The sequence below is a fragment of the Odocoileus virginianus genome, chromosome 20, assembly GCF_023699985.2.
Source record: "Odocoileus virginianus isolate 20LAN1187 ecotype Illinois chromosome 20, Ovbor_1.2, whole genome shotgun sequence".
NCBI classification, from domain to species: Eukaryota; Metazoa; Chordata; class Mammalia; order Artiodactyla; family Cervidae; genus Odocoileus; species Odocoileus virginianus.
Window position 1 is genome coordinate 48,844,467 of NC_069693.1, and position 121,896 is coordinate 48,966,362.

Genomic DNA, 121,896 nt, shown 5'->3' on the forward strand with positions numbered 1-121,896 from the left:
TTCTCCAGGCAAGAGTACTGGAGTCGGTTGCCATTGCCTTCTCCGGAAAAATGGGCAGAAGACCTAAATCAGTATTTCTGCAAAGAAGAAATACAAATGGCCACAAAACATGAAAAGGTACTCAACACCGCTAGTTATCAGAGAAATGCAAATCAAAACTACACTAAAGTACCACACTTCACACCACTCAGGACAGCCATGATTAAAAAGACGACAAAGAACAAAAGCTAGGGAGGGTGTGGAGACAAGGGAACCCTCCTACACTGTTCGTGGACATGTAAGCTGGTACAGCCACTATGGAAAACGTATGGAGGTTCCTCAAAAAACTAAAAGTAGGATTACCTAATGATCCAATTCTGGGCATATATCCAGACAAAACTATAATTCAAAAAGATACAGGCACCCCAACGTTCACAGCAGCACTATTCACAACAGACAACACATGGAAACAATGTAAATGCCCATTGAGAGAGGAATGGATAAAGATGTCACAGTACATAAACTACAATGGAAGACTACTCAGTAATAAAAAAGAACAAAATAATGTCATCTGCAGCAACATGGATGCAACCAAACATTATCAATCATACCAAGTGAAGTAAGCCAGACAAAGATAAATAGCCATATGATATATGTGGAATCTAAAGCAGGATATAAATTAACCTATGAAACAGAAACAGACTCACAAACATAGAGAACAGACTTGTGGTTGCTAAGCCGTTGGGGCAGGGGGGCGATGCAGCAGGAATTTGGGATTAGTGGAAACACTCTATTACATACGGAATGGATCAATAAAAATATCCTATTGTATAGCACAGGGAACTATATTCAATGTCCTGTGATAAACCATCATGGAAAAGAATATAAAACAAGAATGTGTATGTTCATACAACTGAATCACTGTGATGTACAGCAGAAAGTAATACAACATTGTCAATCACCTATACTTCAGTAAAAGAAAAGAAAAACAGCCGACCACGTTCAAATGAGCAACCCAGTGGCGCTGGGCACATTCAGTGTTGTGTGACCACTGCCTTTTCCTAGCTCCAAAGCGTTTCCATCATCCCCCCAGACACTCAGCATCACTCACCCCCCACCTTCCCCAGCCCCTGGTGAGCACTCCTCTCCTCTGTCTACAGATCTGCCTATTCTGGATGCTTCCTGCGGATGGAACCACACACTGTGCCCGGCTTCTTTCACCCGCGCATCTTTGAGGTTCTCACATGGGTCAGGGCTGAGGACTGCCCCAGCACACGCTTGTATGCATATTGCGAGCATCCTCTTCCATGTCACATGGCAACCCCGAGGCGCGGCAGGGCAGGCGTGCACTCCCGCCCTGCTTGTCTGCTCTGGGCCTGTCCCCTCTCCCTCCGGCCCTGCTGGCTCCTATGGCCCCACGGACCACTCAGATTAGCAGCTGTGTCCTCCCAGGGGCGGTCCCTGGCCTGGGTGTCCCCGACATGCACTCACACACTGACACATACACACGTATGTAGCAGAACAGCCCCGTCCTGTGGCTTGGCACTTTGCTATTTTTCACTTAGTATATCCTGGAGGTTGTTCCACATCAGAGGCAGCACCATCTCGTCTTGTTCTTGGCTGCATACTACTCCACTGCATGGTTCTGATTCCTAACAGAGTGAGGGCCCAAGCTTCTGATCCCCACATAGGGACAGCCCTGCCAACACTCAGACACCCAGCCTGGAAAGGGAAGTCTGAGATGTCCCCTCTGCTTTCTTGGCTTCAAATCTCCTTGGGCCAACACTTCATGTGCCTTTCTCTTTCCAACACTTGACGTGCATTTGTACTCTGTAGACATGTCACAGATGCTTGTTAATCACACAAATGAAAAAAGAAACAACTACTTTTCATGCATTGTTTAAGGTCTGGCTCAGATACCACTTCTTCCAGGAAGCCTTCCCTAGTCACCCCTCTCTGAGCCCACAGGCCCTGTGCTCTCATCACAGTACTTAACGCCTACCATCTGCGATTATCAGTATCTACCCCATCAGCTATGATTTCTCTGGGTATTGCCAAGAGTTGGAAGGACACCCAGCACAGAGCAGTGAATGGACACCAGTGTAGTCAGCATCGGGTGTAAAGCATGCCTAGTGGCTTCAGGTTCCTCCAGGCCCAGAGAGGTGGGAGGCAGGTGCAATCACAGCCACTTTCCAGATGAGGAAGGTGAGGCTTGGAGAGGCTCAGCATCTTACCTGAGGCACCCAGCTTCTCACTGGGGGAGGGGCTGGTGAGCCCACCTCTCCAGCTCTCCCCCACCCCGAACTTTGCTCCCACCCTCCTCAGGGCTGAAGGGCACCCACAGAGCAGAGCACATTCTGGATCTTGGGGAGCAGCAGAAGGTTCGGGGGAAGGCTGGGTGGGGTGGGAGTTGGGCAGTGTCTCTAGCACCCTGGTGCCCTCAGGACCCCAGCAGGGAGGGGGAGGTGATCCTCGGGGAAATTCCACGTGAGCACACATGTGTCAGCCCCAGAGCCCTTTGACAACGCTGGGAAGAGACAGTCACGGAAGCACCCTTCCCCGCCACACCCCAGAGCAAAGGGCTGGCCCCGCCTCAGGTGGCTGGGTTCATGGTATACTCTGCCCTCTCTCACCTCTGTTGTGGGAGAGTAGGAGGGAGAAAAGAACACGTTCGCTGAGGGGAAAGCGCAGAAGATACTAAGAAGCTTCAGCACAGGGAGACGTGACAGGGTCGGGGAGCCCATGGCAGGGAGGGGCACACACGGCCACGTCTCTGGCGGGGCCCCACCAGGTAACCAGGGCCTTGTCGTTTGCCCGGCCAGCTCCCCCCACCTTGCCTCCTGCTGAGAGCTGTGCCTTTCTCAGGGGGGTTCCATGCTGCGAGCAGAGCTGGGAAGTGGGGACAAGGAAACAGGCCCCACGGAGGCTGGAGAGCCAAGGGGAGGGTCTCCTTTTGCTGTGGAGACTCAAGATCTGGACGAGACCATGAGAAAACAAGCAAAACTGGGGACTTCCCTGGTGGTCCAGTGGTTGAGAATCCACCATCCAATGCAGGGGGACAAGGGTTCCCTGGCCAGGGAACTAAGATCCCACAGGCCATGGGGCACCAAGCCCACGTGTCACAACCAAAGGAGCCGATGCACTGCAACAAGAGCTCCTGCCTGCCTCAACTAAGACTGGACACAGCTAAAAATAAGTAAATATGTGCATCTATAAAAGAAAACAAGTGAAACTGCAAATGAAGCTCATTTCCATGATAAAAGCAAAGTGGAGGGAGGGAATGAGAGGCAACTCTGAGATCTAAGGTTGGCAGCGGGGCTGCAGTGGATAGCCTGGGAGGGGTTCTGGATGGAGTCACTGCAGGATGCAAAAGACACGGGGAGGAGAGAGAATTCTGAGAAACCATGGGCTCCCCTGGTGGCTCAGCAGTAAAGAGTCTGCCTGCCAATGCAGTAGACACAGGCTTGAGTCCTGGATCCAGAAGATCCCCTGGAAAAGGAAATGGCAACCCATGCCTTACCTGGAAGGCAAGGAAAACCTTACCTGGAAACCCCCATGACAGAGGAAGCTGGCAGGCTACAGTCCAGAGTCGCAAAGAACTGGACACGACTGAGCAGCTAAACACACACGAAAACACAACTGTGGGCTGAGGAGTGGGTTCCTCCTGACGCTTGAGAGAAATGAAAAGTGAAAACGTGGCTTCCTTCCAACCTTCCAAATCCTTTTGGTGGATGGGCCACACCCCTCTATGATGCTCTCTGGACTGGGCCACCTGGAACCTCGGTTCTTATTAGGGTTCCATCCGCAAAGCCCCTTTCACAACAAGGAAATGATCTAATCCCCATCAAGAGAGAGAGGCAGGGGCTGTAGTCACCCCGCATCAGAGATGAGGAAACTGAGGTGCAAAGAGGTCATGTGAGTTGCCCAAGGTCACGGCACTAAAAGGGGCCGAGTCAGGACAAATCCTTGCGTTTTCCTGACTCCGAATCCCCAATCTCTTTTCTCTCTCCAGCTCTGCCCCAGGAGAAGGATCCTATGACACTGAATCGTCTCTTTTTCAGGGTTTAATGTTTCGGGCCAGATCTGAGTGAGGTTTGCCGTTTCCTCCAAAATTTGGCCTGACCTCAGGGCACCACTGCCCGGTCACTGGCCAGAATGCCCTGTTGGCAGCTGTGGGCTGGTGGACAGGCTGCTCTTGGCACGACGCAGTGGAAACTCAGACAACTCAAGAAAAACTCTATTTGTCTTTGTGGTCAAAACACACAGGACAATTTTACAGATGTCAAATAGGATGATGGCCAGTGCTGGCACAGATGGAGAATGGGCACGGCTGCTCTGCGTTAGTGGAGCTTTAAACCTGTATGACCTTCGGGAGAGCAGTCTGGCACCATGAATCCCATGTCTTAAAAACGCAAAGCCTTTGACCCAGCAAGTCCACTTCTAGGAACACAGCCCAAGGAAACAGTCTACTGGATACTACACTGTTCTCATTGCCACAGTGACCGACCTCAGACTGAGCTCCTACGGGGTCAAGGGAGCTCACGTCTGACAGCCTGACTGGAGCTGGTTCACTGGAGCAGCTGTTCTTCTCCAGCCTTGTTCTGCTTCCCCCGTAAATGCAAGAGCATTTTGACTATATTGAAAATTAGCATCTAATCATGCATACATATTTCTATGTATTTCATGGCTTGGCTTTCAATTCCAAAAGCAATAAAACTTTCAGTCTAGAGGGCACATCAGGGCTCTTCTAGTCCAACATTCCCCAAAGTGGGAGGTGAAAGGGTAGGTGGAGTGGATGCCTGTATGCTTGGATAAGCTCGGGGAAATGGGCACATACTTCCTTGCAGGCTTTCTCAGAGCCTTTTTGCTTGATGGTGGGTACTGCAGTCTACACGAGACAGAAAGGAGTGGCAGTGTCAGACTCCTGTAACAAACGACCACAAACTGGGTGATGGCAAACAGCAGCAGGATCCCGTCTCACACTTCTGGAAGCCAGACGTCTAAAGTCAAGGTGCCAGCGGGGCCAGGCTCTCTCTGAAGGCTCTCAGGGGGAACCCTTCCTGCCTCTTCCACCTTTGGATGGACACAGGTGTCCTTGGCTTGTGGCTGTATCTTTCCCACCTCTGCCTTCATCTTCACGTGTCTTCCCTCAGTGTGTATCAGTTCAGTTCAGTCGCTCAGTCGTGTCTGACTCTTTGTGACCCCACGGATTGCAGCATGCCAGACTTCCCTGTCCATCACCAACTCCCGGAATTTACTCAAACTCAAACTCATGACTCACTCAAGTCAGTGATGCCATCCAACCATCTCATCCTCTGTTGTCCCCTTCTCCTCCTACTTTCAATCTTTCCCAGCATCAGGATCTTTTCCAATGAGTCAGCTCTTTGCATCAGGTGGCCAAAGTACTGGAGTTTCAACTTCAGCATCAGTCCTTCCAATGAATATTCAGTTCTGACTTCCTTTAGGATGGACTGGTTGGATCTCCTTGCAGTCCAAGGGACTCTCAACAGTCTTTTCCAACACCACAGTTCAAAAGCATCAATTCTTCGGTGCTCAGCTTTCTTTATAGTCCAGCTCTCACATCTATACATCTATACATGACCACTGGAAAAACCATAGCTTTGACTAGACCATGTGTGTCACTGTGCCTAAATTCCCCTTTTCTTCGAAGGACCCCAGCCACCTGACTCGAGTCTGACTTCATTCTAACTTCATCACGTCTGCAAAGACCCTAATACGGTCACACTCACAGGTCCACATGGAGGTGAATCGGGGGGGTGCTTTTCGCTGCAGCATAGATGGAAGCTTCAGAAGGGGGTGGTGGTGAGGAGCCGACTGATGTCAAGTTCTCCCAGCATCCCTCAACCTGCTGTGCTGGGAGAGTGGGGGTGAGGGTGGGCTCAGGGGGACAGCAAGTACAGTGGGGAGACCACTGTGCCATCCAGACAAGAGGAGATGGCAGCTCAGACCAGGCGGAGCCAGTGCAGGAGGTGAAGCGGGTGGCCTGGGGCGTCCCTTTGAAGGTGGAGTAAAAGGTAACTGCATTTGGACGTGAAATGGGAGAAAATGAGGCATCAAGGGGGAGCTCCAGGTTTTAGCCGAAGATACCAGGACAGCGGAGTTGCCATTAGAGCAAAGCAAAGAGCCAACTCGTTTCCGGGCACACTCAGGCAGACTGACGTGGACTAGGATGGAGGGACTGGTCCTTCAGGCGGGCATGGACCTGGGTGCAGAGTCACCCCTGCCCCACCCTGTGAAATCAGTCCTCTTTGTGTTTCCAGGAGCAAATCCACGACCGCCGTGTATACACTGGCCTCAATGCCTCCCGCCAGAGTCACCTCCTGACGCTCCTGCCCCACTCACACTCCCGCTTTCTGGGCACCCACCACCTCCCTGTCAACATGGGAGGCTGCAGATCTTGGGGCCTCGGTGTCCTCTGCCAGGGCTCACAGGTGGTCTTGTGGTTCTGGGGGGAGGGGCAGGACCCTGCCCACACCTACCAGCCCCAGGGGGCCTTCCCAGCAGCTGGGGTGTGCCCGGGGTGTCCTAGGGAGGGGGCACCGCCGTGGGCACTGCCAGCAGACAACAGAGGCTGCCCAGGGCAGGAGAGGTCCCTTAGGTGGGGACTCTTGTGGCTTTCGGTGACTGTGCGTCTCAGGCTGGGCTGACCAGCTGGGCTCGGCAAATCCTGCGGGCACAACCTCAGAATTGGAGTCCGCTTCTGTTTCATCAGGGCCGAGGGCGGTTCACACTCATGAAAAAGGGTCTTGCTGCCCAGGCTGAAGGCACTCGCCAGCCGGCTGCACCACAGAGTCACTTCTCAGGTTCGCCACAAAGCAGGTTAGGGAGCCACAGTCCACTGTCCTAATTTGAGCTCTGAAATGTCTGTGGACCTCTCCCTTTTGCCGGGAATTCAAAGGACCTGGTCCAACATCTGGGCAAAAAGGAGGCTGGCCCAAATTCCAGGCAACCGCTTGGCCTGGGCAGCAGAAGACGTGGCGATGAACTGTGACGAATTCCTCAGGCAAGGGGTAGGGCCCTCGGAGCCTCTGTTTTCCCGTCTGTAAAGTGGGATCTCGCTCCCGCATGTTCCGAGGGTGGGATGGCCCCGCGGGCTCCAGGCCCTGCTCTGTGGAGAAGCCTGGGCGAGGGTGGAGGCCGGATTCTGAGCCCTCCTGCCTCCACCGCAGCCCTTCCTGCCTCAGCCAGAACAACTCTGGTCAGTCTTCCAAGTAAAAGCTCCCCACCAGGAGGTGCAAAACCTACTGGCCAGTGGTTCGGGATCTCATGGCTCTGATTCCTGTCCAGGGCCCTTTGGGTTGTGGTCAGAGTCATCTAGGACCTGACTGTCCACCTTCCTTTCTAGCTGTGCTTCTCTCTTATCAGTCATGTGCTCCTGGGTGAGCTGCCAATCACAGGGCCCCACCACTGAGCCTACATGTGATTCAGGCCTGGCCAGTCAAAGACCTCCTGCCCTCTAGCCACAGGGATAGGACCAAGGCTTAGTCATGTGACTAAGATGGCCAATCAAGAGTCTTCCCTGGACCACCGATATTCTGAAACAGGAAAAGAGACACAATCCCTTCTCTTTTTTCATCAAGCTGGAGGACCTAAGCCTGAGTTCACATCAGCACCATGTTTCTCACTGCTGGGAGAAAACCTGTTTACTCTCAGAGAAAATGAGGTCCTCATTTTCAATGGGGAAAGTCAAGAAAGCTCACTTGGCAGCAAAGTCCCCGGAGTGGATCTTTAAGCTTCTTAGGGGTTAATGTAAGTAAGAACTTTGCTTTTGTTTATTTATTTAGTGGTGTCCTTCTCTGAGAAACCAAATACAGTTTGCAGCATCCAGACAGCACTTGAGACAGTTCAAGGGATACAGAGAGGGCAGGCAGGAAGGGCAAGCATAGGGCGGAGCCAGTTTTAAAGGGACTTGACAACTGGCCAAGAAATAGCCATGCTCTAACCCTCTTGATGGCAGGAAGACTCTGAGGGTTTAGGTACCCCTCCAAAATCACACACAGGGTGTCTGAAGCACTCTTTTAACTCCAGAGCCCATGTCCCCAGACTTTTGAATTTCGTAGAAATTTAGAAAAATCTTTTGAGAACTAAAAAGAATCAATAAAGTTCCCCAGCCATCCCTGACCAGCATCCCTTCATAAAATGATAACTTAACCCTCAGCAATAGAGGAAGGACATGAGCTGTGAGCAAAGGTCAGTCCTCTTGTTTGCATTTTGTTCAGTTTGGAGGGACACATGGTGATTTTCTCACGTTTCCTCAAAGCACTGACTACTGGAAATGGGCATGAGCAGGCAGCGGGTGTGCAAGTATCCTGGGGCTGCTGTAACCAAGCATCACAAACTAGAGGACTTTGAGACAGCAGAAATGGGGCTTCCTTGGTGGCTCAGTGATAAGGAATCTGATTGCCAAAGCAGGAGACACAGGTTCAATCCCTGATCCAGGAAGAGCCCACGTGCCTCGGAGCAACTAAGACTGTGCACCACAACTACAGAGCCTGTGCTCTAGCGCCTGGAGCTGCAACTATGGAGACTGCACCCTGCAACTACTGCAGCCCAAGTGCCCCAGAGCTGGCGCTCCACGAGAGAAGCCCCTGCAGTGAGAAACCTGGGCACAGCAACTAGAGAGCAGCCCCTTCTCCCTGCAGCCAGAGAAAAGCCTGCCCAGCAATGATGACCCAGCACAGCCAAAAGTAAGTAAAATTAGTAAAAAACAAGCAAACAAACAAACAAACAAAACCCAGCAGAAATGTATAGTCCAGAGCCCTAAAGTCTAAAGTCCAGGTGTCAGAGACTTCCCTGGTCGTCCAGTGTCAAAGATTCTGTGCTCCCACCCAATGAAGGTGCCCTAGGTTTGATTCCTGATCAGGGAACTAGATCCCACATGCCGCAACTAAGACCCAGCACAGTCAAACAACAAAAATATAAAATCAAATTAAGGTGTCTGCAAGGCCAAGGGCTCTCTGAAGGCTCCAGGGAGGATTCTGTGGCTTGTACAAGAGCCACTCCCATCTCTGCCTCCATCTTACATGGCCTCTCCAAGGTGGTCTGTGTCTAAATTCCCTTCTTCCACCTGACTGGATAATGGGGTGAAGCACTGGCTTAAGGTGAGAATAAACTGATATTCTGAGTCATTAACAACAGTAGGGAAGAAAGTGTTTGAGCCAGCTTCAAGTGGGGTTGGAAAGATGAGTTTTGCTTTGGATATGTTTGTTATGTTTGCAATGACTGTAATACAAGTATTTGTGATTATATCCTGTGAACAATTATGAATGTTAAGCCTGGACAAATTTGGTCTTAAGGTCTGTAGAGATACTTGAGGAAAATAATAAAAATGAACTGCTTTTAAAAATAAATAAGTCATAATTAGCCTCCAACTAATAAAAATAAATGGAAAAAAAAAGAAAAAAAAATAAAATATATGAGAAACACACACCAAAAAAAAAATAAATAAATAAGTCAGTAAATTCCCCTCTTTTTATAAGGACACCAGGCATTAGATCAGGGCCACCCTAACCCAGTAAGAACCTATCTTAACTTGATGACATCTGCAAAGACCCTATTTCTAAACATAAGGTCACATTCACAGGTTCTGAGGGGCAAGACTGGCGTAGATCTTTCTAAGGGACACCATTCAAGCTGGCTGAGCAGGCCAGCATTACTGGGCACCTCCACCCCCGAGGCCCTTCCCATGCTGACAGCAAAGCGTGAGAAAGATGGATCTGAGGGATGGTGCCCTCCCAGCTTGGGGAGAAGGGTTGGACTGCCAGGGACAGCTGGGGACCCCTGGGCAGAGCCAGCTTTCCTCACACATTTCTGTTCCAAGGAGTAACTGTCTGGAGGGCAGCCAGTTGCCAGCTGGCAAAGCCAGGCTAAGACATGAAGCTTCAGTGCTGGGCCAGGGCTGGACTATGACCTGGGCACCTTCCTGGGGAAGAAGCTCAAAGCCTCGCCCCAGGCCAGGAAACCGGCCCCGCCAAGGGGCAGATTCACAGCAGAGGGACTCACACCTTGGCCTTTCGGATGGCAGGAGGACTTGACTCTGCCATGAGGGCCCCTCTGTGCCCTCCCAGCACGAGTGTAGAGACACGGCAGCAGCCACCACCTGGCCTGGCCTCAACCCTCTGGATGCAGACCAGAGTTTGCTCACAGGCTCCCTGGAGGCCGACGCTGCAGGGGGGACTTGAGTCAACCGAAACTACACGCTTCTCAGAGAGGGGTGGTAACCAGCCTGAGGTCATAAAGCCATCATTCAGTGCCAGCGTGAGAGACCTGCCTCCCAGTTCTGCCAACGCGAGCCTTTTACCCACTGAGATGGTTCTGTGAGGGGAGGTTTTTGCCCCTGGGAACCAGGGTTGATTTTATAATGGTTTTACAGTGTCATCAGGAAGAAAGTGTCATCCACTTCACAGTCAGGCCTGCTGGACACCTGATCTTTGAGAAAAGGAGAGAGAGAGAAGCAGCTCTGACTAAACACCTACTGTGCACCATGTGCTTCCAGTTCCCATTCCCACCATCTTACCTGTGAGTGGCAGAAGGCCCAGGGCAGCTGGAGCCATCCCGGGGTTCCCATCCCCTCTCACGCCATCCCAGTGTGTCAGCTTACCTCGCTGAGTCTCAGTTGACTCACCTGTAAAAAGACCATGGGCGCAGTGTCACAGGTGGTCACTAGGATTAGGGGTCCCATCCCAGGAACAGGCACATAGTAGGTGCTCAAGAAAGGTGATGTCCGCTAATTATTAGAGAATGCAGATCCCAACGACAGTGATTTCTCACACCGGTCAGAACAGCCATCATTAAAAAGTCTACAAAGAGGACTTCCCCTGGTGGCGCAGTGGATAAGGATCTGTCTGCCAACGCAGGGAACATGGGTTTGATCCGTGGCCTAGGAAGATTTCACATGCCGAGGAGCAACTAAACCCATGCTCTAGAGCCTGTGCTCCACAACAAGAGAAGCCACCACAATGAGACGCCCGAGCACCGCAGCAAAGAGCAGCCCCTGTTCGCTGCAATGAGAGAAAAGCCCGCACACAGCAACAAAGACCCAGTGCAACTAAAAAAAGAAAAAGTCTACAAATAAATGCTGGAGAGGGTGTGGAGAAAAGGGAACCCTTCTACATTGCTGGTGAGAATGTAAACTGGTGCAGGTGCTATGGAAAACAGCATGAAGTTTTCTAAAAAAAAAAAAAAACTAAAAGTAGAGCCGCCATATTATCCAGTAATCCCACTCCTGGGTACACGTCTGGGGAAAACTGTAACTGGAAAAGATACAGGTACCCCTATGTTCACTATTTATATTAGCCAAGACATGAAAGCAATCTAAACATCCATCAACAGATGAATGGATAAAGAAGACGTGGTACATGTATACAATGGAAATATTACTCAGCCATAAGTAATAGTCACGATGAAATAATGCCACTGCATTAACATGTATGGACATAGAGATTATCATAGTGAGTGAAGTAAGCCAGACAGAGACAAATATCATATGATATCACTTATATGTGGAATTGAAAATATGACACAAATGATCTTATCTACAAAACAGAAACAGACACACAGACAGAGAACAGACTAGTGTTTGCCAAGGGGGAAGGGAGGCGGGAGAGGGATGGAGTGGGAGTTTGGGGTTAACAGATGCAAACAATTACATAGAGAATGGATAAACAGGTCCTACTGTATAGCATAGGGAACTATATTCAATATCCTGTGATAAAGCATAATGGAAAAGAATATGAACAAGAATGTATGTAGATGTATAACGGAAACACTTTGCTATACAGTAGAAATTAACACGACACTAAGTCAAATATACTTCAATGACTTTCTTTTTTTTAATGAAGAAAGATGGTGTTTTAACTTTCCACTGCTAGTGGAATACTTTTCTGCAAACTTTACCGCTTCAACAGCGCATGCTCAGTATCTGCTGTCTGGGGGTCAGAAACTTAACACGGGTCTCACTGAGTCAAACTGAGCTGTCAGTGGGGCCCCTGAGGTTCTAGGGACAAACTGTTCTCGCCCATTCCAGCATCCAGCAGTGGCCCCTCTTTCTTGGCTCATGGTCCTGTCTCCATCACCAAAGCCAGTGACCCTGCATCTTGGACCCATCTCCATTGCCTCCTCTTTCTCTGACCACAGCTGGGAAAGGGACTCTGATTTCAAGGACTTGTGATTCCACAGTGCCCACCGGGATCACCCAGGATCATCCCGCATGACAAGGCCCTTCACTCAATCACGCCGGCCAAGTCCCTTCTGCCACATCAGATCACACACACGCAGGTTCCAGGAACCAGGGCGAGGGCGTCTTGGCTGGGGTGGGGACACGCAGGGGCGGGCGGTACTGTGCTGACCACAGGTGAGCCGAGTTGAACTCCATCGAGCAAGGGAAACCTGGGCCGGTCCTGGCAGTTCTTCCTGAAAGAAGAGGATTCCACTAAACCCTGCTCACTCAAGGGCCATTTCCCACCCCTGCTGTTTTTGACTCTCTTCAAAGAAGCTCTGTCTAGCCAAGGAGACGGGGTCAGGGCTGCCAAACCTTTGCTTCAAAATAAACCTACTTGGAAATTTCCACCGGACCAGGCCCTTTCCCCTCTCCCAGACCTGCCCAAAATCCCAGACCAAGCAGGGCATCTTATGGAAGGACCATTAGACTCCAAGTTCTCCCGAGAAGGTTTTTGTTGTTGTTTGGGTGTTTTCTTTTCTTTGGTTTGTTTTCCCCATCAAACTAAACAGCACCAGGCATGCTGTTACGCAGGAAAAATGAACTGGTTAGGACATCACCCTCAACTTAGGAGAGGGTTTTACAGTTCTAATCGTCACAAGGACCTCATCTGTTCCCCCACCCAGCTTGTATCCTCTAGGGTCCCTCCTTGCAGTGTTCAAAGAGCACACAGCTATTTCACAAGCTCCACACGTTCACAGGGAGTGTATTTTATGCCAACAGAGGCAGGCACATATATCCCACTTGCCTAACACCCAGCATCTTTTGATTTGAATGGATTCATGCAGGAAGTCACTATTTACGATGGGCTCAGCATTAGATGTTTTGCATGGAAGATGTACATTTGTTTTGGATTTCCAACAGGTTCACATGTCATCTTATGAATTCCCTACCCCAACAATTCAGGGGTCCCCAATTTCCTGATGAGGAAACAGGAGTGGGAGAGGGAGGAGACTTGGGCCCTGTCAGTTAGCTGATAAGTGGCAGGCTGGGTTTGAGGCTGGGTCCTCTGACTTCAGATCATCCCAGTTGACTGTGGCCACACTCACTTCAATTGTGCCTGAGTTTATGCTAATGAGGTGACTCCTGGTGCCCCCAGAGAGCTTCAGCATGGGGGCTGATTGTGGGGGGATCCAACCATCTGATTAGAGGGCTGAAACTTGCAGCGCCATCCCCGACCTCCAGGGAGGTGACTGGGGAAACACCAGTGGCAAATGATTTACTCAGCCATGTCTATATAATGGAACCTCCAGGAAAACCCTTCTGGGTTGGTGAACACATTCATGTGTCAAGAGGTTGTGCAACAAAGATCAACAAAGATCAGACCCCAAACCCCATGGGGACAAAAGGTCTGAGCCCATTCCAGACCTTCCACTATATACATTTTTTTCATCAGTATCCTTTACAATAAATGTAAAGAATTCATATTTACGATAATAATAAATGTAAAGAGGGAATTCCCTAGTAGTCCAGTCATTAAGACTCCATGCTTTCACTGCTGAGGGCTCAGGTTCAATCCCAGGTCAGGGAACTAAGATCCCAGAAACCACGTGGTTTGGCTAAAAAAAGTAAACATGAGGAAAGCATTTCCCTGAGTTCTAAGAGCCATCATAGCAAGCTATTGAATGGAGAAGGGGACTTCTTGATTTGTAGCCAAACCAGAAAGAAGTGGGTGTCACCTGGGGACTCACCACTTGTGACTGGCATCGAAGTGGAGGCAGTCTTCTGGGACTGAGCCCTTCACCTGTGAGGTGAAGCCCGTCACCTGTGGGGTCTGCTCTGACTCCTGGTATTTAAGTGTTAGAATTGAATTAAGTTGTAGGACATCCACTTGGTGTCCATAAAGAATGACAGAATTGTTTGTTGTGAAAAATCCACATAATTGGTGTCATAAATGTTATGCATGAAAAATAGACCTTAGTAGTAGCTATATTCATTCACACGTTAACTCATTCAACGTTTAACAAGTTGCTTAAGTCAACTCTGCACTGTGATAAGTGATGAGCAAGAAAGGCACACCCTGAACTCACAGAGACAGGACGCACAACCTCCAGATCATGGTCTCTCCACATGCTGAGCCCAGGACTGCATGATTTACCGACAGAAACAGCAGAGAGTCTGAGTCAATTGTGTAGGGTAGGGTCACTGCACTGGTAACTTAGAATTCTCCTTTCAAATTTAGTTATATAACAGGCTGAATAATGGCCCCCCGCATCGTATCAGGTCCCGATCCATGGAACCTATAAATGTTACCTTCTACAGCAAAGAATTGCAGATGTAACTAAGAATCCCAAGATGAGAAAAGTATCCTGAGTTATCTGGTGGGTTTAAATGCTATCGCATGGGGGTTTCCCTGGTGGTCCAGTGGCTAAGACTCCACTCTCCCAATTCGGGGGCTGGGGATAGGGGTGAGGGGCCGGGTGCGACTCTTGGTCAGGGAACTAGATCCCACAGGCCACAACTAAGAGGTCGAGTTCACACACCAAAATTAAAGATCCCGCATGCGGCAACAAAGATCAGAGATCCCGAGTGCCGCAACTAAGACTTGGCACAGCCAAATAAATAAATAAGTATTTGGAAAAAAGAACAATGAAAACAAAAAGCAAACGCTATCACGTGTATCCTCATAAGCGAGGCCAAGGAGGATCTGACACCCACAAGGAGACGGCAGAGCGACAGGAGGGGCAGAGACACTGATGTGGCCACAAGGCTGCCAGAAGCTAGGGGAGACAGGGAGTCCCTCCCCTGAAGCCTCCAGAGGGCGTGCAGTCCTCTGGAGAGAATACATTCCTGCTTTGTTTTTTGTTTTTGTTTTTTTTAATCACCAAGTTGATGGTAATTTATTACAGGTGTCACAGGAAATGAGCACAAGGCATAAGCCGGTTATGTGCACAAATCTGAAGTGCACGGCACGGCGAACTGCCACATCCACACACAGCACGTGTCATCCTGCAGACCAAGAGAGAACGCCTCCAGCACCCCAGGGGTCGGGCACTGCCCTCTGCCCACCTCTGCCACGAAAGACTGGTTTTCCCTGCTCTGAACTTCACATACAAGGGACTGTACTGCACGCACTCTTTTTTTTTTGTTTCTGTTTTTGGTTTTTTTTTTCCATTTATTTTTATTAGTTGGAGGCTAATTACTTTACATCATTACAGTAGTTTTTGTTATACATTGAAATGAATTAGCCATGGATTTACATGTATTCCCCATCCCGATCCCCCATCCCACCTCCCTCTCTACCCGATCCCTCTGGGTCTTCCCAGTGCACCAGGCCCGAGCACTTGTCTCATGCACCCAACCTGGGCTGGTGATCTGTTTCACCCTAGATAATATACATGTTTCAATGCTGTTCTCTTGAAACATCCCACCCTCGCCTTCTCCCAGAGTCCACAAGTCTGTTCTATACATCTGAGTCTCTTTTTCTGTTTTGCATATAGGGTTATCGTTACCATCTTTCTAAAGTCCATATATATGTGTTAGTATACTGTAATGGTCTTTATCTTTCTGGCTTACTTCGCTCTGTATAATGGGCTCCAGTTTCATCCATCTCATTAGAACTGATTCAAATGAATTCTTTTTAATGGCTGAGTAATATTCCATGGTGTATATGTACCACAGCTTCCTCATCCATTCGTCTGCTGATGGGCATCTGGGTTGCTTCCATGTCCTGGCTATTATAAACAGTGCTGCGATGAACATTGGGGTGCACATGTCTCTTTCATATCTGGTTTCCTTGGTGTGTATGCCCAGAAGTGGGATTGCTGGGTCATATGGCAGTTCTATTTCCAGCTTTTTAAGAAATCTCCACACTGTTTTCCACAGTGGCTGTACTAATTTGCATTCCCACCAACAGTGTAAGAGGGTTCCCTTTTCTCCACACCCTCTCCAGCATTTATTGCTTGTAGACTTTTGGATAGCTGCCATCCTGACTGGCGTATAATGGTACCTCATTATGGTTTTGATTTGCATTTCTCTGATAATGAGTGATGTTGAGCATCTTTTCATGTGTTTGTTAGCCATCTGTATGTCTTCCTTGGAGAAATGTCTGTTGAGTTCTTTGGCCCATTTTTTGATTGGGTCATTTATTTTTCTGGAGTTGAGCTGGAGGAGTTGCTTGTATATTTTTGAGATTAATCCTTTGTCTGTTGCTTCGTTTGCTATTATTTTCTCCCAATCTGAGGGCTGTCTTTTCACCTTACTGCACGCACTCTTGTGTGAGTGTCCTTTGCTCAACGTAGTATCACTGCAATGCACACATACTGGTGGGTTTTTCTTTCTTCCTTTTCGGACTATAGGACTTTAACCTGTTTGTCTAGTATCCTATGGATGGACAGCTCGGCTGTTCCCAGCCATCAGCTGTTAATAAGCTGACAGGAACATAGTTCCACAGTCTTTTGTAGATGTGTCCCCTCTGTCTCATTCCCATACCTAGGAGTGGCCCTGCAGGGTTTGGTTTCATCATTTTCTGTAGTTTCCAGGTGACTCAAATGTTTAAATCAGGTGTGAGAACCACTCTCCAGGCCAGTGGTTCTTGACCAGGAACAGTTTTGCCCCCAGGGGTCATTTGGCAAATTGGAACATCTCGGCTGGTCACAACTCAGAGCTATGCTAATGGTATCTCGGGGATCGAGGCTGGGCTGCTGGTCAACGTCCTACAGTACATAGGGCACGCCCTACCCACCCACACAACAAGGGATTATCCAGAGCCCGTGGTCAGGAGACCTGAGGGTGAGAAATTCAACTGCGCCATTCACTCAGGACCACACGTGTGAATGGCCCACCTGCAGGTCAGCATCGGCTCCCAGAGTCCGGCCCTGCTCAGAGGGTGGGAAGGGCTGGTGGTGGTGGGACCCAGAGGTCTGAGCCCTCAACAGAGGCAGGCTGCCCTGCTGAGAATGCAGAGCTAACCTTGGCTGTGAGCCTTGAGCAGGAGTGCCCAGGGGCCCTCCTGCCCCACAGACAGGAGTGTGGACTTCCGCTCAGTCCTCCCTTCCTGGGTCTGTCAACTCCACGGACACAAAAAGACTCCGGAGGGTGGGGACCATGTCTTGGCTGGTCCTCCATTCCAGGCAGCCCTGTGGGGGTCACTGAAGTGAGGCTGTCCCATGGGACACAGGACATGGGTACCAAGTTCCTACAGGAAGGCTCCTCTGCTCCATCTGTGCTCCTTCCAGAGGTGCCCCACATCCCTTCATGGGCTCCTCAACCTGCCCCCTCAGCCCTAGTCCACACTCCCCACTGGGGCACATGGCATTTCTCAAGCCCTCACACGCCGCACACAAGTCGCGAGAAGGAGGGCCCCAGTCCCCACCATTTTCATTCTATCACTTGGGGCCGTTCTGAAGGTGGCACTGGGCTGCGGGGTCCTTGAAACCCCCTCCAGCTCTCCCCTTGCTCTGTCTGGCTTCTCAGCTCTTCCATCACCTGTATCATCAATTCCCTGCATTCAGTACCCTCTGCTGAAAGGCCCAGAAGGGTGTCAGTTTCCTGGGCTGGACCTCGATTGCCCGTGGGCCCACAGTGGGCCTCTCTGCTGTGGGTCACACTGTCCCCGGGTCCCCTCCCCCCTCGGCTGCATCTCACATCCCCTGCTGTGATTCTGATTCACGCCCGAGGTGAGTGCTGGTTGTGAGACTCATCATGGGAGACGGCCCAGCAACGGGAATTCCAGGAATGGTTACTCATGCTCAAAAACCCCGCTTTCGAGACCACTATTTCACCAAGGATTAAAAAGGCAACTGGAATCATTCTGCTCAGAGCTGTGTTTAGTCCTCTGCAGTCGTTCTCCTCTGCCCTGACAAGCCACACCTGTGACCTGGCTGGGATAACAGAAGGGGTGCCGTTGGGGGCACCTCAAGAAAAGGCACTGGGCTATTTCAGAATCTTCTGCCCCTAGAGAAGTAAAGCCAGTATAGCCAGCAAGGAACAGGCTGTTTTCTTGGGAGCAAAACCTTTGTAGAAACTAGTGGACCCCTGGTTGCTGCTCTGTATCTGGTGTTTCTGGAAGGGCAGATACTGGTGATGAGAAGGGAATAGGGATTCCAGGGTGAGAGGGAGACTTGAGTGCCCTTTAGCACAGTCACACTTCCCAAGAATGAAGGAGGAAAAACACCTCCCCTCCCTTTCTACAAAGTTCAGTTGGCTCAATCCATCCTGTCTGAAAATAAAGAAGAAAAGCAGCTGATAAACGTCTCCTGCTTGAGGCCGTCCTTTGAGGAAGAACCCGAGCCATGACTCATCACTTGCCTGCGATAAGCATTTGCAGTTTCAGGCAGAAACAGGCCACAAGCATGCCAGGGAGGGTGGGGGCAGCCGCCGCCGGGTCCCGGACTTCTGGCTGGCTGGGGCTTATCTGCCTTTGGTAATGCAGGGGGATCTGAGCTGCCATTCCATCGCCCCTCACTGGAGGGTGTCTGTCCAAACGCTCACAGGCACACACCCATGTGAGGTCTGAGATTCCCCAGGGTGGGGGTGGGGAGGTAACCAGGCTCTCTTTCGTCCTGTCTGAAGTCAGACCCAGACCAGGCACCCCGCTGGAGAAAACCCAGGCCGGCCAGACCTTTTGCTGTCTGGGTCTGCTCCATGAAGTGCTGGCATGTCCGGCTGGTGTCTCCTGGACAGCATGCCTTGGTGGCATGCCATTTGGGAGGCCGGCCCCTGTAAGCATGTCCACCGGCATTAACGGGGCAGGCAGCCTCAGAAGGACTGTATCTCCAGGTCCGCAGCAGAGGCTTAGAACCAAGCCCAGGACAGGTCCTGGCCGAGAGCATCGAAGCTGCGGCTCCTCACACAGCCACCAGAGGGTGCTGTCCAGCACCGCCCCTCCACTCCCCTTCTGAAAACCTTCCGAGGCTCCCCGCGGTTCTCAGGACACAGGCCAGCTTCGTAAACCCACTGACACGCTGTGCATGATCTGGCTGCTGACCTTTCCAGCTTCACCTTGCTCTCCCTGCCCTGTGCTCCAGCACAGATGGCTTTCTCCCCATTCCTCGAGAGGACACCCTGCATCCATGGGCTTTTGCGATCACTGCCCACTTCTCAGAGGCTCTCCCATTCATCTGCACCGAGAGAAGCCCGGTGGTCCCTCAGGTTTAATAAGCATCAGCTCAGGTGCTGAGAGAAGCCGTCAACACCCCGAAGAGGTTACATGGCCCTCTGGTGCCCTGGTGTCCTGCACTTCTCAATAGCACTTACCACGGATGCAATTAGACCACTAATTCTGCCGTGGCTCGTCCACTGTGTCCCCAGCTAGACCAGCAGCATCTGAGTTGCCATGTGCACTGCTGACCCCTGGGCCCACACAACACCCCACTGCAGTCCAGTCTCGGGACCTCACTCTTCCTGGCACCTGGGAGGGTCGCACTTTCTGCTCCCGGTGAGAGCCTTTAATTGTCAATGTGACCCGAGCCTCACAGCCCAGATGGCAGCTGCTCCCTTAGCTGGGGTCCCCTGTGAGGGACACAGGGAAGGAGCAGTCCCGCCACCTACCACCTGTGTGACTGTCACCTGCTCCTCAAATGCCCCCACACACCTCGACACACTCAGAAACACACAGTGACATGCAAACACATATGCACAGACATTTCTACCACCTTCTAGTGCCTGGCATGTAATCGGTACTCAGTAAATATCTATTTAGTAAAATAATCGATCATTAAATGAAAAAATGACTAAATCAATGATGTGCTCACTATGCTGGGTGCTGGAGGAAACCCCCAAACACACAAGTGTGTTGGCTTAGAGTCATCACTTCATACCCCCGAGGGGAGGCTTTGCGGGCAGGTGATACAGGGCTCCTGGGGTCGTGGGCCTGGAGTGGGGGAGCAGGATGGGACGGGATGAAGCCTGAGAGCGTACGATTTCATGCCCAGTCCTGGCTGCAGCCTGATCCAGCTTCATGTGTCACATGCATGACTCACGTGATACACATGGAAGTGCTCAGGAGGGAAAAACACCTTAACAAGTCTGCCCTGAATATGGAAAGCGAAGGGAGAGGAAATTACATGGCCAGCTCTGTTAGCATCTGCTAGAGTCTGCCGGCCTCAGTTTCCCCTTTACAGATGCACAATGACCCAGGGCCTCGCCCGAGAGGCCTGCTGTGAGCCTCAAGCAGGGGACTCATGCCGTCAGTCATAACCATCAACCACCACGCTGCGGGCACTCGAGGCTGCCCTGTTACAGCTTCTTTCTGGTTGCTGTGGGGGCCCGTTCATGGCATGAAATTAACCACATACCTTTCTGATTGAGGCAAGTGGCATTAAAGTACAACCAAGATGAAGTGCCAGCCTCTGGCCAAGAACATCCGCCACGCGTACTCTGCCAGTCCCACCCAGGATCTGCCCCGCAGCTAGGCCCCACTGCTCCGCTTCTGGTAAATGAGCGCCGAGTGCCCATTGCAGGCAGGAAATGGCTTGCAGATGGTAGGTGGGCCACAGACAGCTAAAAATGGGCCAGACTGGGGTCATTTAAAGGCTCAGTACGTTGAAAGCCTTGAGCTGGCCAAGCCCAGGCCACAGCTGAGCAAGCAACAGGCCGGAAGCATGCACTGGGCTTTTGGGGGCTGGACAGTGTCTTTTTAAGTGGAAATGTCAATTGGCTTCGAAAAGAAGACTCAGTTCTTGGAGGGAAGCCAGGACTGACCAACAGCCTCAATGCATGAGCTAACCCAATGGGGAGACCTGCTCCTACGTGGCGTTAGGGATTTGGGGGCCTAAATGGGGTGGAAGAAGCTCTGGCCCAGGAGACAGCAAAAGGCGCAATTCCTTCCTTGCCTCGCTCCATCTACTCACCCTCTCTCACCTTGTTTTTTCCTTCTTTCTTGATGCCTCATTTTTCTTCCCTTCCCCCTCCGCCTCCCTCTCCTCCTGAGTTTTCTCTTCCGCCAAATATTTATTAAAGGCCTACTATGTCCGAGACTCTTCTGAGCACTGGGATTCAGCAGTGAATGAAAAGAACAGAACAATCCTGCCTTTGTGGAGTTTACAGTATAGTGAGAGAGATGAACAAGAAAGTAAGTAAAAACACGTTTTTAAAAAGCAATCTGGAAAACCAAATAAGGAAGAAAGGGGGATGTAGTCTAGAGGTGGGGGTTGGGGTAGGTGCAGAAGGTGGCGAGGAAGATCACTGGAGAAGGGCATTCCAGGCAGAGGGCGTAGCAGGTGCAAGGCCCGGGGGCAGCAGCGTGCCTGGTGTGTCTAAAGAACAGCAAGGCAGGGTCTTCCCTAGTGGTTCAGCAGCTAAGAATCTGTGCTTCCTCTGTAGGGGGTGGGGGTTTGATCCCTGGTAAGGGCACTAGATCCCACCTGCCACAACTAAAGACTCCACATGTCACAATGACAACCCAGCGCAGCCAAAATAAATAAAAAGAACAGCAAGGTGGCTCGAGCTTACCCAGTGCCATCCTCCGGACGGTCACAGAACACTCCTCTTTGTCCTACTTGCTTCCTGGTTCTCTCTTGGGGACTCAAGGATAAATTCTGAGCATCTACTTCATGTACAATTCTCTGCTCCATGCTGGGCATTCAAGTGGGAAACTCAGGCAGGATCTGCCCTCAAAGAAGGACATAGACAGATGTGGGTGCCTCAAGAAGTTAACACAGAACCACCTTACGACCAGTTACATGCCCCCACATACACGTTCGGAAGGACTGAAAGCTGAGACGCAAACAAACCCTCATACACACGTGTTCATGGCATCACAATTCCCAACAGCAAAAAGTGGAAACAGCTCAAGAGCCAGTGAACAGATAAACCGAGGGCGGTCTGTCCTGACAGTGGGGTATGATTTGGTCACAGAAGAGAACGAAGCACTGACAACAGCAACACCACGGAGGAAGCTCGGAAGTCTTGTGCCAAGTGAGAGAAGCCAGACACGGAGAGTCACGTATCGTGACCTTTATGGGAAATGTGCAGAGGAGAGAGACCCACAGAGGCAGGAAGTAGGTGGGTGGTTGCCAGGAGCGGTGGGGAATGGCAAGAGGGAGAAACAGCTTCCTGGGTGCAGGGTTTCCTCTGGGGTGAGGGGAATATTTTGGAACTGTGTGGAGGTGGTGGTTTATAACATTGTGGACATGCTAAAGGCCACTAAAGTAGTCACTTTAAAAGTGTTAATTTTATGTGATTTCACCTCAATAAATTAAACAAAACCTACCAAAGTGGGCAAGACTAAACTCCGGAGAGACCAGCTAGAGGTGCTGCTCAGAGGCAGTGGCGGAGGGGTGCAGGAAGGGGCAGGGGTGGGAGGAACTTGGGATGTGCTGAGACTTCAAAAGGATGGCCCCCCAACAAACGGAGGAGGAGGAGAAGCCCCAGGTTTTGCAGGACTGGGTGGATAGTGGGGTTCGTCAGCATCTGGAGCACAAAGCCCCCGGAAGTTTCTGGAGGAAGAGTGATGAGCTATCTGTGTGTTGGGTTTCTGGTGCCTGGGCGTCTGCCAGGGTGGGGGTACAGGGTACCACTCACGTGAGCATCTCCCACCCAGTGAGTTGGTGGAAGGACTGCTAACGTCTTTCCGGAAAGACAGGCCGTGGGTCCTGTTTTCTGGAGCTGGCCTTCCCCACCCCACCTTCTGGGCTGAGCCCTGAGATCAAATTGGCTGCTGTCGGCTCAGTGGGCATCAGATAGGGAGTGTGTCTGGGATGGGTGTGGCCCTGGAGGTTGGGCTTCCTGGGGTAACAGGGGGCTGTGCTCGCGTCAGGGGCATGCCCGGGGTCCTCCCAGCTCCACCAATCTAACAAGCCCCTTCTCTGGGGCTTGTGGACTTTGACTCCATCCATTTCTCTTTGGGAGCAGAATCCAGATGCTTGGGCCTTCCTTAGCTGGATTGGGGCAGAAATGCTGGGAGGGCCCACATGAGGACCCCAGGGGACCGCCTTGATCCACCGACCAGGCAGGGACACCTGCCTCACAAGGGTCAGCAGGGAACTGGGCCTGCCGTTTGTAAACCTCAGAAGCCTGAGTGGCCCCTCTAGAAGCCAGGCCGGGTCCACAGACATCTGGAAGCTGTCAGCCTACTTCCAGTCTACACTGATGCCCTTGGCATTGGGAACGCTGGCCTCGGGATGCAGACACAGGTCTGGGGGTGCAGAGGAGAGGATGTCCCTACAGGAGCAGGGACAGGGGCCAGGGCATGGCAGAAATGTCAGGCTCGGCAGCCAAGGGTCAGCTGAGAAGGCAGCTTTTGCTTGGGCACTGTGAAGACAGACGAGCAGCTATTTCAGAACTTTCCACGTGGTGCACCAGGCCTCATCTCAGGCCTCTCCCCTGACCTCAGGCTTCATTTCCTCACACAAGAGGCGCGGGGGGCGGGGGGCGCTTCCCTGTGCTTGGCCTTCGTCTGGATGCTCCCTGCATCCCTCAGAGCTCACAGAAACACTGCCTGCCTCCCATTATAAGCTCTCGGACACCCCATTAAACAATAAATCTCAGGGTCCGTCTCCTGGTTGCCAGCCCAGGTGGGTAGGGTGTGTCTGGCTGCTCATGACTGTCCGTGCCTTGTACACAGTGGAAACTGAGGAAAGGACTCGTTGTATAACTGGATGGATCACTAGAAACCCCTGAGAAATGGTTTTCCCTTGTTTCTCCCGTTATAAATGCATCCAGTGAAACGTGGATGACAGAGCTCCCAACTCTGCTCATATTTCTGATGTTTTGAGGGAAAAGGAAGTAGACACAAGCAGAAGCTACTTGTCAACACTGAAGCAACCGAGAGTTGCAGGGGAACACTCGTCACAGCTCTTCAGCTCTTAAACCTTCTGAGGCTTGTACCCTGGGTGGACAGAGCTGACCATTAGACTGGGTTTGGCGTGGGGACTGTGGGATCCTGAACCTTCCAGAGAACTCTCCTGAGGTCTCAGGTTCCCAGCTGTGCTCCCAGAACTGTGGTACAGGAGTCTAAGTTTTTCTCAAGAGAGTAGGGGTCGAAATCAGAGGTGTGCATCAAAATGCAGATTCCTGGGCTTTGCCACTTCTAGCGTGAGGTCTGGTCTGGGACCCTGGCGTGGAGGGGCTTGAAGAGCTCTGGCTGACAGGATGGCCTGAAGCCTCTCGAGGGACGACCCCTAAACCTGGAGTCTAGGGCTGCGCAACCTCCACGAGCCCCAGCTCGTGTGGACACCACCCACTCCCCACCATGGTGACTTAGTGGGAATGAAGATAACTGGGGACCAGGGTGGCCCTGATTAGCATTGAGACAAACAGAATGGTCTGACTCATCAACAGCCTCTCTGAAAGCCAGATCTGGAAAATTTATGCAAGGGGGAAAAAAAATGAAACAAACAAACATGAAAAGAGAGGGGGAAAGTGCTTTTTAAAAGGACTGGAACTAATTTGGGGGTTAAACCCAGCTGCCCACACAGATTCATTTCAGCGTTTTCAGTGTTATTCTATATGATTTATTTCCTGCTAAAGCATCTGACAACTATTGTGTAAACAGTTTCCATTTATCCTGGAAAGGCATCTTCTCCAGCTCTGGGGAGGTCCGACCAGGCCCCAACTTAATCAGAACAACAACAACCGGTTTTGATTTGGAAAGACAAACCCCACAGAAAAACAGAAGAGTAAAACAAACGCTGAGTCCAGAAGGGAACTCGAGACAACCTGGAATGAGTCACTCAGGGCGCCACTGGCTCTTGGAAAGATCCAGTTTTGAGTCCTACTGTGTGCCCTTGGGCAAGTTACTTAGCCTTTCTGAGCCCCGCTTTCCTCATCTACAAAATGGGGAGAGTACTCGGACCACCTCACAGGGAGACTATGAGCGCAGCACGTTGTAAACACTTGAAAATAGTATTACTTATTATTCTTATAAAGTGAAAACATGGTCAACAGTAAAGGACTTTTCTCCCTACACTTAATACATGGGCTCATTCTGCAAAGTTTCCAAAAAGAAGGACAGCTCCAGGGTTCCAGTTGGACACAAGGTCACTTACTATGAAAGAAACAGGTGAAGACCAAGAAAGGCCAAGGGATTTGTTTGTTCAAGGCTCACAGTCAGCTAAACGACGACTGCCTTTTGAATCTAGACGAGTCCTTAGGAGGCCTCTCTGGCAGTCCAGTGGTTAAGACTTGGTGCTTCCGGGGCAACGGGCACGCGTTCAATCCCTGGCCAGGGAACTATGATCCCACATGTTGCACGGCACAGCCAGAAAAAACAGTCCTTTAATCTGAAAGAAAAGGGGCCCTCCCTTTGAAATAAGTGGTATGCCAACCTCACCACTGAGTCATTCTTTCAGCGCCATGACTGAAAGAGAATCTTAAAGCCAGCGCTGTGAAGCTAGCTGGAGGAAAAAACTTCCCATGAGCTGATATGGGGGCAGGACAGAAAGCAGGCATGGGGAAAGGGGCTTCTGGAAGTGAGTGAGGGGGGCTTTGTGTGCGTGCTGCGGTCCGGGGCAGCATGGCAGGGGGCTGCAGAAGGGCAGCGTGGCCCCCGCCTGGCACAGCTCCAGAGCAGCCACCATTCTGTGGGATGTGAAGCAAGAGGAAGCCCCTGGCCTCGGCCCAGGGCAGCCGGGGCTACCAGGCTGGCCTAGAAGTCCACTCAGGCCATGTCTGCCGGCTCAGCCCAGGCCCTCACAGGTCAGGGCACAGGAAAGGGCCACTGCCACCTGGGAAGTTCATCAGCAGAGCTGGTTACCCCGTGGCAAGAGGAAGCGAGAGGCCAAGGTCTGGAGGCCAGGAGAGCAATTCAAGGTCAGCACTGGCAGTGCCCAGCGAGGGCGAGAGGGGGCAAGGGCAGGGCAGGGCAGGCCGGCAGCCCCAAGCGGCCCCCGGGCTCCAGCCACGCAGGCAGCAGCCAGGGTCAGCACAATGGGGCCGGTCGGGCAAGGAGTGCCCGGGGTTCCCGGCAGCAGCCCCAGCTGCGGCCTGAGGACACAAGTCGCTCACTCTCGGCTGGGACCTCAGCTGCCTCCTGTTGGGGAGGGGTGGGTGAAGGGTCAGCGGAGGTGGCAGTGAGGACAGGGCAGCTGGGATGACCCCAGTGTCTGGGGAGACACCTGTGTTCCCACCTTTTAGCTGTGATGTCCACTCTGACTCAAAGCCAGGCTTAGCACCAGCATGAAGAGGACTTGGGATGGGGATGCCCCTCAATTTCCAAAAGCATTCCATGCAAGGTGGACTCAATGAGGTAGCTTGGCTCCTCCCCCCATGTTCATCAGCTCCTCTGCCCTGGGCTTTAGGTTGGGGCCTCCAGGCAGAGAGCCTGAGACAAGGATTTGGGACAAATAGAATACAGCAGAGATGCTCCCAGAAAGCACAGGTGAGGGGGTGCAGAAGGGAGACAGGCAGGGGAAAGATAAAAAAGAGAGTGGTCCTGAGCGGGTGGCCTGCTGGGCACCCGATGACTTGGGGCGAGCCTCTGAGCTGTCCCATGTGAGGGGCAGGACCCAGGCTTTCCACACCATGCTCGTCCTTCCTTGCCTGAGGGCGGCTCCCCAAACATCAACTCCACAAGGTCACACCCATCCTCGTCTGCCTGGGACTGAGGACTTTCTGGGCTCTGGGACTTTCAGCCAGATGCAACTGGGTCAGCCTACTCTCTGGCTCTCCTGGGGAACCCTACTGCATCCCGGACTTGCTCCTGTGGCCACAGAAAACCTCAGATGGGACACAGCAGATAAGAAGCCATTGGCATGCATCGCATGGGGGAGCTGAGAGGCAACACAGGCAAGGGCATCTAGTAGCATCTGCCCCACGAGCCCTGTCACCCCACAAACTTCTAACCACCCTACCTCCTTCCTGCTGCCTTCCCTTATCCACCAGCCACAGCACACCAGCCAGCCATGACAATGCCCTAACATTCCCAACACCAATGACCTCAGGGCCTTTGCACTGGCTGCTCCCTTTGCCTAGAAATCTTTTACCCAGACACAACCACAGTAAAATGTAACCTACATAAGGAAAGCTTGTGTATAATTGGTGCAGTATTCCCAATGCACAGAACAGTGCCTGGAACTTCGTAAACATTTATCCACTCATAAATGAATGAAAATGATCTAAAACAACATGAAGGAGAATGACTGATCTCAGGTGCACCTGGAGACGAGTTTCCAGGCCCTTCCACCCAAGGAGACTGCCTCCCCCAAAGGAAACTGGGGGAGAGTCCTCTAGACGACTGAGAGAAGGTGTGGGTTCCTGACACCCTGGTCTGCCTCTGCTGCCTCAGGCCCTGTGCGGCCCCCGTAAGGTGGTCATCAGCGGAGGCGTGACCCAGGACCAGGACTTTCATACTTCACTTCAGAAAATCGGTCTATGCAGAACCCCATCAAACAAACCCCCAAATGTGGTTTTGCCTTACTTAAGCAGGGGTGAGGCATCTAGGCCCGTGGACAACCCTAGGGACTAGGGTACAGTGTGAAGTCCACTGACTTGGAGAGCAAGGGGTTTCAGCACAGAGACAGGGAACGCTAAGACCAGAGCTTCTCAAGTGACTGCACACCCCCAGTTGTGGGTCGTATTCAATGCAGAATCTGAGGCACAAGGTTTGAATGAGAGCCAGCGCCTCTGCATTTCCAACCAAACTCCCAGGTGATGCTGAGGCTACTGGCTTCGAGCCTGCACATTTGGGAAAGTCTCCCCTCTCTGCCCGAGTCAGGGAGGATTTGATCATCTTGCCTGCAGTTGCGACCAGCTCAGCAGCGGGGAGGTCTAGGAGAGAGGCGGCAGAAACCTTGGAGTCATCGGCAGTGGGAAGAACAAGGCAGCCTCTCAGACACACAGGCCCATGTGTCTGAGTCAGGGTACAAGGTCCGCTGCTGTGACAGAGAGGCCCCTTAATACGTTTGCTTAAACAATATAAGATATTATTTCTCTCACAATCCAGAGGGAGGTGACTACTAGCAGGGTGGTTTTGTGAGCTTTAACACATGGTTTTTATCTCTGGATCCAAAGTAGCTGCTGCAGCCCCTGCTGTGGTGTCCACAAGCCCAACACTGGGAAGAGGGGAGAGACAAAGGGAGCCCAGGCCCGTGCTTTTTAAGGGCGCACGTAAGGACACACAATGCATCTGCTCACACACTGGTGGCCAGACACAGCCATGCCATCATCACTGGCTGCAAAGGAGGCTGGTGAGTTAGCAGTCTTAAGCCCAGTGAAAACTGGGGCATTCTATCATTAAAGGAAGAAAGGGGGTGAGTACTGGTGACATCTGCAGGAAGAGAAGCTGTTATTTTAAAACTTAAAGTTACATGAATGATATCCCAACAGCCTTATTAGGCAGAGGCTGCCCACCCCAACTATGTGGACACAGTGTGTGGTCAGTGGAATAGTGACCCGCCCCCCACCCGCCGAAGTCATGCATGTTTCGACCTCCAGAACTTGTGAGTGTGTGAGCTTACACGACAAAAGGGACTAAGGACCTGGAGGTGGGCTTGTCTCATGGGCTCAGTGTCATCATGAGGGTCCTGGCAAGAGGGAAGCAGGAGGGTCAGAGAAAGGAGACGTGAGGATCAAACAGAGGGCGGAGGGACGAGCACTGAAAACCAGACTGTGAGCCAAGGGACGTGGGCGCCTCTAGAAGCTGGAAAAGGCCCGGAAACAAGTTCTCCCCTGGGGCCTCCAGAAAGAGCGGCCCTGCCCACACCTTGATTTTTGCCTGAAAGACTCACTTCAGACTTCCAGCTTCCAGGGCAGTAAGAGAACATGCTCGTGTGGTGTTTAAGGTGTTGGGTCTGTGCAGTTTGCTAACAGGAGCCATGGGAGACTGTGCCGGGGAGAAACATCCCTACTGCTCAGCTGGGGCCTCTGGTTTGCGTCCACAGGGCCCGGGGCTCTTTGCTGCTCCCACACACTCTGCTCTGACTTAGACTAGACCTTCAGCGGCCTCAAAAGACCCCTTTTTGGAGCCATCCTCACCAAGCACAGCTTAGCTTTCGCTAACTGATGACGATCATAGGTAACCAGGATAAACCCAGGCCCCATGGGGCTCAGCAAGTCCTCAAAGTTCCTGTCAGTCTCTGCCTTGCAGCCACCAGGAAACTTCTGAGAGAATACCTGAGTACACCCAATCCAGAGGTCCCTGCAGGGGCACCAGACACTACCCTCTCCTCCCTGTTCCCTGACAGAAGGGCTGGTCTCACTGACTGTGCCCCCAGGCCAGGCTCCATCTCCCAAGCCCCAGTGTCTGCTGTCACCTCAGCACCCACGGCACCTAGTGGACCACAGCTCCTGCCGCCCCCTGACCCCCAGAGGGGCCCACAATCCTCTCTTGACTCTGAAAGCACAGTTTTCTCTCACTTGGCCTCTATCTAGAGGCTTCCTAATGAATTCTGTAAATAAGTAATCTTTTCACAAATATGTGATCTTCACCAAGGGTTTCTTATGCACAAGGCGCTTTGCCCAACACAAGCTGACCTCCACGACCTCTAAGCCTCACGGCCATCCTTCAGAATAAGGGTGTCATTACGCACCCCTCGCCCCTGTGGCAGGAAGGAAATGGGTGGGGAGGCCCGGTGCTCTGCCAAGGTCACCTTGCTGGGAGGCAGAGGAGGAGGCTGGACCCCGGGGCTGGCCGGGCACAGTCTCCTGTGGCTCCACCACTCTGGTCTGTGGCCAGAGCTGCCTGCAGAGAACACGTCCTCCCGCTGACCTGAACAGCCTGTCCACATCTGCTTCCAGAAGGGTGGCCCTCAGGGTCCCCTAAGGCCACTGCCCTCTTTCCTGATGGGAAGATGAACGGAGCTGGCGCTGTGTGCTGGTGGTTGGGCGGGAGGCAGAGAACTCGGGGGCCAGGAGTGATGAATCAGCAAGCATGCGCACAGCCCAGCTTGAGGGTCAGGTTCTCCTCTGCCAAAGGACACGTGACCTCCCTCCCTGGCTGGGCTGGGAGCCTTTGCTTAAACAGCATCCTTTCAAGAAGCCCACGGAGGGGCCATGACAGCACCACTTTCAACTGCGGTGATGTGGCTCTCTCCTGCTGTCTTGGAAACCTGGGAAACACTGAGGAGGAGGAACAGGCTGGCCGGGAGCCCAGAGCTCAGAGACTTAGTTTCTCATCTGTAAAATGGAGCAACAGCCTGTTTCCTGTGTCCAGGTGCTAGAGAGGACCAATGAGATCGTGAAAGAGGAAGTATTTTGGAAACTCACTTGTGCTTCTTTAAACACTTTGGTAGAGAGCCTGTGACAGGCCAGGCTGGGGAGGGGACTTGCTAGGGGGACCACCCTGCCCTCTAGGAGTTTTCAGCGTGGACAAGAAGGCCCCCAGACCATCACAGATAGGCCCAGGAAGCCAAAAGTGCCAGGATATCCTGGAAGACCCCAGGGATAGGAGGGAAGCTGAGGCTGGAAGGATGAGTGGGCAGCGAGCAGTTTCACTCTGCAGAAAGAGCAGTCCTGGAGGCAGTCGGAACACAGATTCACCCCCAGACTCCCAGCCTTCAGATCTCCACTGGTCACTGAGGAAGCTCCTCAAATAACCAACAGGAATCTGAGGCCCAGGAGGGAGTGACCTGTCCAAGGGCACATGGCTGGGACTGGTGGAATCTTCCCATGACAGCCTGTGCAAAGGCCCGGGGGTGTGAGGGAGTGAAGCAACAAGTGTGTCTCGGGGGCTTGGTCAGGTTGTGAGACTTTAGGGCTGCCCCCCACCCTCGAAGCTGAACTCATGCAATGGTGACAGGAAGATGTAAGCAGGTCCCAGCCAGAGGTGAGCCTGGGGACGGAATTGCTTGGTACCCGTGGGAAGCACACGTGCCGGGAATCCCATCCATCCCCTAGTGGCTCTCTCCTCCACAGGTCAGGGGGAGGGAGGGAAGACTTTCTCTCTGGCTGGGGATGTGGGGCTGCCTCGCCCCTTGGGACTCTGCTTGGCCCCGTCCCTCTGGACAAGCATTTGGAACAGGGTGGGGTGACTTCCTCCTGGAGATAAGGCTCGGGCAGGCATCCCTGGCAGCTGCTGCAAGGACAGCTGTGGACACAGAGCCTGGTTCCCTGAGCCTGGAGATGCTGCAATTTTCTGATGATAATTGAGCCCGAAGCCCCCAAAGATCCTAGGGGCTTAACCCACCTCAAAGACTGTGTGATGTTTTCAGACGAACTGCAGCTGGAAAGTCTGCAGCCTTTATAAACACAGCCCACAGTTCGGCAGGCTGCCCTGCTTTGCTGTGTTATGTAGGCCTGACCTTGAGAAGGGCCGGGGCAGAGCCTTCGCTTGCAGATGGAATGCAGCTCATGTTTCTAACCTGTTTTGCTTTCTTGTGAAAAAATTAAAATGTTCACAGGTCACTCTTTTCCTCCCTGCCCTCATTAACAATAAAAAATAGCCTTAGGGCATCTGATGGGGAAAACATAGCTTTTTTAAGGAGCTCTTTTGGGATATAACTCACAGGCCACACAATTCACTCTTCTAAAGCACACAGTTGCACGGGTTTCAGCATATTCAGTCACGCAACCATCAATACAACAATTTTTAGAGCATTCCACCACTCCTAAAAGAAACCTTATATTCTTAGCCATCACCTCCAACCCCTCCACCCCTGGCAACTACTGATCTGTTCTCAGTCTCTATGCATTTTCTTTTGGACATTTCATATACATAGCATCACGCAAGCTGTGGTCTTTTGTGTCTGGATTGGGCTTCCCTGGTGGCGCAGACGGTAAATTATCTGCCTTGCATGCAGGAGACCCGGGTTCAATCCCTGGGTTGGGAAGGAGGGAGTGGCTACCCACTCCAGTATTCTTGCCTGGAGAATTCCAAGGACAGAGGAGCCTGGCGGGCTACAGTTCATGGGTTGCAAACAGTGGAACACGACTGAGAGATTAATTTCCTTTCCTTTTTTTGACCTGAACATAATGCTTTCAAGGCTCATCCATGCTGCAGCCCCTGTCAGTGCTTCGTCCCTTTTTACAGGCAATCGATACTATTTCATTCTGTGGACAGACTATGTTTTGCTATCCATACATCTGCTGATGGAAATTTCAGTTTTTTCTACTTTTTAGAGGCTGTGAATAGTGCTGCTACGAACATGTGTGTACAAGTTTTTGTGTGAACCTAACTCTTCACTTCTCTTGGGTACATAAACAGAATTGCTGGATCATATAGTAACTCTACATCTAACTTTCTGAGTAACAGCCAGACTGGGAAACCATAAAGTATTATAACTTAAATGAAGCATTTATTAAAAACTCACTAATGCTTGCTGAACATTTACTCTGGTCAGGCTGTCACACATGCTATGGCTACTTCAGCCCCATAACAAGCTTGCTTGGTGCGTACTGCTTGTCCCCACTATAGGGCAGGAAGCTGGGAATCAGAGACGCTGAGTCACTGAGTAGGTGGCCCAGCCTCTAACTGAGGAGCGTGGATGTGAACCCAGGTAGTGGGCTCCCCTCCCTCCTGAAGACTTGGGACAGGTAGCCTGTATTCCAGTGTAAGGAGGGCTGGGCTTCTTCTTTAGCCAGAGATGTTCTCATTTTGAAGAACTAACAACCCAAAGACCACTTTCTAATTCCTCCTCCTGGGAATCAATCAGAGGCTGGGTCATGATGCTGTGTGGCCATAACTGACTCATTCATCCTTCACATTAACAGTCAATCTGGCCCAGCTCGGGGAAAGGCCTGCTGGGCCGAATCCCTGCTCCAAACCAACATCCCTGTGGTAAACAGGACCCAACCAGGCCTTTCTTCCTTACAGCAGCTCCAATACATGACATTACATGAACCAACGTTCCCATCTTGCCTGCTTACCTGAAAGCAGTCATTCTCGACCCTTAGCTGAGCAGAATCCTGAGGGCCATAAAAACCCAAAATGACCCAACAACCTAAGTGTCCATCAACACATGAACGGATAAAGAAGATATGGTACATATATATACAATGGAATACTACTCAGCCATAAAAAAGAATGAAATAATGCCATTTGCAGCAACATGGATGGACCTAGAGATTATCATACTAAGTGAAGTAAGTCAGACAAACACCATATGATATCACTTATATGTGGACTCTAAAATATGATACAAATGAACTTATCTATGAAACAGAAACATACTCAGAGACACAGAGAACAGACAAGGGGGACGAGGGAGGGATGAATTGGGAGTCTGGGGTTAGCAGATACAAACTATTGTATATAGTCTGGATAAACAACAAGGTCCTATGGTATAGCACAAGAAACTATATTCAACATCCTGTGATAAACCATAATGGAAAAGAAAATGAAAAAGAGAATATGTTTGTATAACTGAGTCACTTTACTGTGTAGCAGAAATTAACACAACACTGTAAATCAAGTATACTTCAATAAATTAACTGGAAAAAATTGCTGGGCCTAACGCTCTGAGAGCCTGAGCCTATGGGTCTGCAGTGGGCCTGAGAGTCAGCAAGCTCCCAGGCGAAGTTGATGCTCCAAGTCACTAAGTCATCAGGTGTATCGGGGCTGGTCCACACGGCCTGAACAAGGTGTAAAGTGCTTCTGTCTCTACTTGGGCAAACCTGCCTGTGAAGAATGAGGCTCCTGCTGCACTTGGGACCTTTATATCCTTGCCTGATGGGGATGCACAGAGGGTGTGAGAATTCACTTGGAAGAAACAAGAAGGGCTGTCTAGATGGGGTGGGCAGGAGTTTCACAACTTATCAAGGTACCAATTCAGACCCCTGCCTTTGTATTTGTAAACTGATCCCTGGTGCTCTGCTGCCCCCCAGTGGTGGGCAATTCTGCACCACCTCTTTTGGGAGGTACCCCTTGATTGCTGACTATAACTGGGGGTGCCTGCTCCCTGACCCCAGAACCAGGGTCCTCGAACTTGGTTTTTCTTGGAAACTCATCTGTCGCCAGTCATTCACACTTTAGTAAGAGTAAGTGTAAGTTCGAGTCCTTGTACTTCGTTCCAGGGGAGAGTGCCACTTAAACTCCAAAGCTCATACTGGAGGATAGGAATGCTTCGCTGCTGGCTTTAAGTTTTATGTACCAGAGAAGGACAGGCAGGGTCCTTCCAAGAACAGAGAGCAGCTGTCTCCTCTGACCCTGGAAGGTAGGAGAACCTGGCCGAAGTCCTGCTCCCACCTCTGGGAGCTCCAACCTGGAGGGGCGGGTGTACACTTCGCATTGGCCTTGTAAGAAGCTCACCTCTGGCTCTGGGATCCTGCCCCATGCTCAGGGTCATCGCTGTATCTTACAGCAGCCCTCCAAGGCCACAGACACCAGTGGGGGCTCAGACAGGCTACTAGGTTTCCCACCTTCATAACCGGCCAGTGAGCAATCTGGAGGACATTTTGAGTGGTTGGCCCTGGAACTCTACGGACCCGGAACTCAGGGAGGCAAGAGCTAAAGAGGGTGTGCGGTGACCCACACGTCGATGGCACTTAAAGCTCTTAGAAGGTGGGTCTAAGAGGAGGGAAGAGGCCCAGGGTTGGGCATAAAGGGAGAAGGACAGGAGCTGGCAGGAGAGGCCAGGGAGGGTGGGGAATCATGAGGGGTGAGGACTTGTAGGTGTTGACAGACAGATGCCAGATGAAAGTGTGCGGTCTCAGAAAAACGCACCGTTTGATCAGCCACTTCACTGGCTGTGGGCCAAAGCCTGACTGCTTGGAGGCAGGGCCAGGGACCCAGCCTGCGGCTCCATCCTGGGGGTAGACTTGAACTCGGGCATCTTCCCTGTCCTTCTGCTTGAAGGCCAACTTGGAAGGATGTGGCCACAAGTCAAAGAATGTCTGGGGCAACCAGGAGCTGGAAGGACCTTCCCCTAGATCTTCCCAAGCAAGCTGACCCTGCCCACACCTTTTTGGACTTTTGGCCTCCAGACTGTGGGAGAATATATGTCTGCTGATTTAAGTCACCCAGTTTGGGTAATTTGCTATGGCAGCACTAGGAAACTAATATGACATGGTATCTATGTATCTATACACGTGTGTGGGTGCTAAATTGCTCCAGGCTTGTCCAACTCTTTGTGGCCCTGTGGATTGTAGCCTGCCAGGCTCCTCTGTCCACAGGAGTCTCCAGGTAAGAATACTGGAATGGGTTGCCATGCCCTCCTCCAGGGGACCCTCTCGACCCACAACTCTGCTGTCTCCTGTATTCTTTACCAACAGAGCCACCCGGGAAGCCCTTTTCTCTCTATACATACATAGATACAAAATAGCCTCTCATGTGTATATATATCATGTATCATATAAAATGAGAGTTTACTACCTCCACCAGTGTTTTTCAAAGTGTGGTCCAAGGATCCCCTGTATTGTCTGGATACGTCATCAAACATGAAAATCCCTCCCAGACCGCCAGGATTAGGCTCTCTGGGTGTGGCCCCCCAGCTGGCTATTTTATGTCAGCTTTCCAGGTAATTCTGAAGGACCTGGAGGCCTGGGACCCCAGTGGACCCTGAATGTGGTCATGAGGGTGACCTGAGGGCAGGTGGGAAGAGACTCCTCACCGAGGGCCCAGGAACGCATCCAAGGAGAGCAGGAGGAACAAGGACAGGCTGTTCTGTGGACGGGAGGTGGCCGGCGTCCCTTCCTGGAGGCTGGTGTGTGTTGTGGGCCCAGAGGCTTGGGGTCACGAGGACCCAGCCCTGCCCCCACTGCAGCTGCCTGCAGGAGGAGCCAGGAGCACAAAGGGTGTTTGACGTGGCCTCTTAACGTTTCGGCAGCTGCTCCATGCCAGGTTGCTCCAGGAATTCCAGGGCCCAGGAAAGAGGTCGGGGCTGACATCCCAGGAGCAGCTGGCGGGATGGCCACACGCCCATCTGGAAGGTTCGAGGACTCAGGGAACACTTATGTAACTGGCCGAGAGGGGAAGTTGGATGTAAGTTAGCTCAGGGGCTGAGGACAGCCCACAGAGTGGGCTGAGGGTCTGGGCAGCCCCTTCAGTCCAGTCCCTGCCAGAAGGACCCTCTCTAATCCCGCAGGCTGCCCACAGCCCCCACGGGCTCCATGCTGTCAGGGAAGGAAGGACAGAGGGGCGTGTGTGACCTCCCCTTTTGCCCTGTCACTCACAGCTTGGCAGAGGGCTGCACAGAGTAGGCGCTCACAAGAGTTTGCTGAGTGAACGCATGCACACATGGACAGTTTCTGCTGGGGGGGGCGGCTCGGGGTTTCTCGGAGGGGGTGTCTCTGACCAACAGCTCAGCATCCTGAGATATTAGTAGAGATGCAGGTTCCTGGGCACCACCCGGATCAATTAAGTCAGAAACTCGGTGGATGGGTGACAAGCTGTGTAATCTTCAGGGGTCCTGCTGCTCCCAGGTGTGAGAACTACCGTGCAGTGTGGTGATGGTCATCCTGGCTGAGTGCTAGATCACCCTCGGAGCTCACAACACAAAACCAAGGCTAAGTTCTCTGCAGACTGGCTGAGCAGAGTCCCTGGAGGGGCCAGGCATGAGCTGTGTCCAGTGATCCTCTGGGGCAGCCAGGCTGTGACCCACACGAAGCCTGCGAAGTGACACGGATTCAAATTTGGATTCAAATCCTGGCCCTGCCTCTTGACAGCTGAGAGACTTTGGGCAACCAAGTAAAAGGCCCCTGCCTCAATTTCTTCATGAGAAAACAGGGGACAGTAAGTAACAGGACCCTTCTGATAGGTGTCATGGAGGTGAATGTGTCTGTCTGTCTTGTGTTTCTAACAGCATTTGGTACACAGTAAGTGGAAGTGACAGTGCTAGCATTCCTACTATTATTATTGCTGCTATTATTACTGCCATGATTATGATCACTACTGTTACTACTGCTACTATTACTTCCTACCATCACTATTATTATCATAACTACCATTATCACTGCTATTGATCCCTGGGTCAGGAAGATCACCTGGAGGACTAAATGGTAACCCACGCCAGTATTCTTGCCTGGAGAATCCCTTGGACAGAGGAGCCTGGTGGGCTACAGTGCATGGGGTGGCAAAGAGTCAGAGACACGGAAGCAACTCGGCATGTGTTGTTACTGTTACTATTAATACTATTGTCGTTGTTGTGATAACCACTGTGTTACCATCATTACTAGTATTTTTAGCATTGCTAGTATTAATGGTAGTACCATAACTATTATTGCTACATTGCTATTATAATTTCTACTCTGACTACGGTTAGTATTATTACTATTAGTATTTCTGCTACTATGACTATTATTGCTCTGCTACTATTCTGTCAAGGCAGAAGCAGTCTGTCTTCCAAACTTCTTCCAGGAGAGACAATCGCCTCTCTCGCAGGCTGAGGTTTGGACTTTGGGACAGGAGCCTGACTAAACCCGACACTCTGCAGAACCAAGGGATCAGGGCCCCCCTGGTCTCCAGCGCTACAGCGTGCAGCTGTGCCCAGCGGGGAGGGGAGCCCTGTGGAAATCAATGGCTGGAGGATGCAGAGGCCTGGGGCGAAGCCTCCTCCCTCCACATCTGCATTTGGGGGTTAATCTCCCTGGAATGGGGCCACAATCTTCCCCAGACAGTTAGGGGCCCCCCTGCGCCGGACTCAATCCTTCAGGCTCACATTTTAAAACATTTCTTATGTACACCCATGGCAGATTCAAGTCAATGTATGGCAAAACCAATACAATGTTGTAAAGTAAAATAAATAAATTAATTAAAAAAAAATAAAAATGAGATGACCTGACAAAAAAAATAAAAATCAAACGTTTCAACCTTTTGTCCTTCCCGAGCAAACAGACTGGATTTACAGGGAAGGCTGCTTCCAAGGGGCTCTTTCCGACCCAAATCCTATCTTCCTGGGGCCAGATGTGAAACAAAACAGAGCACCTCTCCGGCCCTTTGAAGCCAGGGAAGGGAACGCCTCATTTTTTTTGAAAGGCCCAAGTACTGCGGGAAGATGTCGGCACGTGCAGCTGTGATTTGCTTTGCAAGTTTTCTTCGGGAGAAAAGGAAAAAACATGACATTGAACTTACAAAAGAAAATGACAGTGAATTTCTAAAATTCGTAATATCACACACATGGATTTAACAAATGGAGCAAAAACTTCTTTCAGAGGTGATGAGGGCTGAGCCTGGCTGGCAGATTCTGATGGAAACGGGAGAGGTTAAGCTATGGAGTGCCAGCTATGGGAACTTTCCTGCTCTGACCAGCCAGACTTATTCTCTGGGATAAAATGAAACACTACCTCCATCAGAGGCTGGACTGTCCTGGAACTGATGAAATACACATCACTTTTCATGTGTGGTTTTCCCTATTTATTGTATTAGTACATGGTCATTAACAATTATTTGGGAAATAGAGAAAAGCAGAAGGACGAGAATCCTGTGTGCAGAGAGAAACTCTGTTAAATCTTTGGTGAATTTCCTTTCAGTCTTTTTTCCGTACATTTTAAAACAAGGACAATGTTGTACTGTAAGCTATGTTTTGTACTTTTTAAGTTATGATGACAAAGATTTTTATTTCCCCCTCTCACATGAGTTACCTGGATGAGCAGCCACCATCTGGCCCAACTTCTCTGAACCAGACACCTGGAGGCAACTGTGACTCTGACTTCTCCCTCTGCCCAAAACCTGTGAAGCCCTGAGTCCTGTCAGGGTAGTCCGTTCAGTGTGTCTCAACCCATCCGCCTCTCTCCAGCCCCTCGGCCCAGAGAGTGGCGCGCACTTTAGAAATGTTTGGCTGAGGCCTCTCAACAGAGGGGGGTGACAGCCTCCTCCCTGGCTCCCGCCCTGAACTCCAACAAACCATTCTCCACACTGTCGGCAGAATAAACTCAACATGCAAATCTGATCACCATCACCTCCTGATTAAAACCGCAACTGCTGTAGCCAGTTGCTCTTAGCTTAAACACCTGACTCCTTCTCCAGGAAGCCTCCCTGACGGCACACATGAGCACACTCCCGCTTCATAGCACCACATACCTCCCCCGCTGACTGCCATTCTCACGGGTGTCAGTGGACCCACCATCCAGCCTCCCTGAATCACCGCGCCCGGGGAAGCTCTCCATCACCAGTGCTCAGCCAAGAGCAAGCACTCTGAGAACACATTTGCGTTCAATGAATGAAAGCAATCCATAAACAAAGTACTGGAGCAGCCTTATCATTCACATTGTGTTTTAGGGTATGTGATCACCCAGTGCAGCACGTCTCTATTCGGCCACAAAATTTTGGCATGGCCATCTTAAATGCTGACGATGGCATGACCACTCCAATGTCATTATTCAGGGGAGAGATCTGGTTCTCAGTCTACAGAATTTCTAGGGAAATAGCCCAGCAAAAATAACTCAAGTCTGTCTCAGGGACTGGGGACCAGTCCCTGAAAATCCTGTTAGTTATCTGCATCCTTGCCTCCTGGGCACGGAAGGAGGGATGTCCCCTCTCCTGGAGTCAGGAGATGCAGTGGTGCCGTGACCATGCTAATCACTGAGGACCATTATCAGTGACGGAGCCGCCTGAGGCCATTTTGAAAGGCAGCTGCCCAGGTGAGCTGAGGCCACAGGTCCAGCCTAAACACAGAAGCTGCTAGAATCTTTCCAGGAGCCAGCCTCTTAAATCCCTCTCCCCAGCTGTACTTTGGGGTTAGGTCCCTGAAGCCCCTGCAGCAGAGACACACACAGAGGCCACTGTGGGGTCAACGTGGAGTCTGAGACCCATCCCTGCTGACACCTTAGGAGTTTCCTACCATTTCCTAAGGTTTGCCATTCTTATCTTCTTGGTTAAAATAATGATTTTCTTCCGAAGGGCAGGTAGTGCCGTTTGTGACTCTCACTTTTGGCAAAGCAACGAGGGGAAAAATAACCACACAGTCTGGAAGGAGAGGAGTCGGCCAGAGAGCGAGACTGGACCTCATTCCTCGGCATCTGGGCCACAGAGGGAGAAAATGAGGTGTTTCAGTCTCAAAACGGCCGTCATTCTGATCAACACCACAGCCGTCCTTATAAAGCTGTCCAGCCCTGAGCCAAGGCTGCAGCACCACTAGTGTCTGTGTTTTAGGGACAAGAAGACGGAAGGAGGCCCAGACTCGAGACGTCAGGCTTCTAAGCAGCAGGGCTGGGCACACAAGTTCCTTACCTGGGCATCTGGTTTGCAGTGCTCCCCCACTCCCTGGACATCCCGGCAGCTCTGGCAGGTAGAAGGCTGAGAAGTTGAGAGGGAAGGTTGAGTGGCCCCATTTTCCCCTTGGAGTGATCTCTCCAATTTCATTATCAGGGGAGAAACCTGGCTCTTAAGACTATGGAATTCTGGGGAAATAGCTCAGCAAAAAGTGGAGACTAGAGACAGCGGTGCCTGAAAATTCTGCTGGTTATCTGCATCCTGGCCTCCTGGGGATGGAAGAGGCAGCCCCCACCCCAGACATCCCCCCTCCTAGAGCTATCTCTCCAATTCCCATAGATGTCACCCTTCTCACTTACAGGAAGGTGGGGCAGTGAGGATCCCAGGGACATCATGTCCTAGCCATGGCACCTTTTTGGGAAAGTTAATTACACACCTGGAGCCTCAGTTTTCCCACCTGTAAAATGGGCTCAGGGCATCTAACTCACAGACTTTCTGGGAAGCATTTTTGCGCCTTCTCCTCTCCTAGCTTTTTTCCTCTTCTTTTGGTTCTTGGCATAAACAATCTCCACCTAGAAGCCTTCCAGCTCCCACCCTGCTCCAGACTGCTGGGTCCTTGAGCCCCTTCTCTCCTTGTAATTCCTGTCCTATGTCTGTTGCTTCCCTGAGGGTGGGGGCAGGGTCTGTCTCATTGATCCTGGGACCACCAGGGTCAGAGCCAGTGCCCAGCATGTAGTGGATGCTTCTGGCATCTCTCCAGCTAGGAGGAGGAGGAGATAAGGACATCCAAATCATCCGAGCAATGGGCCACCCACCTGAGCACGACAGTCTCCAGCGCCCTAGGGGGCACCAAGCGGGCATGGGTGTGTTTCAGGGTTGGAGGAAGTCGATAACCTGAAAGAGTGGTGCAGGGTTACAGCATGACATCACAGGTTTGGGGCTACTTACTCATTTTTTAGTTATTATTTTCTATAATTTTTTATTTTGGTATAAATTCAACAGACAGGTTGCAAGAATATAAGGGATTCCTGTGTACCCTTCACCCAAATTCACCATCACTGACACTTTGCCCTGTTCTTTCTCTCTATATATGTTTTCATGTAAATACCATATATATGTAAGTTGCAGACATTAGCCCCCTTTCTCCCTAAACACTCTGGCGTGTATTTCCCAAGAACATGACTTTCTATCACCTAAATACAATAAAATGATCCGAATCAGGAAATTTAACATCTTACCAGAATATAATACAGGCGAACCTCCAAGATGTTGCTGGCTGGACTCCAGACCACTGCAATAAAGCAAATATTGCAACAAATCATACAAATGTTTTAGTTTCCTGCTGCCTATGAAAGTTATGTTTCCACTATGCTGTAGTCTGTTAAGCAGGCAATAACATTATGTCTTAAAACACAATGTACATGCCTCAATGTAAACATATTTCATTGTTTTAACATTCTAATCACCACCTGGGCTTTCAGAGCATCATCCTCACTTTGCTGGTGGATGATCTTGCCTCAGAATTGATCTGCTGACTGATGAGGGTGGTGGCTGGGGCAATTTCTTAACATGAGACACCAGTGAGGTTGGCTGTAATGATTGACTTTGGTTAACAGTTTCTCTGGAGCATGCAGTGCTGCCCACAACAGAACTTCTTTCAAAATTGGAGTCAGTCGTCTCAAACCTGTTTTATCAACTAAGTTGCGGTTGTAGTCTAAACCTTTTGTTGTCACTTCAGCAGTCTTATCTTCACAGGAGTGGGTTCCGTCTCACAAGACCACTTCCATGTCCGTCCATAAGGATCAGCTCCTCTTCCACTCAGGTTTGATCATGAAGTTGCAGCAATTCAGCCACGTCTTTTTTTTTTTTTTTTAATTTTTATTAGTTGGAGGCTAATTACTTTACATCATTACAGTAGTTTTTGTTATACACTGAAATGAATTAGCCATGGATTTACATGTATTCCCCATCCCAGTCCCCCCTCCCACCTCCCTCTCCACCCGATCCCTCTGGGTCTTCCCAGTGCACCAGGCCCGAGCACTTGTCTCATGTACCCAACCTGAGCTGGTTATCTGTTTCACCCTAGATAATATACATGTTTCAATGCTGTTCTTTTGAAACATCCCACTCTCGCCTTCTCCCAGAGTCCACAAGTCTGTTCTATACATCTGAGTCTCTTTTTCTGTTTTGCATATAGGGTTATCGTTATCATCTTTCTAAAGTCCATATATATGTGTTAGTATACTGTAATGGTCTTTATCTTTCTGGCTTACTTCGCTCTGTATAATGGTCAGCCACGTCTTTAGACCCCACTGCTCGTTCTCTTGCTGTTCCCCCACATCTGCAGCTAATTCCTCCACTGTATTTTGAACCCCTCAAAGTTGTCCACGAGGGCTGTGTATTTTGATACTTGAGCCTCTTCCCAAGAATCACGAATGTTCTTAACGGCTGTTTCATTGTCTGCACTGAACATCTGCTATTCACTGCAGGACCGTCAAGCACGAACTGAGCTAGAGCTTTTGCCTAGTGCACTGCCTCACTGGGCACGCTTATGTCATAGAGACGGCTTCCTTCCTTCAACCTCATGAACCACTCCTGCAGCTTCCTCACCTCTCAGCCTTCGCACAACTGGAGAGAGTAGGGGTCTTGCTCTGCATTAGGCTTTGGCTTCAGGGAATGTGGCTGGTCTGATCTTCCATCCAGACTGCTCAAACTTTCTCCGTATCAGCAGTAAGGCTGTTTCACTTTCTTATCATCCATGTGTTCACTAGAGCAGCCGTTTAATTTCCTTTAGGAACATTCCCTTTGCATTCACAACTTGGCTAACGGTCTGGTGTGAGAAGACTAGCTTTTGGCCTGCCTTGGCTTTCCACGTGACTTTCTCACTAAGCTTGTTTCTAGCTTTTGATTTAAAGTGAGAGACGTTTGACTCTTCCTTCCACTTGAACACTGAGAGATCACTTCAGGGTTATTAACTGGCCTAATTTCAATATTGTGTCTCAGGAACAGGAGGCCCGAGGAGAGGGAGAGACAGGAAAACACCTGGTCATGGAGCAGTCAGAATACACACGATGTTTATGAATTAAATCTGCCTTCTAGTATGGGTGTGGTTTGTGGTGCCCAAAACAATTACAATAGTCACATCTAAGACCACTGATCACCATAACAAATATAATAATAATGAAAATGTCAGAAATACTCAGAGAATTACAAAATATGACACAGAAACAGGAAGCAAGAAAATGCTGTTGGGAAAAATGGTACGTGATAGACGCAGGGTGGGCTTCCCTGGTAGCTCAGCTGGTAGAGCATCTGCCTGCAATGCAGGAGATCCTGGTTTGATTCCTAAGTTGAGAAGATCCCCTGGAGAAGGGCAGGCAACACATGCCAGTATTCTTGGGCCTTCCTGGTAGCTCAGTCGGTAAAGAATCCGCCTGCAATGTGGGAGACCTGGGTTCAATCGCTGAGTTGGGAAGATCCCCTGGAGGAGGGCATGGCAACCCACTCCAGTATTCTGGCCTGGAGAATTCCATGGACAAAGGAGCCTGGCAGGCTACAATCCATGGGGTCACAAAGAGTCAGACACAACTGAGCGACTAAGGACAGCACACAGACGCAGGGTCACCACAAATCAGCAATTTGTAAAAAACAGAATATTCACATGGTGCAATAAAGTGAAGAGCAATAGACCAAGGCTGGCCTGTACTACTGCGGTCTCACAGTATTAATGCATTTTGTATACTCTAATATACCTCATTACTCCTACCTAACCCACAGCTCACTCTCAAGGCCATCTCAGCGACACCTCGAAGAAGGCTTTATTTCCTGGGTCCAGGACTCTCCAGAGACCAATCCCCTTCACTTTTCCCTCTATTTTAGCCAGAATCACTGAAGGAGGAAGGCAGGGTGAACATGGGGAAGGAGGCCGTGCAGAAACGAATCCTCTTCTCTGGGCTGAGGAAGCAGCCTGCGGCTCTGGCTTGCAGGTTTCCCCCAAAGGGAACTCAAATTCTTCCCTTTCCATCCATGCAGGCTCCAACGTCCTCCAACCACACGTCTTCACCTGACCTGAAGGAGCCCAGGGCTCCTGAAACTGGAGAAAGGGGCCAGGCTTACACGGACTTCTCCTGAACTAGTCTGGTCAGTTTCGCATTCATTCATTCACTCACTCATTCGTTTATCCACCTGTTCCTGGTATGATCACTTCTTGCTCGGTTATTTCTATAACAATTCACTTGTTATTGTGATGTTATCAGACACATTTACAGGGCTTTCTTTGCTATTATCCATCAGCCTTTATTAAATAGTCCAGTCCTTTACTAAAAATTGTTTTAAACATGTTACACACACTATCTCACTGACTCCTTGTGATCACTCTGAGAGATAGGAACTATTATTGTGTCTCTTGTACAGTTAAGGAAATGGAAGCACAGAGAGGTTAAGGAACTCGCCCAAAGTCACAAAGCTGGAAGAGACCCCACCAGGACTCTAACCTGGGGGCTTCTCATTCTTCAGTTAGACTCCCTTGTCTGATGATACAGATGGGGGGGCGGTGAGAGAGGCCTCCTTCTCCAGAGGATCTTCCCGACCCAGGGATCGAGCCTGGGTCTCCCACATTGTAGGCAGACGCCTCACCGTCTGAGGCACCAGGGAAGTCCTGATGGCCACACGGTTGGGGGATAAAGAGAAGCACAGGCACGTGTGAGGTGGGTCTCCCGCTGACGCTCAGAGAGGCTTCTGCAAGGCCAACTACACTCAGCAGGTGACGTGGAGCCGGGACCCCCCAGGCCCGGGGCTCTGGCGTCCGTCTGGCTGCTGTGTGTCCCAGCGCAGCAGCCAAGGCCACAGAGGGGCAGGCAGTTCTACAGGAAGGTCTGGCCAGAACCTGGTTCTGCCTCTTGTCAGCATGACTTTGGCCAAATGATTTAGGTCAGGCCTCAGTTTCTTCATCTGACAAGTGGGCCTGATAATAGTTCTTAAGTGTTGGCGTTGTTGTGAAGACAACCCACAGCATCTTAGCCGGCTCAGCTCAACAAGGGGTAGCAAATGGGGCCCTTCATTTTGACACTGCACCATGTCTGTTACCTTCCTGAAGTGAGTTGGGGGAAGACTCGGGAAAGGAGGGAGGGCAGGGGGTGGCAGTATGGTTTGAATTAAGCTGTTTGTATGCACCCCAGTTCAGTGACAAATGGCTGTAGTGACGGAGGAACATGGTTTCAATTTTCCATCTGGGAGCAGACGTCTCGTGGCTCTGCCAGCCTCGTCCGGAAGTGGGCAGGTCATCCCAGCAGCCTTGGGAGCCAGGGACGGTGGCTCTCCACCCGCATGCCCACTCCCAGCCAGACTGCCCTGCAACCAGGCTGGTGGGGGAGGAAAACTGTCCTTGCCGACCCCACTCGGGCCTCTCTGGATCTTCTCACTATCCCTGGACAAAGTGCTGGGCCACACTGGGCCTGTTTCCTCATTGGTAAATGGGGTATTGTGGGGTTGTGGTGAGGAATAAACAGGGGATGCCCGTGAAGTGTAAGGAGTTTTCCAGCCACCCACTCCTATAAGGAAACTTGACCTTTCGACCTCAAGTCCTGCCCCACGTCTAGTAAACTTGGTAGAATAAAATCAGTCATTCGGGGAAAAGCATCCTGGTTTTCACTATTGTTTCAAGTTTAAATTGGTTCATTCAGAAGGCCCTGCTTCTCCTTGAGGTGACATTTAATGGCCTTTAAAAATGGAATCAGAGCCCAGTCCTCCTTGGCTCAGGTCCCCCTCGCGTCCCGTTCCTCTAGAGTTGAATCCCAGTCCTTCCCACGGCCTCATGGCCGCTCTGACCCACCTTGGACTCCGGCCTCCCCTGCCCCTGCCCTCCCTCCCTCCGGCCTTGGTGGGGTCCCTCAGACCAGGCACTCTGACTCCCCAGCACCCTGGAGCTCGCTGCTGCCTCCGCCTGGGACGCTCTGCCCCCCATCACCCGTGTGGCTCCTCCCCTCTTTATGGCACCTTCCTGACCACTCAGGGTAGAACATCGACAGCCCCTGCCTCAGTGCTCCCCACCCCCTTCACAGTTCATCTTGATAGCACTTCTCACCAGCTGACATACAACGTGTGTAACTTCACGCCTGCCTTCCCTACATGAAAGCAAGCTCCATGTGGGAACAGACACATTTGTATCTGTTGTTTCTTCATCAGTGGTGTCTCCAGGACCCAGACAGTGCCTAGCACAGAGCAAGTGTTCAATTCTGAATGTCACATTGATGGAGGGATGGATGGACAGTGGATAGCCAGATGGTAGATGACAGATGGACAGACTGTAGATGGTGGATGACAGATGAAGGGTGGGTGGGTGGATGAATGGATGGGCAGATGAGTAGATGGTAGATGATGAATGGATGCATGGGTGACTGTCTTCAATCTGCAGGCTGGGGAATTCTGCAAGTTTTGGAAGGAAGTGGGAAACAAGGCCCTTCTCCACTCCAGTTCCCAGAACTGATCTGGGGGTTTCCCCTCTGTCCCCACCTGACTCTAGCACAACGAGAGGCAGGCAAAGACGGCTCTTCACGGCACCCAGAACTTATTTGAGCAAAAAAGGGACCATTACAAGAACACTGTAGATCCCACAGACTCTCAAGGAGAGCTGGAGGGACAGGCGGGAGCATTCTGTAGCCACAGATCACTCCACAGAAAGGCCTGGTGGGGGTGGGACCTACCTGTTGGGTGGCTGCCTTGCGGTCCGATGGGACTGGAGTCCAGACACTCCTGTTAGGCCCCAAAACACAGGCAACCCAGTCCACTTTGAACTGCAGATAAACAATAGTATTTTAGTAAAGGTATGCTGTATACAATAGTTTACTGTTCTTATTTTGTCTAAATCTGGCACCCCTACCTGCTGTCCCTGAAGCCCCTACAGCTCCCCTGAGAAAAGTCTCTAGACACAAGCTTCCTTGCATCAGAGGATCCCAATTTGAAGTCATACAAACACATCCTGGTTGTGCACCTAGCTGCAAGGGATTCTGGGAAAGCCACTGTCTCCAAGCTTCTACAGCAAGAGGGGGCTCCTCCTCCTGGGGTTGGGGACTTTATCAGACCACGGTCAGCAGCTAGGTTTGGGCTACTCTCCTGTTATGTGGAGAGCCTGGGCAGGGTGAAGAACCAGATTCTGCCCAAATCTGTTGTGTGGTCCATGAGATTTAGCTTTTGAGATCTGAGCATTTTTTTTCCTCAACCCATTTTCTCCACTAAATATGTCTATTTAGACACAATCTCCACTAAAAGGAAGTAGGGTTCCTTGGAGAAACGGCTGATTCCAGGATTAGGGCAAATTAAGTACAAGGCAAGCCAGGAACACCATGTGCCAGAAGGCTGAGCCAAAATTGATGGGGCTGTGTCAGAAGGACACAGGGCCAGCTGGAAGGGGCTCCTGCTGCTCAAATCTGGGATGACTTGAGCATGAAAATACAGAAAAAAAAATGTGATCCACTGCATGAAATAAGAATGAGTCTGTAACAATGAATGTGTGTCTGTTTGTATATAACATAATACATTTATATACATAATACATTGTATATAACAATATACATTTATAAAATACACTGTGTGAATAAATGAATGGAGGGGAAGGGAAACGTTTTCCTGAGATGAAAGTGCCAACTGACAAATGTGGAAGGCAAAACATAATGAGAAGAGGTAACATTCGATAACCATCACAAAATGGTTGTTTCAAGGAAGAGTCATCACCAGATGTTAAAACTGGTGGCTGAAGCTTTTATGGGGGTAGGATATTTATACAGTTCCAATACATCATGCTACAAGATAATTAAAATATTTGCCACCAAAAAATATAGGCTCTTCTCAGTGGAGAAACCTGGCAGATATCATCTTAACCAAGATATCAAAATTGACATGAGAGCCCCACAGCGAACAGGCACGTGGCCCCTGGTCTGAGGCACTAACACTTACAATATCCCTTCTGTGAGATTCCTTCCAAAAACATGTCATCTGAATCTCACAAGGAAGAAACGTAGACAAACTTGATGTGAGGAACATTCCCCAAACCCTTGGTCAGTCATCTTTTTAAAAATGTCAGCTTTATAAAAGAAGAGCATAAAGTGAAGAGCTTATCCAGATTCAAGGATACTAACAAGATGAGAAAACTGAATGTGATTCATGATCTGAGATCTTCTTTTGCTGTAACAGACACTCCTGGACAACAGGCAAAATCTGAATAAGGTCTGCAGATTAGATTACATAACGCATCCATGTTCATTTCCCTGATTCAGATAATTACACCAGGATTATGGAAGAAAATGCCTCCTTCCTTCAAAGAGAATGTCCATGTTCTTAGGAAATACACACTAAGGTATTTAGAGATAAAGGGGGTTTCATGTCTGCAACCCCCTCTTAAATAATTTAGAGGAGAGAGAAAGATGATGATCAAGGAACGGCAGTAAGTGTTCCTATCTGGGGAAGCTGAATGAAGGGCAGAGGGGAATCCTCTGGAGTATTTCTGTGGCTTTTCTGCAAGTCTGAAATAATGTCAAAAGAAAAAGAAGAAACAAAACTCCGTCTAGTAAGTCAAAAGCTAAATAAAATTCATGTCTTTGCTCCTGCTCTTCTGCTGTGGCCTCCCTTCCCTGAGAAAAACAGGGGCTGCTGCATGAAGGCTTAGGGTAGAACTTTGAGGGGGAAAAAAAATGAGGAATACAAAACACATTTGTTAAAATGATGATATAAACTAACATGTATATAGCGCTTATTATGAGCCAGGCTTCTAAATCCTTTTTTTTTTTTTTTAAGAAAAACATTAACTTGTTTGAACCTCCTAACAACTATACAAAGCAGCTGCTATTACAGCTCGATCCACAATAGCCAAGACATGGAAACAACCTGGATGTAAACAGATGAATGGATAAAGAAGATGTGGTACATACACAGAATGGAATATTACTCAGCCACAAAAAGGAGCAAAATAATGTCATTTGCAGCAACATGGATGGACCTAGAGATTATCATACTAAGTGAAGTAAACCAGAGAGAAAAAGACAAATATCACATGTAGAATCTAAATTACAACACAAATGAATTTATCTATGAAACAGAAACAAACTCACAGACTAGCAGATTTGTGGTTGCCAGGGTGGTGAGGGTGAGGGAGGGATGGAGTTTGGGATTAGCCTATGCAAACTATTATATATAGAATGGATAAACAGCAAGATCCTACTGTATAGCATAGGGAACTATATTCAATATCCTGTGATAAACCATCATAGGAAAGAATATGAAAAAGGACATATATATATGAGTCACTTAGCTATACAGCAGAAATTAACACACTGTAAATCAACTACACTTCTACAAAACAAAACTTTTAAAAAAGTCAAAGTAGCTGCTATTATTGTTCCCATTTCATATATGAGGAAACTTAGGCAGAGAGGCTAAGTACCTCATGCAAGGTTTTACAGATTGTAAGTGGCAGAACTGTGATCTGAACCCAGGCCCACCAGCTCCAGATTCTTCTTCTGTCCCCTCTAAAGTATCAGATAGGGAAGATGTCAAAGGTTCCAACTATGAGGAATTGAAAAGGGAAAACGAGACAAGAGCACAGACTGGAACCTGAAGCCATGTCAGTCACCAATTCCCAAAACGCTGCCCTGATAGTCACCAGCTACGGAGGGGCTGGGGTGAAGATCCCAGAGTGAATGGTGGCAAACCCAAGTGTCCAGGGAGAGAGCTGTCGCGTGGACAAGCAGCTATCATTGCTCAGCCCACAGGACTGGTGTCCACCTGCTAGACTGGGTTGAATAGTATCCCTCCCAAACTCATGTCTCCCTGGAACCTCAGAATGTGACCTTACTTTGAATTGGGATCTTTGCAAAGGTAAATAGTTAAGGATCTTGAGATGGCCACGTGACCTGGGGCAGACATCAGAGTGACGTGGTGAGAAGCCGAGAGATGCCTGGGGCCCCCAGAAGCTGAAAGAGGCAGAATTCTAGATTCTAGAAGTTTCAGACTTCTGATCTCCAAAGCGGTGAGTAAGTGTCTGCTGTTTAAGCTACTGGATTTACGGTCATTTGTTACAGCGGTTCTAAGAAGTGACACCTGCAGTTCTCACCTGTTCACAGGTGAGCCGGACCTGACCTACCCAAGGTCCCTTCTCCCATTTGTCCTCACAGGACCCACTTGACAGCTGGATCTGCAACATGCTCAGGAAAAAAGACGCATCTCTCCAAACTTCCTTGCAGCAAGAAGTGGCCATGGGACCCAAGTCTGACCAAGAAGGTACCAGTGGAAATTCACAAGCCAAGACCTCTAGGAAAGCGATGCTTCCATTGTTTTTCTGGTTGAGACACAGACTCGGGTTCTCCCTCAGAATTCCAGAATTGAAAAATACACTACCTGGAATAAAAGAGGCAGAATTAAACCGCCATGTGGCTTCTGCCCTTCATGGTGTCTCTTCCTTCCTGGAAGATCTGCTATGGGCTAGAGGTGAAGAGTCATCTTTTAACCACAAGGATACACACCACTCTCTGAGGATGGCAGGGCAGGAAGTGGGGAGGAACCTGGAGGACTTCCCAAGCATGCATCCCCGGGACCTCCCTGCCACTGTGGTTGGGTCTCCGTTACATGCAGCTCAACGCATTCCCAGCTGACATTGTGACAAAGAAAATCTAATGAGGATTTGAATTATATTTGACACATACACTGAATTAGCAAATTGTTGATGGAGACGTGTGCTAATTATTAGACGAGACAGCACAAACTTGGTGCCCAGTTAATCCTGGCATGTAGTGGCACTTGGCACAGGTGGGTTCCTTTGCTGCCTTCCTGGGTCAGACAGGGGTGGGGGGACAGTGGGTCTGGACTGGTGACAGTGGGATGGAATGGAAGTATCCTTGGACCACAGCCATGCCTGGTGTAAGAAGGTGAAAGCCCATGAGCTGGGAGCCTGCTGGCTGACAGGCCAGCCCATCCCCATTCAGGAGGCAGCAGGGCCCAGAGGGCGGCCTTCTGCCCACGTGGGATCCAGGCCAGGCACTGACAGAAGAATTGGTTTAATGGTCTGTCTCCTGGTCCTTGGATGAAGGCCGCTACTGGTTTAGTTGGCCAGGATGAGTCAAAGGAACACCATGAGGGTTTCGAAACCTGGACCTTCAGCACCAAATTTGTTTTTTTAAGGGGCTAAAAGATTTTTAAAGTCCCAGTGGTAGTCTAGGACAGGTCTTGGTGTGAAAAATTGGAAGGAAAATGGGTAAGACAAACAAACAAATCAACCCCATAAAACATGTAACGGTTTCAGGACCACCCACCAAGCTGCAGGGTTTCTACTTTTCCGTTTTAGAATGAAGTGGCCATGGTTTGAGGAGCCAGGATTTCACAGTTCCTGTCACCCGTTCCGTGGGTCCCCTGGGCCCTTGGGGCAGGGCAGGAGAAAGAGGGAAGGCAGGTCTCTGCTGGGAGCCAGAATCAGGGAAGAGGCTCTGAAGTCGATCTAATCCAAGGATCTTCCAGCTTCCATTCATATTCTTCCAGGGAAGAGGCGTCACTCCTTCTTCATAAGGCACATTTCACTTTTGGAAGTCCTGCCAGTCTGAATCTTCCTCATTGTACTTGGTAGAAATCTGTCTCCCTGTGGCATGTACCCACTGCTATTAGTTCCATGCTGCAAAGCAATGTAGTGATGATACATGTGGCACCGTGGGCATCCACCAAGGGCTGAGCACGTCCCAAGTACGAACTCATTTAATCCACATAAGCACCCCGTGAGCACTGTCATTATTGCCTCTTTACAGAGGAGGCCACCGATGCTCAGAGAGGTTCAGCAACTCACCCAGTGTCACACAGCTGGTGAAGAGCTGATGTGGGATTCAAACTCCGGCATGTCTGTGTCCTGGCTCGTAACTCTTAGACCATGTGACCTCTTAGTGGCCCCGGCCTGCCCCTCTTCACTCTAAACCCTCCTGTTCTGTCACAGTTGCTCACGATAAACCTCGGACTGGGCATGTGACCCGCTGGTGATGAAAGGAAGGCAAAAGCAGGCCCGCTGGGGAATCCCAGGAATGATTTTCTTCCCCAATAAAAGAATACTGTGAGTATGGAGATTTCTTAAAAAACTGGAAATAGAACTGCCATATGACCCAGCAATCCCACTTCTGGGCATACACACTGAGGAAACCAGATCTGAAAGAGACACATGCACCCCAATGTTCATCGCAGCACTGTTTATAATAGCCAGGACATGGAAGCAACCTAGATGCCCATCAGTAGACGGATGGATAAGGAAGCTGTGGTACATATACACCATGGAATATTACTCAGCCATTAAAAAGAATTCATTTGAATCAGTTCTAATGAGATGGATGAAACTGGAGCCCATTATACAGAGCTAAGTAAGCCAGAAAAATAAAGACCATTACGGTATACTAACACATATATATGGAATTTAGAAAGATGGTAATGATAACCCTATATGCAAAACAGAAAAAGAGACACAGATGTACAGAACAGACTTTTGGACTCTGTGGGAGAAGGCGAGGGTGGGATGTTTCGAGAGAACAGCATCGAAACATGTATATTATCTAGGGTGAAACAGATCACCAGCCCAGGTTGGATGCATGAGACAAGTGCTCGGGCCTGGTGCACTGGAAAGACCTAGAGGGATCGGGTAGAGAGGGAGGTGGGAGGGGGGATTGGGATGGGGAATACATGTAAATCCATGGCTGATTCATGTCAATGTATGACAAAAACCACTACAATATTGTAAAGTAATTAGCCTCCAACTAATAAAAATAAATGAAAAAAAAAAAAAAGAATACTGTGAGAAAGAGGACCCACCCCCTCGTCCCTTCTTCCCATCTCAGATTCAGCGTGGGGACAGTCTGTGACCGACGGCCGTCCTGCCCACAGAGGAGGGGGGGAGGTCTGCATGGATGCTGACCAGCTGTCCTGACAGCCCTGAGCCTCTGCCCCCAGATCATCTCCCTTCTGACTTCTCACGTGAGATGTCTGGATGTTTTCAGAGTGATGATTCTCCAACGGACCCAGCACCAGAATCATCCTGAGGGCTTGTGAACTCGGCCAGGTTTAACTCACAGGATCTGGGTTGGGACCCAAGAATCTGCCTTTCTGACAAGTCCTGGGGCTACCGTATGGGTTCGTGTTAGCTGCCGCCCCAAAGCATGTCACCCAGCACAGTGGCCACGATTACTAGAGCACCTTTCAGCCCACAGCTCCCCTGTAATCACTGCTCTGCGGTGAGGCCACTGTGAGAAATTCTGTTTCCTAAATGAGCAGCCAGAGGCCCAAACAGGCAGAAGTGGCTTCTCTGGCAGGCCAATGGTTAAACCTCCCCCCTTTCAACGCAAAAGGCATGGGTGTGATTCCGGGCTGGGGAACTAAGATCCTACATGCCGCACTATGCAGCTGGAAAAAAAAAAAAAACTTGTCCAAGCTTCCTCAGTTGGTAAGGGGGTGGGAGGCAGGCCAGGGACCCTCAGGCCAGTGCTCTGACCCTGGGTCACCTTGCGCGGAGCCCCCTCTGTTGGGGTCCCCAAGCAGCGTGCTGGCATTCAGCCTGCTCATACCACTCCTGCCCACCTTTGCTGTGTCTCAGACAGACTCTGCAAGAGGGGAGTGCCAGCTCCCTCCCAGCTGCCACTGTCTCCCCAGCTGCCAGTGCATCTTTTGTGTGTTGGACATCTGGGGGCAAAAACTTCGGGACCCAGGGTTGCAGCATTCTGGGAGTTCAGAAGAACTTCCTGAAGCAGGAGAAAGAGGTGTGGGCACCAAGGAAGGCTGCAGGCCCTGCAGGAGAAAGGCTGGAAGGGCCACTCCCAATGCTTGGAGGTTGCCGTTGATTTGCGGTAGGGGGGTGGGGGGGGGTTGAGCATGTCTATGGCCTTAACAAAGCATTTGTCAGAAACCTTCATTTCCCAAACATCAGTCATCAGCATCTCATCTTTGTGATTTCTGTGACCCACCCACACATCTGCTTATGCAGTATTTTTAAATCAACATTTAGAGCCTTAAAAGGGAACCTCCTTGGTGGCCCAGTGGTTAAGAATCCACCTGCCAATGCAGGGGACACAGGTTTGATCCCTGGTCCTGGAACTAGGACCCTACTTGCCACAGAGCAACAGAGTGCGTGTGCCATAACTACCGAGCCTGTGCTCCAGTCTAGGAGCCACAACTACTGAAGCCCATGCGCCCTACAGCTAGGGCGCCACAAGAAAAGTCACGGCAACGTGAGCCCAGGCACCACATGAAGAGTAGCTCCCGCTCGATGCAACTAAAGATCGCCTGCCTGCAGCAGTGCAGACCCAGCACAGCCACAAAAAAATAAATTCTTAAAAAGCCTCAAGTATATTTATTAAAAAGGAAAACTGAGAATTCCCGGGTGGTCCAGTGGTTAGTACTCTTGAGCGTCCCCTTAGGAGGCACAGGTTTAAGTAAGATTTCGCATACCACTGCCAAAAAAAGAAAAAAGGACCACTAATCCCACCATCGATGGGAATGAGAAGTACTTCTTACAAATAGATGGCCGGTGAAAGCAAATGCAGAACGTGGATGGGGAGATGAAAAAGGTCGGCCAGGAACCTCCAAAACGGTTTGTGGATGCTGGCGCTCGAAATACATAGAGACACACGACTCAACTGGACAAAAACGGACTGACGCCCAGAGAAGAGGACGTCTGTTCAGGGCTGAGCTGGGTTTCCCCCTCCCCAAATTCACGTGTTGAAGCCGCAACGCCTGTCTGTTTGTGGAGATGGGGCCTCTTAAGATGCACGTGCTCAGTCGTTTCGGACTCTCTGGGACCCACTGGACTACAGCTCTCCAGGCAAGAATGCTGGAGTGGGCTGCCATCTTCTCCTCCAGGGGATCTTCCCAACCCAGGGACTGAACCCGCATCTGCCCGCATTGCAGGCGGATTCTTTACCACAGAGCCACCAAGGAAGTCCTTCTGAAGGAGATAACTAAGGTTAAACGGAGTCTACGCGGCAGGAATTGATCCTACAGAACCCGTCCTCTTAAGACAAAAAAGAAACACTAGGGATGCTCCAACAGAGAAGACTCAGTGAGAAGGGGGCGCCTGCAGGCCCAGGAGAGAGGCCTAAGGAGAGCAGCCCTCTGAGCCTTCATCTTGGACTTCCAGCCTCCAGAGCTGTGGGGACGGCAGGCTCTGCGGTGGGAGCCCCGGGGGCAGCCGAGCGGACTAGGACGCTGATGGAGTGAGGGTAAGGCTGTCGTACTCACCACGCCGTGCGACTAGGTGGTCAGAGGCAGCCCCTCAGGCCGCAGCCCAGCCCGGCCGACCGGAACCCACAAGCCCGGCCCCACAAGCACCCACACACCCACGTCCGCACGCACACAGGCCTTCACGCCCCCACGTCCGCACGCACACAGGCCTTCACGCCCCCACGTCCCCACGCACCCACGTCCTCACGCTCCCACGTCTGCAGGCCCCAAGGGCCTCACGCCTCCATGTGCGCACGCCCCCACGTGACTTAAGCTTCACTCACATCCGAGATGGAAATCCTTCCGTCATTAGCATCTCCACGCCCGTGTGCCGCGTTCCGGGGAGGACGGCGTGGAAAAAAACAACCAGCCTGCTGCTGCTTCTAAGGCGCTTCACTCGGGTCCGACTCTGTGGACCCCATAGACGGCAGCCCACCAGGCTCCCATGTCCCTGGGATTCTCCAGGCAAGAACACCGGAGTGGGTTGCCATTTCCTTCTCCAAGCAGCCTGGAAGGAACTTTTAAACGTTTTATTACACAAACGGTTGAGGTGTGTCATAAAAGATAAGTCCCAGAAACGTTTTAGAAATCAAATCAGTTTTATTGAAACGATAGCAACGTGGTCCCTGTTCAAGCGAAGCACACATAAATTTACAATAAATTTTTGTACATAGGAAGTAGTAAAATACATCATTTTTCATAGAAAAAAGCACACGTGTAAGCTGCGGGCTGAGTGAGCCTACAGACAGTATGAAAAATCAGAACATGATGGGGAAAACCGGAAGGAAACCAAAACTTCGTATTTGGGGGGTCCTGGTAATGTTGTCGGCCAGATTTATCATCTTTTCATGGGTGAGGTGCTGAACGCACCGCAGGCACTGTTAAACACACTAAATGAGAAGGGGGTCCCTGATTAGGAGAGCTTCTACTTTGAAGCCCTGTGTTCATTTCTGGAAGATAAATGGTTACAGTTTCAAAATGTTTGAGAGAGTGAAAAAGATAGCAAGACCTGGTCCTGGGCAAAGAGTTTCTAGTCCATTATACCGGGCAGTTAATGAAGCATTCAAGAACAGGGGAATTTTACTTTTAAATGATAGAGTTCACTCGGATGTTTCAGATTCTCCCTCCAGCAGAATGCTTCAAAAGCAAACCTACTGAAATTTCCCTGGACTGCCACTAATTCTAAAAACCCAAACTCAGAGTCTGGATGTGGTCACAGCCACCAAAGCCTGGTGACAAGCAGAAGTCCAACAGTGTAATACCTAACTAACATCCAGAAGTTTCCACGGACTCAGATCTTTGGCAGGGACAAGATGAGTATCTGACAGCCTGACCAAATTCTTCCACTCTGACATTTGGAGTCCGACAGTCGGTACTTATGAATTATAACAAGCCCACAGTGTGCAAAGCAAAAACAGTCCTGCTCATTTCAGCTCTGTCAAGGTTAACAGTTTCATTCCTTCTACAAACTCCCTCTAGCTGGGAATAGTATTTACCTTCTGTTTCTGCTCTAATTAGGAATACGCTAAAAGGAAGCCCCAGCTTGGTTCCCCAGGTAGAGCTCCTCATCCAGACTATCTTAGTTTTTTTTAACTTTTTTCTAGGTCTTTTGCCTTCAAAATATGGTGATTGAGGGTGGAATCAACTTTGAAACTGGCATTCACGAAAGTGATCTATTGGCCAGTCTGGTGATGGAAGGTGGAATTTTACCTTCTGCAAAGAAACTCTATTTACAAAAGGGTATTTTATTTCACTGTGGGTTCGGGTCGAGGCTTATGAAGTTTTATATGGCGATGGGAGCCAGAGAGCACCATGCTCCTCGGAGCCTCAGCAACATTTGGCAAGAACCGTTCCACAAAAACAGGAAGAGAAATCCCCCGCGTGTGTTACCATCTCTTGTTATTATGCCACAAGATGGTTTCATAACCACTGGCTGTGTCTCCTTCCAGAGCTGCTAACCTCGGCGAGGAATGTACTAAAGAATGAAGCCATTCCTCCCAGTGCAGAAAAATAGGTCATCTGACAGATAGGGAATCTGCACACTTCAGTGCCATTTTTAAAGGCAGCAACTAAACAGCCCTTCTTTGGCTGTTTTTGGACACCTTGGTGGAACCCACAGAGAACAAGGGGTTGAAATTAAAAGTTGGGCTTCATACAGAATCACTTGCTAAGCAAAGACCCTGGTGGGAGACACAAAAACTAGTTTGGGCGGGGTGTGAGCCGCAGCGAGGCAAGGATCAAGGAAGGGTCCTGGTTCGTTAGTCCTCAATGAGACCAAAGGTCGAGGCAGCAGACAGACAGGCCACATGGACGTAGGGAAGGACCAAGACAAGACACATCTCTGGAGTTAGGGCTGAACTCGGAGTCAGCCAGCACTGCTGTGTATAGAACCAGCCTGCACGCAGCAGGACGGGAGCAGGACCAGCACCAGGGCAGGGTCCCACGGCCCAGCCCGTTTGACCAGCAAACATTAATCCCATTTTTCACCACTGGTAGGGACAGACTGTGTTTCTGAATGTTTTAAATAGCTACCTCTACTCCATCCCTGAAACTCCCCCGCCTCCCGAGCGTTCTCCATGCGCCTCTTCCCATGGCCCCAACGCCTCACAGTGTCAGCTCCGAGTCCTTCATTCTCTCCTCCAGTTGGAATCCTCTCTCCATCCATAGAAGGACACCTCCGCGGGGAGACCCCCGGGCCTCGGCAGGATGATCACCGGCTCTCTGCTCAGGACCCCAGGGTGCTCTCTCTTCCCAGCGTGAGGAGCTGAGACCAAGGCACGGCAGACGGGACGCTGGACGCCAATCAAAGGAAGCTTCCTGACTCCCCACATCCCCGGCCCACCCCACCCCACCCCCCATGACAAAATAAAAAGCGAACCCCTGAAGCCGTCTTGAGGACGTGCCCTTCTCCCCAGCCCTGCAAGTTCACTGCCTGACAGCAAAGATGCGGAAGGCCTTTCCGTCTCTAGGGGTCCTCAAGCTGAAAAAGAAGGAAGAGTGCATGTTACCAGAAGTTCTGCAGGGATCGAGCTGGGGGTGGGGGAGCTGGGTGTCCCCAGGTCCCCTCAGTGGAAGCAGTGTGGCCAAGAGATGCTTCCTAAAGCTTCAGGAACAGGGCCTGCCCCGGCCAGGAGCAGCTGGCAAAGCCCCCTGCCTCTGCAGACATGCCTGGGTCTGAATCGAGTTCTGGGTTGTTAAGGTATTTCTGTTAACTTGGAATTTGCTGGCCCCTGTCTCTCTGAATGCAACTCAGCCTCCAGGACTTCTGCCTGGTTTTTGCTACCACCTGTCAACCCAAAGAGAAACCGCCTGCTTGACTGATTAATAGGGTGGTGTTAAAACAGTAGTACATGTGTTCCAGTTACTAAAGAGGCAGCACAGTTGGGCTCGGCTATTGTATAGGAGTGTAGAGAAAGTTGCTCAGTCATGTCCAACTCTTTGTGACCTCATGGACTATACAGTCCCTGAAATTCTCCAGGCCAGAATACTGGAGTGGGTAGCCTTTCCCTTCTCCAGGGGATCTTCCCAACCCAGGGATCAAACCCAGGTCTCCCTCATTGCAGGGGGATTCTTTACCAGCTGAGCCACAAGGGAAGTCCTGATGTGAAGAACTGACTCACTGGAAAAGACCCTGATGCTGGGAAAGATTGAAGGCAGGAGGAGAAGGGGACGACAGAGGATGAGATGGATGGCATCACCGACTCGATGGACATGAGTTTGAGCAAGCTCTGGGAGTTGGTAATGGACAGGGAAGCCTGGCATGCTGCAGTCCATGGGGTCACAAAGAGTCAGACACTACTGAGCAACTGAACTGAAATGAACTGAATTGTAAAGGAAGCATTTTCTATCTGCCTTTACTTCCTCCCACAGTGGAGCCATTCGTATCCCTATTTTTCAGGCAAGAGTATGAGAGCAAGGAGAAAGTCAGTTTCTACAAGTCACACAGCCAGAAAAAAACCACCCTCTCAAGATGGGAGCTAAATCCTTTTTAAAAAACAAACAAACAAACAAACAAACCCAGCTTCGTTGAGATACAACATGCCATGAAATTCACACTTTTGAAGTGGACAATTCAGTGACTTTCAGTGATTTTGGGGGGCTATGCAATCGTATCCACAGTCCAGGTCATTACAGTCATCCCTAGAAGGTCTCTGGTGCCCATTTACAGTCAGTTCCCAGGGCCGGTTCTGTTCCTAAGGGCCTGCCTCTTCTGGACCTCTCATGTCAATGGAATCACACAGTGTGTGACATTCTATGATCGGCTTCTGTTCTGGGCATGGTGTTTTGAGGTTCACCCATGTTGTGGCCTCAAAACATCACGCTCAGAACAGAAGCCAATCACAGAAAGCCAATCATCCCTAAAGGAGAACCAGTCGATCCTGAAATAAATCAACCCTGAATATTCATAAGAAGGACTGTTGCTGAAGCTGAAGCTCCAGTAACTTTGGCCACCTGATGTGAAGAGCTGACTTACTGGAAAAGACTCTGACCCTGGGAAAAATTGGCATGAGGAGAAGGGGACGACAGAGGATGAGGTGTTGGATGGCAACACTGACTCAATGGACATGAGTTTGAGCAAACTCCGGGATACAGCGAAGGACAGGGAAGCTGCAGTCCGTGGGGTGGAAAAGTCAGACACGACTTAGTGACTAAACAACAAAACAGCAACGTGTTGTAGCGTGTTCAGCACTTCATTACTTTTCTTACCAGGTGATATTCCATCACATGGGTAGATCACACACCATTAATCCCTTCCTCAGTTGATGGACTTGAGATTTCTTCTATTTTTAGCCAATATAAATGATGCTGTGATGAACATTTGCATACAGGTTTTTGTGTGAATGTATGCTTTCAACCAGAGAAGGCAATGGCACCCCACTCCAGTGTTCTCGCCTGGAGAATCCCAGGGATGGGGGAGTCTGGTGGGCTGCCGTCTATGGGGTCGCACAGAGTTGGACACGACTGAAGTGACTTAGCAGCGGCAGCAGCGTGCTTTCAACTCCTTGTGGTTCTATACCTAGGAGTGGAATTACTAGGTCGTATGTTAAATGTATGTTCAACTTTTTGTTGTTGTTGTTCTTTTTTGTTGCTGTTGTTCAACGTTTTAAAAACCTGCCAGGCTATTTTCCAAAGCAGCTGCACTGTTTTCCATTCCCACCAGTGACACACAAGCATCGTCCAGCTTCTCCACATCCTGTCAACATTTGTTTTTGTCCCTTTTACAGCCATTGGCTCCCTGTACAAAAACAGCTTCCTCGTGCTTTTGATCCAGCTGCATAGTATTCTCTTGTAGGAAGCTATTATGTACTCAGTTGCTAAGTCATGTCCAACTCTTTGCGACCCCATGGACTGTAGCCCACCAGGCTCCCTTGTCCATGGGATTTTCCAGGTAAGAATACGGGAGTGGGTTGCCATGCCCTCCTCCAGGGGATCTTCCTGACCCAGGAGTCAAACCCGTGTCTCCTCTGGCTCCCGCACTGGCAGGCAGGTGCTTTTTACCACTGCGCCACGCTATTATCATATAGTTAACTGGGTCCCTGAGGATGGATATTTAGCCATTTCTAATGTTTTGCTTTTGCAAACAATGCTACAGAGAACAACCTGATCCATGGGGCTGCCTATATCTATAGGAGGGCACCCAGGGATAAGCTCCTAGGAGTGGAGTTACTATATCAGAGGATGTGCCCACTGGTGATGTGGGCAACCTGCTGCATTGTGTTTCAGGAAGGTTACCATGATTCACAAGCCCCTCAGCTGTGTGCGAAGTGGCCTGTTAACCCACGCGTCTCCAGCATAGCTCCTCGGATGGCTTTTTTTTTTAAGGTAATTACCATTCTTTTTTTTTTTTTTTTGGTTGAGCTGGGTCTTCTGGAAATGTGTATCAGATGGGAGCCCTTGGCAAGAGGGGGCGGTGGGGAAAGTCCAGAGCCCAGAAACAGCAGAATATTGGTGCCAGAAGCCCCCATGGACCGCGGAGGCAGAGGGTGGACACTGTGGTGTGGGCTGCGGTGACTCTGGCTGCCTCGCAATTTTTCTCAGAAGCTCAGATTTCAGGGCCCTCCTCAGGCCTCTGGGCAAGACTTTCCTGGATTCTCTGCCCAAGTGAATCGTCTGGGAGAATCACTCAGAGCCACATGCCTTCGGCTATTACACGTGCTGGGGACAATTACCAGAGTTTGTGATTCTGAAACTCTACGGATGGGACAGGGGGTGCCCCCATCAAGCCAGGGACAGGGGCCACTCAGGCTGTCATCCAGACAGGAACCCTGAGGTTCCTACCAGACATCCCCACTCAACAACCACCCCACCTGGAAGGCACAAGCAAGCTCTGCTGCACGGGCGGTTTATTTCTCAACACATCGGACAGTGGGCCAACTGGGTATCACGCGACACCAGGTGGGGCCCTCCCGCTGCCTCAGGCAAGGTCCATGCTTCAGATATTTACCGAGCTCCAGTTCTGCTAGGAAAGTTGACAATTGTGTGTGACTGATGAAAACCAAGCGTGACCTGATAAATTACAAGACAACCTCCTTTTCTAAATCTTGCCCTCTGACTCTTTCTAGGTTAGTTTGTAGCTCCCACAAGGGAATGTAAACCAGCACAACATTTCTGAACAATTTTCACCAAAGGTATTGGACGATGTTCCCAAAATATATTGAACAATTTTCATAAAGGATATTAAAAATCCTACAACTGGTTCTGAACAAATAGCTGAACTCATCATTCTGTCAGTCGTTCAACCATTGTTTACTGAATCACCTACTATGTATGGGCATTGGGGTGGGTGTTGGGGACACAGGGGTTCTTACCTTCACGGAGCTTACAGTCTGGGGGTGAGAGAGCAACTGCTAAATAGGTGTAAGGAGTAGCTGCAGACAGTGGTGGGTCCTGAGGATCAGATTAGATTGGGGGTGTGGGGGGGTGACTGGAGACCCCACAGCAGGAGGGCGCCCCTTGGGGAGCTGGCATTTTTGTGTAGATGTTACCAACATGAAGGTCCAGCCATGGAGGTGCAGGAGCTGGGAGGGCCCAGGGCTGGGCACCAGCAGGTGCAAAGGCCCTGAGGTATCCAGGAGAGAGAGCAGGACAATGAGGGGCACTGCCGTGACGGGGCAGATGCTATACCAGGAGGGTGGGGAAGTGGGTGGGGTGACCTGCCTGGTAAGAGTCGGAGATTTTTTTCTCAGCAGGGCTTGAACAGGAGAGACATGCCATGCATCACAGAAAGAGGTCAGTTTGGTGGCTGTGGTTATGCTGCTAACAGGAAGTTACCTAAGCAAAGTGTGGGGAAAGCACATAGGTTGTGCAAAGATGTTCTTTGCTGTGTTGTTTACAACAAAAAAAAAGGAACCAACCCAGATGTCAGTCAACTTGGTAAAGAGACGATGGTCTCTCCATGTGACAGAATAGCATGGAGCCATGGAAATGATGGTGTGGCTATGTCGGGCATGGGAAATGTTGGGAAGACACTCACAACTGTTGTTGACTGAAAAAAATTAACAGAACGATGCAGGCAGTCTGATCCCTTTTTCTGTAGAAACAAAAGCAAAATCACAAGGGAGTTCCCTGATGGCACAGTGGATAAGAATCTGCCTGCCAATGCAGGGGACACGGGTTTGACCCCTGGTCTGGGAGGATTCCATGTTACATGGAGCAACTAAGCCCGTGCACCACTATGGGGCCTGAGCTCTAGAGCCCGTGAGCTGCAGCTACTGAAGCCCATGCACTCTAGAGTCTGTGCTCTGCAACAAGAGAAGACACTGCAAGGAGAAGCCCGTGCACCACGACTAGAGAGCAGCCAAGGCTCTCCAAAACTAGAGTGAGCCCTCGGAGACCCAGCGCAGCCAACAGGAAAATTAATTAAGAAAACTAAGAAATAAACTGCTACTGTGTAAATAGGAAAAATCTGGAAGGAAACCACCAGAGTGTTTACAGTGGGATTTTCTGTGATAGTAGTTTCTTAAAACTATTTGCACTATTTCTTGAAATTTCTCTAATCTTACTATGAAAAGTTGGGGGGTGGGGAGGAAGGGAGAAAGAGAGAGAAAGGGAGGGGGAAGGGAGGGAAAACTAGTATAAAAACCCCCTCTGAGAACTGGGGAAGAACTGGAGCTGGTCTGGGAAGCCCCTGGGGTGTCCCCAGGGTCACTGATCTACTGGAATGGGAGCTCTGGGAAAGGTTGAGGCACTGTAGCCTCGGATGGTGTCACAGCCCAGCCCTGGGGAGTGAGTCCAGGCTTCCGACAGCCCCTCGCCTGCCCTGGATACCAGTGCTCACCTCTCCGAGCCAGTGGTGTGTCTGGCACACACACCACCGCACCCCAACGCTGCCTCCATTCGTTATGTAATCTTACCCTGTCCAGTCCCCGCAGCCCCCCACCCCCGAAGAGATCTCCAGGGTTCCTCCCACTTACAGAAAGGGAAGCAAGGCTCTAAGAGGTGACGTGATTTGCCCCAAACAGAACACCTGTTCCAGGTGCAGCTGGGACATGTATGCAGCTCTGTGGATGCTCTGGGGCCCTTTCCTGACCCTCATCCTAAATGGATGGACTGTGGCCACACCACTGCCCAGCACCACACTGGGCAACCCCACACGGCAGTCCGGGCTCAGACGCCGGGAGCCCCTTGGGAGGTGGGAGGCTGCAGGTCTGCCAGGAGCCAAAAGCATAAGGCTTCGTCCTGAAAGCTCACTCCTGTGGGCGAAAATTACTCAGGGAGGAGGTGGTTGGTGTTTGGCAGCACACAATAGAGACTGGATTAAAGACAGAGGACAGTGTACCTCTGTCCTGGGACAGGCGGTCCACTAGTTGGCAGCTAACCCCAGGCGGGTATGGAACCCAGCGACAAAAGAATGGCAGAGGATTGCTCTCCTGGCTTTACATGTGTGACATCTTTTTTAGTATTAAGCAATATCACTTATATGCATACATTAACATGTATGTATTTATATGTATAGTGTGTTATACATACATAAACAATTTTTTTAATATTCTAATCTGTTCCCCCAGTTTCTCACCCTCTACTGATCTTCCAGGAAACTTCAAGAGTCAGACAGAAATAGTTCCAGATCTTATCTATTGGGCCTTGGGGTGGTTAATCCATTTCTCTGAGCCTCTGTTCCTGCTTCGAGGACAGAGTTCACAAAAGCACCCCCTCCTCAGGGGCCGTATGGGAGGTGAATGAGCTCATCCAGGGAAGGTTCTGGGAGCTCAGACCCTGGGCCATGGACAGTGCCACCTCACCAGACTGAAACCGCATTCTCCCATCAGGGGAACAGCGGGTAGGTGCACGGCAGCAAGTGAATTATTATTATTAAGCCCAATCCCCAAGGAATTGTCAAACCTCTTCATCTCATTTCATGAAATAGAAAATATTTTTTAGGATAAAACAATTTCAGAAAATAATTTTTTAGGGGAAAAAAATACAATCTCCATAAAAATATAATTTTCATTTTTATGTGAATTGCCCGGGGTGGGGGGGAAGCCTGGAAAAGTTATAAAAAAGCAGTTAACAGAGATTAACAGAATGCCTATAGGAACTCTTTTTTTCTAATCCCTAGACATATTATTTAAATAGAAAGTGAAAGTGTTAGTGGATCAGCCGTGTCCGACTCTGCAACCGTGCAGACTACATAGCCCGGCAGGCTCCTCTGTATGTGGGACTCTCAGGCGGGAATGCTGCAGTGGGTTGCCATTCGCTTCAGGGGATCTTCCCGACCCAGGGATCAAACTTGAGTCCCCTGCATTGTAAGGCCACACTGACAGAGGCGGGGGAGACTGCCAGCCCGAGGACACCCAGCTGGTGAGCAGTACAGAGGGGTCCCAAATGCCATTCTTTACCGTCTGAGTTACCAGTGAAGCCCTATTATTTAAATAATAAGTCAGTATTTCTTTTCTAATCAACATTTGTAAACAAACAAGTGTACCTTAGGGGTGTAAAAGGCTCACCCCAGCCCCTTCTGCAGTCAGCAACCTGTCTGCAGTGAGGGGTCACGTGTGCTGGTTACCAGTCTGAGTTCAAGTGTGGGCCCTGCCGCTTACTGGTGGGGTGACCGTGCGCAAGTCGCTTAACCTCTCTGCTAAGCCTCCCTGTCCTTATTGATAAATGAGGGTAACTGTGGTCTCTGCCTCATGGGACTGTTGGGAGGTGAGCTGAGCTAATGAGAGCACAGATCTGAGAGTGCTGGGAAATGGGAGCCGGGAAGGAGGGGGACGCCGGGGGAAAGCAGCCCAGCTTGGTCCAGCAAAAGTCATTCCATCTGGAAATAACAGCCCAGTGGTTTCTGCTTCCCAGAGTTTCTGCACAAGTTGAGACAGTTTCAGACACCCCACCTTCGAGACTCCCAGGGCTCACGGTAGTTACCGAGGACTTGAAATGCAGCTCACCCAAACTGAGATGTGTTCTGTGTGCAAAACACCTGCTGGGTTTCCCAGCTCTTATAACAAAAGAAGAGTGCAAGTTTCCCACCAACACTGCTTCTGTTCATACGTATTGAAACAATAATAACGATGCATTGGATGAAGTGAAATGTACTCTAAATTCTCTCCTTTCTGTTTCTTTTTCACTATGATTACTAGAAACCTTAAAATCCCCATGTGTTGGGGAAAGAATCTCAAAAAAAAAAAAAAGAAAGAAAAGCAGATATATGTATATGTATAACTGACTCACTGTCTTGTGCACCTGAAACTAACACAACACCGTAAATCAACTGCTCCAATAATTTTTTTTTAAATCCCATATGTGGCTCACAGTATGTATCTGGGACATGCCGCAGTAGACAGAGGCGTCTGAGGACAAGAATTTGGCTTCTTCTGTCCCTGCTCTGGCCCCAGCCCCAAGGACAGTGCCCAGCACACAGGAGCTGCCCATAAATGCTACCCCAGGTGGCCTACCATTGGGGTAAACATCGATCCACGTATATACCATCAACCTCTGTAAAGAGGTCATTGTGACCAAGAGTATTATCTGTCATTGTTTGGTATATTTTCCAATCTCATTGTGAAATCTGTCTTTAAAAATCAGTCCTGGCCTCAGGGGAAAAAAAATCCTGAACTGATATTCTTCCAGATGTCCAGCTTCTTTCTGAGAATATCTGGACAAACCCAGGTCCCAACATCTAAAGTTCTCCCAGATTCCTTTTCCTTCCTTTCTTTCATGGGCATGTGCGTGTGAGAGAGAAAGTGCCTGTCCTCTTACGTGGTCCCAGTTCTGCATGGTCATCTTTCAAAACTTTCAGGAAATCCTCTTCTAGAAAAAGATAATTGCTAAACTAAAGAGACTTTGAAGCAGAACCAACTTGTGGTCTGTGTACTGAGAATTCTGTTCAGGAGGTTTCATTTGTTTGACTGATTGAAGGATTCCCCAAATTTAGAATGTGGCTTTCTGTGAATGGGCTGCTGTATGTCCAGTGTCCACATCTCCCTCGGGACAGCCATGACCACTCCAGGGGCCCTGCAGACACTGAGGACAGTCACCGTCCAGCCTCAGGCTGGGTTCCCACAGTCCCTAATGGGAACAGGCTCCAGGGAAATTTCTCAGCCCTGGTCCCTACGCAGAGGGGCTCAGGTCCCATCTAAAGAAGGGGAGGAGGGGGCTGCCCTACCTAGGGCAGCCAGACATCTCTGCAGGAGCCATGTCACCACAGAGGCCCCTCCAGACAGTAAGATGGGACCCTGCTGGGTGTACTCGGTTCCTGGCACCACCCTCCATAGCAGAGACGCCTGTGCCCTGCTACTGAAGTTGTTATTTCCGCACTGTCTGTCCTGCAACTAGGTGACAAGTCCCAGGAGGGCGGAGATTGGGGCTTTGTGTTCCCCACTCGGTCCCAGTGCCTGGGACACTGTAAGGGTTCACCCCGTGCGTGACACCTGATGGGTGAGAGCACGTGTAATGGATGGATATCAGGATGAATGAGTAAATCGTGCACGATGCTTTCTCCCTTGTCCTGGAACAATCCACGTAGGCTACTTCCTATAGTTGAGTTACCTGACCCTACATGAAAAGAATCATAGTGTCTTGAGGTTCAAAACAGGCCTTAAGGTGTCATAACAGCCAGGTCAGCAGGTCTATTAGATGCTTGCTCTAAGCCGCTGGTGAGTGCTTTGCACGTACTTTCTCATTTAATCCTCACAGCAGACACTGACAGAGGCCTGGGGAGACTCCTGCCCCAGGACACCCAGCTGACGAGCAGTGCAGAGGGCTCCCGGCTGCCCTTGGACCCCACATCCCCTCTGGCCTGGCCTCTCCCCTCTGCACGTGCAGGGAGGACCACCATCTGTCACCCACTCATCCCGGCATGGGTCTGGACCCCCGCAGAGACAGAGTACATCACAAACTATTAGAATCATGGACAGTACGACTCTGTGACCAGGACACGGTCACCCTGCATCACCCCCTCTGCAGCAGCGGTCACCTTCCAGCAGGCGTCAGGGCCCCCGAGGGCAGATCCACACTCCCCAAGTGTCTGTCTCGGGTTGGCCAGAGAATGTGCTTCTCTAGCAAACTCCCCATCAATTTGGATGCTGCTCTGGGGAACCCACTTGGAGACCCACTGTATCCCCCAACACTGGGGGTGGGTGCTATCATTTTCCCTCTACAGGTCAGGAAGCTCACCACAGATTTCAGCTGATCACAGAATTCAGCCTGCACGACCTACTCAGGAGGAAAGAGCCCAAGCAGACTGTTGGCTAAGTAGAACCTGTCTGAGTAGCGCAGGGCGCATCAACCACTGTGGGGCCTGGGGAAGGCTGCCCACAAGACAGAGTCAGCCCTCTGTATCCACTCCACGTCCACCCGTGGCTGTGGAGTCCGTGGATGTGGACGGCCTCCTATTCTTTGTCATTGTGTATAAGGACTTGGGGGCTTCCCTGGTGGCTCAGAGGTAAAGAATCTGCCTGCCAATGTGGGAGACGTGGGTTCAATCCCTGAGTCGGGAAGATCACCTGGAGAGGGAAATGGCAACCCACTCCAGTATTCTTGCCTGGGAGATCCCATGGACAGGAGAGCCTGGCACGCTACAGTCGATCGGGTCACAAGAGTCAGACATGACTGAACGACTAAACGACCACAACAACAATAAGGACTTGAGCATCCTCGGACTGGGGTATCCTTGGGGGATCCTGGAACCAAGGCGCCATGAATGTCAAGGGGCAATTATAATGACAGCATTTCAGTCGGGTCCTTTGGCCAAAGAAAACTACAGATGGAGGGGGGCAGTTAACAGTGGGGAAGAAGGCACTTTGGGGGACATTCTGTCAGTCCCCAGTCCTCCCTAGAGACCCCGCTATGTCCCAGCCTAGGGCAGGGGTGGAGCTGCTGGGGTCCTCTCAATGATAAGAAGGCCAGCCTGTCAGCTTCTTACCGAGGCGTTTTCTCTCTCAAAGGGACACAGTGAACTCAAGAGATGGGTGTCCTGGGATTTCTTTCCAGCCCCACCAGGAAATTCCACCTAATCAGCTGCTTCATTTCCCTCCCATTAAATCAATGGAATTTCCCTTCATTAAGCTTCTCCCACACAGAGGTTGCAGGTTTTGAAGGAGGAAATGCAGAAGCCACTAACTCCGGGTGTTCGGGGCTAATGGCCATGACCGAGCACATCCTGCGAACCCCTACCCCCCACCGGGATCCCCGTCACTTGATTCTGCAGGGTCCGGCCTTGCAGTGCCCCAGGAGGCTGGGAGGGTGCAGACAGCGGCGGAGTGCCAGGGAGCCACGACAGCCCGGGCTTCATGGGGCCTGGCACAGTTTGTACCCTTCACTTTATATTCCTTTTCTAAAGCAGTCCCCAAGTATAAAATCTTTATCATTTCCCCTGGTATGGGCTGGCTGGCTTGTGCGCCCCCACCCTCAAGTTCACATGTTGACCTCCTAAATCCCCGGTGCCCTCGGAATGTGACTGTACTTGGAGAAGGGGACTTCAAAGAGGTGATTAAAGTAAGATGCGGTCATCAGCGTGGGCCCCAGTCCAATGTGGCTGGTGTCCGGGCCAGAAGAGCTAGGCAACACCTCCGTCAGCTTTGCAATACCTCCAGAGGTGGGGACTGTAGTTCTCCCCACGTTCCAGGCCAGAAAGCGGAGGCTCGAGAAACCAGGCGACTGGCTCCAGGTCACAAAGTTGGGAAGAAGCAGAGCCTAGGTCTGCTGCACTCCAGACTCGGCTCTTAGTTGGGTAACAAAATGCAGCTATATTCTGACAAAGCTAGAGCACCGCTGTGTGACTATAACTTTATCCCTTTGTCTTCTGGGGGGAGGGGCTTGGGGGAGCCATGCACATATACATACAGAAAAAGGACCAGAGGAATACACACCAAAGATCCCTAACTCCCCTAGGCGAGAGGTAATGGGTGATGGTTTTCCTTGGGGCTTATCTGACACCTCTAAATTGTCTACAAAAACATGCGCTGGGCATAGAAACAAGCTCTCCTTTTGAAAAAAGAAATGAAGAGAGAAGAGAAGGACAGGCTTGTCCTGGGTGTTCTACTGAGAACATGTGCCAGGTCTGTCCAACCTTTATCTTAAAGGGCGCTCACCGTGGCCCTCCTCCAACAACCCTGACAGGCCCTGGGTGTTGAGTGTCTGAGAAAGCAGCCCTACCTTTCAGACTGGACTCCATTCCTGAGCGAGCCCACATAGGTCTTCTTTTTATCCACGGGCATCACGTCCACGTAGCCCCCACTCTCATTCCGGATGACCCCCGCGTGCACAGCAGTCTTACAGATGCTGGAAGTCTGAAAGTGCAGAAGGGAAGGGCTGTGATTAGTGTCAAGGTTAGGCCCTCAGTCACACCCTGATGGGGTCAACCGTGACGTGGCTTGCTGGTTGGCAGGATGTTGACCCCACCAAGCCCTAGGAAGTAACCATCACTACCTCGATTCCTCAGCGGTCTCTCCAGGGAGACCTGGCCTCATCCCTCATTCATTTGTTCATTTTTTGACAATATTTTCTGAACACCTACTATGTGCCAGGCACTGTACTAGATGCAAGAGGATTCGGGGGAAACAAAATAAAGGTTCTACCTTCATGGAGTCAAGACAGACAGACAAATACACAAATGAGGAACTCACGTCATGAAGAAAACAAAACCTGATCATGAGATAAGATTAAGGGGCTGTTTTAGAACAGTTAATACGGGCAGACTCCCACAGACATGGCAACATCTCTGGGAGGAGTGTCCCAGGCAGAGGGAAAGCCTGTGCAAAGGCCCTGGGGTGCAGTGAACTTGTCATATCCAAAGAATAGAAAGAAGGGCCAGGGCGGCTGGAACACAGTGAGTCAGGCAGAAAGCGGCAGGAGAGGGGGGAGGAGGTGAGCAGGGGCCAGTCACTCGGGGCCATGAAGGCCGTGGGGGCATCTGGGTTCACTCCAGGTGCCACACGAGCCGCTGTGTCTCAAGCAAGGGCAGGAGATGCTGTTTTCTAGTCTTCGAGTCATCCAAGCCCTGGGTAAGACAATCATCGGGTTCAACTTCCATCAGGGTCTTGACTTATGCAGTAGAAAAACGCTCCTCAGACTGGGTGTCTGAAAGTAATTAGTCAATGTTTCTCAAAGCTGGGGAGACTCATTCAGGGCTGGGAGGCCAGCGCTTGGACCTCACCCTGATGTACCTACGGACTCGGAACCACCCCTCAGGTGAGGCCGGCTCAAGGTAACACCCTCTTGCCTCTTCTGCAGTCCTTCGTCTGGCCTGTGCTGGACTCTGACACTGGCCTTGGCAGCGAGCCTCCACCCTCACTGCAGCTGCGGCATCTTTACCTGGTAATGCCCTTCCTATCCCCCCTCCTCCCCCTCGACCCCACAGATTCAGCTGCTCTGGGGTGAAGCCTGAGGCTGAGTGTTTGTCAGGTGCAGCCAGGGCTGCAGACATAAGAGGAGCTAACCCAGCTGTGGAGTGAACAGCCTCCGTCACGGTGAGCAGAGCTAATGTCGACTGAGCTTATTGAATACCAGCCCTGGGCTGCATTTTGCTTGTCATCTCATTTCATCTTCCAGTGAGATGGGTGACTACATTATTCCCATTTTATAGGCCAGAAACATAGGCTCAGTGAGATTGGACAACATTGCCAAGGCCCTGAAGACACTTCTTGGTTTAGTAGCCATTCTAAACAAGATCAGGTTAAAGGTCAAGGCTGTGCCTCTGTGATCAGCAGAATAACAGAACTGCCCACCGAAGACGTCCACCCCCATCCCTGGAACATGTGGGCACGTGACGTGGCACAGCACAAGGCCTCTGAAGATGTGACGAAGGTAGGGACCTCGAGACGAGAGGCTCCTGTATTACCCCAGTGGGTCCAGCAGAATTCCAAGGGTCCTTGCAAGAGGGAGACTGGACGGTCAGAGGCAGAGAGAAAGACCCAACAGCCCTGCAGACTGCCAATTCCTGCCACATCCCTTCCAAATCCAGGCCATTCCAGACAAGCTGCTGGTTTTGCAGAAGGAAAAAACACTCACAGTAGAAGGCCCCGCCCTGCCCGCTCCCTGGGAAGTTAATATTGCTGTTAAAAGCTGGAGAGTCTCAGAGCCGACAGGCACCGTCCCACTAAAGATGGGAGAACTGGATTTCTTGCTTCTCACCACTGACTGATGTGAGGAGCTGAAGGCCAGTTTTTCTAATCCCGCATGAACATATCTTGTCTTCAGTTCATACAGATGAGGGCCGGATTCCTTAGCCCAAAGCAGGCTCCAGGGCATCTGCGAGGCCCTGAGGCTGCAGGCAGAACTCTGTGGGCCTAGAAGGTTGGCCAGAACTTTCGAGGTTTTAGCACTGAGCCTGGGAAACTCAGCATCCCAGACAAACTGGGATGGTTGGTCAACTTTATCAATACAAAGAAGCATTCTCCACCCTCACCTCCTCGGAGGAAGGATCCACAACTTTCCAGTTCTCTTTGTGTCCCTAGAAGATTAACAAGCAGTAAGTCTGCCCCATCTCAGAGAGAGGCAGGAGACTGCGAAGGAAACCATCGTTGTGGAATCCTCCTACATTTGCTGTTTGAAGGCCTGAGCTGGGGCTCATTGTCTGCCTGGTGGGTGGCTGGGGGTTCTTCCATCTCCCTCTCGCATTGCTCACGCTCTGTGAGTGACCAGACCCAGGGCCTGCCCAGGAGGCACATCTTCTGACCACAGCTGCCAAGAGGCCGGGTGCTCCGGTGTTGGGGCCTCTGTGATGGCCCTCTGCCCCGGCCCCTGAGGGTGTCTGGGCACCAGCGGTACAGAAGTTCCCACGATAACAGCAGGCCGCAGGCATGGGACCCTCACACCCAGGGCCTCCTCCTCCTCGCTGCATGGGCCGGTGATCACCGCATACGCCTTCCACTGCTGATGGCGGACAAACACTCTCCTCCCGCTTCCTCCTCCCACACGTCTCCTCTCACCTCTGCTTCCCCAAAGGTACAAGGTATCTGCTTTCTCTCCTCAAGACCTGAGGCAACGCCGACTTTGTTGTTGTTCGGTCGCTCAGTTGTGTCTGACTCTGCGACCCCATGGACTGCAGCACACCAGGCTTCCCTGTCCTTCACCATCTCCCGGAGCTTGCTCAAACTCATGTTCATTGAGTCAGTGATGCCATCCAACCATCTCCTCCTCTGTTGTCCGCTTCTCCTCCTGCCCTCAATGTTTCCCAGCAAATCAAGGTCTTTTCCAATGAGTTGACTCTTCTCATCAGGTGGCCAAAATATTGGAGCTTCAGCTTCAGCATCAGTCCTTCCAATGAATATTCAGGGTTGATTTCCTTTAGGATGGACTGGGTTGATCTCCTTCCTGTCCAAGGGACTCTCAAGAGTCTTCTCCAACACCACATATTGGCAACACCAGTATCTGGATACTTATTCACAAGCACTATCAACAGAGATCTGGTCTCAGCACCCCTGCCCCCACCACTGGTTGGCTGTGTGGCCTTGGATGACCTATTTTAACCTTCAGAGGCTCTATCTTCTCAACATAAAGCAGGGATCATCATAGGTAATCTTTCTGAGCAGTTATCACTACCGGCTGAGTTCTGACTGTTTCAAGTGATTGATACAGTAACTCCCAGTAACCTACACAGTATTATCATCATCATCATTATTATTATGGTCATCATCATCACCACCACTATTATTCCCTCTTAACAGGGGTTTAAAGACTTGCCCCAAATCACTGGGCTGGCAAACAGCAGAGCCAGGACTGTTGCTCAGAGCTGGCAAGCTGCACACTACTTCACAGGGGTCAATAAGACCCTGAGAGGGGCTAGCGAGGCAATTATGTAAAGATCAAAGGCTAAATGCAGGCCTGCACACAGTAAGTGCTCAACAGATGTCGGTTAACAAGACAAACATCACCATAATCATTGCTCTAACCATCACCATTATTGAAAATTCCCACAGGACTGTCATCTTCAACCCAGGGGTCCTTGAAGTGCCATCTCAGACCAGCAGCATCAGCACCACCAGGGAACTTGCTAGAAATGCAGATCCCCTGGCTCTGCCCCAGACTCCCTGAGCCTGAAACGCGGTGGGGGTGGGACCCGGAACTCTGTCTGGACAAGCCCTCTGGGGATTCTGGTGCATGCTCGGGTGTGAGAACTCAAAGAGCCACAGAGGGAAATGGGACAGATAAGAAAACTGAGGCTCAGAGCAGGGCAAGGCTCGTTCACCATCCCAGGACTGTTAAGTGTCACAGCTGGGGCTTGAGTTTTTTGCATCTTCTGACCCAGACGTGGTTCACAGGCTACAGCCTGGTGCTCCTTCTGCCTGCAGCTCACCACAAAGTGCGGGGTCTGCCAAGTAACGCACGCTAGGGGAGGCACTATTGGGCCCTTCGAAGGCCTGGAGACAACTCTCCCAAAATAAATCTCTTAGCTAAACAGACATTTTCCAGGGGCATCATCATTTCCCAGAATACAGAGTGACCTAGAAACCGAGGCCAGAAAAGAGCCTCTGAAACGGAGGTAGTTTTCTCTTTCTTTTTCCCTTCCTTCCTTTTCTTTTCTTTTTTTTTTTAAATTTTCTCAAGAGATGTTTAGGCATTAACAACTGCAGTATTTTTATCTACTTATTCTTTTAACAAACATTAATCGAACAATTATTATATACCAAGCCCTGTCATGGGCACCAGCACAGTGTTGTCAAAAGCTAAAAATCCTAGAGAATAACTTAGTTAGAGACTGAATACAGGTTTTCACAAACAGGCCTGTTCACACCTGTGTATTCAGAAGTGCAGCAACATTCATGCAGGCAGAACAGACCCAAAGGCAAGACACGCCCTCATCTGCATTTCGCCTTCGCCACTGCCAGAGGCATGATCTGTGGCAGGTTATTCTGAGCCTCCCTGTCTGTCTCTGTAAGATGGGAGTAACAATACCTAGTGATGATGTTTTTAAGAACCTCAAACAAAGTAAAATGTAGCCTTATATTATTACTAAAATTTCATCAAGTTCTTGCATTTCTAAACTTTTTTTTTTTTCTTTTGCTTTATATGTTTAGCTGCTACACTGTTTGGAGCATATGGACTTGATTTTCACATCTACATAAATTGTACCTTTTGTGCCATTGCATAATGAATTGTCTTGTCCCATTCAGTATGTTTAAATTCCACTTTATCAGCTAGCAACATTGCCACTCCTGCTTTATCTATTTGTCTTTTTATTAGAATCATCTTCCTTGTCCTTTTATATTTAAAGCACTTGAAAATCAAAGACTCTGTCTTTCAGTTGCAGGTTTTGGCTTAAATATTTGGTATAACAATTGATTCACATTGTTTTATCCCTTCATTAAACTTTTAGAGCTCCATTTTGGCTAAGCACCTTTTAAGGAGAAAAATAAAAAGGCTCATTTAAAGAGGAGAGGAAAAAAAGATGAGGGGTGGGGGAAGGTCAGTCATGAAGGTTGCTTTGACTTTACAGAACTCAGTGAGCTCACATTACAGGAGTCCAGAATAAATGAAGGCAGATGGAGGCAAAGGCGGGGGTGGTGATAGTGGATGCAGGAGAACTATGGAAATGAAGATGAGGAAAAGCTGAGTAAAAACATTAGCTGGGATTGAGTGAAGCTGATCTACTCATGGACTTTCAGATCTAGAGGATTCCCTGAATTAGAAAACCCCAGCCCTGGCTCATTCTACAGAGAGGTGAATGGCTTGGTCAAGAAGACCACACAGCCGGCTGGGCAGAGCTGTGGCCGTATTCACACCTCCTGAGTCACCATGTCCCTAAACCCTGGACCACAGGAGGAAGAGACCTTGTTCTGTAGGAACCATATCTGCAAACTCTTATCTGTAGGATGGACGAACAGCACGGGCCTACTGTGGAGCACAGAGAGCCGTATTCACCATCCTGTGACAAACCAGAATGGAAAAGAGCATGAAAAAGAATGTGTGTGTAACTGAGTCACTTTTCTGTACAGTGGAAATGAACACAACTCTGTAAGTCAACTATACGTCAATAAAATTTAAAAAACAACCAAGCTAAAGTTCCCTTGCTAAAGTGAGGATGGAAAAATGGAATATGATAAGAGCGGTTGTTAACAAGTAGTGCACTGGTGGAGTTTGTACTTTCTTCTATGTGCTTTTAGTTCAGTGTATGTACACAGCCAAAAAGAAATGCAATGAGTGGAGAAGACCAACAGCTATACAAGCATCAGGAGAGCCAGAAAGGTTGTTAAGTGTCTGGGGGAAGGCAGTATGTGATGCATGGCAGCTTTCACATGAGAAAAGCTTGTCAGTGAGGGAGCAGGATTCAGTTCACCAAACTCTGAAGATGTCTGGGCAAGAGGAGGTACACCCATGTCTGTGTTCATTAGCACACATTGGTGGAAGCACAAATACTTCTGAAAATGTAGAAACTAGAGCACTGGTAGCAGAAATGAATGGTATAAATTTATCTAGAGGCACAGGAATGAGATTTTAAGTTTCTGACGTCCAGACCCTGGAACATGGTTTCTGTGGGGCAGTCACCGATAAGGCCAGAATACTCACGTCGGCATAGATGTTGCTTCCAAACACGGGAGCCCAATAGGATGGCTCGTCTTTGCAGTGCGCTGGACAGCGAACTCTGGAAAACAAGAAGCATTTAGGGAATGGTTATCATCAGCAGAAAACAAAACTTCTTGAGAAAAGCAGCTGGCCCTCTTTATTTGCTCATCAAGATTTAGTACTTAGATGAAAGGCAATTATTACCACAGCCTACTCTTTAAGAAAAAATACATATATACCTCTCTCACCCTAGCAGTGATAAAAGATATTTTTCCTTTTCTTAAAAATGCATGTAGAATTTTATTGACATATACACACTACTATATATAAAATAGACCTACTGTAAGATCCTACTCTATATTATCGTATAGCACGAGGAAGTATATTCAATTTTCTGTAATGACTATAAGGAAAAAGAACCTAAAAGAGTGGAAGTAGATGGAAAGATTGAGGGCAGGAGGAGAAGGGGGTGACAGAGGACGAGGTGGGTGGATGGCATCACCAACTCAATGGACACGGGTTTGAGCAAACTCCGGAAGATGGTGAAGGACAGGGAAGCTTGGCATGTTGCAGTCCACGGAGTCACGGAGAGTCAAACACAACTGAACAGCAATAGGTTCATATATAACTGATTCACTTTGTTGTACATCTGAAACTAACACGACGTTGTAAATAACTATACTGCAATAAAATTTTTTTTAGAGAAAAAGCTCTTCATATTAAAAGACATGCACAAACAACGAGGTGAAATGAAACAAAAATCTCACGGAGGTGAGTCTGGAATTGTAAGGGGTTGTACCTCCCATTCTTGGGTGTTGGCTGGTTCACACTGTGGGTACTTTATAGAGATTATAATCAATAGATTTTTTTTTTTAAGGCCACGTCCCTGTTGTGGAGGAGGAAAGGGTGGGGGCGCTCACCTCTGTGAGTCACAGAATATTCCAGGGAGGGAACACTGATAACCTGGGGCAGGAAGGGTTTGCTCACTGCTGTGTCCGTCACCACATCCCTGCCACAGGGGATGAGGAGAGTGCCTCAAACCGGAGCCTCTCAAACCAAGAAAGTACAAGCTTGACTTAAGAAAAGGTCTTTTGTCTTCATTTGGAACAGGCACACGTGGGCTGGAGCCCAGGGACCAAGAAACCAAAAAGGCGGCCGGAAGCCCTCTGGCCCAGAGACAGGGAGGATGCTGAAGGGGAAGACAGCCAGGCAGAGCAACCAGGAAGTGGAAAGGGTCCTCTGGGGCGAAGGAGCAGGATGGGCAGAGAGAACGAGGATGTGTCTGAGATTTAAACAGAAAAAAAAAAAGAGAATTGGGGTAAGAATGTACTTTCCTGCTTCTGGAATGAGAGGTCAGAAACATTTTGGATACTTGTAGTATGTCAAGTTTTTCTTCTTGTTTGTACTTTCTTAAATTACTTCCTTCTGCTTCTCTGTAACATGTGGGAAAACATTAAAGGGATGTTTTCCCTTGAACACTCAAGGCGGGTCAGCATGGTTGTGGAGGTGGCAGTGGGCAGTGAGAAAGCCCCAAGGGGAACATGAGTAGCCAAGGGGAGGAGTCCGGGGCCCAGTCCAGGCCCCTCTCCCTCATCAGCACCCTCCCGGGGTTCCTCCTGCTCATCCTCAGGGGGTCTCTGCCTGTTAGGTTTTGGGGGGCTGCTGCTCCCAGCATGCAAAATCTTGGTTCTCCAACAAGGGATCAGACCTGCATCCCTGCCATGGAAGCAGGAGTCCTAACCACTGGAGCACCAGCGAAGCCCCTCACCTGTTGGTTTTAAGGTCAGTCTTTCCCTTGGAGAACCCACAGGCATCCAGGCCCAGGAGAAGCGCTCAGGGAGACACTACATCCCACAGCTTCTGAGAGGGTCTAATAGGTACTTCAGAGGCACCCTTCTTTAGTTATGACACACCATCTTCCAAAAACCAGCCAAGTAAGGTTTAGGCAGATGCGTGTAAAACTCAGTCCTTAGACAAACTGCAGTACATCCGCAGAGTGGAACACCACTCGGCAACGTGAAAGAAGAAACAAATCACATTGGCTGTAGGACAGATGAACTGCAAAGCACTGTGCGGAGTCAAAGAAGCCAGACACACAAGTCTCTGCTGTGATGGCCCCATGTACGTGAGAGTCCAGAAAAGGCACGACTATAGGGACAGGAAGCGGATCAGGGGCTGGCAGGGATACAGGAGAGAGAGAGGGAGGGAAACGGACTACAAGGGAACCTGCTGGGGTGATGAAAACGTCCTCTGTCAGGACTGTGGTATACACTGGTCAAAACACACCCAACTATATACTCATTACTGGTGGATTTCACTGTGTATAAGTTTTACCTCCGAAAAGCTGGATTTTAACAAGCTGGTTCTAAAGTGACCCACAGAAAGCATCACAGATCAAATACAAGAATCAAAGAGCAGATTCCAAGGGGTCAGCGGCACCCAGCTTCCAGAGTTCTCAGCTGGTCTAAGGGTCCAAGAGCGACAGGCCCTGGGGTCTGTCTTGGGGCCTGGGAAGAGCTTGGCGGCAAATGAAGTCAAATACTCTCCTCTGCTTCTCTGCTGGCTCAGACAGTAAAGAATCCGTCCGCAAAGTGGGAGACCTGGGTTTGATCCCTGGGTTGAGAAGAATCTCCTGGAGGAGGACACGGCAACCCACTCTAGTACTCTTGCCTAGAGAATCCCACGGACACAAGAGCCTGGCGGGCTACAGTCTATGGGGTCACAAAGAGTCAGATAGGGCTGAGCAACTAAGCAGACACTCTCTCCTGTTAGTGGATGCAACAGTGAGCGGGGCAAAATCATCTTCTCAGTTAAGTTCCTCACGGAAGGCCCCAGGAGCTTGGCTACACAAGGGGCTCACGGAGAAGCTTCTAAAGATGCGACGCCCTCCTGGGCCACCCTTGGAGATGGTGATTCGTCCTTTTAATGCCTCTGCAGCAAGTCCAGTGTGCAGCCAGGGCTGAGAATGAGTGGTCTCAGGAAGGTGGGTGGGTCCTTGACTCAGACCACAAAGCAAATGACTTCCTGTGTGGACATATGCCAGGGCCATGTCTAGAACTCAGCCATGCGTGGCTGCATGCGGTGACCACCCCACCCACCCCACACTCTCAGCCCCCATGTTTGCAAATCCAGATGCCAGGGAGCCTTACCTTGGGCAGTGGGTCCCCGGCTTCTCATATGGGCAGAGCTGGGCCACAGTGGTATAGCAGTCCAGGTCTTGCACTGTGAATGGGAACAACAGGTCATAGGTGGGCCTGAGCCTCAGGCTTCCAGACTATGAAAGGGGCTGCTGGACAATGGGTCCTGGGGGCTACTTGGGCCCCTGAACTCAGATAAGAGCTGGGAGGGGAACCCAGCCGGTACCAGGCCTCAGTGCTCCCGACTCCTCCCCCAGTTCACTCAAGGGATGAGACAAACCCCACAGCCCAAATATGTCTACGGGTCAAAGGTCATCACCCTTACCAGTTTCCCTGTGGGGCCAGCATTGTGCTTTTCCACTTTGAAGTCTTTACCTCTACCTTATCATGCTGGATCCTCATGGAAGATATTGTTCTAATTATGTATATGGGGAAACTGAGGTCCAAAAGAGCTAAGAGACCCCCTGAGGCTGCACAGGACACGCTGAAGGTCTGGTTTTTTACTTCCAGCCTCAGCTCATTGCTCAAGCCCTTCCCGAGGGGTGGGTGACTCCTTCAAGGTCAAATGCTGTGTCTAAGGAAGCACTTTTAATACTGAATACCTGTGGTCTCTAACAGCCTGTCCTTGTTTAGTCCAGGCCTCAGCAAACCGTTTCTTAAAGAGTCAGAGTAAACATCTCCAGGTCCCTATGGTCTGTGTTATAACCACTCTACTCTGCTGTTGTAGCAGAAACCAGCCATCAGTTCAGGTCAGTTCAGTTCAGTTGCTCAGTCATGTCCGACTCTTTGCGACCCCGTGGACTGCAGTTCGCCAGGCCTCCCTGTCCATCACCAACTCCCTTAGTTTACTCAAACTCATGTCCGTTGAGTTGGTGATGCCATGTCATCCTTTGTTGTCCCCTTCTCCTACCACCTTCAGTCTTTCCCAGCATCAGGGTCTTTTCCAATGAGTCAGTTCTTCGCAAAAGGTGACCAAAGTATTGGAGTTTCAGCTACAGCATCAGTCCTTCCAATGAACATTCAGGACTGATTTCCTTTAGGATGGACTGGTTGGATCTCCTTGCAGTCCAAGGGACTCTCAAGAGTCTTCTCCAACACCACAGGTCAAAAGCATCAGTTCTTCGGTGCTCAGCTTTGTTTATAGTCCAACTCTTACATTTATACACGACTACTGGAAAAACCATAGCTTTGACTAGACAGACCTTTGTTGGCAAAGTAATGTCTCTGCTTTTTAATATGCTATCTAAGTTGGACATAACTTTTCTTCCAAGGAGTAAGCATCTTTTAATTTCATGGCTGCAGTCACCATCTGCAGTGATTTTGGAGCCCCCCAAAATAAAGTCTGCCACTGTTTCCATTGTTTCCCCATCTATTTGCCATAAAGTGATGGGACCAGATGCCATGATCTTAGTTTTCTGAATGTTGAGCTTTAAGCCAACTTTTTCACTCTCCTCTTTCACTTTCATCAAGAGGCTCTTTAGTTCTTCTTCACTTTCTGCCTTAAGTGTGGTGTCATCTGCATATCTGAGGTTATTGAGATTTCTCCCAGCAATTTTGATTCCAGCTTGTGCTTTATCCAGTAGAGCATTTCTCATGATGTACTCAGCATAGAAGTTAAATAAGCAGGGTGACAATATACAGCTTTGACGTACTCCCTTTTCTATTTGGAACCAGTCTGTTCCATGTCCAGTTCTAACTGTTGCTTCCTGACCTGCATACAGATTTCTCAAGAGGCAGGTCAGGTGATCTGGTATTCCCATCTCTTTCAGAATTTTCCACAGTTTGTGGTGATCCACACAGTCAAAGGCTTTGGCATAGTCAATAAAGCAGAAATAGATGTTTTTCTGGAACTCTCTTGCTTTTTTGATAATCCAACAGATGCTGGCAATTTGATCTCTGGTTCCTCTGCCTTTTCTATAACCAGCTTGAACATCTGGAAGTTCACGGTTCACATACTGTTGAAAAACCATTCTTAGGCAACACAAAAATGAATGGGCACGGCTCCGTGCCAATAAAACTTTATTTACAAAACAGATGGCAGGCAGGATTTGGCCTTGAAGGTTGTAGTTTGCCCACCTCTAGCAGAGCCTATCATTTAGATGGGCAGGGGTCTATGCAGAGGTCCAACAAGGGTCTATTATACAATGGGATGCTGGGGAGACCATTAAAATTAGGTTCAGAAGTCCACTTAAAGGTATAGAAGTATATTCTTGGTATATTATTATTTGAAAAGAAAATCAGGCTACCAATTTCAATTTTTAAAAACATGTCAATTACATATTACCAATGTATATACTCAATGCAGAGGGAAAATAAACTCTATAGAAATCCACCAAAATGTTCAGAGTAGTTATCTCTGAGTGGTCGAATTTAGGTCTTCTTTTTTCTTTTTTCCCTACTGATTCTCCATATTTTTAAATTATCTGGAATAAATAGGTATTAATTTTGTAATACGGTAAAATGCTGCTACATGTTTCTATACAGATATCTAACCAGGTAGTCAGGTGTCCAGGAGGAGAAGGGGATGAGAGAGCATGAAATGATTGGATGGCATCATCAACTCAGTGGATATGCGTTTGAGTAAACTCCAGGAGACGGTGGAGGCCAGGGAGGCCTAGCGTGCTGCAATCCATGGGGTCACAAAGAGTCGGACACGACTAAGCGAATGAACAACAACATGTCTGGTATCCAGGGCAAATGACAAGCATGGCTTTCCCAAAGGAAGAACGGCTGGGTGGGAAGTTTCCCGGGGTGGAGAGGCAATGTTTGTAGTGTGCCTATGCACCCCTGCCTGCCTGAGACCCTCCAGTCAAGTGCCTGGTCTGGGCAACTATAAACCCAACCCTGATTCTGATTACAGCCTGCTCTCCCATGGTCACATGCCGCCCTGCCAAAGGAACAAGCCACAGGTCATGTACCTAGCTGGACGAGATACGGCAAACATTGGCCATGTCCTTCCCCAGGTTTCACTCCCTCCTCTGTGGCAGACACGACAAACCTCTCCAGCTCCGTTTTCTGCTGAGCACAGAACTGGGCCTCAGAATCCTTCTCAACACAATGCTCCAGGTAGCCACTACCACTCAGTAGAGACCAACACTGCCTACATAGCCTGTTAGCTACTCTAGACCCAGGCAATAGTCTTTCTGTGACAGTCAGCTGGGAACTTGGGTATGTGTTCCAGCCTCAGCCATCTAGGGCCAATGCCACGTTCAGATATGTTTAGAAACTAGCTAAAGAATCCTCAGGAACCTCTTCAATATTGTGGCAATGCTGAGAAAAGCAGTATCAACAGGTATGATAACCATTAAATCAGTAACTAAGGGGAACAAAATTCCAGGGTAACCTGTGGATTGTGGTCATTTAAGAGAAGACGGTCCACCTTACCTTTTACTTTTGACACCGTAAATGAGCTGGAAGCCTTGTATTTGCTGTGAAAGGAAACATTAGGTGAATGCAAAACAGAACTGCTTCTAAACATGCACCCTTGCTACTGTACTTAGTTTATTTCAGCCTCAATTTCATACCTTCCTACTTGTTTCCCATCACCCCGAAAGCCCTTAGCATGTTCCCGAGCAAGGTCTAGACTGAGAACATTCTAGAACAGGGCTCGTTAACCTTCTTTGTGCCAAGGATCCCTCTAGAGGCCTGCTAAAGCCTTTGGACGCCTCCTCAGAACAATGCTTTTTAAATGCATATGATACATTTAAAAGATTAAAAGGAAGTCATGTATTATTAATATCATTATCAAAGTATGAAAACAAATTTGTGTTAGTCTAATGGCTGTGCATCTTCATTAATGCATTAAAACCAGAATCAAGAGGCAGCTTTTCTAACTTCTGTCATTGAGGGACCATGATGGCAGAGAATGTTTCAAGATGTCTCCAGCAAGTGGACTTCTAGCAGTGCTAGCTAGATGTGGGGCTAAATATCCATAAAGGAAGACAATATTACATTTCAATTAGAGGTCAGTGAAACTAAAGCTTTCATCTGCCTTGCGTTCACAGACTCCCTGAATTCTAAGACGCGAAGAGCCTCACTCTAGACTCAAAGCTGGCCACTGGCAGGGACCAGAAGGGGCTTCAGGACAGGCATCCTGGGCAATACAGGCCCAAACCCTCAGCCAAGCCCACAGTTCCACCGGAGCTGAGGTTGAGCTCCATCAAGGCTGGTGTAGAGGTCACCCAACCAATCTCTCTGAATATTTTCTTGGTTTTCATTTAAACTTCCTTGCTCTTTTTTGTTTTGTTTTGTTTACATAACCCCCAAATCTCCAGCTAAGACAGAACAAGGAATATTGCAACACTGCCTCAAGATGAAGAACCAGGCCTTTCCAAGCAGAATGACTCACATAGTTTCTGAAATGTTCTGAGTGGCCTCACAGTTTAGAACAGACACGGACATACCATCTTGTAACAACCACAGAAGTGTCTGCTGAGCTCCTTCCTGCCACAGACCCTGGGGTGGGCGCTGACAGGGGTCCCTGACACGCCGCCCTGTGGTGGGTGTCAGCCAGGTGTCAGCCTCAGGTCCTACCATGGCCCCCATTTAAATATCAGGGCACTGCCAGCCGGAAGGGATGAAGAAGCCAGCCCAGGTCACAGACAGAGCAGGCAGAGCCGGGTCCGTTTGACCCCAGGGCCTGCAGTGGGTTCCACCTGCTCCTGGTCACATTATGCCTCGATGCCATGGACAGACCAAGACATGGCCTCCTGCTGGTCTTCATGCCCCCTCCATCCCCCAGAGTCAGGATGGCAAGGATGGTCTGCCCTGTGATTCATCCACATACCTTATGTGAAAAGCATCTTGCAAACACAAGTAGGTATATTTAAAAAATGAAAAGCTTCATTCTCAGGGGTAGGGGGGTATGTAGGGAATGCCAGTGAAGAATTAGCCTGCAAACTCAAAGATACCATCAGTCATTACTGAGGTGTCTGAAAAGGTCTCAGTGACAAGGAAGGGAGAAAAAGGAAGATTCAGAACTCACGTCAGACTGCAAGACTGTATGCTTTTGAAGGTTGTATACCTAGACTATCTCAAGCAAGTGGGAAAGAAGGGGTCAATATTTCCTTATTTGTTTTTCTATATCTTAATGGCTATATGTACCTTTCATAGTTAAGAATAGTATTAACTTTCAAACATGAAATAAACTTTCCTAAAAGCTACAAAAACAAGCAAACAAAAAACTCAAAACAAACAAAAAACTCAATACATTAAACATACACACAGAAACCCAGTGGAATAAAACATGCTAAACGGCCTATAGGGGTGATTTCTGAGTTCTAGCATTGTCATCTTTATTGTTTCCCGCTTCGTTATACAGTTCAGAACTTCCCAAGGTTTCAACAATACTCTCACAATCAAAAAAGAAGTCTTCAGGAGCCCTGATCACCAAATATTTACCTCAGAGACTGCACGCCGTTTCTCTCTGACTTGACAAAAAAGGGGACCTTCCCGTTCCTGGTGACGTCCACCAAGCCTCCCCTGTCGTCCAGGATCCCATAGTGAATGGCGGCCCGGCAGATGCTGGACGCCTGCAGGGCGGGGCCGGAATGTAAGTACATCTGAATTCACCTTTGTCAGCGATCATTTCCAGGAACACCCAAGATGTTTGTCCTCAACCCACAAAAAGCCAAAAAGCCGGGCCAAGGCTCACCCCACTGCTGACTCCGACCTCGCTCTATAACACGTCTTTGTTTCTGGAGTTGCTTATCTTTAAGAACTCATCTGCGTTGCTTTACAAACTAAGAACAGTGACAAACAGCCCTTTCTCCCCCTCCAGTGGAGCATATTATCGCTGGGGCTAACATAGAGACTGGTCGGCTCGGGGGTCAGCCCCCATTCCCGAAAGTGGCTTCACAAATCTGTGATCCCAGAAATAGGCATGGATCAGCTCTACAAAGACAGGGGTTTGACTACTGAGCAGAAAGAAAATCTGTTCACCTGAAAACCAGCCACCTGCTTTTAACACAGAGACAGGAGTCCATGCCAGCCATTTAAAGAAGCTCTGGCCATACTTACGCTTTCATAAAAGAGAGTCCCAAAGATCTTTGCTCCACTGTGCAGGCAGCCTGCTGGGCACTGGTACCTGATGGGGAAGAAAGAAGATGATTTTCATAAGTTGAACAAAATACATTGATAAAATCTTGCCATGAATTTATTGTTTTTAGTCCCCTTCAACAGCTATTATTACATATAGAGAAGTGTTGGTGATCTAGCAAACATTGTTTGGGAATAAGTCACAATTTACCCAGGCTGAAGTGTTTAGACACCTGGCCACAATTACAGATTCAACTTGGCCTCTTTAAAGACTATTTTCATGTGCTTCAGATTCAAGTCACATGGATGTTTCTATGAACAGATGGACAAAAGCCTTGTCTAGAAGAAAGATGAGCAGCTTCAAAGGCAGCAAAGAAGTCCTCAGATACAAATCATCAAAGATGTGCAGACTAAAAGTTCCAGGTGTCAAACTACAAGGGTGTTTTAATAGAATAAAATTCAATGATGGTGATCATGCTCACAAACAAATACCAATTAATCTTTCCATAAAGCCTTAATGATTCATGTCCCTTAAACCATAAACAAAATGAAGAAAAACAACCTACAAACTGGGAGAAAACATTTGCAAATGAAGTGACCCGCGAGCTATTAATTTCCAAAATATATAAATTCATACAGCTTAATATAAAAAAAGAACAAATAATCCAATCAGAAAGCCCCCCCAAATGAGCAGAAGATCTAAATAGACATTCATCCAAAAAAGACAGCCAGATGGCCAACAGGGACATAAAAAGATCCTCAACGTTGCTAATAGAAAAATGCACATTAAAACCACAATGAGGTACCACCCATCACTAAAAAGTTTGCAAATAACAAATGCTGGAGAGGTGTGGAAAAAAGGGAAGCCTCCTACACTCTTGGTGGGAATGCATATTGGTGCAGCCAGTGTGCAGAACAGGATGGAGGTTCCCTAAAAACAGAACTACCAAGTGATCCAGCAATCCCACTCCTGGGCATATATCCCAAAAAGATGAAAAATTCTAACTCAAAAAGATACATGTACCCCAATGGTCATACCAGCAATATTCACAATATTCACATGGAAGTAACCTAAGGGTCCATCAACAGATAGATGGATAAAAATGATGGTACATATATACCATGTAATATTACTCAGTCATAAAAATAAAACAATTCCATTTGCAGCAACATGGATGGATTACCATTCTAAGTGAAGTCAGAGGAAGACAAATATATGATATCACTTATGTGTGGAATCTAAAAAAAGATACAAATGAACTTATTTATAAAACAGAAACAGACTTACAGACATAGAAAATTTAGGAATACAAAATGGGGAAGTTGGGGAGGGATAAATTAGGAGTTTGGAATTAATATATACACACTACTATATATAAAATAGATAATCAACAAAGACCTACTGCATATTGTATATAGGTATTATATGCAGTATTTTATAATAACCTATGATGGAAAAGAATCTGAAAAAGAGTAAATATATGTATAACTGAATCACTTTGCTATATATCTGAAACTAACACAACATTGTAAATTAACTATACTTCAATTTAAAAAAAATTTTAAATTTCTATCCCTTGATTCTTGAATCTCCCAAGCAAAAAGCCAGAAAGTCAGACCTCCATGTTATTCCAACCATTTATAACTGGGAAAAACTGGAAGCAAGTCAGCAGGTGTCAAAGGAATAGCTAAATGTATTTCTGTGTGGCCAAATGTCAGCATATTATACGGCCACTAGAAATGAAGTTTCTGAGGAGTAGTTATTGACTTTGGAAATCTTAAGTGAAACCAGTAACATACAAGATTGTACAATAGGATAGGCCTAATCAGAGCACAGAACAAAGGTTGGAAGGAACAACATCAAATTATTACTGACACTAACGAGATTCTAGGACACTTATTTTCTTTATACTTGCTTTGGTGGTTGTTTTCCTGAATTACAATGAAAAAGGATATCCTTTAAAGTCAGAAAAAACACGCCAGTAAATATTTTTCTTGCAAAAGTGCCATGTACGGAAGACTGATGTGCCAGGTGGCGGGACGGCATCCAGGAAGGGCACCGTGGGAGTTCAGGGGGCCACACGTGGGCTGAGCTCTACTTCTTGACAGGAGGCGTCTAAGAGGCCCAGACCCCTGCCTTCTTCGTGCCTGGGGCGTGCTCCGTCTACCTCCGATCCTGAAACTCTTTTGATGCTGCCTGACAACGACTGTTCTCCAAACCTTGTCATCTTTTCCCACTGACTATTCAGGTGGATGCTCTCGTTACAAGTCAGCAGTTCGGAAAGACATGGCACTGCCACGGGCAGCTCAGGAGCCTTCCTGGCGTCCCAGACCCGGGAGTCTGCAGGGTGGAGACCCCTCCGCGACGACGCACAAGGTGGGGGCAGATGGTTACTCCACCACCCTCGCTGCCCCCTCTTGCTCATCTCACCACCAAACTGCCTGGTTCTGCTTTCACGGTATTTGCTGGCCCATCACCAAGGCTGGTGGGACAACATATGAGCCCCTTGAACATCTAATCCCAGCTGCTCTCTGTCCCAGGACACTCCCGCCTTCCCGCCAAAGGCGTGGGGCGTTCTCCTGACAAACTTGACTCCACGTCCCCGTGGTGTAAAATAGGACCGTCTCTTTCAGGTAATATGATACACCTTCTCTTTTGAGCATGTGCTTTAAATAACATGATTCAGCTTTAGATGAACAGAAGCCAGGACCTATAGGAAGAAGAGCAAGGGCCCCTCCACCAATGACATGGTTTTCCTGCCGTGAACCTGAGGGTCTGCACGTGGCCGCTGCACCTGTTGGCCATTCGCTGCCAGAAGGAGCAGCCCAGTGGCTATGTTGCCAAAACCAAGCTTGTTCTTCTTGGCAGATGTTTTTCAACATCTGAAATGGATGATATGAAGCGACTCCATTGGCTAGATTAATTTGTTCCACTCTAGGGGAGATGCTGGCTGCTCCTCGTCTGGTGGGGCCCTGGGGAAGCAGGACGACTGGGACTCCACAGCAGCCGTGCTGGACCCGGCCACGGCCACACCTGCCCTGACGCTGCCGCAGCCCAGAGCTCTGGGCCCCTCTGGGACCCCTTCACACAGAGGGTGGAAGGGAGCGTCCACCTTCACCAAAACATCGTTCAGGACCTCCCTGCCGATAGCACGCCTGGCATTTCCACAGCAGGTCAGCCAACAGGTCACGAAGGGACCCCGGGCCCAGAGTGGTGTGTCTGAGGGCTGCAGGTGGTGGGGGAGGGAGGGGCCAGCCCCTACCTGTTGCACGTGGACCCTTTACACTTGTCCTTCATCTTGGTGTCACACTTGACGACTTGGGCTAGGAGAGAAATGCAGAAACACTTGTCAAGGCAAGAAATGGGAGGATGAGTCCGAGTTAGCAGATCCCATCCCCACCCCGAGGAACTTTCTGGAACACCCTGGAGTCCTCATCATAACGAGAGCAGAAGCGTCGCCCACTGGCTGTAGGCGCAGGGTGGAGGTTTGAATCCCAGTTCCTCTTTCTAGGAGCACTGTCACCTTGGACACTTACTTCCCGTCTCTGAGGTTCAAATCCCACTTATTAACGGAGATGGGTACAGTATCCACCTCCAAGGGTTTCTCTGAGCCTTGATGAGAAAGTGAACCAACCTCAGAAGGCAGCCTGGCACGCTGAGTGCCCCTCAGCCTCACAGGGCCCTGAGGGCGAGCCTCATGCAGCCCAGGAAGCGGGGACCCAGCCGTTCCCCCCAGCGTCATCTCCCACAGCCACAAGGACATGGCCAAGTCTTTCTTTTGGTTTATTTTATAGGGGCATATCAGAATCTTGGAGTAACGTTACAGTTTGACAGAAAGACACATATTATTTTGTAATTTTACATTATGGAAAAATAAAATAATAATGAAAGAGTTTGGAACCTCTGGACAGACAAGGACATCAGGGTATTTGGTGGTCACAGAGAGCCACAGGCTGACTAACAGGCGGGAGTCCAGGGGAGAGAGACTTCTGCTGGGTGTGCGCTGGCGGGAGGGCAACTGACAAAATAGCCAAGGCTTTCTGAGAAAGATGGGTGTGAGCTGGCCTCCTCCTCAGGCCCGAGTCCAGCTGTCTGCTGGGTGATAGTTCGGAGGGAAAACAGAGACACTGGCGGGCAGAGAAGCCACACCTGGTACCGTGTCTGTAAGAAAATACCCTCTAGAGCCCCCAAACTTCAGTAGAGGTGCCGCATACACAGGCGACCCAGGTCGGGAAGGGGGGAATCGGAGCCGGATAGGGGAGGGCAGAGAGAAGCAAGCCCCAGGAGGTGAAGGGTCTCGGGAGACCAGAGGTGAGCATGAGAACATGGCATCTGGGGACCTCCGAAAGTCTCTGGGGAAACAGCCAGCTTCCTGCCTTAAGGGAGCTGTTGGAGGCACTGTGCTGATGACCTCACAATACAGCTGACACTGGGGGACCCATGTTACTGTAAAAAACCCCCACGGCGACCTGACCGAGCTGCAGCCGCCCCGGCAAGGAGATGGGCGAGGAGGCACAGACGAGAACACGCAGCCCAGGTCTAGAATTCACGGCCTCCTCTTTAGTGACTGCTGCAGCTCCTCTCCGTCAAGAACACAGTGCCTCTCCTAGAATGCGGACACAGGAAATGCGCACACCCGTGTCTCTGGGCTAAAACAGTGCTAACAAGAGGCAGCAGGGCTCCTGCTTTACAGATGAGCTCATGGAGCGTCAAAGAGGCAGGTCCCACTCACAGGACCCGTGCGCATGGTGGCCCTGGGAGCCAGGCCCCGAGCTGCCTGTTCATTCTTCCTCTGGGAGGGGGACACCCCAACAGGAACCCAATCTCGGCCCCGGTCCTCTTTGAAAGGACAAGAGAAGGTCTAACTTTAAAATAACTGCGTGGGGGGAAAAGGCCACCCAAGTACACCTCCTATAATGCTTCTTTTGAAATGACTTTAAAATATCATTTTTTAGAAACGTCTTCGAGTTGTGCTTTTGCAAGCTACACCCCACTCTGGTCCCCGCTGTTTGTCGACTTGGAGACCTCTCAACCCACTGGCCCCCCTACTCCATCCACCCCAAAGAAAACTGCCCCCTTCAGAGGCGGCCAGCATGGCAGAGCCCCACTCACTCATGTGGTTCACGGGAGAGTCTTTCTTGGGCTTCGTGGGTTTGATCACCCTTGGTGAGACCCAGACGTGCTTCTCATCAGGAATGGGGGCCACTTCCACCTCGTTCATGTCGTCCGTTTCAGGTTTCTGGCCATAAGTCTCTTAATAGTGAAGGGGGGAGAGAAAAGCAACATGCTGGGATCCAAATGAAATGCACTTGGGAAGAAGTAAAAAAGCCATCTGGAGACGAAACTAGTTTGAGGTTTGCTTTCACAAAGGGTCATTTCAGCAGCAAAGAGAAAGTTCCGCTTCAGGGCCAACTGGCCGGGCGGGATTCTCCCCACCAAGAGCAATGGATGGCTCTCTGCTCACTGTGCTTTTGGAACCCAAGAGCAGCTGGGCTGACCGGAGGTTAGAAGGCCCCGGCACCCACCCCTGAATGGTCTGAATGATTTCTTGTCCCATCTCTGCCTACTAACCACTGCCTACCCAAGGAAGCAGCTTCAGGAAGCCACCTCATCCTCTGACCCCAAACCACAGCTGTCTCCCCGAGGTCCCTCTGCGCTGGATTCTCACTGAGGGAGGGGTCTTCCTAGATATGTGCCATCGGGGTGCAAGAATACCCATGTCGATGGTCTTGGACCCACTGCCCTTTACCACCTGCACGTTCTGCTCCCTTCCCCACCCCCAAAGGTCAAGATCACTTAACCTTTCTCTGCACTGCAGTTCTGAAACCCAGTAACACTGGAACCATCACCTAGAAAGAGCCAAAGATCCAACTCGTGGTTAAAAAAACTTAGTTCACTGGCTCCCAATCTTTTCCCCACTCAAATATGGTTATTTCTCCAAACATGACTGCAACCTTCATGTTTCAAAACATTCTAATTCACCAAACAAATTGCATTTATTAAGCATCAGTTCTTATCATGAAAGTCACCATGATCTGTAATCAGGCCACTTGGATACCAAGCCTTACACTCCAGCCAAAGCAAAGCAAAGTATTGCTTACGCACCCTTATCAAACATGAACTGGTGCACATCTGTTGTGGGACCCGCCAAGGATGTCGTGGACCAGAGTTGGAAACCCCTGCCTTCTAAGCTTCTCCAGTGAGAAAAGACAACAGATGTGCTTTGATAAGAAGGAGTTCAAGGAGCAGGAATGGATGGGGCCCTCACAGGCCTCTTGTGTCAATGGATTAAGACTCAAGTTCCATCAAACGTCCACCAATTCCAAGCCTTATCTCCATTTCTCCTTAAGGGTGACAACATCTCTTCTCTGAAGGGCAGACCAACCGTTTTGTGTTGACACAAGCCATTCAATTGAAGGGTGACTTCAAGATCTCTTCAAGAGATCTCTGGATGCCTTTTGATAGGATACACTGCAGCCATTTCACTGGCTGACTCATCACTGTACAACCACCGCTCCAGGGGAACCCAAGAGGAGGACGGACGGGATCTAAGCCAGAGGAGATGTTAATCCTGAGTCCCAAGATCATTACCAGAGCTCGTGGACCTTCATGTCCGGCTCCTGGACGACACGCTCTCCACCACCTCCCTCCCCCACCAGTTGAAGACTCCCTGGGGCAGCATCCAGCCTGCTTCACACCCCACTCTACAACGAGCTCCAGCACACAGCAGTTGCTCAACAAAATTGGCTGCACGAAGGACCGTCAACCCTCCCCCCACCCCCCACAATGAATTCTGTCTTTGAACTCTTTGGAGGGAAAAAAAATAGCCCAGCAAAGTTTAAAGATATTCAGGAAGGGGAATGCGGAAAACATTATCTGTAGCTAAACTCTATAGGCAAAATCTTTATGAAGACGCTGGGTTTGCAAACAGCACTTGGAACCCAGCAGCGGTCTCTGGTCTGTCTTCCCATCAAAGTGGCTATTCAGGCTTGCTCTTCACTGAAAGCCAGAGCTGTCTCTGGAATAAGCTGGGTTTTCTTCCACTGGCCTTTAGGATTTTTATACCTCATAATCGCGGCTTTATTTAGCCGAATATAGTTGGGTAGAGCAGCCTAAAGCATTTGAGGGCTCACTATTTAAGAAAATGGGCAGACAGTCCTCACCCTCAGACACACACATGAAAAGTGGAATGCTTACCCAGAGGACGGGCTGTATTTGAGCACATCCTAATTAAGATCCCCTGAGTGGACCAGCACAGGCCTGGGGAAATTCCGTGCCCGAGTTCACGCCAAGGTTACCCTGTGCTCCGTCCAGCTCTGGACCGGGGGTCCCGGGGTACCGAGCATTTCTACGTCATTCTGCAGACTCCACCTGGTTCTATAAGTGCGGATAAAGCTCATAGCTAACGTCAAGCTCTGGTGTCATCCTGTCATTGCCCTGGGAGGCGTGAACAGCCCCATTTCACATATGGGAAAACTGAGCCTTGGAGAGGCTATGTGACCTGCCCAAGCTCACACAGCTGAGAGTCAGACTCCTTTCCCTGAATCCCACACCCTTCATCGCCACACAGGGACAGGCTGGAGGGGTGGGAACGCCTCTTATGGTCTATCCTTATCCCCGCTCCATCTCCATTAAGAGGTCAAGGCTTTGCCAGGCACCTCAATAAACGCTTATTAAGTAGCTTATGCAGATAAGCTGCTTTAGAGGAGACTTTCTGCATGGTTAGCTAAGGAAATCAGGATGCCCGCCAAATGGAGTTGGGTATTTTCCACCAAAAATAAAGAAGCAAGTCCAGGAGGCTTCTTTGGGGGGGTTAACCAGCATCTAGGCTGTCTTTGTGTACATTTGTTCTCTGACAAGGACCCTCTGTGGACTTTGGGGGTATATTTATTCAGACAACATGCATAACACACCTGCTAGGTGCCCCTGGAGGCCCTGGAATGAACCAGCAGCTGTAACTACAGGTGATTCAAGTTCATGGAGAGTTTGGGTGCAGCAAGGGCGTGGAGGCAAGTGAGCGGCCTGGCTGTGAAATCAGGGAAGTCTTCCTAGAGGAGGTGTGACACCACAGTTGTGTTTTCCGAGAAAAGAAGGCATGTGCCAGGATCCTGAGATGGATGGGGCCCCCAGACTGCTAGAGGGCCCCCAGTAACCCCTAAGGTAAAGAACTCCATGCCAGGTGATGAGTGAGGTCATACCTCCCCACCTCTACTTCTCCAAGAAAGTAATGGGCTGGGTCTATAAAGTGCTGACTATGTGCAGGCTGCTGTCCTAGTAACTCATACCTTCCTCACCACATCCTCCCAGCAAACCATCTACAGGAGATGATGGCATCACTCTTACAGATGGGGGAAACTGAGGCTCAGAGAAGGCAAGCAGTTTGCCTGGCATACCCGGCCTGGAGTGCAGACACGCCCCCTCTGCCCACCCTGCATGCTAACGGCCTGCCTCGCGCACACATGGAGCCCCCCAGCAGGAGACCTGAGGGGGCGCCCCCAGAGGTCTGCCCTCCCTCACGGTCCCCAAACCAGCCCTCAGGATCTGAGAGGGGACTTGTCCCTCTGGGCGACCAGATAGCAGCCACAGGACCCGCCTGAAAGGAGACTTGGAGCCTGACATGCCTTGAGTGTCGGCCTGCCTTCTCAGCCCTCCCATTGCCCCCGGGAGCCGACATGTCACCCCATTTTCACACAGGAAGACTGAGGCTCAGATTGATGAAGTGACCCGCCAGGGTCCCCCTGCTGGAACGTGCAGGGTTGATAGTCCTCAAGCAGGTGTACTAGACTCTAAAACCCAGCTTGTCCCAGGAATCCAGGTATCGGAGTGGGACTGTGTGGGAATATTTCACTAAGGATGGGCGTGGGGACCCCGTCTCGAAGACAGTGAAGAGGGGGAGCAGAAACTCCACCTAACCAATGCTCGTGGTGCCCTACCGCGTGGCGGGCACTGCCAGGACCTGCACACCGTGCCATGACATGTGCAGTTCCCTGCCGGACATGCCCTTCCCTTCTCTCATTACCAGGCTGTCTTCTTCAACAGCTGCCTGCTCGGGAGGCCCTCCCTGGCCCGGCTCATGGTGGAGGCTCCTGCTACAGCCCCGGGGCACCTGTATCATGCCCTGAGAGGGGCGATGGCCCCGCTGGACACCAGGTTCCCCAGGGCAGGGCCAGGACTGGTCCCCATAGTCACCCCACCTCATCACCTAGCAACATCCTGGCACACAGCAGGCACTCAGGATGTTCACACCAAATGCACTGACTCTCTCATCTGAGCCTGAGATGTGTCACGGACGGAGTCACCAGGCCCATTTTGCTGCTAGGCAGAAAGACTGAGGGGTTTGAGCAAAGAGCCTCAGATCCCCAAGATCCAGAGCCAGAAGTCTCATGTCTAGACTCTGGGTTGAGCCCCGCTTCCCCTGGAGACTCAGCTACCTGCACATAAGTCACAACCCAGGGGACCACATGGACCAGGCCACCCTGACCAAACCATCAGACCTTTGCTTCTCCCCCTAGAGGACACCCCCACCCTGCCCCACTGCAGTGGGAAGAATCAGCAGGGAATAACCAGCCCGAGGGCTGGAACTCCACTCTTCACCCTGGAGCCCACTGGGCTGACCCCACGAGCCCCCGGCAGGGAAGGGCCGCTGCCTCCTGCCCATGCCAACCCTCCTGAAAGGCTCCTCTCAGCCGTCACAGGACCTGTTGACGCAGCCACGTGAAAAAACACACCTCAACCGCAGACACACGTTCAGCACCTCAGCCGGGACGGAGTTGGAGGAAATAGTCCAAAATGTGAGCACTTCAGGCATGAAAACTGTGCATTATTTACAGGAGCAGGGTAAATGGAAACACCTGAGTGGCCAGCAATAAACAAATGCTGGCGTCGCTGGAAAATACACGGCCTGAAAGCTCTGGCTGGGCCTGAGTTGAGCAGGGAGGGGAACATAGATGTTTATGACGAGTAAGGGCTGGGTGAGCCACACATGTGGGTGGGTGGGGGGCTGATGGGGACGAGGACGAGCAGGAGGGGCTCCAACAGCCCACCCGGCCCACAGCTGGCCTGGACCATCCATCACGCAGCTGCTTTAAATTCCTCGTTTGTCGTCTGTCTTGTACCAAAGTCTGAACACCAAGAGGGCAGGATGCCTCTGGTCAGTGCCGCCCACGGGAGATGCCCACTGGGGGATGTCCCAGGGGCAGCTGGGTCCCTGGGGAGCTGGGGCTGAACCCTGAGTCTGGAGATAGAGAGGGGAGGAGCGGAGCGTGGGCCGGAGTCTGGAGATGAAGGAGGGGAGCAGAGGGCAAGGGTGGAAGGGACCAATTTCTCCCCCAGCTGTCCAACGTCCCCGTTTCATGCTGGCAGCTCTGTGACTCAGGGACAGGAGTGGAAGCCCGCTCCCAAGGGCTCTGAAGTGGATTCCTACCTCGGTAACAGAGGTTGTTCTTGCAGCCGCCGCCATACTTGGGGGGGCACTCGGAGCAAGGCCGGCCGGTTCTGTAGGGGGCTTCTCCGATCCAGTTGCCCCTGAGGACAGACCAGAAACACCATCACGGGGCTGCCATGCCAGGGCCTGGGGGCCCCTCTCTCTGTTCTAGACCCTCTTGGGGCCCCAACACAGTCAGGGAGGACGGAAGGTATGAGGGGGACAGGCACTTACCCTGAGCCCCTCTGCACAGCGTCTAGAGAAGTACAGAATAATCTAGCCAGGAGCCATGAAGCATCCTTCTCCTTCTCATCCTTTGTCCTGTGGCCCCCACCTACCCACACTGCTCCCTCGCACAACGCTGAACGCCAGCGGCACCGCCCCCTCCCCCAGCCCCAACACCAACGCAGGGAAGCTGCTGGGACCCTCCCTTTTAAGCCATTTCTCAAATAAGTGATGGGCAGCCTGCCCCAGGGAAGCCAGTAACCTCGAGGCCCTCTCACTGAACACCCACCCGCTCATTCTATCCTTCCAGCACCCTAGGAGGGACATGCTAGAGTTCAATCCTTTATCAGGCGAGGAAACAGGCTCAGAAATGTTAAGTGACTTGCCCAACGTCACACAGCAAATGAGTGTGAGGGCTGGGATTTGACCTCAGCCTGTAGGGTTCAAAGCTTTGACCATACTCTGCTCGTGGGGCTGAGACCCTCTGGGCATCACAGGCACCGATCCGCCTCCCTCTAAGCTTCCGGGGCAGGAAAACCAGAGGCCGCTCGGGGGGATTAGCAGGTGGTAAGCGGGACTCCCAGGCCCTTCTGGCGGTGCCTTTGGCAGCACAGGCTGGAGCAGTGAGTGACTGGGGGCCGGTTTCTAAGACCTGTTCTAGGAACTTCCTTCACGGTTGCCCCAGTCAACTAGCTGTCCTCTCAGGAAACAGACGCAGGGCCCCACTCTCGGGCCAAGGGCGGCCGAGCCATGAGGAGCAGGCTCTGGCGCTGGACCCGGCCCTTCCAACCAGAACCTCTGCCCTCTCTGTACGGGGTAACCTCGGGGACTGGTCGTGAGATGAAGGAGGTGGCTGTGTGGACGGCTCACATCAAGACTGGCCTCTGGTGATGGCAACATACTCTCTGAGCGCTTGCTAAATCAGCAACCTCATGGGGTGACGGTCTGATGGCTGTCCAGGGTGGCCAGGGAGGGAGGGGTCCCGTTAGTGCTGACCAAGGGACAAACTGCAGAAAACACACTGTTTGCTCCTGGTCAGCCCAAAATAGTGGAATGGAACCACCCAGGGCCACGTGGGTGTCAGGCCAGGGGTGGTGGGCAGGGGCTGTCACAGTCTGCACCCAGAGAGGGCAAAATGACACCCCCCAGCAGGCTGCAGACACTGCTTTGTTCAGCATCTGCCTCACATGCAGGCTGGCCAGGACTCATGGAGGGCTTCGGGATGACCCCACAAACGGACCATCACCGGGGGACCCTGGGTGGGGCTCAGTAGGTTCTTCAGACCATTTGGGCCCCTAGATGGGCTCTTCCCCTCCCCCAGATGAGTCTGCCAGCATGTGTAGGCTCCACGTTCCCTCAGTGACAAACCCTGCCTCCCACAGGACTGGCACAGTAACTCTCAGAGGTGGTGGCTGTGGACGGGGGCTGGGTGCCAGGCTCCTGGGAACCTGTCTTCCAGCCTGGGTGCTATGTTATATACACGGTGCATGGGCTGAACATATGTGCACACCCCCCATAGCCATAACCCCCAGGGTAGCTGCATTTGGAGATGGGGCCTCAGAGGAGGTGACCCCTGAGACGGTGGGGACCCTGATCCAATAGGATTAGTGTTCTTATAGGAAGAGACATAGAGAGCTCAACTTCCTCTCCATCTCTCTCCTCCACCCCCTGCACACAGTGAGGAAACATCATGTGGAGACACGGGGAGAAGGTGGCCATCTATGAGCTGGGAAGAGAATCCTCACCAGAAACCAGCCCTGCTGGACCCTGATCTGGACCTCTGGCCTCCAGGGCTGTGAGAGAGAACTCTGCGGCTGAAGCCACTTTGTTACAGCAGTGTGTGCTGACTAATACATACTTATACATGTGAATATTTACTAGCTGTACTCCCAGGATTAGTGTGTTTTCCTATACGTACAATATTAATTTTTTAAAGAAAGGGATAGGAGGTAAATAAGGGGGAAGTGGTATTTCTAGTAGGATCTTCTAGTGTTTTTTTTTTTAATACACAGTCAAATTGAATTATTCCTCACTCCACACCTGCCACTCTTCCAGTAGTTCTGACTAGCTTACGGCTCTTCGGTGGGGCTTGGTCCCTCCCATCGATGACACAACCCCTAACCTCATCCCTGTGGCTGCGGAGGCATTGCTACCACTAGCGTGCCGGATGGTTTACAGAGAGTTTCTATTTTCCTCCCAACCTCAGCGATTCTCTCTTCATCCCACCTTCGCACAGCCACTCCTGACCCAACCCAGTAAGTGAGGTCATTCCTGCTTCATGCAGTCACTGAGAAAATATGCAAGGGCCACTGCATGCAGGGCCCAGTGCTAGGATGGCGGCCAGCCCCGTGGCCAGTGCGCAAACCACAGGCTGTAAACTGGGTGAGCTGTTCTCCGAGAATCAGCACATAGTTGTCTCGTGAGCAACAGAGGTGAGCGGGTAAAGAGGTAAGTGACATACTGATGACATCAGGATGCTGTAAAGATGAAGAGGGGCTGTGACCCAAAGGTTTGATGAGGTCCCTTCTGGGAGGGGAAACAACGATGCAAGACACCTATTTACTAGAGTGCTCTTTGCTACATATTTTCAGAGAAAAAGAATCTTTATGGTGGACTCCACTAGTTGCCCAGCCAGCAGCTATTCCTGCTTCTGATCTATTCAAGCAGTCCCAGAGGACAATTTGCCGAACTAACTGGGACAAGTTCATTGGCCAAAGTCAACTGGGGCAGTCTTGTTCCCCCCGTCCATGAGTAGTCTGGTTCTGGCCAATGACGTAAGGAGAAAGTGGGCCAGGGGAGAGAAAAGCAGAAGGAGAGAACTCTTTTCTACCATTCTCTTCCCTTCGGTTTGGGAAGACTTGGTGCCTGATGTTTTGCAGCCTTCTTATGACCATGAGGAGAGGACAGTACTGCAAGAAGACAGAAAGTTCTCATTGACACTGCTGAGCTACTAAGCTAACCTAGACGCACAAAATCTCTGAATGCCTTGTTATGTGAAGTAATGAAGAGATTTTACCACTTAAGCCAGTTCTAGTTAGGTCTTCCATGGCAAGCAAACACACCCCGACCCATAAAACCATGTCACTTGTTCTTACTTTGGAGAATAATTGCAAACGAGGTAGACTGCATTCTCCCAAACATCTCCCCAGACATTGATCCTCTGGCAGGTGTTCACGGCACAGCCGATCTTGTTGGTTGTGGCCCAAACTATCTGAAAAGATGACATCCATACATCAAAGTTCAAGGGGAAAATGACCAGGGCGACATAATCTGGCCTGAATCCACAAGGTGCCCCCAGTAAATGGGCGTGTGGTAAAGGGGTGAAGGCCCAAATTCTTCCTCTGGCCCATGAAAGAGCCAGACATTTGTTTAAATCAAATATGGAAAAGTGAACAAAACAAGACAAATAAGGAAAATGCCCCAGCAATGTAAAACTGCTATAGACGTTTCTAGTGCTTATTCTCAATTTCCATATTTGTGAACCAGTCACAAATAGCTCAACCCACCAGTTATACTTTGAATAGGACTGAATTAAAGGAAGAAAATTAAGGCAATGATAGAAGAGAGGTTCTCTGATTGGGGGAGAGCCCCACAGTTCTGGGGGTGCCAGGCTGAGGCCATGCCCGATCTTCCAGCCTTACCTGCGTGTAGTGGGTGCACATGGGCCCGGAGCACCTCTCTGGACACCAAGGGTTGCACTCGTGGGGGTAGGGGTAGGTGTAGTCCTTCACCTCATCGTACCAGGACTGCACGTGGAAGCCAGGGGAGCGATACCTGCAGGGACAGATGGGCTTGTTAAGTTCTGGCCACCACATGCACACAACAGAGACCCCTCTGGCAGCACCACCACTCAAGGTGGAGTTGGAGGCGGGGCGCGCCTTCAGGCCAACAGCACCACATCCCACCTGCACCTGTTAGAAATGCTAAAAACCTGAACTGGCCTCCTTCAGAGTCCAGGAGTATGCCTGGGTGACCCACACACCACCTGTGTGTATGAGAAACTTGTATCTGGCCCCAGTGAATCCTATTTTATACTAATAATTATGTATTTTTTTCATTTACATTTGGGGAAATATATGCAGCCCCTGAATCCCGTATTTCACAGATATTACTGCATAAGAAAAAAAACGAAGAGGGGCAAACCTTGCCCCAAGCTCCCATTTGGGATCCTATCACCTGAGCCCTCCCTCGCCCCCAGCACTTAGAAGACCCTCCCCACCTCTTGTTGTGACTGGCCCTCTCTTCAGCTCCATCTGCCAGGCTGGCATCGGGAAAGAAAATAAACCAGATGCAAGCCCCGGTCGCTGTCACCAGCAAGTGTAGACAAAATGGTTTCAACAAGCAGAACAGATGTGGGGGGGACTGGGCACTTCTGAGGGCACCATGGGGAGCAGGGCAGTCAGTGGTCTTGTAATAATTACCGTCAGGACTCCGGCAATGGTGGTGGTCAGTGCCCTGGCCAGGGAAAGCACCTCTCTGCTTGGGGCCAGCTCAGAGAAGGACACACAGACAGCAACAGAGCTCCGGGGCCGCAGGGTACCCACCACCCTGTCTGTCCATGTCCCACAAGACTTGTTGCCAGGCTGGACTGGTTTTAGAAAGAAAACATTCAGCTGCTGAGGGGCTTTCAGATGAGGGGCTCCTCTGGAAAGTGAGTCAGCAATATTGATCCAGAAAGGGGACAGCCTTTGTGCTATGGACCTATCAATCCTACTCAGAGTTTTCCTAACGAAAGCATTCAAATGAGCCAAGAGGGAAAAAGAAGAAAACAAAACCCAGCTACGAGAATAGAATGGCTGAATTCTGGTCTGTCAACCTGATGGCTCACAGGCAGCCTTTCAGATGTGATAACCATGACAAGTATGTACTAGAAAACTGTTTGATGTTGTATGAGAAGGAAAAAAAAATCAATAGCTGTCCTGGCCACAGTTACAACTATGGGAAAATATGTCGGCCAGATGCAGCCCAGGAGCCCAGAAACACAGAAAGACCTGACCAGGTCAGCGGGTCCATGGGTTGGGTTCCTCATAGACATTTTCTGGTGATGCTGTCATAAGACTGACTGGATAAAAAGCAGAAAACAACACCAGGTTGCTATGCCTCCACGAAGCCAAGCCTCTAGCCCCGTGATGACCCCTTGCCCAGGTCCTGCCCAGAACAACCCTGGCTAAAGGAGCGTGCAGGGGCTTGGGGTCCCATTAAGATCCGAGCTCAGGAACTGGATATGGTGGGTCTGAAGGCCAGCAGACCCTGCCCTGTGTTTTCAGGGGCTCTGTCCAATCCACATCAATTTTTCAATGAAAGGGGCAAAATGGAAGCAGACCCTGGAACCCTAGCGACTCCTGGGCCCCTACTCGGAGAACTCGTGTGCTAGCACATGGGCAGCGAGTCTTAATCTGTCAGAAGACATCTTCCCCACTTCCTCTAAGGAAACCCGCCCAGTTGACCTAGGTGAAGGTCGGTGGGTGACATTTAACAGGTGCTCAGAGGTCCGGCAGTGTGAGTGAGACCCCAGGTCACAAGTAGGGGGCCATGGCGTCTCTCACCTGCCCCAGTGCACGGCCAGGTTCTGCCCGATGGACACCAGCAGGCCGGTGGGCCCGTGCTCCCAGATGCACTCCTGGGCCCAGGCCGCCGCCGACTTCTCCAGCTCTTCATCCCAGGTCTGCAGGGGACGAGAAACGGGCACCAGAGGTAGGTTCAGGGGTGGGTGGAAGAACTCAGCTGCACTGATGCCCCCAGCTCGGGCCCCGGACGACCCTAAGTGCCAGGTTCAGCTTCTGCAACACTGGACTCAAGGACTCTGAGAGCATTTCGATGGTCTCTGGTCAGCAAAGAACCTAGAGGAGCCTGGATGTTCAGAGCTCCTGCTCATCCCCTAACTTGTCAGGGACCCTGGCAAGTCCCTCCTCTCAGCCTCAGTCTCCTCATCTGTAAAACGGGAGGATGAATAACTTGGAGATGGATGGTGGTCATGGCTGTACAATGGTGTGAAGGTACCTAATGCCAATGAACAGTGCATTTTTAAATGGATGAAATGGTAAGTTTTATTATGTATATTTTACCATTTTATGTATATACATATATATTTCTTTATACACACACATGCTAAATCGCTTTAGTCATGGCCAACTCTTTGTGACCCTATGGACTGTAGCCCGCCAGGCTCCTCTGTCCATGGGGATTATCCAGGCAAGGATAATGGAGTGGGTTGTCATGTCCTACTCCAGGAGATCTTCCTGACCCAGGGATCAAACTCATGTCTCTTATATTTTCTGCATTGGCAGGCAGGTTCTTTACCACCAGTGCCACCTGGGAAGCCTATATATAACCATACACACACACACACACACACACACACACAGATTTTTTTTTCTAAGTAGCAAGAAATGCCTTCAACTCACCCAGTCCTGCTCCCCTCCGGCAAAGCCCACCCTGAGTCAGGGTCTGGGACAAAGAATCCGTCACCTGCTCCCCTCCCAACCAGCCCAGGGTGCACACATAACTCCCCGGAAGAGAACACGGTGAGCCAGGTGAGCAGGACTACTTTTCTCTCTCAAGAAACTGACGCCCAGTGGCCCTCAGGCTGTGAGCCAGTGGCTGCCCCGCCCCATCCAAATCTCCCGGGCAGGCAGGGGCTGTCCCCTTGCCCTGTGGAGGCCCAGCCTGGCACACAATAGGTGCTTGCTGACAGCCTATACTGGGAGGGCCCTGGGACGTTCCAGGAGACGGGTTCACCAATCGCTGGACCCGAGCACGAAGCCACCCCTTCCCCCCATCTCCGGTCCTGTGTCTCCTTCTGGCCAAGATAACGGCACCCCTCAACATCCAGGGGCAAGTCCTAAACCCAGACAGGCTGGCTCCAGAGCCTGTCCACTCATAAAACCTCAAAACAGGGTGTTTTAACTGTGGGGTTTTACAGTCCACCTCTTGGGATGAGCCTGTTTCAGAGGGCTGTGGCTCAAAGCTCCAGGACATGGATCTGAGACACCCTCTCCAGTCGGCGCCGCCTGTTGTTGGGCGGATGGACGTTGGTGGGCGAGGATGCTGGCAGGGGCGGAGGGAGCCTAAAAAGAAACCTACCCTAATTCTCTCCAGCTTTAACCCTAAAAAGCTCTGCATGGCTGCCCCACGCATTAACATTTTGAAAGGGTGCCCACTCTGCCTCCTAAAATTAGCACAACCCCTTCAGAACAAACCCCTGGACCATGTTCTTGAGGGGGAAAAAAGAAATGGTTTCATAAGGAGTCCCCAGGGGACAGCCTTGCTCAGGCTCTATCCAGGCAGGCATCCACTCGTCCCTCAGCCGGTGATGGGCCACCTCATCAGGCACAGCAATGCCGAGGGGCCCACAGCCACATGGGCAGGTGCCCGACCGTGAGGGTGACCGAGGTCAGAGCGTGAACAACACAGGGAGTGGCAGCTGAGTCCAGAGGAAGGAGGAAGGAGAGGGGCCAGGGCCCGGGCTGCTCGGAGCTGGATACGGGAGTGACGGGGTGCAGACGTGTGGGGCGCAGGGGGGCTGTGCACACAGCACCCTGAGGCTCCTCTGGCCACAGAGGAGGAAGCGAAACAAGCTAAGCAGACAGACCAGGGCTCCTGACAGGAGGCGTGGGTGCCAGGCGAGAAGCATGGAGGGCCCTCGAGGCTCCGGCCAGGAGAAAGGCTGGAAGAGTGAAGATTTAGGAATTACAACGTGACGCCAGGATTCAGAGGGCAAGATGGGAGGTGAGTCCCCCTCCAGGGCTGAGGCTGCCCTGCTAATCAAGGTGTGAACAACATGGGCAGGGAGGATGGAAACAGCTGGAGAAAGAGCCCCGGGTACGTAGGGGGGCAGCAGAGTGGGGGTGGAGTTCAGACAGCATGGACAGGTGAACGAGAGCATGGGTCCTGGACTCAGCCAGACCCAGGTCAGAATCCACCTCTGCCTCTGCCATCTGTGATCCCGGGCCAGTCTGTAAAGTTGGGGGGAACCATGGTGCCCACTTCATGGGGCCAAGAAAACTGGACATGGAGACACGGGAGTGAAGGTGAGGCTGGGGATGGGCACCCAGAGCTGGTCATCACTTCTGTTCCTAAGTGCGGGGGCTTCTCTCGAGGTACAGGGGACCCTCCACCATCCCTTCTCAGCCTCCTCCTCCTGGCAGAACGCCCCACTGCTCAGACTCAGCCGCCCCTCGCTGACGGAGGGAGCACCTGAAGAGTGGGCTGGAGACCAAGCTGCACGAAGACCTCGGTACCAGCACAGCCCCAGGGCTGAGTGTCTGGCTGGGCGTGCGACAGGCGTGCCAGCCAACTGTCAAGGGAACACTGAGTCAGCCCAGCGAAGGAGATGCTGAGGTCACTCGGTAAGGAGGAAGCAGAACTGGGGTCGGACTCACCAGAGCCTAGCCCTTGACTCTCACCGCCCCCCACTCCAGGAGGGCCTGTGGGGAGAGCCGAGGGTGGGGAGCGGGGGCTGAGCTCAGAGAGGTGCAGCCAGGCACCCAGAACGCAGCCAGGGGAGCCTCTCTGGCCAGTAGCCCCTGGGTCCTGGACCCCGCCCCCCGCCCTGAGCCCCCATGCCAGGCCAAGCCCCAGGCCCGGCGCTCACCATATACTCCATGTTGGAGGCGGGCGGCGACACCTGGCCCCGCAGCTTGTTGTGAAGCATGAGGATCTCCTCCTGGTCCGCCCTGGGGATGGCCCTCCGCGCCCGGGAGTGGGGCTGGTCCCGCTGGTATTTGCTGAGCAGCTTCTCTAAGTGTGTGACGTTGGGCAGGAAAAAGCCTTGGGCTCCGCAGAGCAGAAGCACCAGCCCCAAGGGCACGACACCAGTCAGGACACAGCTCATGGCTCCACGCTGGCAGCAAGGCAGGCGGTGACGGGCAGCCTGGGCGCCTGAGGCAGAGCTGGGCGTTCTCGTGCTCTGAAAGGAAGCAGAGGGTGGCTGGAGAAGTCGGTCAGTGCCAAACCCGCCATGGCAGAGAGTGGACAGGGCACCCCTCTCTCCCCATTGTGCAGATGTGAAGACTGAGGCTCACAGAAGCAATACCAGCAAGGTCCGGCAGGCAGGAAGTGGTGGAGCTGGGATTCAAGCCAACGGCCTCCAGCACGGCAAGCGGCCCGATGCCACATGGACATCCTGGCTCGGTCTCTCCCAGACTCAGCTTCTCGTGGCGCCTCCTTTTCTCTCACTCTGAGTCAGCATCTGGACTCATTCAGGGCTCCGGTGAGTCTATGGCCTGAATTAAACTCCATCTCCTGCCCCCAAAAGAGACTGCTAAAGCCATTTCACGTCAGCAAAGGATGTGCCATGAACCAACGGGGGTAGCGAACTTCCTAGTCCCTGCGAAGTAAGACTCAGTTCCCAAACAGGCTGTCAGGCGCCCCCAGACCCATCCCCTGCACAGTCCTTCCATGGGGTGGGTAGCCATCACACCCTACGACACAGCCTCCCAGGGCCTAGCCACGTGCTCTGATAACTTGATCCTCAGAGAAAGTGACAGTGGAAAGAGACAGGGCCTCCCAGGGGTACAGGGTACCCCACTCTCACCCTGTCCCTGCCTGGCAACCCCCCAAACAGCCCAGCATGCAGCCTCCCTCGGCCAGCTTCTGTCTGACAGTGGGCCCATTACGGGTACTGCCAGATGTGACCCTCCTGGCTGCTGAGTGAGCGGTTCGCATGGGTGATTAGCACCCAACAGCCACATCAGCAGGGCCAAAGAGGGGATGAAAGATGGTGGTTGGGACTCCCGAACTTCTAGCCCCTCTTGGGGCTGTGCTTCCCAAGGAGTGTTTCTGGAACCCTAGTTCTTGACACATGCCAGGCCAGGGGCCATGGTGCATGCCTCGTGGTCACATCAGTTGGGATTCACCCCCTCTGAGATCCACGGTGCCGACACCGTTATTTTATGACCCGTCAAAGATCTTCATGATCTGTCCTTGCTTTTGGGCTCCAGGCCCTTTTCTCAAACACCGCCTCTCACTAACCTTTCTTCCTTGGCAGGCATCTTAGGAAAAGCTGTCTTAGTCTTGGAACACATTTACTAATTCTAAAATCTCCCGGCCTGAAGATAATTTATTAGGTTTGAGTTTCCGCTAGGCCTGCGCTCTTTCTCAGAGCCCTTCCTGAGCCTCTGCGGGGGCCGGTCGCCTCATCCGTGTCATCTCCAGCCCTCACGAAAGCCCAGGAGGTCGGCCTGCCCTTGCAACCACTTTACAGATGGGGAGGCCGAGGCTTAGAGAGTCGACCCCCAGGCTGCTGACTGGTAAGACTCAAGCCCAGGTGTGATGTCCCTGAGGGCCTGGGGTTTTCCAGCACACTGCCTTGGTTCCTCTCACCCTGGGGTGCCAGTGGTCACACTACAGGTCACAAAGTGTGGTCCTCCTGATGGCTTGTTGTCTGGTCCAAGAAGACAAGACAGGGCTTGTTGTTCACCCTCTCGCCTCTGTTTCACCCCCAAGGAAAGTCGATCAGTCACCCAGCGACCTTTATAGGCCCCTATTTTGTGCTGCACGGTGGGAGAGGAGGACAACAAGGCACTGTCCCTGGCCTCAAGTGGCTCTCAGTTAGGCTGGGGAGATGGGAGCCCCTGACCAGCGGGACAGGCCTGGCTGAAGACAGCACGGAGAGCTGGAGGAGGGCTCCAGAGACCCCTGGGTGGGCAGGGAGGGAGGCAGCCTGGAGGCTACCCACCCAGAACCCCAGGAGGCCCCTCTGTCATCTCCCACGTGAACAATAGCCAGGGTTTCACTGGTTGGATTGGCGTGGGGCTGCAAGATGGCAGTGGAAGGAGGGGGTCCTCTGGGGCTTGTCCTGGGCACCCGAGAAGCAGAAAGCGGAGACTGAAGCTATGGGAACGCGGCAGTTCCCATCTCCGTTCCCTGGAAACTCTCCAGGGTCCTGACTGGGCTTATGCTTCAGATAAAAGCAGCCGACATGCAGGCAGAGGCCCAGCTCTGTGGCCTCTCGGCCTCTCGGCCAAGGAGTTCTCTCTGGGGCAGAGCCGCAGGGACCGCCGGAGGGCTTCTGTGTGCTCCCTCGCCCCGTGGGAATCAAGCCAGTAACGCAGACGCTCCCAGGGTCCCTGCCGCCTCCCTGCTTAGTCACACCACCATATATGATCATTTCCCAGCTGCAGAGGCCAGGCTGAAAAGGATGCCAAAAACCGACGGTGCGTTAAGACTTGGGACAAAGCAGGAGCAAGACTGACATCACAAAACGACCACTTGGTCGTCACAGCAACATCCAATTTGCTTTACTCTTCGCTTCAGCATCCCAAGGGGCAGGGCACCCCCAAAGGCATGAAACAGGAATTGTCTACATGACTCAACTGGACCAAAAGCTGGGTTTGTTTTAAATCACCAGTGGGCACAATTCAAATAACTCTCAGTAGGGGGAGGGGTAAAAGAACTGTGGGTCAGTGTGGGTGGAATATTATAAAGCAGGTAAAATGGAAGACCTGGAGTTCTGGGATTGTCGGCAGCAACAAAGCTCTAATCCAATGTTGGGCTAAGAAAGTTGTAGAATGTTATGCTAACGGTAGTATTTATGTACATTTTAAGGCATATAAACCATATTTTGGACAAGTTTATGGATATTATAGGTGGACATGCATATATGTGTATGTGTATATAACACAGACATGTATTATATGTGTTTGTACATATATCATATGGTGTGCATGCACGTGTTTGTATAGTGAAACCAGTTCATGGTGGTGGTTGACTCTAGGAGGGAAACTGAACTGGGAATGAGAATATGAGGGGACTCATCTTTAATATATTGTTTCTGTTTTAAAATCTCAAGCACATGTGGCAAAGCGTAAGCTCTGTTCATGCAAGGTGGACCAGATGAGTTAGCAGGAATTGTGCTCAGGTAACCAGGGCAGGGCATCCTTGGGGGCCGGACCTCACTGGTGAGTGTCCTCTATCCTTTGGACTTGTCTACTTCAAATTTTTAAAAAATATTAATTAATAGAACAAAGAAAAATGCCAAAGCATGAAAGGACAGTGAAACCACTGCTGGTTCCAAGTGCATCCTCCTGGCATGTGCTCCTGAACAAAGGTGACCTTATTCCAGAAGACTTGGTGAGCCACCTTCACTCTGAATGTTCTCGCACAGTCCAGGACCCACAGATGGGGCCTTCCCTCCAAGGTTCAGGAGAGAACTGATGAAGCCTCGGGTGAAGCTTCAAAGTTGGGAGAACCACGGGGTTTAGTCAAACCTTCCCCTGGGGAGAAACACAAATGAAAAGAGGCATTTCTCCAAGTGTCTTCTCCACCTCGAGATGGTCGCTGGCACAGACATGTCGACTTGTCTTGGGTCGGGCCATTCATAACACCATGTCGGGTGACACTGCTGGGTCTGAAAGTAGTCTGGCCTGCCTGCAGCTTGGGGCAGGGGTGGGGAGGGGCAGGCTGGGGGGCTGGGGGTCCATGCTGGGGAGGGGGCAATGCTTGGATCATGATGGCTTCTAAGTCTGGGCCAGGGAGAACACAGAAGATTCAAGCAGAACTGTAGCAGTAACAGGCCTGGTGTCCCATAACTTTATTTCAGACCACGGCACAGGGCTGGCACACAGAGGGAAACACAGAATCCTGGACTGAGCTATGCCTTCTGCAAATTCCTTCATCGGAGTCCCAACCCCAGCTCCTCAGACCACGGCTGGGTTTGGATACAGGGTCTTAGAAGAGGCGATTAAGTTAAAATGAGATCATACGAGTGGGCCCTGCTCCAGTATGGCTGGTATCCTTGTAAGACGGAGGGATTAGGACACAGACACGCACAGAGGGATCAGCATGTGAGATACAGGGAGGGGACCGCCATCTACACGCCAAGGAGCAATGCCTAAAAGAAACCAGCCCTGCCGGCACCTTGATCTTGGACTTCCAGCCTCCATGAGAGGGAAAGAATGAATTTCTGGTGTTTGAACCGCTTGGTCTGGGGTGCTTGGTCCTGGCAGCCCTAGCAGACTAGTATTCATACAAGCATCAGACAATAAATGAGAACTAGGTTCTAAACATCCCGCTGGTGGCTGTATGGAAGGAGGCGAGGAGGGGACTGAGAGCAAATTGGGTGGCCAAGACTGGAATTATGACTGGAACCTGGGCGGAGGCAATTGGTGCTGTGTCTCAGCACAAGGTCATCGGCCAAGGCGACTTCGCCAGGCCCCGCCAGCCCCCTGGTCTAGACAGACTATTCAACTTCTGCTGCCCAAACAGCTCGATCAGAACTTAGGAACTTAGGAACAGAACTTTGGCCCCCTTTCCATCTATAATTTAAAAGAAACTGACTCACAGACATAGAGAGCAGACTTGTGGTCGCCAAGGGGGATCGGTGTGGGGGAGGGACGGAGCAGGAGGCTGGGGTTAGCAGAAGCGAACTCCTATGTACAGGACGCATAAGCAACAAGGTCCTACTGTAGAGTGCAGGGAACTGTACTCAATATCCTGTGATAAACAAGAATGGAAGAGAACGCGAAAAAGAATGTGTATATATATATACACACACATAAATGAGTCACTTTGCTGTACAACAGAAATAAACACAAACTGTAAACCAACTGTACTTCAATAAAATACATTTTTTTAAAAGTTTTCCAACGGAGACCCACCCACTGCCACCTGGGGCTTTCCAATGACAAGTACAGGCTCCTACCAGGGAGGCCAGTGGGGACTTAGCTGGGGTGAGACTCACCACATGCCCATGGCTGCGTTTCTCACCCCACCCTCCTGGTGATCCAGAGGCTTGGGTTCTACTGCTCCCATCTGACAGATAAGGAGACTGGGGCCCCTGAGGTCTTTGGGAGCCCACCCAAAGTCATACAACTGCAAGCAGAAGACCTGGGGCTGGAACACAACTCCATCTGGCCTCTGAGCCTCCTCAATGCCACCATTCCTTCCCCGGGGTGAGTTTCCTTGGGGATTTCCCATCACCACCCATGTAGGGGCAGGACCCCCGCAAACAACCCAGCTCACACTGTGACCCTCCCTTCCTGCCCTTCTCTGCTTCCTGGGCAGATGGCTGGGCTCAGCAGAGACAGGCCCCACCCCTACTCCAGGTCAGCCAGTGACTCTGTCGAGAAAAAGGCACCCATGTGTCATCCCCAGGGGAGTGAAACGTTTACATCATGGTGACATCACACCACAATGTGCCCCGTCACCGAGCCTAGCACCCACCCAGCCTCCATCTGCCTCTGACTCAAATATGATGCCCACACGGACTCTCTCTGCAACCCTCCAGCCCTCCTGACATCCCCGAGGGGCTCACACTTCAGGCAGGCGGGTTATCCGAGCTCCCTTTGGGGCCTGGAGACGGAAGCCAACACTCTTTGGCTCTTTTGCCCCCTGCTTCTCCCAGGGTGGCCAAATGCAGGCCTCATTTCCAGAGAAGTCCTCTCCACTCTCTGTCCCTGGCCTGCTACCAACAGCATCAAACACCCGCACAGTTGACAGAAATGCAGTCTCCGTGAGGTCTCCTTGGCGGCAGTTGAAACTCCCAGCCTGGGAGACCACAAACAAGATAAGGGCACCGGGGCAGGGGGGGGGGGGGGGGGGGTGCGGCGCAGGCAGTGGCGGGGAGACACCGACAAAGCTTTCAAACCCCTCGGTCGACAGCCAGACTCAATCTGGGGTCGGATTCCTGCGGCATCGCCCCAACATGCAGGATACATTTGGACTCTGGCCGTTTTCCACTCCATTTTCTGGAAAACAAAACTGAGCCTGGGTGATATTCCATGGTATTAGTGAGGTCTGGGGCTGGATTGAGGTGGAACCAAGACTTGAGATCCCACTTCCTGGAAGTGTGGAGGGCTCTGCCATCACCCTCTGCCCCGGCTAAGAGTCTGTGGACATCGAGGGCACCCACGGCCCCATGTGACCCCAGTCCACCTCGGGGGTCTCCTGCCACTCAACTCAACTCTCAGGAGCAAAATGAAGAAAGACAATGTGAATGAACCTGAAGGTGTCACTCCGCTTGGGCTGCCTTCGCCTGTGTTTAGGAAAGTCTGCCAGAAAGATGAATCTTCGTGGGGCCCGCCAGCCGGCAGCCCCGAGGCCGTGCCAAGCTCTCTGCTCCTGCACACGCTGTTCTCGTGGCTCAGCCTGTGACCCCAACCTGCCCCGCCCCCACCGGGGCATGGCAGATGAATTCCTGCCCGTAGGTTAGGACTTAACTTTGGGGTCGCAGCTTAATCATGGCCCCAGACCTGTCCACCTTGTTCACCACTGAATCGCCAAAGTCTGACCTCGTCGGAACAAGGAGATCTGTACATTCACTTTGTAAATATTTATAGAACACCGTTGGCATCTTCGTCGATGAACAAGATCGACAGGTCTGCAGGCGTGATTCAGCTCCCAGAAGTTTCCAGAAAGTGGTGACCCTTTGACTCCTCCACTGAGTCTTCATGTGGAGCAGAGACTGATCTGCCTGTGAGGGGAGGAGGCAGGCTGGGGTCAAGGGATGAGCTGTGGGACCAGGAATTACAGGGTCACAACATTACAGGGTTCGTTGCATGGTTAATGGCTAATCGTATTGGCTATGACAATAATAATAATGCTAAATGCTGCACAGATCCATTGTTTGGATAGATTTGAGAAAGACTGGGATTAATAATGGTGAATGAAGTGAAAAAGGCTATTCTCTCTTATTTCAAAGCTTCTGCTTTGAGGCAAATCTAATTTTTAAAACTCCTATTAGATGTCTAATGCTAGTGGGGATGATAAAAAAAAAAAAAGGCTTCCCTTAAATCTGAAATATGCTTCAGTTCCCTACATGCCTGGGGTCTTAGCCACTTTCTTTCAGCTTCCTGGGGAAGTGGGTTCTGAGATGTCACAGACCGGGTCACAGCATGAATGTGATCAGCTGGCCAGGAACCGGATTCACAATGACGGTTATCCGGCTCAGTGGCCGTTGCTGCCATGAGACTGGGTCTCCTTCCAGGGGTCAGCTGAGCCCTGGGTGTCAAGGAGCCAGCAGCCTGCCTCAAGTCTGCTCACACTGGCTGCCTTGCCAGCTAGACTTGGCACTTCTTGAGGGCTGAAACCAGTGCTAGACTGGCAAATGTTTAATAACGGACATTTGGAAATCCTTGAAATACTCGCCCTAATCTGTAGTGTCTGCCCATTCCCTTGGTGAAATATCCCCACCACGGTTATTTCAAGCCATTGATATAGGGTCACTGAGCATGGAGTTTCTGGAAAGAGTCCCACAATAACACACCATGATGCAGCTTTTCCATCATACGCATGGAGTAGACAGCAACCACCCCAAGAGCAGAAAGAACAGTGAAGCAGGGTAAAAGATCAGGATACAATAAGTTTTGACTAGTTATTAGTTTTATTTTAAATAAGACGTTTCATTGTAAGTTTATATAACATATAATGGTGGTTGTGTGCACAGGGAACTATACCCAATATTTTGTAATAAACTATAAGAGCAAAAATCTGAAAATATGTATATGTAGGGCTTCCCAGGTGACACAGTGGTAAAGAATCCACCCGCTAATGCCACAGACCCAGGAGACAGATCCCTGGGTGGGGAAGATCTCCTGGAGAAGGGCATAGCAACCCACTCCAGTATTCTTGCCTGGAGAATCCCATGGACAGAGGAGCCTGGCAGGCTACAGTCCATGGGGTTGTAAAGAGTAGGACATGACTGAGTAATTGGGCGCACGCACACACACACACACACATGTATAACTGAATCACTGTATTGTACACCTGAGATTTACACGACACTGGACATCAACTATAATTCAATTAAAAAAAAAATGATGATGGGATTGAACTGGCCCACAACTTTTCCGGAAACTTAACCATCGGCTCCCACAAGCCAGTATGAGCCAGCTCCAGCACGGCACTGGACGACTGGGTCTTACTCAACCCGAAACTTCGGGGCGTATTAACTGCTCAACAAACATTTCTCACCCATCACCCAGCCAACACGTGATGAGTGAGGACAAAGTGGCTGATCTTGTTCTAGGTCCTCTACTCCCAGAATCTTGTCTTTCTCCCTCTCTGCAGACTGTTGGGGTCAATGAGACTATGATCCCTATTTTACAGATGAGGAAACTAAGGCTCAACGCAGACGAGCAACTTGCTCACAGTCGGGCAGAATGCCTGCGGATGACAGCAAAGAGCCTGCTACACTCTGACTCCCTGCCTGCCTTGCCCTCGAAAATATCAGGGCAGTTCTAACTTGCGCCCCCATGTCAGCAAGAGCCCCCATAGCTAGCCCGAAAGGCAGGGGCATCAGGGCTCCAAGCTCCCTCAGGAGCACAAAGGAGAACTCAGAATGTGAGCGAGGCTGAAGGCAGAGCGGAGTCAGACCCACAAACCACCCAGAAATTCCAGGAATGAAGTGGCGGCTGGGAGGAGGGAGGCGGGACACCCCAGCCTGTCTCGGGCAGATCCCAGGGCTGGGAAGAGAGACTGGGTAAGTAAGTACCAGACACGCCGAGGGCGGGGATCTCCCTCCTCCACGGGAGCCAGTTTTCCTTAAACCCTTCTCGACAGAATTAGGGAAAGACCATGGAGGACTATCCCTTCCTTTGTCAACTGCTCTGCCCCCAACCCCACAAAGACGGACAGTAGGCTTAACAAAAAAGGCCACCCCCACGGGCACCTTCTTCCCTCCTGTCCCCTCAGCAAAAGCTATGTCCTTATGGGATACACGGGGCAACAACTCAGTATGTTTAACTGAATATAATATATAAAACCCATTCAGTTTTCTAAATACTATGCAGAGAACATACACAATTCTGAACAAAAAGAGCACACCTACTCAACAAACATTCGCTTAATCTACTCTGTGCAGAAAAAAAAAGAACGAAAAAACAGGTTTGTTCAATGCAAGCCAAGATAATACATGAGAAGCCACTTTAAAGTGACTGGATAATAAATTAATATACTCTTCAAATACCCAGTACATGACACTTGGGGCCCTTTTCTCCCTTCTCGCAGACATGTGGATGTTTCCTTGGAAACAATGCTCCCAGAAAGCTTTAGATAAATGGCAGGAAACCTCCAGCTCCCAAAAACAAGAAATCGAGGACTCCCAGGAGACAGTGAGGAAAAGTGTGGACAGTGGGTCAAACCTGGTCCGAATCCTGACTCTATGACATAAACCTGGGGGCTGCCCAGAAGGTCCCTCAATCCCTCGAAGTCGCCAGTTCCTCCAGGGCAAAACAAAGTACTGAGTTTCTCCCAGGGCTGGGTGACAATTTGCAGATTGTGGAAATAGTGGTTCTAAGGAGCCCAGAGGCAGAGTCCCGCGACTCACAGGTGTTCAATGAGTGTTTCTTTCCCCGCTCCTTGAGGGTGAAACCAGATACCTTTGCTCCAGGCTATGGTGCGGGCAGCACTGGGACTATCCTCCCACCTGAAATGTATGATTCACTGGTGTCAGGTGGTACTTCCAAGGATGAGTCACAGCCTTGAACCGAACTCAAGCATACTATATAGCACCAGACTATGGAATCTGCACACGGCCTCTCAGGGGGAAATCCCCAGGGCAAGTCCTCAGGTGGCCAGGGAGTGCCTGGGGTAGGCAGTGAGCAAAACTCCGTCCCCAGGAGTGGGGCACAGTGAGGGGGGCGGGCATCGCAGCAAACTGGAGGAAGACAGCCTGGGACACCGGACAGTGAGGGTGGACAGAGGTAGGGGCAGTGACCACTCTGGCTGGGGTGAACTCCAGGCAGTGGGAACCACAAGGACAAAAGCTCTGAGACGGTCACTGTCTTGGCCTGGACAAGAAGGGTCAGAGCAGTGTGACCAGGGAGAAAGGGGGTCACAGAGGCAAGCAGGGCCAGGCAACCTGGGGCCTCAAGGGCCTTGACAAAGAGTGTTGATTTTACTCTAAATGCAAAGCGGAGTAGGGGGTGGGGGGTGTGTCTGTGTGTGAGTGTGAGTGTGTGTGTGTGCGCGCGCGCGTGCAGAGCAGATGAAGCCAAAGGTGACAGGGTCTGATTTAAGCTCTGAGAACCAGGCAGATGCAGCTCCGCAGATGGAGCTCACAGACGGAACGCTGAACTAAAGAGGCCAGACTCCAATGATGAAACATCCATGCTGCCCTAGATGTAAAGTTCAAAACCAGGCAAAACCAACCTACCCCAACAGAAGTGCAGAAATGGTTCCCCTCGGGGGGTGGGGCTGTGGGAGGGGCCTGGGGGGTAGTCAGGCTTTGTCGCGTTGGGGCCCTGAGACTGCGCGTGCGCACTTGGAGAAAACGCCATCCTCCTGTGCACCAATGCATGTGCTTTCTTCTCTAGCATGTTGAACTTTAATAAAAAGTTTAAGAGAAGAGTTAAAGAGGCTCTGGCTTCTGTTGGAAGAATGCCTCCACAGAAGCAGGAGAAGAGTATTGTGCAAGAGAAAACCCTCGGGGCTCTCCCCTGAATATCAGCGCGGAGACAAGTCCGGGCCCTGGACTCCCGACAGCCCTTCGAAGTGAACCTGAAGGTGCTGGAGCCCAGAGAAAGCCCTGTGCGGCCGGGGCCTCCCACCTGGGCCAGACAGCTACTCTGCCAGACAGGGCCCGGTTCATCCTGGTCTGAGAGGGCACTTTGTCCAGCGATGCCAAAGCTGAAAATATCTCAGTCCCCGGGAAGCCCGTCCTTGATGGTTCCCGGGAATAAACAGTGTTTTTAAAGCAGCCAGTGCTTCCCCCCCATGAGAACAGACTGGCTGTGTTGGAAGCCGGTTGGGGGCGGGATGGAGAGACGCAGTGGACATGTACGGGCACACAGATGTATTTTGAATGCTGGAGAGGAAATAGCCCATTCTTTCAGAAGGGCCGCTCAGGGGTCACCAACAGACGGACTTCACAAGCTCCCGGGCACATGGGCTCTAAACACAGCTGAAGGAAAAAAGCTGGAACTCTCAGGACACTTGCTCAAGCCTTAGAGCAATGGGTATTAGCAAACCTAGCGTCATTCCGGAAGAAAGGCCTAGAAACACGCCAACAACTTGCTCTCAGGGGCCTCGGCTCTGGGCAGAAGACGTCATTCTAGCTCCCAAGCCACTGGCTCTATCCCTGCCACGGGACTTCTCTGTGCTCACACGAGGTCCTGTAAACAGAACCTTCTGCCCCAATCAGCTGGCCCCACCCACCCCATTCTGGGGCCCCTGCCCAGGGAAAGTCTCCCAGGCTTTCCCAGGCAGTGGGTCCCACCCTGGAGCCTGCACCATAAAGTGCTGGAAGCCACGCTAAAGCACAGATTGCTGGCCCCACCCCCACAGCTTTTGGAGGTCTGCAGTGGAGCTGAGAATTGGCATTCTGACAGCTCCCCTGGGTGCCACTGCTGGCCCTGGGACCTCACTTTGAGAACCGCTGCTCTAGGTGGTACCAGCCTCTCAAATCTCCCCATGCTATACCTTAGTCTGGTGTTTCCCAAACTCCAGCCCTTGGCACACCCGCTTCCCCAAGCTCTGCCCACCTTCCTACCATCTCCCTGTTCTAGTTCATATTTCTTACTTTTATTTGTTGGTTCGCTTTGGGAGTTCAAAGAAATATATATTAAAAAGGGAACCTTCAGAACTTCCCGGTGGTGCAGTGGTTGAGACTCTGCACTTCCAATGCTGGGGACACATTGACCCCTGGTTGAGAACTAAGCCCACTTGCTGTGCAGGGCAGCCAAAATTAAAAAAAAAAAAAAAAAAGTGGGGAGGAGGGACCTTCTATAATCAGCATGTGCAGAGAACCTGATCGCTTCTGCTGTGAACAGAAGGCAGGAGTGAAATGAACTTCGATGAAAATGGAGCAGAGCCGGGACCAGAGGTTTCACTGTAGAGGGCGCTCTGTCTTTGTTGTAAAGGGAGGTCAGTTTTGTAAATGGTGGGTTGCTGCTGGGTCAGCACACAGGTTCAATCACCTTGAGGACAGGCCCAGATGGGCTTCATACACTGCAGGGGACACCGATCATCCCACCGTGACCTGCTCTCAGGTATGAAGGCCACACCGTGACTCCCCTGTGCCCCGCAGCTCACAGCAGGAAATTCAAACTCAGCACAGCTGACCCCATCAATGGGCAGGCTCCTCCACCCTGAGACTGACCCTTAGACCCCTAGACCCCAGACACCTGAGCTTCCTGTCACTCTCAGGGTACCAGGGGACCCCTCCTCCAGACCTCTGCACAAACATGGTCCCTCTCCCAGCGTACCCCCCCAATGTCCCACCCACCCACTGTCACCTTCCCTGCCAGGAACACCACCTCTTTGCTCTAAAAGGACTTCTGTGTGTGCATGCTAAGTCACTTTAGTCATGTCTGACTCTTTGCGACCCCATGGACTGTAGCCCACCAGGCTCCTCTGTCCATGGGATCCTCCAGGCAAGAATATTGGAGTGGGTTGCCATGCTCTCTTCAAGGAAATCTTCTCAACACAGGGATCGAACCCAAGTCTCCTGCGTCTCCTTTTACCACTGAGCCACCAGCAAAAGAACTTCTAGGACCTTATCAAATCAGCTGCAGCAGTTGCCAGCTGGATGCCAGTCCCTAGTTCTAGAGAGATCCAGGAATTTTCAATCCAAAAGAACGCCAGGGAGGGTCCATTCTGGGACCACTTGACTACAAACAAAATGAAAGGTGGATTCTTTTTCCTTCCAGGATTTTACCATTCTGCACTCACAATAGGAAATGATCCAGAAACTTGGACTGAAAATGTGGGATTTCATAATTTATAATATTTTTTTAAAATGATGGTCCAAAAGTTGCATAATCCTCATTAGGACTTTTCTTTTTTCCCCTGAATTTGTGGTTTTTTCCTAAGCTGACGCAGCACTTGGGGCAATCAGAGAAGATAAATTTCCCTGGGGCTGGACCACGAGAAACTGTCTGTCCCCACAATCTTGGGGTGGGGGGGGTTGTCTATCACCAAGTACCCACAAATGCACAGCCTGGGGTACAAGATGTTCCCCAGGACAACATCTCTGACAGGAATCTCTGCCAGCTGCTCTCCGGGGTGAGGGGTGGGGAAATACTGTGAACACTTCCCCCAAAACACCCAGACGCCCCATTCTCTATGCTCATGGCAGAGGGCCTTGATTCCTTCTGTTAGGAGATGATCTCAGTTGATGCCTCTTCAAGACAAAAGTCAAGAAAAAGGGACACATGATCCTTAATTAGGTAAAAATAAGGTTACCATGGGATCCACCTATTCTACTCATAGGGGTAGAACCAAAACAACTGAAAATGGGTGTAAAAAAAAAAAGTGTACACAGATGTCAACAGCAGCATCATGCGCAACAGCCAAAAGGGGGAAATGGCCCAAACTTCCCGCAGTGGATGAGAGGATCAGCGAAGGATGGTCTGTTCTGCCCATACCATGGAAGAGTATTCGACCACAAAAAAGTGTGCAGCAGTGACACAGGCTCCAACATGAATGAACCTTGACCATGTTATGCTCAGTGAGAGATGCCAGACACAGAAAGTCACATACCAGATGATTTCTTTTACACAAAACGTCTAGAATTAAGCAAATCCAGAGAGACAAAAAGCAGATGAGCAGTTGCCAGGGGCTGAGGAGGACAGAATGGGGAGTGACTGTTAATACTGGTTGTAAGGTTTCCTTTTGGAGTGATGAAAATTTCCTGGAATTAGACAGTGTTGATAGTTTCACAACACTGCTAATGTACTAGATGCCACGAAACTGTGTACTTTAAAATGATAAATCTCATGTTATTAGGATTTTATAACACTAAAATCATTTTTTTCCAAGGGGGAAAAAAAAAGAGCATAAGTGGTCCTACCAACCACTACCCAGAGCAGCCTGACCCTCCCCGTTCCAGAACAGAGTGTGCTCCCCTTAGGACTTTACAAGGGGCTCCAGATCCCTGGTGTAATCAGCTCAGTGAACTGAAGACGAAATGAAATGACGCCTGTGTTGTATTTTCCTTTCTTGACAAGCCATCAGCCCCTTTGAGTGATGCTGGGTTTGCACATCTGGGACTGATCAAAAACCAGTGAGTCTGCAAAAAAAGGAGGGGAGAAAGGCTTCCTAGGTCGGGAGTAAGCAGACACAGAGGCACCTCCCATACATAGTAAATTACTCTGGTGACAGAGAAAAGAAATGTTCCAGCTCCCACGAGGCCAAAGAGGTCAGCATTCAGAGGTCCTGCCTTTAAGAGCCGGTTTTCAAATGCAACCTACAGAAAAACCCAGGTATCCAATGTGGGGTCGCTGAGTGAGGGATGAAGTGCAGGGGTCTTCAGAGGCCCATGCTCCGCTCCTGAGGCCCCAGCCCCTCCCCGTCCAGCCAACTCTCCTTGGCAGTCCAGAAGCAGGGCTGTGGGAGCAGCTGGCATTGCTCTGGGTTCCCCAGCAGGGCCCCTGCATACTGATGCAGGTTGCCTGTCGGCAGAGTGGATCCCAAGTCCCCATGTCACTGTCCCCTCTCCAGCCCCACTCCTAGTCAGAGCCGGGGAATTCAGACCCCACACGGCAGAAGCCTTGCGCAGAAGCAAGCTCTGAGCTGACAGTCATGTGGCCAGTCATCGAACCGGCATCTTTTTCCAGGATCTGAGGGAGGACCCGGCTAGGATGGCAGCTCTCCCCGACCCTGCCCATGTCATGCTGGGTACATGCCTTCATCACTCAGAGCCTCAATTTCCTCCTTGTAAAAAGGAGGACAGTCCAGCTCACAAAGAAGTCAGTGGGATGGGTCATCCATGTAAAACCCCAAGCATGTCTGACCCAGAGTAAGTGCCAGATGAATGTCAGCTACTGATAGAATTACAAACGCGATCATTACTATTTCTACTCCTATTTTTTGAGAGACTGTAAAAATCAAGATCACTCTCTTCATTCTCTTCCCTGACTACATCGTCAGGGACGGGCTGGGCCCAACTCTGCTAACTGTGTTTTACCTGGAGGCCCTCTCAAACAAAACGATCCCTCAGGTTTGAAGGTCAGGTTCAGAGGTGGAGTTAGCTATTGGACAGAGAAGTGTCTTAAAGGAGGCAGGACTCAGCCCTTAAGTGTGAAGGTTAAGTGCAGACAGATAGACCTGAGGTGACAGCATCACACACAACCATCAAGTGCACAAAACAATAGGCCCAAGAGTTCCCCACTGGGTCTTTTTGGAGAAGGGGGCATGCCTTTCATCCTGTCCTTCACATCCTGGCCTCTCATCTGTCAGGTTCTAGCCCTAGATGCCCTCACCCTTCTGGGGAAGGCAGGCTCACCCTAATCTGCCAGGGCAACGAGCCCAAAGGCTCAAAGTGGAAACTCACAAGCCCACTCTTGGTTGGAAGGTGAGCTGAGCATCTGTCAACTTCCAGATGCTTCCCATGACCAGAGCAGTAACTCACCTTCCAGCTAACAGACACCCAATTCAAACTGGACTTCGATGAGCTGGCATTAGCCAGCTGGCTCGTCCACCAGCCCAGCCCTTTTGAGGGAGGCTCTGAGTCTCTACGGCTCAGGGGGCTGGCCTTGGCTCTTCCACTGGGGGTCACAGATCTCCCAGACCCCAGAGCTGAGCCCTCAGCTGCTAGCGGTTCCCCCCACCAGAAGTTTATACAGATGTCTACTCTGGCTGAAGAAACCCAGGAACTCTTCCCAAACCTGTAGGAACTGGACGTGTGCCATGCCCGGACACATCCACAGCCTTATGGGGCTTTGAAGGCAGACATAACTGGGTCCCAGCCTCCACTCTGCCTGGACACTTCACCTCCCTGACCCTTGGTGCCTGCCTCTGAAACACGGGAAGAGGAAGACTCCCTGGAAGGTTGGTCGCAAACACTACCATAAAGGGGCGTGGCTCTGTAAACTGCCCAACAGAATACACACGCCGCTAGGATCACCTCAGCCTCCACACGTGGGCAGAACACATTCAAACTCCTGCCACATGCTCTCCATTTATTGACGCCCACGGTGTACACAGGGATGCAATAGATGCTGGCGAACTATACAGGGAAGGCAAGAGTACACACAGCCTCAGGGAGCACGATTCTGTGGTCAGACCGGCTTTGAGTCCCAGGCCCCCTAGCTTCTTGTACGTGAGGTCTCAGACAACTTGCCCTCGCTGAGACTGTTTCTCCATCTGCGTAAGGGCATGCCGCCGAGCATGGCTCTAAAATGCAGGAGGCGTGCACAGCTAACTTGCTTGCACACAGTAAACCCTAAGAGATGACATCTGCTCTGGTTATTCCAGCTCCTAGGAGATTGAGGGGGTGGAGAGCACGGTGCAGAAAGAGGAATCTAAGGCACACTCACCTCCCTCCGCAGGGCTCAACCACCTCCTCGCCGGCGTCTCCTGCGTGGAGTGGCGGTGACAGCAGCACAAGCACAGCGGACACAGCCGGCAGGTCGCGGAAAAGGCACTCTCTGCCGCCGAGGGATGCAGTGGGTCGGAGGACCTTACGCGCAGCCTTTTGTAGGCTGCCCGGACCCAGGGGCCACGCCCCCGGCGGCCCTAATAGGGTCGCGCCGCCGTGGCACCGCCCCTCCAGGCCCTCCCCCCCGCCCCCTATCCCCACCGGCACCGCCCCTCCCGGCCTTGCCCCACCTAAGAGCCTGGCAGACTCCGGGAGGGGAGGCGCTGGCGCCTCGTGTCGGGGCCGTCGCAGGGAGGGCGGGACCACCCGCGTCCTAAGAACTCGGCTTGAGAAAAGGAGGACACGCTCAGTTTCCTCATCATGACCATAAAAATAGCGTTTCCATTGAGAACTTAACGGTGCACCCAGCGCGGTGCCAAGCACTTTCCACCAGGGGTTTGCAAATTTACCAAATTCCACTTCTCTGCGCCTCAACTGGAAAATGGGAAAAAAGAAGCTACCTCCTGGGGACTGGTGTAGGTCCCATCAACTAGGGT

General features: G+C 50.7%; 1 protein-coding gene and 2 long non-coding RNA genes across 4 annotated transcripts; 1 reads left to right on the forward strand and 2 right to left on the reverse strand.

Annotated features, from left to right (window-relative positions):
* Positions 1-1,146: 1,146 nt before the first annotated feature.
* LOC110148559 (uncharacterized) lies at positions 1,147-42,090 on the reverse strand. Its single transcript, XR_002317196.2, has 4 exons — positions 41,357-42,090; positions 40,934-41,012; positions 40,137-40,202; positions 1,147-10,624 (listed from the first exon to the last, which is right to left on the reverse strand). It is a non-coding gene; the product is annotated as an uncharacterized lncRNA (long non-coding RNA).
* Positions 42,091-42,688: 598 nt separating this feature from the next.
* On the forward strand, positions 42,689-45,738 carry LOC110148560 (uncharacterized). The gene is made up of 3 exons (XR_002317198.2): positions 42,689-42,848; positions 44,151-44,258; positions 45,296-45,738. It is a non-coding gene; the product is annotated as an uncharacterized lncRNA (long non-coding RNA).
* Positions 45,739-55,920: 10,182 nt separating this feature from the next.
* Positions 55,921-121,450, reverse strand: CRISPLD2 (cysteine rich secretory protein LCCL domain containing 2). Of its 2 annotated transcripts, none has more exons than XM_070451447.1 (15): positions 121,299-121,450; positions 104,696-105,010; positions 101,649-101,767; positions 99,744-99,876; positions 99,198-99,313; positions 95,878-95,978; positions 90,567-90,707; positions 88,717-88,777; positions 85,436-85,502; positions 84,818-84,948; positions 82,802-82,845; positions 79,430-79,502; positions 76,284-76,359; positions 69,933-70,066; positions 55,921-58,320 (listed from the first exon to the last, which is right to left on the reverse strand). In XM_070451447.1, the coding sequence occupies exons 2-15, from the start codon at positions 104,933-104,935 to the stop codon at positions 58,266-58,268; spliced, it is 1,491 nt and encodes a 496-aa protein (XP_070307548.1). In that variant the 5' UTR covers positions 104,936-105,010; positions 121,299-121,450; the 3' UTR covers positions 55,921-58,265. The 2 variants fall into 2 exon arrangements, with proteins under 2 accessions (XP_070307548.1, XP_070307549.1); XM_070451448.1 differs by having other exon boundaries at positions 104,696-105,031.
* Positions 121,451-121,896: the final 446 nt, after the last annotated feature.

What these genes read in the sequence shown, in the direction of transcription:
- CRISPLD2 (XM_070451447.1), bottom strand. Translation starts at nt 104,935, where the DNA reads ATGAGCTGTGTCCTGACTGGTGTCGTGCCCTTGGGGCTGGTGCTTCTG. An exon ending in CTCTCCCGTGAACCACATGA is followed by an intron (nt 88,778 to 90,566) that starts GTGAGTGGGGCT and finishes TTTCTCTCCTAG; the next exon opens with CCCAAGTCGTCAAGTGTGAC. An exon ending in AATGGAGTCCAGTCTGAAAG is followed by an intron (nt 58,321 to 69,932) that starts GTAGGGCTGCTT and finishes CTTCTTTTTCAG; the next exon opens with CTTGAGGACCCCTAGAGACG.